General features: G+C 38.2%; 1 protein-coding gene and 1 long non-coding RNA gene across 3 annotated transcripts; one reads left to right on the top strand and one right to left on the bottom strand.

Annotated features, from left to right (window-relative positions):
- Window positions 1-9,231: 9,231 nt before the first annotated feature.
- LOC125372365 lies at window positions 9,232-30,992 on the bottom strand. Its single transcript, XR_007218094.1, has 3 exons — window positions 30,883-30,992; window positions 27,894-27,920; window positions 9,232-9,352 (listed from the first exon to the last, which is right to left on the bottom strand). It is a non-coding gene; the product is annotated as an uncharacterized LOC125372365 (long non-coding RNA).
- An 18,061-nt stretch (window positions 30,993-49,053) lies between these two features.
- On the top strand, window positions 49,054-141,641 carry LOC124131371 (hemicentin-2-like). Of its 2 annotated transcripts, none has more exons than XM_046494608.2 (7): window positions 49,054-52,686; window positions 122,914-123,041; window positions 133,546-133,759; window positions 136,312-136,335; window positions 136,754-137,059; window positions 138,360-138,383; window positions 139,001-141,641. In XM_046494608.2, exons 1-7 carry the CDS (start codon window positions 52,626-52,628, stop codon window positions 139,105-139,107), a joined length of 864 nt encoding a protein of 287 aa, XP_046350564.1. In that variant the 5' UTR covers window positions 49,054-52,625; the 3' UTR covers window positions 139,108-141,641. The 2 variants fall into 2 exon arrangements, with proteins under 2 accessions (XP_046350564.1, XP_046350565.1); XM_046494609.2 differs by having other exon boundaries at window positions 49,077-52,686; window positions 136,769-137,059.
- The last annotated feature ends 2,538 nt before the right edge of the window (window positions 141,642-144,179 follow it).

Here is a 144,179-nt window from a genome sequence, read left to right as displayed (position 1 = left end):
TAGGATTCTGGCGCGCATTCGGGACACAAACTGGAGGTCACGTCAAAACATTTGCAGAACAGAAGCTAAGATTCCAGTTACTTCGCTTCAGATTGCGACATTGATTCAGATTTAGGTTATTGACGTAGAAATCCTAATCCTAGAAACGCATTACTATTTTGGTTATGATGTCACCACTTCCTCTTGTGTGTTTTGTCAAACTGTAAAAACAAAAACAGTGTTATTCACGTAATGACAAAATGTAATTTACGAGTAGTGTCGACCATCGATCACTATTTCATTACTTGGAATAGCAAAATGGATTTCCAAAATGTACCCCTCACGGTGTGAAGCGCGCCGAGAATACAATAGCGTTTCTAACTCGTTGACATTTTGGCGCCTCGTATTTTTTCGTGATAACGGAAAACAGTTTGTGCAGGTTAATTTTCCTTGCTACTGACAGATTCGTTTTCGGCTTGATTTTGAATAATCACGCGAAAACTGCGCTTGTCGGTTCATATTTCCGTCTCATCTGTTTACAAGTCACGAGCCATATTCATTATTTCATACGGACACGTCAACTGGGAACCTTAACCGTCATGCCCTGCATTAAGTCAGAGGTCCGAATTCTGACGCCCCGTCTAAGAATGGAGTACCTAGGTATTGATTTTTATGTTGTTTTTTAAAAAAAACCCCACTTTTTACAAAGCACACTTAAAGAATGTATGCAATATTGTGTTTGTACTGTGTACCGTGTATTAAGGCGGCATGCAGAAGTGTCCGAGAAACAAAACAACAATCTACTACTACTACAACAACAACAACAACAACAACAACAACTACTACTACTACTACTACTACTTCTACTACTACAACAACAACAACAACAACAACAACAACTACTACTACTACTACTACTACTACTATAACAAGAACAACACTGACGACAACGACGGCAAAGATGCTGCTGCTGATGGTATCATTCAGTTCACATTGTAGGCATTGTCAGTATATACATGGTAATTTCAGCATGATTCAGCCCAAATTTTACTATTAATGAAATCAGACTACTGTAGGTATTATAAAGAGTGACACATACCATTTATCCATGGGAAGGTGCCAAATTTAACGGCAGAATCAGCTGAAAGGGCGGCTCATACAATGACTCGTGACTCATGACTGATCCATCATTGTTTTCATCAGAAATATGTCAGATAAAATGCCAAACATGGATCGAAACACATGCTTGGATATCGAATATTGAGTTAAAGTATATCTGAACCTAGACTTACTTGCACCAAAATCTCAGAAAGGTTTACAACTACATGTATTGTGCATTATTTCGGTCTATACGACAGCGGCACGTTGCTAGAAAATGTCACAGGCCTTGAGCAAGGCATTGCCCTTTGTGATGTTATTTGACTTGAAGATTTCTGATATACACTCAACTTATAAATAAATACTTTGTCACCAGCCAACATCTGTTTTTTGTGTCTTGAAAAGAGCGAAGGTGAGTTGAGGTGAAATTGGGTTTAACGTCGCGTCCAAGAGTATTGCACTCATACACTTATATTAGACATTATGATGTAATTTGCATATCTGAAACATTGTACGACACAGGTATACATGACAGCGCGATAATTATTCCTGGTTTCCAGTTTTTTTTAGAAAAGACATGTCAACTCGAGGAGGTGGCGTTGCTATTTACGTTAGAGATAATATGTATGTCAAATATATGGACCAGCTTTTTATAGTTGATCTAGAGGCGATATGGGTACATATTAAATGCAACACTCGTGATACGCTAATATTCTCAATAACTGCCTTGTGGACCAATCCCGCATATGCAATCCTGATATGCACCTTCCCCCCTTAGATTTAGATAAAGGTAATAATCTGTTAGTAAATGTACTTTTGATGGAAGATGAAGTTAGGGATATACTACTGTCCGTGGACACTTGTCGTGATGGTATTGGAAATAAAGTACTAGTTAATAATACAGCTTACAATTTAGACCAAATCCTTACTAAGCTATTTAATTTCTCTCTTCAACGCGCAATACTCCCATCATTATGGAAAGAAGATCTTATCATTCTTATTCATTAGAAGAATAGCGTGAATGAATGCACAAATTACAGACCGGTTGCGCTCACACGTTGTTTTGCAAAGCTATTTGAAAAATGTATATTCAAGCATGTTATTCAAGCCATTATTTAAGGAATAATAATGTGCTGTCTAACCTACAATCTGGGTTCACACAGGGTGACTCCGCCTCAAATCAGTTGACATATTTATATGACTTTATTGCAAAGACTTTAGATGAAGGTAAGGAGGTTAGAGCTGTATTTGGTGATATAAGTAATGCTTTTGATAAAGTGTGGCACATTATGGTATATGTGGAAAGTTATTGAGCCAGTCCTGGGAGGTGTACCACAAGACTCGGTCTTGGGACCATTATTGTTAATTATCCATATCAATGACATTGTTGAAGGAAAATATAGTAATATGAGTTGCTGATAACACATCCTTGGGTGTGATCATAGAAGACCCGGATATAGCTGCTAGTAATCTCAATAATGACAGAATTTCAGAATGGGCTGTGAGATGGCAAGTTAATTTAGTCCGGGTAAAACTGAATCTATTCAATTTACCCGTAAAGTAAACCCTAGTCGCAAACCTAACTTATATATGAATGGCAGAGAAATCAAAGATGTACAAAGTCATGAGCGCCAAGGTATAACAGAAGAAGAAGAAGGTAAGAAGAAGAAGATTGTTTTATTACGGTGTCACACAATGTAAATACAAAACACTCTTCAATGTACATTGTCCGGCCAAAAATGACCTACGATACACCAGAATACAAATATATACTAAACCGCAAAAGAAACGTCACCATGGATAGATATATGAGAAACCTTATTTGTCCAAACACTGTAAACATACTTTGGGTCATATTAAAAAGATAAAACTTCATCAATTTTGAAATTATAGTGTCAAATGTTCTTTGTAAAAAACAACACTATTCTCTGAGAACATAACATCACAAGTCAGTATCTCGAGTGTCCGCCATGTGCATTGATGACTGCCGTGCAACGTCGATACATGGAATGGGTGAGGCGGTTGATGAAGGGCATATGCACTTGAGCCCACACTCTGAGGAACGCCTGACGCAGTTCAGCTGCAGTTGTCGGCTTTGGTCGGACGTCATTCAGCCGTCTTTGAATCTGGTCCCACAGATGCTCAATGGGATTTAAATCGGGACTGAGGACAGGCCATTGTATGGTTCTGATGTCATTCTGCTGGAAGAAGACTCTCTTTGCTCTCGCAGTGTGGGCACGGGCGTTTTCATGCCGAAACTCGTGGATGCGGCGACGTGCCAAATGAGGTATGGCGTGTGGTCTCAAGACTTGATCAATGTACCGAGCTGCTCCGACGCCATTGGCTCTCCCTGGACCGATGGTAAGGTAATCTTCAAACAGTTAAGTGTAATCCAAAAGCTCATGCAGTTTCATTTATACCAGTTACAACACAACTTAGGAATATGCTAACAGAAGCCCTAATGGGGGCAGAGACCGTTTCACAATTTAAGAACTTGCTAAATGGAAGGGGAGATAATGGTAGACACTGGGATGTAAATTATGGAAACAGGTTATGTCAAATTATGCACAGTTGTCTCAGGCTTGGCTGCAGCGATCTTAACGCATATGAGTATAATAGGCATATTATGTTTTTTTCCGGTGGATATCATTACCGAAGATGCTTTGCATTTCTTTTTGTGTGTGTACATATTCTTCGAAATATAATGTATTTTTAGCTACATGGTTACTCTTTACAAAGAGTGATATACGGAAATTCGTATTTGAGTAAGCAAGATCAAATCCAAATATTAGATTCTATTCAAAACTTCATGTTAAAACCTGGCAGATTTTCAATCAAGTAAATGAATTGATTAATATAGACTGCAAATATAGTTGTTATGTGTACACATCTAGCTTGTCATGTATAATTTATTTGTTAATTTAACCTTCACTGATGTATTAATTGTATCGTGTATTATGTGTAATGGAGTGGTATTAACACAAGTGAATCGCTTATTTACCAATCCATCAAATCACTTTGTCTAAAATTGCTTACCATGAGACTTAATGTGGTAAAGCTACATTAAAAGGTAAGGTTCATCCGTTCTTTAGGTTTAACTGGATATACTCACCAGTGTCTAGAATAGTAAAGCAGCAGAAAAGGAATACTTTCCCCTCTCAATTGCAAGTGGAACATTCATTCTAAAAGTACAGGACCCTAAGACGAGGCGAAAGAAGACTGGCTTTGTAGTTGAAGTAAAAGTCGTACAAAAGTTAGTTCAATGCCAGTGTTTTATTGACACTATCTATAACTGGTAGTTTAAAAGCTGCAGAAACAATGAAGGCCGAGTTGACATATGCATTTCAACGTTATTACTCGTTCGATGTGTCGTTTTGGTACAGGTGCAAGCAACTTTATCAATTCAATAAGATACGCCACTTGCTTGATGAAGAGCTGAAGTTGATGTCAACTCCTCATTTCTGTGACGTCTATTCGTTTCAGGACGATATGCTACTGTGGTCATTTGACAAATCAACAACGTACAACATGTTGTTCGGAATAATGCAATATTGTAAAGCACAATTAAAACAGATTTTTTATGAACTATGAACTAACTTCTTTGATAGGCATTTAGAAGTTGGAGTACTAAGTAAGGATCAGAATTTATGGATGAACAACATTGACAAATCGTTGATAAATTGTAATAAAGAAGTTGTTCATCCATAAATTCTTATCCTTACTTAACTATGAACTAGAAATAATACATTATGAAATAAATAGACCCTTATCAAAGAGCCTCATGCGTAAATGCTAATCTGGTTTCATTATAGAATGTCCTGTTTCAAAGGTTCAACATATGTGTACGTTGTACAGAGTTATCAATAGCAATTTGATCCTGAAACATATACATTGAAATTGTCAAATATGGTGTCGGATAGAAACTCCCTTTGAAGAGCCTGAATGATATCTACATTCTCTAATTTCTCTGAGGCACTTGTATTTAGTCTAAGTGTTAGTCTCTTTTTTCTTATGTAAAAAAAAATCCAGATTGGACCACGTGTCTGCTTGTTATCCACCACCTGTTACAATACTGTTACCCACATACTTATATTTTACTTAAGTCTTAATTAACGTCCCAAGGCGATAGACATGATATGTTTTTTTATCTTCTTGGAGAGAAAACAAAAGTCATCTTCACCTGTCATTCGACTGACTTCACTTATCCTGTAACGCAGTTTTTATGAGATAACACAATTAGGATCACGAAGGGCCCTTTTTTGTCCGTCAACCAAACCCACACCAGGTGCAGCTTTAGAGAGCACTGTGTAATTTAACAGATTGGGTATGTTAGCACACCAGTACGTCTGAAATTCTAAATGTCAATACCATGTGGAAATGCCTCTGGAAATTGAGTGTCAATGTTTGCACCAATCTAGCAAGAGAACTTAACGTAACTACCCTGTTTTAGATTCAAGGTGTAATGACTAGACCCTACTGGTTTTATGAAGTGTCTTGGTCTGGGTTTATGTTAAAGTGCTCAGGCAATATATCTGGATTTCAACGTTCCCAAGTTCTCAATCCAATTTCCATCACTGCAAGCTTGTGATAATGTGATGGTGATCACAGACTTTGCTTGTACATGAATCTCTACCACGCGCAACCGTTGCTAACATTTGTATCTGCTTCTGAAATATGAGAAAAGTCTTTCACGGCCAGCTTTCCTTCCTGGTAAAGGTTCCCATGGGAACAAGTCGTGGGAATCAGCAGATGATACAAGTGAGTAGAAACTATATCTTCTACTAAACTTTACTTGCTTTTAGTCAAGTAGATAGAGGCAAGAACATGATTACACGGATTCTTTTAAAGTTTATTGCTATTATTAAAAGCCACAAAATCCGTTCCATAACCATAAGAAACCACTGCTAAAAGCAGACTCAGTTGTACGATTCCAACTGTATCATAAGCATGTACCTGGTATTCGCGAAAAGGTGAGCGTATCCTGCCCCACCGCTGGCATCCGTCACAAACTCATATAAAGGCAAGGCAAGTGCTCATAATTGTGAACATAAGTGTTTAATGGTACAAGTCTTTTTAAAAAGGGAATTGCTTCGGGATATAATTTTGGTCACTGATCTCACATAGACCTCTACATGTCTACCGGAAAACATACGGAAAACTTTACTAAGACCTTGTATGCTGTAATCCTGATCAACTAATTTTTTAGCAAGAGTCGTATGACGGTCTGTGCAATTTTCGTAGAAAGAACACGCTCGATTGTACCTCAAAAGGATGTGAAATGGAGACTGCTGGAATAATGCTGGACATAAAGGGAAAGTTGACAAATGGAAAGTTGAAGTCATCCCTCTTGTCATACAGTCTGGTGGATACATTTTCTGTATCTAAATCCTAACATTCACTCCACTATACTGTAAAACTAGTACTATCTAGCTCATATTGTTCCCATATTCATCGACATTCTGCCAGTACCACATCCGTGCTCATTGATGTCATCATAATGGTAAACGTAACCGGGCCTACATCACTTTGGGCTTTCGTTTGACATTGATGCATTTTCAAAGGGTACCATTTGTAAGACATTTAAAACTGTGTTGAAACTGTAACCTTACTTTCATATTTTTCCTTGAAATAGATGGAGAAATTTATTACGTATTAGATAGTGTATTCATTGCCTTCCCATTGAGGTTGGACGATGGAACTGTACCCCTCCCACAGAAAAGAAATGCAGTTAATGTCACCTCTATTGCCAACCTAAACTCTGTTAAACTCTACCTATATATATGTATGTTACGTCATGTTCAATTAATCCATCAATCATGTTAATACTTTATATGCCGTTATACGCGGCCTGAAATGCAATAGTTATGTTCTGCCCCATATTAAGCTCTCACGCCATGATAAGACTGATGTAAAGTGGAATTAAACCCATATACTCACTCAATCGAATATTCCAGCTGTGTAATTTACGAAGTCGAGAAACTTATTTATAATTACACTGTAGGACTTCTACACTGAGTCGATATTCGTTAAGTCGTCAGCAGTTTATGGTCGGAACTAGTTAACAAGGGTTAAGATATCATCTTAGGACCAAGTTGAAACGAACCAATGCAAATATGATCCAGTGGAAATAGAAAACGTGTTGAATATGAATATGTTTTGAATGATTACTTGAATGACCTAACGGTAATGCCATTTTCAAAGAATACTCATATCCAATTGATCTCTCAGTTTAATTTTCAAATTCCTTGTTTCCATTTTCTGATATTCAGGCAAAGGACCACGGTCGTATGAGGAATCTTTACAGAAGTAATTACGTGCTTTGAAATGCAATGAAAACGATTGCATGTAGCCGTGATCCCTTAATATGCAACGAAGATTAACTTTGAAGTTTAAGAAGGTTTTGGCGCAACTGATTTACTTTTGACAACATGCGACCTGTCGTGCAATGTCAAGCCTAATTTACTTCTTTTTTGAAGAATTGGTAAATTGACTTTAAATCTATGATGCCTGTATGGTATCGGTGATATATCGATTTCATATTCAAGTGTACGTGTCTGTGCTTAGAGTATACCCTTGGGTTAACCAGTGACCACGATTGCAAATTACTAGACATTCTTAATATCAATAACATTTTCCCCCATTGGAAATGCATCCATAATATCCTGATTCTGTGAGAGGTCATGGATGATTACAGCTTTACAGTCGGTGAGTGATCATGTAATCTTAGCTGAGGTTCTTGGAGAAGCATAACTTTATAATACTCGTGACGTACATAACCATAAAGATTACTTTAACCTGTATAATTCATTTTACAACAGTGTTGTAGAGAGAATAAAATGTATTTATTTTCAATCTTTATCTATGATACCGACAAATACTGTATGGGACCATGGTCTATTATCGACACCCAACTCAAAAACTGAGGAAAACTACGATACATTTTCAAATGTACACGTGAATTCGTCTTAATGAGGTTTAAATGTCCTTGTGACATTTTAAAATGGACTTTCTCACTTACGTCCCAATCGACACACAACTAATAATAAATAAATGAGGCAATTCACGTCATTTCCTATTTTCACTGCAGCACGTTAGCACACTTAAACTCTTAACAACACTGAAGGAATTCTAAATAAAGCTTTTGCCAAATTTCTTATTTAAGGAGACGAAGAACTGGAAATTAAATGAAACAATGGACGAAATGTGTTCAGAAATAATCTCTCCTGAATTGATTGATTGTGTGTTAGTGTTGCGCTACTTTTTCATATCCCAATGCAAGTAAACCCCTTAAAAAGTGCGTATCACAGCCGTCAGATGAACGGGGTTGAAGGGAGTGTGTAATTTATCAAAACAACAATTGAGAAATACCCTGTCGTTCCAATAAGGTCGTGTCAAAACATTTACTCTCAGAAGTGGAGTCGGGTTGCTACTTGGCGTTCTTCTGCAGGATGCAAGGAGACCAAAATACTCTCAACTTGCCCATCGTGTTAAGTTAGACTACACAACTCTCTGTAGATTTAAAGTGAACCACAAACTGATACAGGGGACTGAAAGGATACGGACTGTTATTGATGTACATTACATTCAGGCGGTCTAAAACATTCAACACGGTAAAAGATTAAATTTAATTTGTCTGTGTTGGAGCAAAATAACAAATATGTCTACAGAAAGTGATCTATCTACACTCTAGTTTTGTAAAGTATATCTACAAAGATAATGGAATAAAATCAACTAAGTCCTCCAGTGAGATATCAGCGTGTATGGCAGGCAGCACGAAACGCAGAAATCAATAAGAACGCACCTTTAACATGGAGAATGTTTCGTGCAGAATCAGCAATATTTTATCCATCCTCAGGGAGACCAATTCTTGTTTTGTGTAAAAGAGGTCTGGGTCTGTTTAAGAGATGTTTTTTTATGGTATATGTGTGTGCTTATGGCATGGAAGTTAACCAAAAAATCTGTACTGATATGAAATAAGAGGCAAGATATGCAAGTTTAATGATGTGGTGTTAATATTTTGGGTATATGATGACATTATTCACATATATGTTTATATATTTATCAACGATCTCTCGGGGAGTCTCCCTAACGTTCCTCGTTAACTTTACTCTTGCTCCATATTCAAGTTCATCTTTCTGGAAAAGTCCTCATCAAGTAACACCCGTGTCTTCAACTTCGTTTTTCGCAAGGTGTGTTTATTAAAGGGAGACGACGTTCAAGCAAATTGACAGTCCTTTGCTTGCAAGCTTGATTCAAATCCCACACACGTGTTTGCCTGCAACCAAAAATGGATTATTTACATCAACCGAATAGTTGATGACCATGTTTACACAATGTTTCAATGACTGACAATGTCCCAGTGTCAGGGTGCACGAATTGTCCAGACCTACATGTAATTTGCAGTTGGGTACCAAACCTCTTTAACGCGACCCGTTCAAGATGTATATGTAAGCAACATAGTAATAAGGCTCCTTGCATAGCGCACTCCATTCCGTGTATGATCAAAGCGCGAAACCATTATTACCCCGAATCAGTGTACTATCGATTTCCATTCTCATCTCCCTGGGGAGAATACAACCCATCCTGCCTGTGAGGCTATAGGAGGTTGGCAGTAATTTTTTCCATCTCACCCTACCGGGTACCCATTCACTGCTTAGTGAACAGAGGCATATTTCGGAAAAAAATCACTCGCCAGAGACAAGTGACAAGAGACATGTGGCATGTACTTGGACAATACCAAAGCCCAAGAAACTTCAAGTGTTCAAGGTTCCATCCACCTACACTCCGTGACCAAAGTGCTTAAATATGCTTGTTCACATGAACACGTGGCACAAGTCAAAACAACATATACGTGGTACTGGTTGAATACGTATATGATGTTGATTGTGTATAAACACGTTCTAAGCATTGACAGTATTCTGTATAGACCTGTACATTCACGTCTATACACATACATAAACGATGACGTTTCAAATGATCTTAATTTAATTGTCATCTCAACTTTACATACAATGTAGTTCACATGTATGCATGTCTCTTTACTGACTGTAATCATGCAATTCCATGCTGTTATGACTAATAATCCAGCCCCCATGTCAATAAACGGTCGTAAAACAAACACAGACACACTTTCTAAACATTTTATTTGATACTTATAACTCTGCGCAGTAAGCATCGTGTCGTATATCATTTCTAGAAGGGATCCTTATTTTCACAGTAACTACAAAAAAACCAAGGTCTCACTTAAATAGATTCCCCAACAACTGTTTATACACCTCGGTTCCAAGGTAAATATGTATCTCTTCTCCCCATCGCCTTTTATCTCGTAAGAGTTGCATGATCAGGTAGTTCTTCCAAAACATGCTTGTTAATGTGTGAATTATGAGCCCCGAGGGACTTCTCGTTTCACGCTACAGCGTCATCTAACACTCTGTGTGCTTACAACATTATCAGCCCTGTGTGCCAAACTTGTGTACTTCCTCACATATTTTTAACAGCTTGGCAAACATGAACGATCGATTTTTGATATAGGAAGAGATCAGTTTGCAGACTCTTCGGTACATTATACCCTAAGACAGGTGCATAGTTTCATATTCTTTGTCATCAGATATGCATTCAGTGGATGGAGTTGTCGCAGTTTGAGAAACAATTTACAATTCAGTAGGGTGTGTTTGGTTCCAGGCTGCTTTACTTGAAGCACATTTGGAGTGAAATGAAGAGAGCTTTCAACTAGTCTAGACTATTGTCTACGATTCCCCTTTTTGAGATTGGGCCACAATTACATAACCACTACGCATATAGAGAAGAAACTTGGATATCAAGAGAATCATATAACGAGAGCATACATATATTGCACCACGAACCTGTCATATTGCATTATGATGAAGCTTGAGGCGTATATAAGCTCATACAAACACGATTGGTTTAGGATTCAGTACAAATTGTACGATATGAATGCTGCAATATATCAATCACTCTGGCCACGCGCTTCCATTGATTCCATTATCCATTTCATTATCTTCATTACTCATTATGTTCATTATGTTCGTTATGTTCATAATGTTCATTATGTTTATTATGTTCGCAATGTTCATTATGTTCGTTATGTTCGTTATGTTCATTATGTTCGTTATGTTCGTTATGTTCAAAATGTTCATTATGTTCATTATGTTAATTATGTTCGTTATGTTCAATATGTTCGTTATGTTCAATATGTTCATTATGTTCAATATGTTCATTATGTTCGCTATGTTCGTTATGTTCAATATGTTCATTTCGTCAGTATGTTCGTTATGTTCATTATGTTCAGTATGTTCGTTAGGTTCATTTTGTTCGTTATGTTCATTATGTTCGTTATGTCCGTTATGTCCGTTATGTTCGTTATTTTCAATATGTTCGTAATGTTCATTATGTTCGTTAGGTTCATTTTGTTCGTTATGTTCGTTATGTTCATTATGTTCATTATGTTCATTATGTTCGTTATGTTCATTATGTTCAATATGTTCGTTATGTTCATTTTGTTCATTATGTTCATTATGTTCGTTAGGTTCATTTTGTTCGTTATGTTCATTATGTTCGTTATGTTCATTATGTTCATTATGTTCGTTATGTTCATTATGTTCGTTATGTTCATTATGTTCAATATGTTCGTTAAGTTCATTATGTTCATTATGTTCATTATGTTTAGTATGTTCGTTATGTTCATTATGTTCGTTAGGTTCATTATGTTCATTATGTTCATTATGTTCATTATGTTCGTTATGTTCATTATGTTCAATATGTTCGTTATGTTCATTATGTTCATTATGTTCGTTATGTTCAGTATGTTCAGTATGTTCATTCAGTAGACAACTGGCTAAAACGCAAGCGTGGGACACCGGAAACCCGGGTTCGATTCTCCAGGTACAATGTGTGAAACTCATTCTTGGTATTCCCTGATAGGGCTAGAATATTGCTAAAGGCGGCGTGAAACCATACTCGTTCACCCTCTGACCCATACCCACCCACTCTCACTTTCGCTGTCACACTCACTCACTAACTTTTTTTTATCCAAATGTCATAAAACAAGAGAATTATATTTCTCCAAGGACACACAACTGTGAAGGTCACCTAGCTGGACGTTAATGTAAGGAGAACCACATCACGATGATTGACATCCAACATAATTACCATCATCCTTATGTTCAGGGATCTGGATTTTTCATGTTGCAGTATTAACTATCCTGTTCTGTTGCACTGCAGTGGGTGAACTCAAATATTGGAGATACGCATTCCATCGACCAACCGTTAAGGATGATGAAAAGGTTTCATATTGTTTAAATGTTACGTAAAGCTACACGCTGTAGGTTAATATTAAGGCCAAAGGTCTAAAAGCAATGGATCTCTAGGAACGCCTGTAGGTGCTACTGTAGGCGACGTTTAGTCCACAGACTTTAATCTTCCTCTTCGATCACTCTGATATAAGTAGGGGTAGACAAAGTTAGGAATGAAAACAGCTTAGTTTGATGTTACTAACATGACTTCTGCGTGGTGTTGAACCAAGGGTGCAAATGAGCGTATTCTTCGTCTTCAAAGATGCCCTGGCAATGTCAGTATTGTGTGAAGAAGACCCGACCCTGTAATCAAATTCACATAGACGACGAGAATAAGATTGAAATTACCCTCGTTCAGTTGGGCCATTATCCCCAGGGAAGGGCATCGACTCAAATTCAAATGTAATACAGACTTGCAACAAACAAACATTTGCGGCCCAAATTGTGGAACCCCATGTTCAACAGGGGGCTGATGTTCGTGTATGCTGCAAAAGAACATAGCTATCCCTCGGCTTAAGCTTCTGTTTCTAAGCCTCGTTACCAGCACTGCGTAAATTCAATATGATATCACAAACCTAACATATCCTCAGCATTTCAATACGTCTCAGAGAATGTTAATTTCAAAATGACCAGGCCACCGGACATTGCATTATGCACCACGTCGATAAACAAATTCTGTAGCAACCACTGTGGCTTTAAGGGAAGTACAGATAACGCTTACTTTTAAATCCGGGTAATCTTGTCATTCATAATTCGCTATAAATAGTATTACCAAACATCACACAATTATTGATCACGTGTAAAACAACTAATATACTAAAATGACGCAAATGATGATGACAAACATAGCTTTCATCGCCTGAGCGTGCCGTTTATGTTCATGCTGATGCTGGATTCATGATATATATTATATTTATGTACATGTACTTAATTACAAGATACATTTTGTATGTGGCTATAGCAGCAATGTTCATGTTGTCTGTGAAATGAAACGTAAATGTCTTATGGTTATTCTTGTTGCCAAAATGTAGGCCACAAATTCATAAAATTCTCTGTGTGAATTCTTTCTTTGAAGGTTAACCCTGGCGTTTCTGTGTTTTAGCTTCTACCAATCATAGTCTTTTGGTAATAAGCAAAGCTTGGAACATTTTGTTTGATAGACAGTCCCTACTCAACATTTTCCAATGCAGTTGAATGACATGATTGACGTATAAAACCCACCGATTGCAATTGTCGATGACGCAATGGGACGTCTTTTATTTTGGTAAATGGTGTTTTTTCTAAAGATCTAATTATCTAAATTGTGAGCCTCCAAAGATTATATAAAAAATGAAAGTGGATATTTCAATTTAGCGATTGCTGTTCTCAATTCAATTAAATATAAATAAGTCAGGCTCTCTGAGTTCCGAGTGGATTATGTGTCTGTAACCACTTCCTCAGGCGTCTGAGTGAATAACATATTTGTATTGAGTTTCACATGTCTTCAGTGACCTGTGGCACCAACAGTTCCAGCCAAACATATTACATCACTTTGGCTATATAATTGAATAAAGAATGTCACTGAAGTCTCAAGGCGTTTCAGTCCATTAGTCTCTGAGTTTTCGATTATTGCAAAAACGACGTTGCGTGTTTAACAAACATAGTTCTATTCCAGACCAGAGATTCATGTAATCAGTTGAGAAAGATATCTGCTTTGTGACTTATTTTATTGTTCGTATCTTATAAAGATCAATGCTATGAACATAATTGATACTGTTCTAACAGAATGATATTTATTGATTAAACAATGTCAGAGATTAATTGTCAACTAAGCATGTCGGATACTTTTTATTGTACACATTAAAAAGCCCGAAACATTACACACATAATCATATAAAGGGATGGCATAAATTGAATGGAAAATCAATGGTCCTGCATGTTTAACAGTCATGTAACACCAAAGGGAAAAGGGGAGTGAGTGTTGATGATAATCTTGGACCCGGATAACATATCGGTATGCTCTTGGTGAGGGTCATGATGGTGGAATTTGAGATCCGGAGACACTTCTCTTGCAAAGCTGGAAACATTTGATCCAATTTCTGAGGCGCTACAGGTCGAAGCACACGACGTCTTAGTTCTTCCCACAGATGCTCAGAACCGTTTAGGTGGGGACTTATAGTTGGCGAAATCAATAGGCGTCAACCTGTTGGAATTCAGTCTTACTACCAAGCCTACGCGCAAAGCGTTCATCGACTTGCCCCCAGCCTCATCACTATAACGACCAAAAATACAGATCAGTCCTATAGCTGCAGGTGGTACATACCCACACCATCACTGAGTCACTGTCCTTTTAGATGTGTTGTGATTAGGTGCACGATGCTAGTAGCTCCTATGGCATCCGGTCATCTGTAAAGTCTAGAAGGAACCTCGATGGTTCAATGAACAACGACGCAACAATCTGAACCTATGACGCCATGCCCTCTACATTCTTCACCGTCGTTATTAGCAGTCATGTTGATTCCAATCAATTGGGGACGACTATTTAATCCCACAAAATATTTCCGAATTGTGCACCGTCCGATCACTTTATCATTTGTAGATGATGGCCCAGAACTGATCTGAATATACGCCATGAACCTTATCTGGCGGTATTTATCGTCTGTCGTTTTACGACTACCCAAATCGTCACCGGGTTGCTGATTCAAGTATCATACCGCTGAAATCACGCTAACCGATGTGTTGAGATCATTAGCAACTTGTCACGGTGAATTCCTTAACTTGTCACCCTGTTACAATTCATTTGTCCGTGTGGTTATTTCTTTGTCCCCCCATGATGACTACTGTACAAATCAATAGCTTCCCTACATTCTCGAAGCATGGGTGAAACAAATCATGCCAGGATACGTTCAACTTGAACACGTTGCATCAGGGACCATTCAACCTTGAAAATGCATTGTGACACTACATGAACTAGTCCTGAACACTCCTCGTGCGATCCTTATGTAATTCAAACGTATATTATAGTTTTGTCGGGATTGCTGTTGAACACGTGTTGTAACGATTCAAAATACTTTTAGGAAAACAGCTTCCTCTGTTCTATATCAGTTATCAATGGTGAACATAACTTTCCTATCCAAGTTATATACACGTATGCCATGTGTAAATCTACTCAGCACTTGGTCTGTTCATTTTTTAGGAATTATAGCAATATATACCGCTGTTGTCACAATTACCCTTTCACAAGATAAGATCTTCAAAGATATTCCTGCAGGTTCTTCTGTTTATGCAATGGCAAGCCATATGGTCTGGGGAAGTTTCTAATTAACGCGGACAAGTTTATCTTTGATGCAATGGCTTGAACTGTTTTTACAACCCTCCCTAAAAATGTGGAATATTAATCAGAAATGTTAATGATGACTGACGGCAATGAACTGTAATACCACATTGTCAACATACATTATGTTTTTTTCCACAAACTAACTACAAACCTGACCGATGTTTCTTGCCACTGAGGTACTATTTCGAATGTTAACCTGATTTATAAAGATTTGAGTCACGTCAGACACGGTATTGTGTTCGGTTTTACCAAGGTTAATAACTGTGAAACAGTAGTGTTGAACACAAAGTGTTTACACAAATCATCATTTAAGGCGTTTTACCAGCCATTAACTTAAAACCGATCCCATAATAACACGTGTTATATGTAAAATTGATCGTCAGTGGTTGCTGTAAAACATTTGATATTTTGTAGGTTTCTGCACTGATATACTGTTCTTCTGAGACATGCGAAGACACACTAAAGAAATCCTGTTTGCAAAAGCAGTGTACATGAATATACATCTTGTTCACATAACAATGGTGGTCAAGTTGTTAAACAGTAGTTCCCTGGCCACACTCGATTATACATGTAACAAACAGCTGTAATATATAGTTGGTACTTTAACACTAGCTGGGGCGTAAATTGTTTATTGTAATTAAATTGTACAAATCTAATTAGTATAAATCCCACATTCGCACAACTAGAAACTATGGTAAAATAAATATGGTAAACACCTTATCACCCATATATACACTTTATAGAGTTATTCTTGGGTGTATAATATGTCATGTATCAGATGATTAAGTAGCTCTGTTTAGTACCAGCCCCTGACTACCTCATCCAGATGTAGTCAAGGTCGTTGCAGTCTCCCAACTCAGGTCCTTGAAAGCAATCGACCTAACTCAATAATAATAATGAATGGCTCCTATTTTTCATCAATGTACTTTTTTATAAACAGTAGTTACGAATTGTTAATTCAGCTCATGGCTTAAACGTATCATTCAATAATCCATTATCTCATCAAGACGATAGACCAAAACGCCCCACGGAACCATCCTAACAAATGACCCCAGTGTTTCGGTGTTCGATTATTGAGTAGTAAAGGAAGAAGTGCAGGTGGCTATTTGCACGTCTTAAAAGTCATATATCACTCGCATTTCTTTCTTTGTTGTCTTGGCTTGACACTTGGGAAAAAGCAAACTCGGGGTCGCTGTTTAATAAAGTTAAAAGCATCACCCCACCGCTGTCATTAAAAAAAAATACTACAGGTCCGAAAAAAGCTCCTTGTCGCTTCTTAGCCTATCGATTTATCTTGTGCTCTTACCTCAATACTTGTGTTACTCGTTTTGTTTCAGACAAAAATCAATAAGAACCCACTTGTATATAATTCGAATTGCTCACAAACTGTCAGGTTAGTTTCAGACGAAGTTTGAACATCTTAGAGGTGTGTTAGTTGAAAAATCGATTCAGGCCATTATGAATTTCAGATCCATCTACAAAAACAATGAGGCTCTTACGCCAGGACAATAAACGTGTTGTGTAGGGCAATTGAAAATGGCGCTTTTTGTGTTCGTATAAATCTCACGAACTATTGAAACACAAGTTACAGAGAGCAGTTATACTCGGCGAACTCAACTCCCGTATGAGTTAATCAAAATTTCCGTAGTACGTTCTTATGTTCAGTTGGTGTTGATGCTGTTTTTATCTCTTACATGTGTAATTGAAATATTTTTTTGTAATTATAACAATCATTATTTAATGGTATTTTCATCAAATATGATAGAACTAGCAGATTTTATTTGTAAAGTTACGATCCAATGTTTTCTTGGTCCAAATCGTGCTCCTAAACATTGACATATTTTGTTTAAGTGTACCTCTTAACTTGCTGCTATAAGAAGAAAAAAATAGAGGTCCATTAACATTTTAACGTGACCAAGTCTTTGGGGCTGAAAAGTAATTATGTGTTGAGTCCTATATCTACAGATGTTCAAGTGTCAGTAGTTTTTGTTTGGTTGGTTTTTGTTTTGTATTTGGATGGTTAGAGGAGTATCAGACATGAGACCGCACATTAAGTCTGTATACGCAATATTCGAACTGAAGAAATGTGTTGATTACTAATTTTGCAAGTAGGATTACGTAAGAGGACGGGAAGAAAAACGATTATACAACCACAGGCAGAAATTGATACTGAAGTTAGTTTACGTCAACGCTTAAATTTGAATCATTATTTATCTGATCTGCAGTTACAGACTGACGTATCGTTTAAAGTAGAAACAGTTACGACTGGAGACTCTTCGTTATATCCTTAAACATAACCTCGAGGTGAACTTTCAGTGTATAAAAGTAGTGCACGTAGTATACTTGGACGAAGTCTATATTTGCCTGTTTGTCTATCTGTCTGTGTGTGTGTGTGTGTGTGTGTGTGTGTGTGAGAGAGAGAGAGAGAGAGAGAGAGAGAGAGAGAGAGAGAGAGAGAGAGAGAGAGAGAGAGAGAGAGAGAGAGAGAGAGCGTGAGAGAGTGTGTGTATGTGTGTACCAATGACGCCGACCTAATACCAATGTGGATACTAAAGTTTCATTAAATCGCTATTTTCCTTTTGTGTATTTCAACGAAAAAACGAGTCATGTTTACAGATCTAAACATCAACCGAGCCATGCATCGTGTTTCTAACCCATTAAGTACACATGTACATTACGTATACCAACCTTTTAAGTGTTGTTACATCAGTTTCCTAAGAACATTATTGATTACTGGTACCACACGCTATCTAATCCTTACTTTGATACGAAATCAAAGTATGTATTCACATGTAGTTGACATGCCCTAATTGAGAGTTGGTTGAATGAAGGCGTATATGGATGTTAAGTCAAAGTTTTGGTTTCATTGAGATTGTAGTTCAGTGAATACGCTTACCCTAAAAATGTTTGGCGAGCTAACAGTTTCCTGTTGTACAAAGTAACAAACACAAAACACAGGTAGCAGTATGAGATAATCTGTGCGCGGCCGAAATGCAAAGGTAAGATAATGTTCTATCCATAAATCTGTATCATGGCCAATTAATCATACAGAGTATACAAGTATTTATGTTTGCTTGTGTATTTCTGCATTAATTAAACTATAAAACTAATGGTCACATATGTGGTTATCAGTATGGTTCCTATAGCAACTATTTTGATTTACGAATCAGAAAAAAGGTATCATTTTGTTAAAATCAGAAACTTACGTATTTTCCCCATCAGCATATTTAAAATAAAAATAGATTCTGAAAACGATATAGCCTGCATCTTGAAAGAATTGGTAATTCCAAGCTGTAACGAATTACATTTACATCTTTTAAGAAATGATACATACACCAAGCATATTTAAGGGACTTAACACAACTAATACAATGCCACCAAAGGTAATTGCCACCTAAATCCCGATAATAATTATCATTCAAACAATTGCAAGGTTGTGTAGTAGTTTCCCAGAGAGCATTTAACAATGTTCTTTGATTTCATTGTAAGGCGTAAGACGTTTCCATTTGGTCTCGACCAAATCGAATTTAATTGTTGTTCCTTAACAGAGCCCATCCAGAGCATGTCCCTTCACCGATACCGATGAGGTTGAATGTTTGTGGATGAAAAACAGATAGATGACATACAACGCACAAGACCCATGCTCATCAAGGCATTGGAGTTTCACGTGTTGACCTCAGAGTCATCTTCCAGTTGTGGTTCCACAACAGGGCCTAATTATGGAAGTATTCGGGAAATTAAATGAGCCTTGTTGTTTGGCTGGGCTGACTCCTGGGAGGCTTTACACTCGAATTAGTGCGTTACAATACACAGACATTAACAACTACGTTTGGACTAGTATTTAACAACTACGTTTGGACTAGTATCGCATTTTGTAACAGTCTACGACTAACAGTAGACGCAAACGCTCTCGTTGATCGACAAAAAGACCAGCAATATACTTTGAAATCGTATCACAACACACACAATTATATATAGCGGTACACAAGTTCATTCTACACTTAGAAGTACGTCTGCACAGCCTCTTTCATAAATTGAGTGAACTATGTCCAAACACCAGTCATTCACCCTGTCCAAATGACCTGTACAAGGCAGGTCTTCACGGCATATCTACATTAATCTCTAAACGTCAGCATTACGAAAGGCTTGATACTGTTGACAGGTCCTGCACTGGCTCATCTCAGTGTCACATAAAATATATCATTGGCCCAACTCGCGTAAACAGGTGGCCGACCAACTGAAATATAATAAAGGTCAACTAAAAAGGCAATATAAGTAACAGTGTTTTGGGAAACACGATTATGCATATTTTACAGAACTTTTTGGGCTAACTGAGCATACTTGAATAAGAAAATGACAAGTAAATGGAACTAACCTCTCAACAGCTAGTTTTACACAGCGATGTCAACATATCCAACTTGGAAGGCAGCATATGCCAGTCAAGTGAACGTAACTCCACTTAATTTATGCGAGGGGTTTATCTGTGATATCTGGCGAATGTCAGTACAGAAGTAATTGTTTTCAAAGTTTATTTAAAATCTGATCTAATCTTGCTCTTTCTGGTAAAAGATATGAGGAATAGTATGCATGAGTCGGACCCCAGAAATTACATTAAATTAGACTTAACCAATGTGCAAAAATGCAAATGTGAAATGCTCAATGAAACAGGCCATCCTGTTAGTATCTTTTTCACGAAAACACACAGTCGTTCGAGGATAACCTCTGCCCTCCCGACACGTATTCAATTTGCAATTATATGGATGCCCAACTCTATTTTTACACTGTAGTGACGATTCTGTGCAAATTCTAAACGCTAATTACAATAATTCTCGACGTACACACCAGAAGAGATTATTTGTAGGAAACCAGTATAACAACAGGCACACGTGTCCTTCCAATCCAATCTCATGTTGTGTAAATCCAATTTCGATTAGGTTTATGTTTTCACAACACTTGTTTATTACTTTATATTTCATAACGATGTTCATGTATTCAGCCAGCATATTTAAGGTGCTTGTGCAGATTCAGGTAGTACACGAGAACTAGTACAGAGGAAAACAGGCACACAAGACGATTCAAGACGACCGGACAAACAGTTTGTGTAGGTTACTTAGCTTTGTCAATCTCTTTTAATTTCTTATGATTCGATGAGCGAAAAATATACGCCAGGGTTGATATTTTCGGATACTTAAGATACTTTTACGCAATATGTGTCAGTCTTGTTTCTGAAGGATTCGCAGCATATTAAATAATCTTCAGCGATAAATCGCAATGGTGTCAGAAAGATGTTGTCATCAGCACGATTGCTTACACCTTACCTAACTTCTACCACGTCACCAAAGAACTACATCTCGGACTGATTAATCTAATACAGGATTAGTTCTGTAGTTGCCTTTTGGCATTTAGTGTTTTTCAAGAACAATCACATTCCAAACGAGACACTGACACATTGTCATTATGTGTTGCCATGTTGGTAGATGTAGTTATGTGCCCAAGTTCGGGTTCGGTGCAGATATCTGAGCATGACCTTTGTATGATCTGATCCTGCACTTTGACTGGAAGACAATGCTATATATATCATCATCACTACATTCATTGTTTCATCAAAGAACTTGGTATTAGTGGCATATTACGTATAAGGCCAGCATGTTAACTGAGAAGAAATATGCCAAAACCACGCATCGGTTCTTACCCAAATACTTGTCCTTTCCTCTTTTGTACTGAATTACAAGGCTAAAGAGAGATCGCCATCCCTGTCACAAAGATTAGGGTTACAGCATTCAAGGCCAGGTAACTCTTTCACAAAGTTTTATGGTGAACATAAGGCGGACATCTGACGAATCAGTAACCAAAATGCTGTCCGAAGCAATTCCCTATTTTGACCTGCACGATGTGTTCTCGTGTTTGTTCAACTGAACACATGAGTTGGCAGACGCCAGTGGTTGGGCAGGACAATCTCACCATTTCTCAAACAATCCCTTGTATCATCACTGCTTTATAGAGATTCATAAACATATGCTTATGATATAGTTGGACACATACAATGAACTCAATTATATTTCGTATGTTTATGGAAACAGTTTTATCGCATATTTTATCAACCAAACGTTCATATGTGTCACCAATGGTTGCCACATTAGTTTGCCACTTCATCATCAGTGATATGTTTATAATTGCTCTGAATACTTGGCATATCGAATGCCTTGCAGTAACTGATAAGCATTACTGTCTGCTACTGAGGCAGTACAGGTGTTATCGAAACATGTTCCTTCTTGCTATAATGTGGAATCTGTTTTGCCAGACAATCGAGGCTAATAATTCCCTGGCTTTGACACAATCATCTATATCACCCTCTGTCCATGTATGCTGACAAATTGAACAGTAGGACGTATATTCATAGCCTTAAATAGAATATAGATGAATACAGAAAAGAACACATTCCATCAGAAGATCAGAGCCAAGTAATAAAGAGTCACAGGTATATTTTGGAAGCAGTCACCTAGACGGGAATGAATATTTAAAACATGTGAGTTTATTTCAAGTCTATGTCCCATGGACAGACAAAGGTGACATTTACCTTGACAGTAGCATGAGTAAATAAAAGCGGCAAAACCATTTCCACATTCATTAGAAGTCTCTGCCAAAAGCAGACGAATCATGTATCAGGCACTGTACATTAGTTTTTTTATCATTGCTGATTAAATGACATTTGCTGGAAATATATATATATATCACATCGTATATATCATTCAAACAGATGTCTTGGAATAAAAACTCACCGCAAAACGAAACGCGAACCACGGAAAAATGTAGAGAAGTATGTAAGTTAAGAAGAGATGGTTATTATGTGTACCACTTAATGACAAAACTAACAATCAGTCACGTGTTACCACAGAGTGTTTTTATTCTTATCACGATATGTTGCAGGTGATTTCCAAACTTTACACTCTAATCCTGCACGAGACATAGCGTTCATGAGCGTCGGTTCACACAACATAACAACATAACAGTATGTCCGTTAGTGCATCGAACCAATCTAATATCTCTTGAATATGAGTAATTCTTCATGTATAAACCAACAAGTAAGTTATTCGCGTTTCTTTTGTCGGTGAGAATATAATTCCCGGGTGTCAACAGCGGATTTTATCACATCCTACTATAAAAACAACGAACGTGATATAGTGATCATAGACCATGTATCATGTCCGATTTCTCCAAGACAATAAGTACTGTACTGGTTATCATAACCGATTGATAATTGGTGTATCACTTGTGATCTTGACCTTCCTGGAAATTACCACAAATGAAATCGGACGGAGACCACCATGTTTGAGACATTTTTTTCCTGGTTAAATGGTCGATTTGCTTCATTCAAATGTTGTTCTTTGGAGTTAAATTCAATTATTTATCAGTATAACTTGATCTTCTTCACAAGCTTTGAATGTCTAAAGGAGACTCAGTCACTCACAGTACATGTGTGAATGAAATTTGGAGATTTTGTAAACTTTGCTCTTGTATACGTTGGTGTCTTAAATGGCTCTTCAACTGAGCTCGGACACGAACTCTATTTTGCTAACTCATACATATCTAACCGTGTTTCCACGATATCCTATTACATTATATTTGAACATTCTTCTGCCAACAAGCAGGACTATATAACTTACTATTACTTACATAAACTGCTATCATAACAAACCTTATCATAAAATTCCATGGAATTTGATACACGAACTTGGTTTTACTTTTGGTGGCATGTGATCATGTGTAAACAAATCAGGCGAAGTTAAGCAACGTTAGTTTCAGGGAGTAGTTGGATCAGGACGTGGGTTTTCCTTATGGTTTCTCGTGGTTCGGGTCTGCTCTATTTTGAAACACACGTCACATGCGATGATAGCTTAAGAAGTGATTTTGTTCGAAATAAGCCTCCGTTCACCTGGCAACGTTTGGACACCCGGTAGTATGAGATGCTAACTGTTAACATTCTATTGGCTAATAGGCAGATTTAGGTTGTTACCCCCAGGGAGCTGAGACTGATATTCGAGAGCACACAAATCCATTAACCGCGGTAATAATGGTTTCGCTCTAAGAGCATAGTATTACACAAGTGTGATATGGATACAGTGCACGATGTATACATTTTTCCACATGCTCTAGTACTACGTAATTACGACAATAGCACACGAAGGTGCAAAGAGCATACACTTCGCTCCCGGGTGGGGCATGATTCAGATAATATCTGCAATTGTATTTTCTCAGTTGGCAGGCTTTTGAAGTCCCGGCCTATCATACCTTGATCCGAAACGAATAACATTTGTGTAGCGATTATTGATGGTCTGTAATCCTTCTCGGACTAACGAGCTACTTACGTTTTTATTTCTTCCAATCTGCTGGGCACCTGATGAATTGTGCGTTGGAATTATGTCACATTTCATAGACAAATAAATGCGGAAGAGCCAATCATGGTGATGGCTGCATTGAGGAATATTTCACTTGTAGAATATTTTGATTTTTTTTTCAATACAAGGTGTTGATTGGTGGCAGAGTTATCATCGAGTGAGTAAACACAGCAACCTTGTTATGAATGTTTTCATTACACTGCGATTAGAAGTTTTATATTCGTTGCAAGTTGAAATGCAGGAGATGTGTGTGTGTTTTAGGGTTCCCCAACAACGTTCTGAAGTTTATGAAGTTTTTAAAGGACATGTAAACAATCCCCTCATTGTTGCGAAAATGCATACATCTAATAAAGTTGATGATCAAATATTTTCAATAGGTACTAAAACATTTATCCGCTGTAATTATAGTGATCAGGGCTGAGGAATCACACTCTACATCAAGCCAGCTTCCTAACAAATCTTCGTGCTCCATGGCAATTATTTAGGGACATCTTTATTCATGACTGCAACAAAGGAAGGATTAAAAATTGTTATGAATTATTTCCAAACTGCAAGCTGCAAGTATTCTCTGGCACTGATAAGGATATGCTGGTTGAGTCCACGGTTACATCATATCTATATTGTGCTAGATTGTACACCGATGAGTTCCAACACTATTGTTGAAATTAGAAAATATGATATATTTGAACAACTCTAAATACATATTGTATAAACCATCGTTCGTGTCGTGAGAACTAGAAATTATTTCAAATATAGTTATACAAGAAATATCAAACTAAAATCATTGTACACATTGTAGAATTAATCTTGTGTGTTATGTTTTGGTTGATACAACAGCTGTGTAATGTGCATACTGCCAACCAGTGTCTGCCTCATCCAGATGTAGTCAAGGTCGTTGCAGTCTCTCAGCTCAGGTCCTTGTAAGCAATCGACCTAACTTAATAATAATAATGAATCGCTCCTATTTTTCATCAATATATTTTTTAAAACTGTAGTTACGAATTGTTAATTCAGTTCATGGCTAAAACGTATCATTCAATACTTCATTATCCCATCAAGACGATAGATCAAAACGCCCCACGGAAACCATCCTAACAAATGATCCCAGTGTTTCGGTGCTCGTTTATTGAATGGTGAAGAAAGAAGTGAAGGTGGCTATTGCATGTCTAAAAAGTTATACATCACTCGTGTTTATTTCTTTGTTGTCTTGCCTTGACACTTGGGAAAAAGCAACCTCTGGGTCGCTGTTTAATCAAATTAAAAGCATCACCCCACCGCTATCATTTAAAAAATATACTGCAGGTCCGAAAAAGGCTTCTTGTCGCTTTTTAGCCGATCGATGTATCATGTGCACTTACCTCAATACTTGTGTTACGCGTTTTGTCTCAGACAAAAATCAATAAGAACCCACATCATATAATTCGAATGGCTAAAAAATGTGTTCACATAAATCTCACGAACTTTTAAGACACAAGTTACAGTCACAGAGCGTAGCTAGACTCAGTGAACTCAACTCCCATTTGAGTTTATTACGATTCAGTATTACGTTGTTTTGTTCTATTGGTGTTGATACTTTTTTTATCCATTACATGGGTGATTGAAATAGTTTTTGTAACTATTACAATAACTATACCATGGTATTTTCATCAAATATGATAGAACTGGCAGACTGTATTAGACAAGTTACGATTTAATGCGTTTTGGTCCAAATCGTGCTCCTAAACATTGACATATTATGTTGAACCTCTTAACTTGCTGGTATAAGAAAACTTTTGAGATCTTTGGTGTTCACGTAACGTAGTCTTCGGGGCTTAAAAGTAATTAAGTTTTCACAATACAGATGTTCAAATGTGAATTTTTTTGTGTTTAGTTGGTTTTGGTTTTGTGTTTGGATGGTTATAGGAGTATCATACATAAGACCGCACATTGAGTCTGTGTATAAAATCCTCGAACTGAAGAAATGTGTTGATTACTAATTGTACCAGTAGGAATAAAAATCCTCGAACTGAAGAAATGTGTTGATTACTAATTGTACCAGTAGGATTTACGTGAGAGGAAGGGAAGAAAAACGATTATACAACCACAGGCATCCATCCATAATCTGTCAGCGCCTTAGCGTGCGTGCGTGTTAAGAGTTTGTTCGACCTAATTCCTATAATGTTAACACTACAGATATATTTCAACGCTATGTTATATATTTCTAAAAAGACGTGTCATGTTTTCAGTTTGAAACATCAACACAGCCATGAATCTGTTTCTAACCGTGCCAACATGCGTGTTTAACTCTGAACCCATTAACACATGTAAATTGCGTAAACCATCATTTTTAAGCGTTGTTTCATCAAGTAAGGATAGGATTTATGGATGAACAACTTCTTTATTACAATTAAGAGCAACTTTTCGGTATAAGCAAGTGATATACAGAGTATGGTTGACAAGTAAATATATAGGTTGGAGGTTTATACAGTATAGTAGAATCAGATGTAGTTATACTGGAGTGGAGAAGCCTGTTATGTACACAAATTATCGGCGAAGTCAGTAACATAAACAAAAGGGTGAAGCCAGTATTATAAACAACAGGTTTATGGCTGATTGGAGTCTTTGATGAGTTGATGTTACGCCGGGGGTATGTAATAGCCTTGGTCACGGTTGATCGACGGTTGGAGTCTTTTGATGGCTTCTTGAAGTTTTCTGATTTTGAAGTCTTTGGGGTTGGTGGTATGGTCTTTTTCTGATTTTGAAGTCTTTGGGGTTGGTGGTATGGGCTTTGACTTTATCCACTGAATGCTGTGGCTTATGTTGTCAGGGATATGGTCTGATGGAGCTGATTTGGAGTCATCTTTGGAGACTAAGCTGTGGTGTTCTTTAATTCGGGTTTTGAGGGACCTAGATGTTTCTCCAATATAACCTTGTCCACAATTGCACGGAATGTGGTACACTGGTCCTGATGGTGTTAGGTTTTGGCTGGATGGTGGTTTCCCTGTGACTTTTTGTGTTCTGAATGGTATGACTTCTCTTGAAAACTACATCAATGTTGGCCTGTTTCTTTGAGAGTCTCTGGATTTTGTGGCTAACTGTTCCAAAATAGGGGAGGCTGATCACAAAAGGTGTAGGCAGTTGACGGGGAGAATTCTGATATTTCTTGGTGATGTTCTGTATCGTCTGTTGTATTAATTGCTCAGGGTAGACGTTATACTTAGAACATACTTGTTTGAGATGGCTTAGTTCAGTGGTTAGATGTTGCTTCGTAGAACAGATGTTGTGAGCTCGTCTCGCTAGGGTTGAAATAATTCCTTTCTTGACTTGAGGGTGGTGGTTGGAGGCATAGTGACAGAATTCTCCACTCCAGTATAACTACATCTAATATCTACTCTTCTGTATAAACCTTGCCTCCTACCTGTATACAACTTGATAACGTTGTCAGAACCTACACCGAAACGTCGCTCTTAATTGTAATAAAGAAGTTGTTCATCCATAATTCCTATCTTTACTTAGTACTCCATCTTCTGAATGCCTATCAAAGAAGTTGTTTCATCAGTTTGCGAAGAACATGCAAGATTGATTACTGGTACCACACGCTATCTAATCCTTACTTAGATACGAAATCTTGTCCACAACCCAAACAACATCATAGTTTTGGCAGAGGACCAAGCATTAGTTTGTCTCCACGTGTTGAACAAACCATAACAGCATCGTTGTCACTCCATATAGATTTGGTTGAATGAAGTCGTATATGGATGTAACGTAAACAGGTTGTACATATTAGGATTTGAGTATAGCGAACATACTTACCCCTGTTTGTCCTTCCCGTTGTACAAACTATAATACAGAAAACCCAGGTAGCTGTATGAAAGCAATATGTTCAAACCAAAAATCTTTATCAGAGTCAATTAAACATATAGAGTATATTTGTCTTTGTTGTGTATTTCATCACTGATTAAACCATAAAGTTGACTTATGGCTACATATGTAGATTTAAGTATGGTTCCTATAGGATCTGTTTTGATTTATCAATCAGAATACACATTCTTATTTTTTCCATCTAAAACGTACGCATTGTCCCCATCAATATATTTCAAATAATTTCAGAAAAATGTTATAGCCTGCGCATTGACACAATATTATTTTAAAAGGCAATTCAAGACAAAATCCTAAACACCTACTGTTTTGTAACATATGAACACAATACTTCTCTGGATCCTGTGTTCTTTGTGTGGGTTTGTGGTCTACATTGTCACGACCAAATCGAATATAATTGTTGTTCCTTAACAGAGCCCATCCAAAGTATCACGTTTATCCCTTCACCTATACCGAGGAGGTTGAATGTTTGTGGATGAAAAATAGATTAGATGACATACAAAGCACAAGACCCAAGATCAGCAAGACATATTGAACTCTGTTGACCTCACATGTAGACCTCACAGTCATCTTCAATTTGTGGTTCAACAATAGGGCCTAATTATGAAAGTATTCGGGGAATGAAATGAGCCTTGTGTTTGGCTGGGGGGACTCTGGGAAGCTTTACACTCGAATTAGTGCGTCACCATACACAGACATTAACAACTACGTTTGGACTAGTATAGCATTTTGCAACAGTGCTGTCTATGACTAACAGTTGACCCAAACACTTTCCTTGATCGAAATCAGAGCAGCAATACAATCGTATCAGAACGCACAGAATAATATACACTCTGTTCATTCTACACGTAGAAGTAGGTCTGCACAGTATTTGTTTCTCTTCTATAAATTCGACCAATAAACTATGTTTAACTATCAGTCATTCACCCTGGCCAAATGGCATGTACTTGGCAGGTCTTCACGACATATCTACATTAACCTCTAAACGTTAGCATTGAGAAAGACTTGATACTGTTGACAGATGTTGCACATGGACCTGTTCCCATGGCTCATCTCAGTGTCACATAAAAATATATCATTCGTCCATGACGATAAGCCAGATGACCGATCAACTGAAATATAATGAAGGTCAATGAAGAAGGTAACATGAGTGACAGTTTTATAAGAAACACGATTATGCATATTTTAATTTTTGATTGAGCTAACTGAGCATGCTTCAATAAGAAAATGACAACTAAATGTCATAGGAGCTAACCTCTCTACAGCTGAAAGAATACGAAGTACGCGTCCGTCCTTTCTAGTTTTACACAGCGATGTCAACATTTCTAACTAGGAAGGCAGCATATGCCAGTCAGGTGAACGTAACTCCACTTAATTTATGCTAGGGATTTATCTGTTATATCTGGTGAATGTCAGTACAGAAGTAATTGTTTATTTTAATTTAAATCTGGCCTAAACTTGCTCTTTTGGGTAAAACATATGAGATCACGTGGAGATTTGTAGAAGTAAGTCTATGTGGAGTAATTTTTTAACAGTGTCCAGTAATCATAATTTATTTGAATATTTAGAGGTAGTCCAGCCTCTAACTGATAGTCAAAGCAAATTAAATTCAAGTCTGTAAACTATGTTTTCAAACTAAAATTTTATGATCTATATCAATCTAGCAGTTTCTTATTACTCTAATACAAACAGTGTCGAATGTGAGGTTAGTCACTCATCACACAAATCCTAAAATGGGTGCCAGATTTTGGAACATAGCCTCTCTTCAATAAGGACTTGAAGTGTCTGCCATATTTGCCATTTGACCCATCCCAGAATTACATTACATCAGAATTAACCAATGCGCAAAAATGCATATATGGAATGCTAATATCCTTTTCCAGAAAACACATAGTAGTTCGAGAAAAAATTCTGCTCTCCCGACACATATGAATCTTGCAATTATGAGGATGCCCAACTCTGTATTTTCACTATTTTGACGTTTCCATGCAAATGGTCAAAGCTAATTACAATAATTCTGGACTTACACACAAGGAGAGATGATTTGTTAGAATTAGTACAACAACTCATGTTGTTTAAATCCAATTCCGATTAGGTTTATGTTTTCAAAATGTGATTCAAGACGAGCAGACAAACAGTGTGTGATTTTGGAAAACAATTCTCACAGTTGTTCTCTTCTTGATCAACCGCTCATAGGTGTCATCAAGTCACGCGTAGCTGCCACATTAGAATGCCACTTTAACATCAACGATATAGTGATATTTGCTCTGAAAACATTTTAATAATTTATGCCTTGCAGTGACTGATAAGCAATACTGTCTGTTACCGAAGCAGTACTGATGTTGTCGCATGGACATAAAAGCAGTCACAATGAAGCGAATTAATATTATAATCTTTGAGTCACATCAAACCAACAAACAGTTCAGGCAATACACATATACCGGGTTCTTTACAGTTTACTTTAAGAACATTGAGCTTAGGTATGAACTGTTAAAATTCATCATTACTGATTGACAATTGGTGTATCTCTTGTGATCTTGACCTTGGTGTATAATCAGACTGAGACCATATTATTGAGAGAATGTTTTCCGAGTCAAATAGTCGATTTGCCTTCGTTAGATGCCTATTTTGCTTATCAGTATAACTTGATCTTCTTCACAAGCTTTACATGTCACTCAGTCACTCACAGTCACTATCCGTGGGTGTCTTGAATGGCTCTTCAATTGGTCTCGGCACGAAACCTGTACTGCTATCATACGTGTCTAAACGTGTTTTCATATAAATGATATTTGAACATTCTTATGCCAACAAGTAGGACTATGTAACTTTCTATTTCCCACGTGGTACTACGAAAACAGCTATCATAACAAACTTTGTCACACAAATTGGATGGAATTTGATTGGCTAATATGAGAACGTTTACCTCTTTTTTATGGCACGTGGTCACATGAAAAACGCAGAGGTCACAAATCAGGCGAAGTTAAGCAACGCTGATCTCGGGTAGTTGGATAGGCGACGGTGGGTAAGTTTGGGTGAGTTTCTTGGGGTTCGGCCCTTGTCCATACAGAAACTCATGTTTCACATGGTGTCTCCTTAAGCAAGAAAGTTTGTTCGAAATATGCCTTTGTTCACCGAGCAGCAATTGGGTGACCGGTAGAATGAGAAGGTAACTATTAACATTCTAGCACATAATAGGCAGTTGGATTTGTATCCCTCCAGGGAACTGATCATGAGGAGGATACTCGAAAGCACTCTAATCCATTAACCCGGTTAATAATTGTTTCGCGGTTTGAACATACACTTGTGTGAAATGGCGCATTATATATATACCCAAATCCTCTCGCACAATGTAATTGCGACAATAGCGCACGAGAGTGAAAACAGCATACCCTTCGCTTCCGGGTGGGTCATGACACAGATAATACATGTATGTGCAATATCATTTTCTCACTTGGCATTCTCTACCTTATGCCATAACCCCAGTAGAACCAGTCAAGCAGGAACGAAAACAAGTGCCCATTTTTATCGTAAGGTTAAAACCTCTTTCCAGCTTCTTAACTACTAATTTTCATGTTGTGTATCTTTCACATTATCACTTCTACACATCAATGATCTATTAGTACAGTTATGATGTGTCATCATCATCACCAGTGAGTAACACTGAGCCGTAATCCAATGCATCTACTTGTACCCCCCCCCCCCCCCCCCCCCCCCCCCCAGATTTGTGCCTGTTTGTCGATGACGCGTCATTAAGAACACGCCAGTTGTATGTGTCGCCTGCTGACCTGGGTACAAACAGACGATCCTCCATCATGCTTTCTGGTCGTCCATTACCTCATTACACACAAGGGCATACATTGATGCATTAATTCGTTGTACGTTGTCCAGACAGCTACTAATTCAACTCAAGGCGTGCTTTTGAAGTCCGTGCCTATCATACCTTGATCCGAAAACGAATAACATTTGTGTAGCGATTATTGATGGTCTGTAATCCTTCTCGGACTAACGAGCTACTTACGTTTTTATTTCTTCCAATCTGCTGGGCACCTGATGAATTGTGCGTTGGAATTATGTCACATTTCATAGACAAAAAAATGCGGAAGAGCCAATCATGGTGATGGCTGCATTGAGGAATATTTCACTTGTAGAATATTTTGATTTTTTTTTCAAATATCAGGTGTTGATTGGTGTCGAGTTAAAATCGAGTGAGTAAACACAGCAACCTTGTTATGAATGTTTTCATTACACTGCGATTAGAAGTTTTATATTCGTTGCAAGTTGAAATGCAGGAGAGGCGCGTGAGCGTATAGTGCCTGGTAGAGTTCCAGCAACGTTCCGAAGTTAATGAGGTTTTTGCAGGACATGTATATGGACTCTGTTGCGACAATGCATCTTGATAAAGTTGATGATCAAATATTTTCAATATAGTACTTAAACATTTATCCGCCATAATTATAACGATCAAGACTGAGGAATCACACTCTATATCATAGACAGCTCAGTAACAAATATCCGTGCTCCATGGCAATTATTTAGGGACATCTTTATTCATGATTGCAAAAAAGGAAGGATAAAAAGCTGTTATGAATTATTTCCAAACTGCAAGCTGCAAGTATTTTCTGGCGTCAGTAAGGATGTGCTGTTGGTTGAGTCCACGGTCACATCACAGATACATTCTCCTAGATTCTGAACCGATGAGCTCCGACACTATTGAAATTAGAATCGTCTGGCTATTCACTTGGGAACAACATTTTTGGGGCCAAAATAATGAACGGCGTCGTTTTGTTAGAATTACAAATAATGAGGAAATCCAATGCTGATTTAATTGAACCGCGGGAACTTCTGAGGGATATCTAGTTTTATATCTCCCTGTGAAAAATGTATGCGTGTCCGTGACTATGAAAGCACTTTATGGGATCCGAGTATTATATGGCTCTCCAGGGATATCTTACAAAAGGTGAGATGAGGTACAGCCTTGTTAGGAATTATGAGGTATGTGGTTAGAGATAAGAGGAATAGATGGGGATAAAATTCAATATATATTGCACAAAAGAAAACCCTAGGTGCTTCAGCATCAATTACACTTGTGATGCAAGACCAAATCTTCGTTCTCCCCACGGCCAATCGCGTCATTGGAAATGATAAACCGAGTTTACCTAAATGTCGTATCATTAAAGCATATACATGTACCGCACGTCTAAAACTCGTATTTACTTTATTAGTACAGTACACCTCTCTAATTCAATGCAAAGCCGTGCATTTTGAAACTTGTGTATAATATTTCTACATGTCTAAATATAAAACACACCAAAAGACTCCAAGAATAATGCACACATTTCTATTTCCAAATCCGAGAAATGAATCATTACAATTGTGGATCTTTGGACAAAACTGAAGGTCGGAGAGTCGGTTAATGAAAGGTACTACCTTATCACGTCAGAGCAGACAATGTTGGCAGTAAGAACGTCAGTATTTCTAACTAGGTCATGCAATCCCGGAAATAGTGATGACGAGAAAATAATGTACTGAAGTAACCGTTATATCTGTCTGTCTGGCGGGAGTGTTCTCCTTATCAATCCTTTCCAGCTTATTTGAATGACCGAGGCTGCCCTGAAGTTCAAAACAGTCAGTGGGACTTAATCAGAATATTTGCTGGGGAAGTCCAGCAGTAGAAACCTATCGTGGATTTCATTCCATGGTGTGAAGGCCTCAGACTTAGATATATAGAAATCTGGATGAGGTTAAATTGATCAAATACGGCTGAGAAATAGTGCAAATCATTTTGTCTCAATTGCTCTGCTCAGTAAGTCCAGAACCGGAGGATTTGTAATGACTTCCGAGTCAATAAGATGGGTCTAAATATTGATCTATGGCTTCTGCCCTTATGAAGTAAGAGGTTACGAGGATATTGAAAAGTACTTCTCATCACCAGTGTGTTATTTGCGTTCATTACGTCTCACTTAGCCTTGATACATTAAACTAATAATAGTGATGGCAAAAATATCCCCTCCCCTGGTCAGTTAGCACAAACGGGGAGAGAGGTAGAGGCAAACAAGGAAAATGTGGTACCCACGTGCAAGTCTAAAACTAAACGTACATATAAACATCTGTGCAGTTTTGCTCTGATTAATACAACAGTTAAGCAACAATCAGTTCAATATTTGGAGTAGACACATTGTTGAGTTGCGTCCCTTAGTAATACCATGATCAGTTGATCGTGGGGTCGAATCCTAAACTTGTTCCGAATATGATCCTTTGTCAGCACCCTGCTCGTGGGTGTTACGTGGTAAACATAAAATTCGCGTCATCACCGACGAGTCTCAAGCATTTAGCATACACGAAGTTTTATTAAATGAAATAGTGATCAAGACGACATAAAACCTAGCTCACTCACTAAAGAATTTAGTAGATGTGTTGACGTTTGCACACATGAATGTGGAAAACATAAACATATTTTTTTCCAAATATTTGTACCTGTATGGTTTTGAAATTAGTGTTTTGTCTTTTGAATTGCATCGACATTTCCAAAACGTGAAGTAGGCATTATATGATCTTGAAAGTCCGCCAAAATGTTTCTTGAAAACGTCATGTACTTTGTAATTAAAAATGGTACAATGGATTATTTAAATTGAGTCTGACATTTAAAGAAAGCAAGTATTTACATGCATAGATTAGAATGTAATTCATAACATCAATAACATATAACGTCAACATTTTTAATTACACGTCATCTATTCAAACCTTATGCATAGCTAACACTTGACTACATAGGCATCAATCATATTTTGAGTTATATTCCTTTTCATTGTCCAGATCAACAAGAAAATATTTCCTATCAATTCCTGTCAAAACAAATTGCTATACGTCGATCTTTGAAGTTCTAACAAACGCACAACTTGCCACCGGTCTTTGAAATCACAGCCTCAGTTGTCATTGTTATGCTACATCAATCGGAGATTCGACAATTCCATTATGACAGATGAAAGATAATCCTGCCCAATAATCACATTGGTCTGATCTGGTGGTTCTTCTCGGTTCTTCAAGAGCCGTTTTATGAATAGGCTGCATTGCATATCACGGTTTGTTTTCTTATGTAGTAATCTTTTTTCATATTGATATGGTTTCTGTATACACATTCTTTAAACTTCTTTGGTGTGTGTGATTTCTATGGCATTGTAGCTATGGTAATAGCTATGGAATCATAGAGATTTGGAAAGTTGAAGAGCCATTGTGTAGTGACATTCACTGCAATGTAAGTCGATAAATAAAATATGTTTACATTACTGCTGAAACTATTAATTCGACTTTGAAAGTTGATTAAGATGATATATTTGCGACATATTTGATTTCCATTAATGAAACGTAAAAGCAGAATATCAAAGATAAGCAGGTTGGACTCAAATACTAATACTTCCAGTCACAAAACACTACACGTATGCTGCTAATTAAAGAAAACGATGCCTTAAGATATATCATTTTCAATACAATGAGAGAAACAAAATCCAAGATTAACTTCCGAATATTTGATAAAATTCGCAGTGAAGTACGGCGATTTGACATAAGTGTTACAGAATTCCGCCCAAATGGCTTTAATATTAATAGCTATGCTCCACTGTCTTGTGTCTAGTTCCAGTCAGTACCATGGTGTTGACAAGGGGTTTAACGCTTTGCGTTCAAAAATAATTTCACTCATATGGCGACGTTGCTGCTCATGCTAATTCGGTTTAATAGTGCTAGCTCACTGAGATACCATGCCGCAGTTTTACATGGATACCCAACTCAGTATACTGACCCCGAGCCGACCGCTTCTTGCTTTATACCCTCAATTCCGAACGCTAGCCAGGGTTACAACAAGTACCATCTTTTAACGTCTTTAGGTATGGGCCAGGGCAGACGGTCTATCCAATAGACCACGGAGGCGGGCCCAGACGTTGAAATAAGTATCACATGTGATACTGTGTCGGTGTAACTCGTGTAATCATTAACTGCTGGAATGATCTTCATTGTAAACGTGTTGGTCGACAAATAAAGGCAGTCTTTGACGACTTGAATCAAACTTGCTATATTTGTGGGACAGCTATTTCCCCGGAACAGACGCTGATATCATCCAAATAGTATTTTATATCGTAGTCATGATCATTTGGATTTTTTGGATTTCCCTCTGAATGGTGATTTGCTTCAGAAATTCTAACCCCGAGATCTTCTTGTAAGAAGTTGTGTTATGCTTGAAAACACAATCTGAAACCAGGACGTCAAAAGTCTAAAGACGACGCACGATAAATGCCAGATGCTGCTGTGTTAACATATACAAAATCAAAATATCAACTACGATTACATGTGCCATGCATCACACATTGCACCTAATATATTAATGCAAGTGCAACGGTTTTATTAAATTGAAAAAAATCGTACTTAGTTCATTACTAGACAATCTAAATTAGGTCTTCACTACAGATTATCACAGCAGCTTTAATTTTCTATCTGAGACACATACGAAGGTATGATCAATGTTTATTGATGTATGGACGCGTTATAATAGTTCCATCCATTTAGGTAATAATGCTAGACGCATTAATGACTCTATTCCAACCTTTGTAATTAGCTTGACAGCCTCACCTCAATGACCCACGCATGTCATCGTAATTAGTTGACCACTTTACACGACCAGACAATCCCACTGATACACACGCCACCGACGATCCTCATGGAATTCCTCACATGCAATGGTTCGTTTCAAAGCAAAAAAGTATATTTTATTCATGAAGCTTACCTGACTTATGATGGAGTGGCTTGAATGAGAGGGGTTTGCTCAAGCCTCAAATTAACCATTAATCATAGATCTGGAACTTCTAATATTAATGGCAAAGATACAAGTTAACATGTTTTTGTTAGATGGATTAAGATTGTGATACAGGAAAAAGACCTCCCATCACGTACCGATGCATTATTGAGGACAGAATGAAATTGAGTTGAAATCACACTGACACTTTACAATGAATTATTTAAAACTCAATTGAAATTGCCATTATTGGTTTCTTCATATATTTTTATCCACAGGCCGTAGTAATATACTGACTGCTAAAAGTCATTTTTTATCACGCAACAAAATGTCTATGATGCAAAATGAAATCACTTGGATGTGTAGATCACGCACATATACACTTAGCGTAAGCCTAATTACCTGTTATGACACCTTTACCATAAAAGGTGCCGCGACTACACCTATATAACCAAATACTGGGCAAATATTCCACTGCCTTGTACATAAGGTCGTCTTTAATTCAGTTTTGAATCTAAATGGATCGTATTTTTTTTATCTGAAACAACCAACATAAACAAACCACTCCTTGAACATGCCTATCAGACAAATAATATATGGTCAGATGTAGGTGTGAGGTGTGGTGTTCAAGCTTGTACACGTTGGACCACTCTAACACACTTTATTTAAATAGTTATGATTCCAACATTGATACACTCTCGAAGATATCTTATCATGAACAAAATGTGAACTCTTGTTTTCTCGCATACACATCTGGTTTAGATTTTAGTTTATTTTAAGCTTTAGGCAAGTTAGATTCCTGTCCAATGACTGTGATCTATAACTTTCACTGCACCGGGCCAATAATTATATTTACGTACACTAGACCAACATACTGTGGACTGACACTACAACATCCCACTATGGACTGACACTACAACAGCACGCTATAGTCTGACATACAACAGCACACTATGGACAGACAGTACAACAGCTCACTATGGACTGACACTACAACGGCTCACTATGGACTGACACTACAACAGCGCACTTTAGTCTGACACTACAACATTACACTATGGGATGACACTACAACAACACACTATAGTCTGACACTACAACAACACACTATAGTCTGACACTACAATATTACACTATGGGCTGACACTAGAACAACATACTGTGGACTGACACTACAACAGCACACTATGGACTGACACTACAACAGATCACTATGGACTGGCACTACAACAGCAAACTATAGTCTGACACTACAACATTACACTATGGGCTGACACTAGAACAACATACTGTGGACTGACACTACAACAGCACACTATAGACAGACAGTACAACAGCTCACTATGGACTGACACAACAACAGCACACAATGGACTGACACTACAACAGCGCACTTTGGACTGACAATAGAACAGTATAATCTCGACTGAAGCTTTAAATGTCATATGGAATTCTATAAAGTGCAAGAACATTTAAATGTTTACTTCTTGCCATATCCGAATAGCTGTTCAATAGATTGGATCTCACAAATGACGTAATCACTGCCAGACTACTTCCTGATTCCTGGACATACAAGGGGGAATTCCCTGGCAGAAATAATAACCCAAACCTGCTTCATATTCGTACTGACTGTTTGACATCAGTGTCCTTGGAAGATGTAAAAAAAACCAAATCAATCATCTAAAGATGATGCATGTATTCGCCATCCCTGTACAATTATTCATGTTTTCTTGATCGCTCGATCCAGCCATGCTTTGGAAAAACTTTTCCCGAGTTGGGTGGTTATGAAAGAAAACGATCCAGTAATAGTATTGTGGGATTCATCTGTATGGGGCAATGCTGCAATAAACACAGGGTAAATATTGCTGTGAAAGTTCATTCTTGATAAACGGTAATATTACATAGTTTGTGAACATATAGGTTGTATACATCCTTGTCTCATGTTTATCCTTCAGTACACCAGTCTCATGGTACTGTATCAACAGGATGAACACAGCGGCTTTAATGATTACAAATTGCGGCATATTGGTGAAATGATGCACCAGTTGTTCCAGTTTTAATACATTTATACGCTCACCTGGAGTCATCGCAAACTCCTGGTATCATCACTATTTGATAGCGATTCATAAACACTGGACTCTGTTTTTAGCAGAAATGTATTATGATTAAGGAAAGGGTTTCGTCACTTAAATATGTAAATAGCTCTAAAAGTGGGCCTCATGAAAATTTCACATGTAACTAATCATGGAAACATACCTTCCTGGACTAGATAAATAGAGTCATGTACGGTATAACATATCATGATATGCACTGGTCCATAGAAGAACTCCCAACCATCACCTTCATTTTAGATGTAACGATCATGTTAATAGTGTATGAGGTGGTATATTTTCGTCAATAGATGAGTACAAAGCGTATTGTTCGTAAGGCTATTCAACACCGATTCAATTATGTAAAGTCGATTGAAAACGGTATTACGAAACATAGACTTTCTGTGACAAATTATCACTGGGCTTTAAGAGAAAGTAACAACTAGAACACCCTATGCCGGAGATGCCTATACGGTTGACCCAGGTCCAATCGTGCGTCCTGTAGTCGGACTTGAATCTTTGATTCTTTCCGATTGTAATCCTTGATACCCCTGTTATAGTTTAACATTTGAGGATAACACTGATGACGGTAACTGCGATCGGGTTTAAATATATCAGAACCGTTTTTAGGAACGTAATCTTGCATTTGGACATAACTTTTCACCGTTTGTCTACAATAAAAGCAAATAGATACAACGAGACAAATAAAATATTTATGTGTCTTCTACCGACGTTTATCTGAAATATTTCTGTCAGACCAATCACACTTTAACCTGGTATCATTTATTCATGAAACTCTTGAAGGGTTGAAACTCCAGACCTTTATTTGATAAACAGTTCTCAAGGTTGACTATCAACATTGCACGACTTTCTGTCCAATGGTCAGAACATATCACATTGCAATGGATCATATTGGTTCCGACGTGCATCAATATTCACAACTTCAAATGCTAACATATCACATGTTTATTCAATATGTTCTTTGAACCAAACACTCAAGTCGATGCATGTGATGATTGCTTTGGTACGTTTCATAACATTTGTATCGATTTATATAATTAACTTGAGATGTGAAGCATCGGTGTGCTAATTGCAGTACTGAAATAGACAGACACATCTCATAGATAAACACACTCAGTTATCTATAGATAGAGGTAATATACCATTTACCTACAGTTCAACTAGTTTAATTGAATATGCGACTGAAAAGTGGTGATGCATCACCAATGTATACCAGCTGCTATGTTAATTGCTGTCGGTTTGCACATGGCGTCTGCATTTCAGAGTGTTTGTTGGTTTGTTGTTTAGCGCCGCACTCAGCAATATTCCAGCTATATGAGGGTGGTCTGTAAATAATGGACAAGACAATCCGGTGATTGACATCATAAGCATCGGTCTACCCAATTGGGATACGATGACATGCATGAACCAAGTCACCGAGTTTGATCACCCGATCCCGTTAGCCTCCTCTTTCGACAAGCATGGGTTATGTAAACCAAGTCTAACTCGAATCGCCACAGGTAACTTCATTGTGATAAAAATGAAGCTGTTGACCTCAGTATCATGTGTTTGTCATCATCAATTGTAATATGATCAATACTGAGGAAAGCAATAATGTACTGTCAATAGATTATGAAGATTGCAACAAATAATTTAAACAAGCAAAAAAGTGTTTCCTCGGGCGCTAGCGCACGAGTTTCGAAGGAAGTAACCTTATATATAATCCGCATACAGCTTCATTTAAAATCGATATTCTCTAAAATTGGAAGGACCAAGTACATTTAGGTTTCCATGTACATTATGGAGTGATAGGCATTGAAGATGTAAACGACAGGAAGGCGTTATTTAAACCAGATGTTCCCTGATTTTAGTCAAGCCATAGACACGAGACTCTTTTGGTATAACATCTAATTGAGCTGACAAAGGAAAACAAGTGATTAAGGAAAAGCAATGACTAAAACGTAGATTTTGATAAAGAGGATCAAAGAGATTTAAAGTAGAGAGATTGGACAGTTTGATCGATACTACAAAAAGACATAGCTCATTATCATCCCTCGTGTTCTACGGAAATATAGCCAGCGTGATACAGAGCTCAACTATCCACTGCTATAATTATTATGTACACAGAAATACGCCAGATCTGACACCACCAACACATTTTGGTTTCAGTACACTTTCTGTGTTTGGAGTATTGACAGAATAATCATCTCAACTTCATACAGGAAGGGCACGGATAGGACTCCCTAGTGTGTGTGTTTGTGTGTGTGTGTGTGCGCGTGCGTGCGTGCGTGTGTGTGTGTGTGCGCGTGTGTGTGTGTGTGTGTGATAACGTATACAAATGAATGTTTTCTCAGAATGACCCTCTTAATCTGCTGTGGAAAAATACAAAGTACGTCATCAGTCGAAGTTGATGACGCGATAATATTCACTTTTCTTGTGATAAATATGTTCGGAGCAGTGTTATTTAGAATCTCTTCTCTGAATATTAGCCTGTGTTATATGGGATATGAATACTTTTTATAGAGAGCAACTTCTTTTATTCTTTGTCACGACGTTTCAGAGCTCCTTATAAGGGAAAAAGTTTCATTTTATTCATGTTATCATCCATACATGAACATGTACTTCTATGAGATTTATCCAGCTTGTTATGGCCATATCTGACATCCACGATGACTAACAATGGCATCAAACATCCGTCTGACACGTTGCGATATTTAGCTTGATAATGAGATTAGTATCACACACACTGCATCCATTTCATCATCATGATCAAGGCCTTATTTCTAATGAGTCATGGTCCTTTTCAGCTCCATGAAACATACATGTGCGTCTAATTCCCTTATGACAACTCATGACGTGGCCGTGGAATTAATATTGTCAGAAATATCGTTTGATATGAAATTCGCTTATTACAGGTTGTTAAATCTTCGTATAATTTCAAAATTGCTAGTTGGTATGAGGAGATGTACAATAGCTGCTCTATCCCCATGGAAGACATGCGTTCAGTTTTTCTAAACAATGAAATTCAAAGTGAATTTTTAAAATAGCCAAAAAGGAGATTAGCAAAAAACTCTTTCCGATCAAAAACATTGACAGAAGGAAATTTTGCTTGTGGTAACATAAATTTAATTCGAAGAAGATAAAAACTTTTATGATATTAATACTTTTTATTTACATCTGTTTACTACTACAGTTTCGAGTTGAAAGACGGGTTTGCGTTACTGTTTGAACATAATACAAATCATAACATTAAATAGAATGCTCTGATATGAGGCACATTGAGGATCCAGTAAAACATGCCCATATGTACATCATATGTATAAACTGATCACTTTTTTTATGAGTAAACTATCATTATAAACAATAGTCGATGTGTCACAAGTTACTAGGTGTAATAAAACTATAATAATGTACAAATTAACTGTAGTTCATCGCATGATTTGACGTTGACATGTCATCTGATTATTGACCGTTTTACGAAAATGCATATTAAAGGATTATGAAAAATTGCAAAAACCTCCGTTCCCATGACTGCCAAGAAAATGTTTATTTGATTACAATGTTCAATATCGCGAGTCATTTCCCTTGCAGGCTATATCGGGTATGTGTCATAGAAGTGATAAACATTTTCAAAAAATGAATTTTGCAATTGATTTCTGAAAGAAAAAAGAAAAGTTCTCGAGAAAGTAAGAAACCAATCAAAAGTACTTTTTCCAAAAGAAGGAGCCTGTTACAGGCAAGCGTTCATGCACAGTCAAGAAAATCAAATTTTGTGGTTCGTTACAGGCACATATTTGGAGCTAAGAACGTTAGATAGTTAAGACGTCGGGATGCTTATTTTATCCACCCACCTCCCTCTCCTCCCGGCATATAGAATGAAGGGGTATATAAATGTAGCTTTTGTCCACCCGTAAGCCCTCTCACTATATTCCCTTGAGCAAATCTTCACTCAAAATATCTTCTTGAAATATGGTTAGGTTTCAAACAACTGAGGGATCGTCCTTGTCCTTTTGAGCTGTTCTCTATTATATTGTCAATTTTCCATGTTTCCGTGTTCTGATTGTAGTCTGTGATCAGCATTTAGAAGTCGGATGAACATGAGGACAATGAAAAACTTGTACCATTAAGGTTCATTTCTTCATATTCTGTTTGGCTGATAAATGAAAGTAATGTTAAAAGCACCTATGAAACGTTCTTAGACCTGTCCATGTATTATTGTATTTAAAATAACTGTATTCTTTCACGTGTTGCGCGTTATACACGTGAACTAGAGCTGATGGGTTCTTGGATATAGGTTATGTTACCACGTGTGATACAAGTTGTTTTACTGCAATATTCGAGTTGGATTGTGCTGGTCGGGCTCTAGCAATCGGAGATTGCACATACTCTGCACGCATAACAAAGCCAGATCATGGGTGCCATTGTTGCTTACCTGAATTATAATCTCCATCAGTAGATTGATTTGCGTACTTGATGCAGTATGCCAAGTGCAATAACGAAGCAAACACATGTTAGTACTCGACGACGAAACGAACAGTTTTGTAGTACGTGACAAACTGAGGGCATAAACTTGTGTTAACTTGGAGGTTGAGTGATAGGGTGAGATTGTGAGTCTGAATTTGGCGATACATATGTAGAATGTAAATACTTCAATTTGTTGAAAGGTCGACGTCCGTTGTGGTTCTGATACTATGACTAACACCTGGAAACATGAGAGCAGGCGTGTTTTTGAAGGCATTTTGACTCATTTGACAACCATGTCCTTTGCAGATCGCCCAGTATCCATGGATAACATGGCACAATGATTAACCATTTCTGTGCCATCGTCACCTCACTAATGCTGCAACAACTGCCACAGACAATCCATGTGGAATAGTAACGATTTCTAATGTTCAAGATCAGATAACTGTATGTTTGTGTGAGTAACCTTGTTTTGCGTGTTTGAGTGTGTCTGGTTTTATGCACTACTTGGCAGTATTTTCAGCCAAAATACGGCGGGGAACCAAATAGTACTCATTGTTCAAGTTGTATCAAGGTACACGTTTATGTCATTATTATGAAGAAAGGAAGGAGTGATCAAGGAGAGATCTATGCCACCAGAAAACCAATGAGCTCAGCGACCAGCAGCTGTTGACAGACTAAACTCGGTGTAGCTAGTTACGGCACGTATGTGGAGGCGCGTCGTTTCAGAGGTGGATACCCAACTATATCAGACACTGTTTATCATAATGTTTATTTCCGTTCAGTTTTGTAACTTTAAATTCCATGTCTGAGATACCTCTGAGGACAATATTTAAACTTGGTGTCACATTTTCACGTAAACATGTATAACGCTTCATATGAATGTTAGAAAAGCGGGTGATGCTTAACTTTTGGACCGGCTCTTATATGCTCAATGATGATTATGTTGCCACTGAGCTTTTTATTTTACAGTTTTAGCAAAACAATCTCATCATGGCCGGTGATCGTCATTGGAATATTCATCTAAAAAGATATCACTGTTGCGGTTAACAGAAGGGGACGATATGTCATTACACACCAAAGTAGAGTTGCTGAGGGATCATTCTGAAATAAGCGACATTAAGAAGACGTATGGAAGAATCTAATGTCGTCTAAAGTCGTGCAAAACATGTAGCTACTGTTTGCTAAAAAACCCGTCAAGCACCATCGGTCAATAAACCCGTATTTCTTAGTCAGAATGTTCGATAACTAATGCCAAGAAGGACGTTTTATAACATAAAATCTCAATTTGTATTGATGGTGATTTCGAAACTGCTGACGCTTTCCTGTGTCTGTTTCTGCCTCACATCCCAATGAGTGATAAATCTGTCACAAAAGAAATAGACTTAGCTGATCGCAAAACAGTCATGTCATTGTGTCCTTTGCAAATACATCTACGAACTGAAGTTTAACCAAGTACGTTACACAAAGGGACCTGTCCTCATTGTAACATGTGACCTGACAACCACGAAGTATTGGGGACACAACACTAGATCAACCTGTACACTGTTTAAATTGAGGTAAAATAATCCATACCATTTAAGGCAAGTAAACATTCAAACATTGTGGAACACATCAAAATTGCATGTACAAACATTATATTTGCACATCTGTAGATATATTTTCATGTAGGTTCAACTTGCACGGTACAATGCAATGAACACCTTTATATTTAGGTGTATTCAAACATAGATTTATTTTTAATCCTGCTCAACATGTAGCGTCAAAGATGTTGTGTTTTCATCCTGTAAAAGGTACGTATTTTGGCACGCCCCTTTAAGTACACACATAGAACACTCTGTAAATAATAAATGAGTCCTCGACATGTCAATAGTCTGCTAACCATGACTATTATTATTTGTCACCAGCACCATGACTATTACGTGACGACTGAATGCACTTGCAACGTGCGCACATCGGTACCAACGACTTAGACTGTCGCCAGCTGTTGATGAAATAATCCTTTACCCCCCCTCCTTGAAAATATAATAGCATGACTTGTAATTCTTAGTAAGTGCTATTTAGTGAACGAGAGCATATTATGTTTAATTTCTTGTGGAATTGTATTACAGCTGTAATTCTTTTGAATCCAATTTGAAAAAATCTCGTAGGAGCACATTTTCTTCAGCAGTTATTGATTTCAACATCTGCTTCCAAGCTTTGTCTTCGATTTTGAAACTGAAACTCCCCCTAAATCGAGCACTTTACGCTTCAGTGACCAATGCTTGTAACCATTCTGTTAGGTTAATCTTCAGCTGGAGCCATCGTTCTTTGTAATTGTCGTTTCTTCAGTATTTATGTGATTGTACGGTAAAGACTGAAAATTAGGTTTTAGTACAAATGCGTGCTATATTTTTATATATTTTTGAATATTCTTATTTAGTATTCTTATATTGTGTAGTTCGTCGTCTGTCCGACCGTCCTTTACCCCCGTCTCTGAAACTACAATGCCTATCAAGCTAAAACATGTTACAAATAAAAATAATAATAATTCAGCTATTCACATGTCGAGTTGCCACCAACGCTATGAAACGTTTTTATTCCATTTCCAAATGATTTAAAAAAACCCAACTGCGCTCGTGAACCTGGTATCCTCATAAGCAATTTAAATTACAGTCGGATTTAACTGTCATCATGCGAAATAGCGCGTGGTGACAAACAAGTAATGATTAATATGAACAATGATCTACGCCGTCGGTGTACGATGACACGCAAGTAACCTAGTCCAATCAATTAAGTCGACACTTACATTTGTAGGTCTAACCAGGATCCCCACGGCGAGTACAGTAAAACTATACCCTATATATGATACAACGCACGAACACCATCCCGGCCAGTGATGCTTGAATCATTAGCACGTTCATATCATGCCCATATCATGTGTGTGTCGGTGCTAGAGATGGCTCGGTTCTGTCTGAGCGAGAACAAGAGGAATCAATAAGGAGACTTACGTTCAGACAAAGGTTATTACTTGCTTGGTTGACCACACTATTTTCTGTATAGGTTGGCGTGTTATTTGTGTGGCACTCGTGTAATTGGTCTCCTGTTTATGTATCTGATCAGGTGATAAGATAAATGCTTTCCGCACAACATGAGAGGAATGGATGGGCTAATTAGGACCAGGAATAGGAACAATGGATCTCAGATCGGAAAAGATATGTGTCCTTGTTTATGACACTATATTATGTCTGACGACAGTCAGTTGAGGATTTTCGGTGCATACAACTTCAAAAGAGAAGTGTTCACTTCTATAAATAAACACAAATCGATACCGGTGTGCATTAATGAAAATATAACATTTGAGGTCATTTATATATGTCTGTATTGTCGCATGGTAGTAAGTGATGTACGTTGCTTCGTCTAATGGATTTGTGGCATGCTTAATGTGTTGTCCTGCATGCTGAGTATTCAAAAGAACGGTTATGATTACAGTTGTTTTCAGTGAAAGCTGCATGCGTTGGATACTCCTTCACAAAAATGATCATTGTTATGCTACAAATAGTTCATGCTTAGGTGAATCATTATTATTAATCATGAAACACAACCACATGACACAACTGTGTACACATTGTGCCTGAACCGAAAGCTATACAATCAGCTATTAATTTATGTAAAGCCCAGAATATTCCATGATAATAATTCTTTCATATATTTTACACAAACAAAACTATCTAACGTAAATTGAAAAATTAACCAACTTGAACGGTTGTATGTTGGTAATGTGTATGTGTCCAAAGATCTGTGACCTTATCAGTTGCTATTTACTCCCCACCCCCTCAAACATAAACATGAAAATTTGGGCATAAACGCCTGTTTATTTACACAGGCAGAATTTCAGAATTATCCTGGATTAAAATCCATGTAAGTGCATATAAATGCTGAGTGCATGAATTGTATGCTTGCCAACATCCACTAAAGGGGGACACAGTGTATCGGCCATGGCTTCGTTTCTGATACGGGTCGTTGTTTATGGTGACCAAGACTGGAATGTTTGTTGAAAAAAGAATGAGTATATATCTATTTGACATAGCTGTCATGTTGCTGTTACGAACACCAACATTCACTTACAGAATGCCAGAATCAGAAACATTATCATCTGCTTCACGTGAGGATGTCGATTAGATCTTACCTGTTGAAATCCAACCATACCTATAATTCCATATTTTGACATTTAAATGTACAATCCTGAACTTTGTAACAATAGTACCAATTATTCACTCTAGACAGTATAATTTTCACAAAGATGAACTGTTGCCATATCCTGATGAACACGATCGTCAGTATTTGCGTCGATAATTATGCGTATAGAGATTTATGTCTTTTATAGCATAGCATAGCATAGCATAGCATATGGTGAAGGCGATTTTCTCTCGTTCAGCCTATACTGAAAGTCTGTGTTCAACGCGTTTTAGTATTCACAATTAGTATTCTCTGATAGCATCAGTTTAGTCGTGCGTGGAATTTGTGTCAGAAACAACGGTTGCATTTTGGGTTTATTGCAGTAGATAACACACTAGTGAAGATAACACACTAGTGAAGTCCGTTGAAACGTTCTGAGGGTATATGTCTCATCTGAAGAATGCGTGTGCAAGTTGTCAAGCCCCAGACTAAACACGTCATGGATTGGTAATGTGTTACGTGCAATCTAGGGATAAACCATCTCACAAATTATCCTTATAATCTTGGAATATTATCATATTATGTGATTTTTTACATAATCTTTTTGAGTATTCTATATTTTTTATACCAAGATAACGTAACAGGAATACACACAAAATAAGCACTTACTCTAAAGACGATCCAGTAGTCGACCGCTCCTATAATAATATGAAGGACTAGTTTACTTTTATTCCTGTTAATGATTGCCATGTGTGCTTTTATTGACTTCGAATGATGATTGTCGCCAGGGTATCTTAGGATAAATGTCCTTTGACAGCACCTACTAAGATAAATCTAAACTGTACAATCCTGCTACTTGTCTACTTGTCCTGCTGAATACAGGAACATATTATCTGTGATCACTCATAGCTTTCAGACCAAGTGATGGATGGTAAGCAGTATTGATTTAAACTGAACATTAAACTGCATCTGATCCCAACGTTATAGCGAGCGGGAAGGCCTTTGTTTTTTTATGCATACATCATTACAAATCTCATCTGGTGTTAATACAGGCATTTAATGTTTATGGATGAGCTTATTCATATCAAGAGATCTTTCATCCACCTAGTTATTACAACTCCAAACGTTACGGCTATATACGCCTGTAGTACTTAGTTCTCAAAACATATATCAAGGTAGAATTCCTCTGTACGCAAACGGCTGTCGATCGACTTGCAGCAAGATAGAAAGATAGATGTTTAAAACATAGACTCGCATGAGCGTTGCGCAGTCAGACAAAACATAAACATTGTTAAGCCAACAATAAGAGCTAAAGAATAGTTTCAGTTGTAATGTGTGTCTGTCAATATGTGAGGATAAACCGCAATGTACATTTGACAGTTAAAATAGTAACGGACATTACCACCAGAACATAATTGAGGAGAACATCACAGATCCCTTGAATGTATATATACCCATAAACCGTGTATTACATCTTCCTCGCGTTGCGCTTCGACACTGGCACTTGCTGTCTGATATTGTGATAAATCCACGTGGCAGAAATTACGGTATGAGTTCGGGATGGGTTGTTAGAGGATGAGCTTGTCGCGATAGGATACAGTTCGGACACAGCGGAGGTGGTATGCATGCTAGCAGTTCGGCAGGCGCTGAACACGGGAAGGAAGGAGGCAGGGGACTCGATTAGCGGTGCTGCTGCTGTAGTAGTAGCCACACGCTGCCAGTTGGTGCAAGTCACACTGCCGCAGTCTTGATGCCAGCATGTGATTACTGGGCGGGGAGTTAATGTTTGGTGGCATTGCAGCTGAGGAGGGGGGCGGTAAACATTAAGTAATATATCATATAGCTCGAAGCGGCAAATGAATCACAGTGCGCAGATGTAAACCGGGAAAAAAGTGGCGGACGAATTTGCTGCGAGTGGCCCAAGATACACATCAAAGCGGAAAAAAGTGACGGGAATCAACGGATATTTTTTTCCGATTCCGGTCAATGGAGACGGCGTCTCTTTCCTCTGCTCCTTGAGTAGAGATACCCCTAAGGAGTGGACGTAGGATGCGGGATAAATGGTTTCACCCCTGGTTACAGATGGGACAACTCATGTGAGGAATTATCATTCTCCCCTACAGGGTGTAAATACCTTTTCTGGATTACCTGTGGACTAAGGTTATCTTGAGTGGAATGTCTTCATTAAGTGAGGTACTTGTGATTTTGCCTCTTAATAATGTTTAAAGCATTGAGAGTTCATGTGTGAATCCTCGAATGCCAGTCTTGCTATTGGGAATCAATCGGCGCTGCTATAAATTGATCTTGTATGGATACTCTTCTTCAACAGCTGTGATTGTGCTTTTTGTTCGGGAGGTTGATCAAACGGGATTACATTCGTGAATAGGATACACTTCTTATTACTTAATTATAAATTCAAAGGCACTGGAGCGTGTGTATGGAGCACTAGGTTATTGGACTGGAAAATCGAAAAAAGGCACCTTAGGAGTTGCTTAATTTCTTCGATTCTTTTTACTCAAAGCGTTTTCAAGTTTTCAAATTAAATATCCTCTAAGTGTTTTTCTGTCTCATTATTCCCTGGTAAAGCAGTGGAGGAGACAGTTACAATCAAAGAGTCAGTCGTGGAGAAAATCAAAATCCTATATTGACCTGTTTGGATTTTTCCAAGCTGCAGAAACAGTTTTTCATTGTTTGCAACTGTGTCTTATTTCATTCTATCATCGGAAGAGCAGACTTTTGTCTTAGGTAATTGATGAAAAATCTGGCTGATTTCGATTGAGTTCTTACTCCTTTTATTGGATTTGGCAAATCATCAAGAATAAAGCTTCCTTGTATTTTGGAAAACATATAACAAGAGTCCAGGAGGAATTGATCGCCTGGATTCTGTGGTGTGTACTACTCCCTTTAAATTGATGGAAGTGCGATAGGAGATGTGCACCAAGAGAAGCCCATACTAAACCATCGGATTACAGATGCTTTGGAATTACACTATGCGTGACTCCGCATTTTCTCGATGAGAAACATAACGGAATGATATTCCACTATTTGCAAAGGCAGAACAAAAAGACGGCGCTAGATAAAACGACGGTGCTAAATGTATGTTTGAAAACAAACGGGAAGCACGGCTCTGTTCTATAAACTGTGCCCGTATCTAAAGGAATACGCTGGTATTGTTATATCAAGTGGCTTCTTTGCAAGGAAGTAGTTCATTTACAGGCGCAAACGTCCAGAGCGGAACGCTATTTTACACACATCCCCCGTGGAAGCTTTTCATGGAAAGCATGGACGCCTTAGTATGTTGTGAGTAGATCAATAATCTACAATCGAGACGGGTTTGTCACTGCAGTTGTATACATGCGCCAGTTCTTTGAATCCTGGTAGCAGGATATTACGAACCAATAGAACGGGTGAATTTGTCGATCGACATTTGCTGGTGAAGTGCAGGGTCCTATAAATTTGTGAGCTGGGGCAGGAGTCAATGAGTTACTGACACGATCAAAATCTTTGCTCTCAGTTTACCAGCGCAATTGTGATTTATCGTATCAGAGGACTACTTGTCTGCCCATTGTGGTTGTTTTGAATTTAATTAAACGTTCATGCTTGGGTTTGGTTATTACTGAAAACATTTGGTGTCTCGAAGCTGAATTACATAAAGGTCATATAAATGCTAAAATACTATCATCACAACTGATATTAAATGAACTGGATTTTAATTAGATATAAATCTTCCTCACTGAGAAGGCATGTCAGCTTGAACTATAAGCCACAGATTAATGTATTTCACATAGCTTTTGTGTAGAGTTTCTGCATACTAAATGTGATCGGAACCCTGATCTCTGACAACAGGCATTTTGTGATTATTCGTGTTTCATTTACGGTACAACAAATGTGAACATAAAATGCTGGATGCAATGCTTAGTATTCTATATTGCGGAAACCCATTCGGGTATTTATAGTTTTCTTGCAATAAAAACACCATCCGCTAAGCACGTTGATATACTGCAGAATACCACACATCAATTGACAACAGTCCCCTAAATTACATCAGTCGATTGTTGCCAAGTTTACAGGATAGTGTATTGCAGGACTTTGTCGTTTACGACTGGATCTCGTGGCGTGTGTGATATTTGTTTGCAGTTTTGCTTTTCCTCTTTTCTTATTTGCTATAAAAACAAGCAGGTCTTGTTAAAGGAAATGGATTTGGCACGAAGATGGATTTTCACGTTTTCCTAATAGGATTTCCCTCCTAAGGGACACTTGCGAAAGGATGTGTGAGGATACTGTACACGTTCTATCTCAATAAAAGAAGTATATATATTACCAACACATACATTTAAAAGTGGTATAAGGATTCAGGAGGCCGGTTTTATATACGCTAGTACAGTTTGTATTATCGATGGTGGTTTAATCACTCCATGATGATCTTCATATGTCATAGAAGCTGTTTGGTACCTAAGAAAAAAGACTTGTCACAACAGTGATATATGAGGACTCTAAGGTGACCGCTTGACCACTCCGGAAAACCATTCCGAGTACCAGCTATTCTACATATGCCTCATCAACAGTCGTCAATTATATGTAAATGGATGTATATTGTCCCTTCTATCATGTGCCACATTACCGGCAGGGGGTAATTGCATACAACTAAATGGTAGATGCGAGGCAGTGGACAGCTTCGTTGCAGCCAAATGTGAATCAAGTGTAAAGCAGCAGGAGGAATAATCACCTATCGTATCGATAATTTAAAATGGACATCCGTTAAGCAAGCATTATCCATTATCGGAAATCTTCAAACTGGTATTTAATATCGTACCTAAAAGATTTTATAGCCAGTGCTCTACTTAGTTTGTGCTAGTCTACCCCTGTGTACTTGTACAGATGTCAAAGGAGCTGATCTTCATTACGTGTGTCTGTGGCCATACCAAACCCCCAGTGATCTTTGAGTTTGTGTGTTACACCGTTCTGCCATTATCATCACGGATCATTGTACCGCAGGGGACGACTAGGCAGTGAATCAACACTCCTCACCCTTGCCTTGCAACTAATTCACTACTGTCTATGCATTCAGGAAATCGAGGAAAATGTAATGAAGGCTTGCCAGTGATGTGTTTTAAACAGCCAACCTGATTTTCTGGATGATTTCATTTCTGTTTATAAAAGTGCCGTCTTTGGATTACAATGTTAGATTCTGTTTCTCAAGCGTCCGCTACCCTCTTCATGACCGTATGTCTCTGGGCAGGTAAGTAGCTATGTTCTTTCTACCCCACATGTGCAATAGATCCAAATTAATCTATGTACATTTATTGTTTATTTTCAGGAGCTGTTGCCGAGTTTATTAAACTGCCAATTGTAATTAATATTCATCTCTGTTTTCTTGTAAAAGGGGGACGAGTATGATTTGTAGAGGCATTGACAGTTTTAATGCCCAATTACATACCTATGATAATCAGGTGTGTTTATAAGGCACACGCAATTGTACTTATAACCAGCAGTTGATGGACAGAAATCTGTGGCATATATATATGTTAATTATAAAATTATGTTTATGTGTACTTTTTATAATATTGCAGTGTGATGGTTTCAGACTTATGTGTATCAAGAAAAGTACGTGTAGTATGTCAACTTCAAACATACTTAGATAAATAATGTAAACATACATTTATAATAATTTCACATCATTTTTTCGTCTCTGTCACAGTTAGAAGTGATGAACCTAATTATGGAACGAATTGATGCAGCATTACATAAAATACGTTTTGTTGTATGAAAGCATGTAGAGTTTGATCCCATAACGAACATTGATCCCATGGAATAGTAAACGTATTTGTCTGCCTTCCTCCATGGGTCGCGTTATAGTAACAATTCGGATAGTCGGTTGGACTCGTCGTCACGTTGTGAACAGGCCTCTTGTTGGTTACCATGATAGGCAAAGGGTTTAACACACAAGGAAAGTTTTCACAATGTCTTCATATCATTGATAGAACTGATAGAGAGTTATGGATCGTAGCCATGATGAATCAGATTGTTCACAAATTACAAAAAACATCGTGGTATTTGAAGACACTCATGGAAGGGTAAGTACAACACTCCTAAAGATAACTCTGACTTTTGACCGGGGTTTCTATAAAACTCCCCCTGTTTGGCTATCTCAAGATTCTGTCATGCATCCCTTAGGATATCAATAAAACACGGACGTGGATCAAACACGTGTCTTTTTCTCCTTTGATTTGTAGTGAAGTACTTGGCCAAGTGCCCAACGTGTGGTCATTATAGTTTACTGTTATGGGCGTTCAGATGTAAATGGTTAGCATTAGGGGAAGTGTGTCCTGATTAAGAAACCACCCACTACCTTCAGACGAGGCGCAGCCTGGAGTACGTTGATGAACTAATTGATATTCGTAACTGTACCTTGAGGAGTGTCCCTACAGCAGCATAATACCCTCCTGAAGCAGTTCTTTAAACTCTGTGCGAGTTGTGCGCCACGACTGATCAGATTTACTATTGATCCTCTCGCATGTGTAATGAACTGCAATGCTCTATGTCTACGTACAATGATCGTACGCGGTCTGACACTTTTCTCAGAATTAAGTTAATCGTCTTTCTGGTTTGCCAAAAGAGGATTTAAGATCTGGAAATTCAGCATCAACCAAGAACTGCATATTATTTTCTATAGGTATGTCAAAGAGCAGTTCGTTTTTCCTTTAGGAGTATCGACTATACATGAAATGAACACCAGTGTGAGGTTTCCTATATTGTGTTGTCAAATCCTTTGAGAAGTAGAAATACGTTGACAGTTATTTGGCACAGACAATAATCCATTTCGGTTTGCTGTATAAAAGCCAAATCGCGGGTCAAGTTAGACTGCAGATGAAGAAAATAATAGAATGCAAAATAAGACCGAAATACGAGACAGTTGGATAAAGCAATGAGTGCCACGGGGATTTTATCACTTAAGGGAAGGGGGATGTCAAGGCTCGGTCATGCTTTAGTCGAATAGGGACGTGAACTGAATCTTCTTTTGGGCTTTAGGACAAAAAGTGGACAACAACGCTACTTTCGTAATAACATCAGTCCACCATTTCCATATTGTACAGTAACGATTGTGAATGGAACGCTTGTTCATAGTTCAATGAAATGTCAGAGAAAAGTCGTAATGGTATACGCTATTGTTAAATGTAACAAAACTTAATAACCTCAGTCCACCCTTTTCATTATGTACAGTAACATATATGATTTGAACAAGTGTTCATGGTACAATGTCCACAAATGGTTTGTGAACAGTTGCGTCTTTTATATATGTAAGAATCCCTTGTTCGGGAATTATAATCCCAGATTCGTACCTATTATATATCTTGGTTTGTCAGAATAATTTTCAATGCTCGAGAAGAATTAGTAAATCCCCCATTATAACAGGGCAACCTAAGTTGGTCGTATTGGATCGGGTGGATCGTGTGGTCAGGCTCGGTGACTTGGTTGATTGGGCGTCATTATACCCCGACGGTGTAGAATGTTGGTCTCAATATCTATCACTGGATTGTGTGGTCCAAGCTCAAAGATTTACAAACCGACGTCATACAGCTGGAATATTACTGTGTGCGGCGCAAAGCAATAAACAAACACGCGCCTCATTTGACTTTCCTCCCACATTAAGCTGGCACAACTGAAATACTCTTCAACAGTGTTGAACCCAACTCATTCACTCGCTGACAGGGCATTACCATGTGTACCGTAGTAGTGAATTCATGTTACACTTGAACCACTCATTCGTTGAAAATGAGTAAACAATTAAAACGTTTTTTCCTTGGTTTCTGAGTGCACGATCAATCACTCATTCAACTTCCCTTTGAAACTGACAGCTGAATGTTGAAATTGACTTAGTTAGATCTACCAAGATGGTAGGACTGGTTGTCGCTACTTGGTTGTAGGTTTCAGTCCTACGATTAATGCTCCTTGCTCCTTGTAAATAGAAAGGAACCTTCAAGAACTATCTCATCACCGATGTTCTTCTTTCAGAGCGAATGACTTTATAAACTAAATCTGCCACGAACCGTCTCCTTCAGTCATTGCCATAATGAAGCTTGCAACACTACCACCATCATTGGAAATTTACCAGACAATGAGATGGGTGTTCTGGATGAATGCCTTTATTAAATGAACACGTCACACTTTGCTGATGTGGTATCTTTGTGAAAGAATAATCCATGTAATAGGATCCAACAGTAATCAAGTTGGAATTAACTGTGAATAATATGTGATAAATATCACCTGGCTGTCACCGTCCTCCACGTAGTCTAGACACAATGTACATTCACCGCCAGATGTGCAATAGATCGAAATTAATCTATGTCTATTTCAGTTGTAAGTATCTATATGTCGATTTGCAGTGTGTCTTGTATTGTGCCCAATGCCGTATGTGGTATTCTCGTGCGAATCAAGCATTAAGGCATACTTGTGCCTAGGTCAAATAGCAGATGTGTTTTAAAAGCACGCAGCAACCTGCATCAGGTGTTCATTATATCATGCAATACATTATATTTCTTGTAAATAGTTTTACAAAAATAGATATTTACGTAAATGTGTCAAGTAACTACATATGCGGAACACGCCAATATCTTTGAAACACCGCTGGGCCAAAGTCAAGTCGATATATTTCTTGCACGAAGGCATCCACTCATTTGTCAACTTAAGATAATTACAAACACGCAGTTTACAATCGAATATCGGTATCGAGGTATTATTCGTTCTTAAATCAATATAATATGCACACAGAAATAATAGACATAAAGCATTTCCATGATCATAAGAAATATCTGCTTCAAACAGAGTCCCTTATGGGATTCCATTTATGTCATATGCGTATAAATCACTATCAATTAGTGATGATATCAGGTGTTCGCGAAAAGGTGAGGTTATCCTGCCCCGCCGGTTGTACCCGTCACAAACAATTGAAAAGGCAAGGCAAGTGTTCGCCTGAACAAACACAAGGACACAATTATAAAGTACAAATCAAAATAGGGAATTGCTATCGGACGTACATGTATTTTGCTCACAGATGCGACAATTTTGGAAATGTCCCCCAGAGACCGTGATTCGTTTAGAAATAGACAGGATATACATGTACTCTTACATGTGGTGACCTTTTAATGGTCATGAATCTTCCTTCATTTACATTCAACTTTAAGATACCTATTCTAAATAAATCAAAGCGAGACAAGAAGAAATAGTTGAGGCCATGTGGGTATAATTCCCTGTACAAGCTTGTAGTACAGGAAGACCATCTTTGTTTAAACATGTCTGTATTGCTCTAGCAACGTCTTTCCCTCTTCCGATGCCCCCTGTTCCTGAATGATTGCGGGCGGTGAGGTAGCCTAGTGATGAAAGTGTACACTCGTCACGCAGAAGACTCGGGTTCGATTCCCTACATGCGTACAATGTGTGAGGCCCAATTTTGGTGCCCCCCGTCGTCGTCATATTGCCTCAAAAAAGCAAAACCATGAGTAAATGCCTCCATGAAGTCCACAGCTTAATGAGTAGTCAAAATGTGTGTGACCCATGTCGAAATACACTAAAGTATCAAAGGCAGCCTTGCATGGATGATATGTTATGCCAATGATTCTAACTTCTAATTTTGGAATTTTGGAATACTAGAGAGAGAGTCTGGTACGCCGTATGGAACGTTATTCGGATGCTTGTGTTGTTGAGAGAGACTCGTGGGTTGGTCCGAGCATCATGATGTGGGGTGGAATTGGTCTTGCACAGAGGGGCGGCCCTGTGGTCTTCCAAAACATCGGTCCAGGAACAGGCAATGGTGTCACAGCAGCTCGGTACATTGATCATGTCATGAGATCACGCGCCATACCTCATTTGGCACGTCGCCGCAACCACGAGTTTCCGCAGCAGAATGGCATCAGAACCATGCAATGGCCTGCCCTCAGTCCCGATTTAAATCCCATTAAATCCGATTAAAACCTCTGACACAAGATTCAAAGACGGCTAAATGACGTCCGACCAAAGCCGACAACTGCAGCTGAACTGCGTCATGCGTTCCTCAGAGTGTGGGCTCAAGTGCCTATGGCGTTCATCAATCGCCTCATCCATTCCATGTATCGACGTTGCACGGCAGTCATCAATACACATGGCGGATACACAAGATACTGACTTGTGATGCCATTTTCTCAGAGACTACTGTTGTGTTTCACTTTAAGAACATTTGACACTTTAATTTCAACCCTGATGATCAGTTGTGCCAAGTTTCATCTTTTTAATATGTCTCAAAGTATGTTTACAGTTTTTGGACAAATAAGGATTCTCATATATCTATCCATGGTGACGTTTCTTTTGCGGTTCAGTATATATATTTTATGTTTGATAATTTTGTAATTTAATTATTTAATTACATAATCTTGATGTTTTGAGTATCTTCGGATTAATCTGGTGGAAATATAGACATTCATTCATTCATTCATTCATTCATTCATTCATTCACTGGTTGAACTTGACAATCTATATTTTAAAGTAAGAGTTTGACAATACAGCCAATGTAATTGTATCTTAAATAATGTCTAGACTATATCACTGCAACGACCTTTTACGACTATCATATACTATTGGCAATGGCGAAACTATGTCTTTGGTGACTATAGCATTGGCCAACACAGAATTCTTCGTGTCACTGTAAGTGTTTCAGCAAGGCCGCTGCTGTTGCTGGAGCTCATTGCAGTCGGAAACATTTTACATCCCTCTTTGCAGGCAAGGGACACTGGGGACAAATGCATAGAATATAGATTTAGTCCAAAGAATTTGATCTTGGATTAAAAAACCTGCCCATCACTCCCGACATGTTGATAGCATTAGGAATAGGTAAAAAGTTCAAAACCGAGCTCCCGCTAAGCTGTTGACTCCATTTTGTGAAATAAGCGTAAATTTGAGATTTAATTCATCAAATTGGATATATAAAGAAAAAACTAGACAGACACCATGTCACCACGTGCACACGTTTGATGGACGCATTGCAATGCACAGTGATAGATTGTACGCGCCAATGCCACAGCGATATAACCCATTGCAGTAGTGTTGAAAGAAAGGTAGAATAGTGACATGCCGACGTACGTACAACATTCGTAAGACTTTGATGACGCCAGATGAACCCAAGAAACCCATAAGAATGTTTTGGGGACATTTTATGGAAATTGTAAATAAGTGAAAGTGACAAGCAAGTGTGCTTCATGCCCTCCGGTCGGTATAGTTTAAAATACTATCAGATTAAAAATTACCCCAACATCCGTTTGATGACTACAATTTGTGAAATAAGCGTAAATTGCATGAATTATCTCCCTTGATGATCCCGAATCGGATCTAAAAGCGACACTGCTGGACATCATGTCACCATCAGCCCAGTTGGGACGGAGACATTTAAAACCTTGGAATATTCAAATAAGAATTACATTTGTTAATCGGGAACAGATTGGTTCTGTTTTCTTTTCAAACTGCTTCATGCTTCGACATGTGGAGGACATTTCCAAATTTGACACATCAGTGACAAGAATTTTCCTATTTTGACTTGTACCGAATGTTCCTGAGTTTGTTCATGTGAACAACAATCTTGCTTTTGCATGTATTTGTGAAAGGTGCCACAAAGGGTGCAGGATTCGATCAACATTATGATAGTGATTCTTAGACACATATAGTCGTAATCGTAATCTGCTTTCCGCAGATATTTCCTAATTGTTATGGAAAGGGTTTTGTCGCTTTTATTTATTGAGTAGTGAACAAACTGCGTATTTGCTGTGTTAATAGTTTAGGTTTCCATCAGCATCAATAACCCATTTTACGATATTCTGTAAATACTTACAGACAAACCAGTGGTTGATAGAATGAACAACAATTCACCCCGTCAGCGTACAATGACACACAACTTGACATGAAATATTTCTAACAACTCGATTTTGGTCGGCTTTTGTGACAAACAGGGGAAATTAATTTTGGCAGGCATTTCCCAACACCCAACACTGAAAGATGAGTCACACAGTGTTTGTTACAAGCTATAAGACTTGACACTCCCAGCCCATACTGTTAGGAATACATAGAAGCTCATCCGGTTGGTCGACATATTCCTAAAACACTCTGTAAAGACATACAGGTTCAGCTAAATGTATGCATTGATACTCAACCCCTTTACGTCATGGGGGGCACGGGTGGCCCAGTCGTCTGAGGCGCCGCGATTCCCTGTGCAGGGTGGCGTCACGCCAGAAACCTATGATTGTGGGTTCGAATCCCGGTTCGCCCCGATTATGTTTCTAGGTTTGTCAGCATCATACCCGTGCTCGTGGGTTTCACCGAAGTGGTAAACGTCTGAGACCAGCATCACTTCGGGCTTTCCTCCCACATTAAGCTGGCACGCCGCGATATAACTGGTATACTGTTAAAAGCGGCGTTAAAACCAACTCACCCACTTTTACGTCATGCTTCAAACAGGTTCAGAGTAAAAAGATACCGTGATTAAACTACTTCAGTGCTTCATTAGGATGACCATTTGCTAGGTGGGATATTTTTCGTCATCTGAATAATCAAGTTGCATGTCAAGTATACACATGCTGAATGTAGGCAAATATTGCACAATTATTGAAACGCCCCATGCAAAGTAATCTTGTCAAAGTTGACACAACGATTGTGATGAAAGGCACAATTCGTGCAATAAAATAGCATTCATTCCAGGTTCACTGTAACCCATTTCTCACATTTACTTCAATGCAAATACTAAACGAGTGCAAACCGTCACACGTACATAAACATCAAAACGTCCAAGCCTAAGGGCTATTGCTACACAGAACACCGCTGAAAACAGATGCGACACGTTCATAGAGACAGATATTCATGAAATGATGACACCTACAAATTCATGAGTTGCTAGAAATCTGTTTCCGGTAATCAAGAACTGGCGTTGTTATTAGCAATGTGAAGACACAAAGAAATTACCCGTAGACTATTTCTGAGATGACACTATGAATCTATTTAAAAACCGTGGAGGTGGACCATTTCATCATCCTTTGTGCATTCTGGTGCTCGGGGTCCTTTTACACTTCTATGTATATTTATTATATACGTTAACTATGGGAGATATATCGTTTAGATATTGTATATTGGTAGATGGAAATCTCTGTCTGCAATCTGGACTTTCGAAATGTCAAAGTGATATGCTTAAAGTATCTTTAGATTGACTCGATTAGTGCCAAAGCAGATTGATATTTAAATTTCGTGTATTTGTCTTAGTTTCCGGGACCCTCCAGATCGTTTTGATATATATCAATCCCAAATGGCCCATAGTTTCTGTTACCGATCATTATCAATCACCGATATGCTGCAGATTTGAATTTTATAGGTGCATTTATGTCTCCTTCTCAGAATTTATGTAGGGTTTCCGTGTGTATATGCATAAAGCGCCATTAAAACAAAATCCTCGTATTGCTCTACCAAATACGATGACATGTTATGCTGTTTTCAGTTGCTCAGTTGCGTAACACTATATATCTAAATGAGTCAGATAATGTTTAATAACATAAGGCCTTATGGGAATACAAGCAAACATTTATATTACAGAGTTACATAAGTAGTAAAAAGATAGGTGTGCACGAAATAGAAACAGTGTGCGTGATCACGTTGCATAAGTTTTTTTCTATGGCATCACCCCTGTTACATTTGACTTCGTAAGGTTATCCGTTCCATCGTTGAGTAAAGCGTCCGAGGTGTTTCGACAGGGTGATGACAGCTATTGATATATTTTTTAATTTATTTATTTTAGTTGATTTCTTTCCGTTGCAAATTACAATTTAACATATCAGGAATCTATAACTACAAACAGTAATATGTATACGAGCTACACAAAACTTAAACTATTGATATTTTGTTATCTCCATGCTTCTTTGTGAGCTTTTGTCAAGTCAGCAAGGAAAGTCGCTTACAGAGAATATATTATTCTTAAAAGTATACAGGGTCATGCGCATAAAAAGACAGAAACAGATCCTGTTCTACTCTGAATGAGGTCATAAAACACAACTGAGGTTGAGATGCGTTTGTGTCTGAGGTATTGTCCGATATAACCGCCACAAACTCAGTGAATTCCTCTTTGGTTCATAATCTCAAGGTTTAAAATGTCATAAATTAGAAATACATTTCAAATTGTATTTCTCAATGAAACTGTTACATAAACCATTTCTCCCACCCTCTTTCTCCCTCTTCCTATCTCTCTCTATACCTTTCCCCTCTGTCCCTCCTGGCGCGATGGGGTAGCCTAATGGTTAAAGTGTTTACTCGTCACGCCGAAGACCCGGGTTCGATTCCCCACATGGGCAAAATATGTGAAGCCTTGATATTGCTGGAATATTGCTATAAGTGGCGTAAAATCATGCTCACCTACTCACTCACTCTGTCCTAATCTCTCTATCACTTTCACTCCCTTTCTCTGTCTCTCTTTTCCTTTCTGTCTCTCTATTCAAATTTTATTTCTCAATGAATATTTCCCTCATATCACTTTCCCTCTCACAACCCTCCCTCTCTACCCGCCTCTTCTCTCCCTCTCTCTCTCTCTTTATATATACACACATGTGTACTAGGTATTAAACACCTTCGGTATTCAGTGATATAGGCAACTTGCCCTGAACCGTTGGGCTGTATTGGACATGATTTATTAATACCCTGACAAGCAGGAGCGGCTAATGTTTTCCCTAGAGCCTGCATCCTGGTCAGTGAACCACTCAGAGTATACCAGCTCCCCATTACATACCAGAACAACATGCAACAATGGTCCTCAGCCAAACTCCAACTGTTAATTAACCAATACAATTGTTTGACATGGAACACGGGGAATGCGTGGCATTTCCATCTCTTGCTTTGTGCCCTGTACAATGTTTCAAAAGAATTCATATCCAATGTGTCGAGTAGAATTGCAATTTTCTGCTTGTAGACGTTCCCTTGTAATCATTGTAAACGAGCTTTGCACAATTTGTCATTATGCTTGAAGGCTTTAGTGAAAGTAACTTGATATGCTTTAATCATTTTCCATTAATGTGATGAGAATCACATGCAGCCTGAATAATAAGTCTAAACGATTGAACACAAAATTTATTGAATACTGCACATATCGACAGGTTAAAATTGACCTGGCCCCATCAGACATAAGTGGATACTTTAAAGGTAGTGCTGACAAACCTCACGTATAATGCATAAATGGAATAAGATAATGGTGGTTTAGAAATATCGAATGTCCGGAATCCGAGCTCCATTAAATCAGAATTCATGTAATGAATAGAGGTATATTGTCCAAAGAGCATTTGCCAGTTCTTAAACACTAGTTCCAACCACGAACAATAGGGTTGATATATTCAGCCCTATTAGCCGAGTCTTCGGGTTTGTTGCGAATTGCCTTGTTGAATATTATAATCTGAAAGCAATGACATGTAGTTCGTGTAATGAATGTTTTTTGTCGCCACCGCTCAAAGCCAGGGTGTCAGTTTAATCCTTTCATGAGACGTTTACATAAACCCAAAGAAGACCAGTGCTATGCGATTCCATGCTGGGTTGAGTGTATATAAAGGATGCTAAACGAACAGGCAGAAACAGCAGGTTGTTCCAGCGATAGGATGTCGAAGACGTGGAAATTGAAATACGGTTTAAGTCCATGGCGCTTTCGGTTGTATAATGCCATCTCACTGAAGACACACCGTCTCATTGCAGTCAGCCTGTAGTTATTACGCACTTATCAAACACGGATTTATTTGCAGACAAATGTTTTAGACAATTACACACTCCGATAGGCGCATAGTCGTCCGGACGTTTTCATGAGGGCAAATTGGTCTGTAGATTGTTCCGAATACTGCGTAAGCTAGGTCTTGAGGAGATATTACGAGCTTAGGAATCTTGTAGGACAAACTGGGACATGTTCCTGGATCTTCCAGTGGCAACAGTCACAAGGTCCATCCATCACTTCTCAGACCGGGGTCTAATTCGTCCACTTACAAGCCTGTCTTAAATACCAACAGAATCGTCCTTCTGCGGGCACTCGTCCATCTATTTGTCTGAGCTTTCCACATAATGCGTCTTCATGACACACTGACTCTTGTACTTCCAATCAATGGTGGACTACTAGACATTGGCAAATCGGCACGTAAACCTATTATCTCCGTTGTATGTGAGGCAAAGAAATTGCAAGAAATGTATCCATGGCTTCATATACCAATTAAAAGGGGGTAGAAACATAAGTGCTGAATATTGTGGACTCCTGCCCTACGGATGTAGCTGCCCAGTAAGGTAAAATGTTTGACAGGGCACTTCATCACAAAATGCAATTATATTAAACTAAGCTAGCACATTCTTCAATGGAAAATAATCTTGAAAAGTGACTTATATGTCAGAGGTCAAATGTAAAATACGCGATATTTTTAGTAGAAATTATAGTAAATAGCTATGTTAATCACATCTCTTTGTTGACATAATATATTTTTGTACACTTTTGAATATAAATGTACTGAACAACAAAGGTTCCTGTGCCATTGAATAAGATTTAATGCAAAGTTATGTTTTTTTACCAAATCTAAAACAAGCTTGGTTTGCAACAGATAAAAGACTCCTGTAAGTGTTCAAATGGTTTAGTTTGCCATACTGACTTCAGAAAATGCGTGATTTCATAAAAAATCATAAACATGCCAAAATGTCAATTTACAAATCAATAGCGTGTGTGTCCACTCTGGTTGCGATGCAAGCAACACATCTTCGTCTAATGGAATGGACCAGGCGTCGCACAAAGTCCTGTGGGGTATCTGTCCATATCTGCTGGAGCATGTTTCGAAGTTCCTCGAGTTTCTGTGGAACACGTGGTTGACGTCGAAGGCGCAGATCCATCTCATCCCAAATGTGCTGGATTGGTGAGAGATCAAGGGAGCGAGCCGGCCAGGGGGTGACATTCACGTTGTTTTGTTGAAGAGCATCCTAGACATGTCGAGCAATATGAGGCCGGGCGTTGTCATGTTGAAAGGTGATGCCTGGGCCATGACGACGCAAAAAACGGTAGAACAACAGGGCCGATGATCTCGTCGCGTTAGCGCTGTCCATTGAGATTTCCCTCTACCACTATCAACCGGGTCCTCCGATCTTCCTCCATGGCACAATGATTGACGCAACGTTCACCTCGACGCCGGTACACTCGAATCCGTCCATCGCTGTGGCTGAGGTGAAAACGAGACTCGTCAGTGAATAGAACTTGTCCCCACTGCATGGCCGTCCAGCGTAGACACTGTCTGCACCACTGTAGACGTGCTTGACGGTGGTTACCTGTCAAAATGGGACGTCTGGTGGGTCTTCTGGCGACAATCCCTGCACATCTGAGGCGACGACGTACGGTTTTTAAAGATATTTGTAAAGATAAGGCCAGGGATGCTTCTTGCAGTCACTGTTGCTGGCTAGAATCAATTTCGTAGGTTTGTTGTTTGAATCCAGTTGTCTTGTCGATTATTAGTTACGCGTGGCCTGCCACTCCGAGGATGGTCTCTGACTGCATTCGTCTGTTGCCAACGTTGCCATAAACACCAAATGGTATTTCTGTGGACGTTAAATTGTTTAGCAACATCACGTTGACTCGATCCTGCTTCAAGCATACCAATGGCTCGCAGACGCTCATTTTCGGACAGGCGTGACATTTCGTAATGTTGGGTAATTGCGTTTGTTTGTTGTTTTTTCTGAGTGGCTGTTGTCAGCACGATGCTAAACAATGCATATGGAATCCCGTTAACGCACATGTATTTATACCCATTCTTGTGTAGTGAAATGCATGGGGCTGGCATAAAAGTCAACTTTTGCATGGAATGCATGCTTTTCTGTAGCAGTTGCGTTTTTGTGACTTGATTCCATACATGTACTACAATATTGAAAACCAAACTTTACTTGTTTGAAAATACACCAAAATATTGATGTCACAGGAACTTTTGTTGTTGAGTATATGTTATATAAGCATGAAATATCACCATGGAGAATTGTTTGGATCGAGCATTGAGCTCCAACTGATAAAATATTGTTAGTTAATGAAGTTCTTATTGGGATATTCGAGAAAAAACTGATAGACATTTTCACATGGATTTCCACACAGGCATATTAAGCTTTCTGACAAACTGACCGTAAACAAATCTGCATTGATGGAACTACAGTGGTGTCTTAAACGAGTTTGAAGTATATTTGCTTTTCTATGCCCAGATAAGAAGTAACACTACATTTAAAGCCTGAAAGTGACGGAGGAAGTCTACATTCCCGATTAAGGTTATTCCATATTTTGATTGTGTCTGGTATTAAAGTGTGCTGGTGCGTAACAGTTCAAGAGTGTGGAATACTGATATTGTTTCTATTTCTAAGATTAGGGTGAAACAGAAACAGTATTAGTATATCAGTATTAGTATCACGAACTGAAGTTTCCTGTGTACTTAACTGATATATTAAATAATCAAAGTAGATGTTGATGCATTAGTTGAACCAATGGTAGTTTTGAGGTGCTTTTACATGTATTACTAATAACATAACAATGATCTAAATACAAATAGCCCATATATCGAGGAAATCAGAATCATCAGCGAGTCCTTCGTGGGTGAGCCCGTCAGTGCACAGGAGCAAAATTGATTCAAATTGCACACCTCTGTTATTAATATGTGATCAAATTAGAACCAGAGACGCCGAAAAGCTGACAATTGCCCCAGCAATGGGAAGGTCAAATCACATTTTAGACTGGGAGACTATTGTGTTATGCCACTGGCTTATTTTCTCAACACAAGTTGCGGTGATATACACAGGGGGTTAATTAGTTGCAGAGGTTTGATTTATTTCATACTTGATATATGAATACTCCTTCCTTCTAGTACCCGGTATGAACACCTTCGTAGAAAGCGCTTTGACGACAAAGTTGACCTCAAATCTGTCGTGATAAGTTTTTTTCAGTGTGGCTTCAGAAAACTTCTTCCTGACTGGAATTGAAAAGCTTCACTATCGATATGCGAAGTGTTTTGAAAAGCAGTGAAATTTTATTGAAAGAATAAAATTAAAAACACTTTTACAATTGCTGGTTTAGAACTTTTTGACCAGCCCTCGTATAACACCATGTTGATCCGGTCATTGTCGTTCAAGTGAAATCATTTGGATTATTGCATTTACGAATTATGTGTATGGTGTAGAAATCCAGAAATCGCTGGATGTAGCTGGTTTGTTTCGTGTAGGAAGAACTAGTACTGTTGTACGTCATGTGTCCGTGGCTATTTTATATGGTGTTCTGAATCTACCTCACAAGTAATTGTGGCATATTCATCTTTGAAGTCTTTTCAATGGTACACATTGTCACGTACTTAGTAAAGAGGGTTATAAAGAGTTCCACTGTATATTAACGTATATATAAAATACGACCCTGAACAGGTTACAACAACCCACGATGAAATACATATATGAGAAAATCAATTATATCACTCGCAAATGGGCGTCAGGCAATGGACTGTAGATCTTGAGACGTTAGGTAAATACTCACATCCGTCTTATGTTATCGTAATCGGTGTAAGTGCTAGTTTACATTGATTCTTAAACATAAACCGAGTTCATAGGATATACTCCGGCGCTGTATGTGTAAGATTAGGCGATGCATCATCGTGTGTCATTATTATGATATCAATGTTTATTTTTCCCACATCTGGGTTAGATGCAGACTAAACGTTTGCTCATTCAGACCAATATATACATTGGCTCATTCCCACTAGATAAATATTCCAAGTCAGTATCCATTTCTTATAATACGCACAAAATATGGAAGGGCAATGCGTTTATCCAGTTTCAATTAGGACACCTGTCCTGGTATAGCATCTTCAAAATAACTTCTGTTGGTGAATCTGGCTATAAAGAGTGTTTTGGGAATAGAATAACTCACGAAGGACGTGAATAAATTGAAATATCTAAAAGAAATCATCTTTCAACGCGTTCTCTGTAAAAAATGAAATTAGCTGAGATTTTTTTGTCATCGTTACGATGTATATCATTTTCCTCCCCATATACATAAACACTTGCAGTTGCAATTTCACTTTGAATAAAACACATTGTTACAAAAGTGTCATCAGGTCTTGGGAGATAACCCACATTTAGTGGATTGGAATATTGATCTTGTGAAGTAGATACCGAAATGTACCATCTGTCTGTAGGAACTTAAACCTTCTTAACGTTTATCTGAGATCAGGTTCACGATAAGGTAATAGAATATAGCCAAAATTGTTTGATTCAAGGAATAGTGAGTGAATGAGTGTGTGAGTTGGGTTTTAAGCCGTCTTGGGTACTATTCTAGCCATATCACGGCGGGGGAAACCAAGCCAATCCTGTACACTTGGTACTCATGATCGGATCAGAACCCGGGACTTCGGCGTGATGAGCCATCGCTGTATGTACTAGGCTACCACACTGCCCCAAATACATTTGCAATTGTACAGCGAGATGAAACGTAAACGTATTCAATTTTTCCTCACTATTGCAATATAATATCAACAAATATTAAACGATTATTGTCAAGCTACTGAATTTGCAAAATAAAATTCATTTATGTATGAATGAATTTCCCAGTGAAACCCATGTGGTGTCATTTCAATATCGACCATAATTCATTACTTGAATATGACCACAATATTTACATGTAAGCAGGTTTTATTAATAAATCTGGATGATGAGGCAGATACTTCCCTTTCACCCAGTTGACAGAGTGAGGTTGGTTTAACGCCGTTTGGGCAATATGTCATACATATCATGAGTTCAACTTATTTAAATATGAAAGTTCAACGCCAGAGAATAACCAGTCTGGATTATCCGACGAAACAGACTCCATTGAGCGTAAAAGGCAAACCAGGCTGTGACAATTATATAAATGGATCACTGAAAACCAGTAATGATACCAGATGTTAAAAATCATTTTTAGGAAGCGTTCGCTGTAAGGTGAACGAATGCATCCATCACCGTATTGATTTCTGTTTCCAGAATGTAGTTAAAAAGTAAGTTGACAATACAAGAAAACAGTAGATAATATTTGTAATGCAAATGATTTTCTTATTCTAGAAGGTCGGCTCGTAATAAAGACATATAGAGTAACGGACGTACATGAACTCAGGCCTCAGCTCCATCACCTTCCAAACTGATACTTTGTTTCATCGATCACATGCTCGTAGAAGCGTCGTTACTTCAAATTTATTTTTTGCAAAATATATATTTCTACATAAATTCTTTCTTCACAAGGAACCCTAATTCCAGCTCCATAATATCCCGCGGCGAAGATGGAATATCTTCATATCGTAACAAGGAATATATCGATTCATCAATATGATCCAATGGGAATATTGAGAACTAAAAAACCCTTTTCACTCTTTTGTGGGGGACATTTTGGGGAGTCTCGTTAGTTAGACGTAGTTTTAAAATGTTGAATGGATAATCACTGTGGGAGCCTTCCGAAGGATCCTACATTATCATCTCCTTTGTATAGATTATTGAATTGATACAGCTCAAGTTGAAGTTATACAGAAATAAGCCAATTCAGGGATCTTCCTGCCATTTGAAAATACCAGGAGCTGCGTTAACAGGGCGCTCTACTTCGTCCTGTGTTTTTTCTCAGATCAAAAAGCATGTTTTCCCAACGCCACTTAAATCGAGATTGTGGATGTAAAATAAAACCATGTTGCTCAGCGGGTTGCCGTATCCGGACGAAGGAAGGGGATTTCAAATGGTTGTAAAATTGTTGGAAATGATAATACGATTGCTAAGAACGTGTCAGGGAATCGTAAATGGAGATGCTTTTTTTTGCTTGAGTTTCAGTCTGAATGAAGTTATAATGATGAATGGGGATTATAAAACAGTGAGGCAATCACCACTTACTGACAATATAAACACCAATTGCTGCACATAATCCTACTTTGTTCCTGGTATCCAACAAAATGTCAATCAGACTCTCTCTAGGGTCGAAAACTTTATTCAACATTTCAAACTGGCAAAGAACTTGTTTCATTCAAAAACAATGACTTTTAAGGGAAAGTAGGAGTAAAGTTTGACCGATGTGTTTTATATAAGCATCCCATCTGTGAAAGCTATTGCGTCCCAATAACTGCAATATAAAACTTGAACATGCGTAATGACATTTGTATGATTATGGTTTAAATATAGCTAAAGTGAATCAATGCGAAACTATACAATCCGGGAATATTAATTAAAATCTTTGTTGTCAACTATCAAAATAGAAATGTTTTCAACCAAATGTATCTGGTCAAATAGGGGGCACAGATGTCCCAGTTGTCTAGGGCGCCGCAATGCACTATCCAGGGTATATGATCATGCGTTCGAATACCGGTTCGCTCCGATTATGATTCTAGGTTTGTTAGCACCATTTGTTTCACCAAAATAGTAGACGTCTGAGACCTGCATCACTTTCGTAATTTCCTTCGACATTCAGCGGATACACCGTGATATAATTAGAATACTGTTCAAAGCGGCATTGAAACACAACTCACTCGCTCTGGTAAAATGGCACATAACACACCTGTTCCATATTACATGTACGTGAACTCCCCACTCAGCCACAGTATACAGACTCCGAGCCGACCAGTCCTTGTTTAAGCCCCTTAATGCCGATCGCGAGCGCTAGGCAGGGTTACAACATGTACCATTCTTTAACTTCTTTTGGTATGACGCGGCCAGGGATCGGACACGAGCTTCCGCTCTCCGGGCAGACACGCTATCAACTAGACCACGGAGACGGTCATATCAGGAATGTGTTGTATCATGTAAGATCATAAATGTGAAAAGGAAATATTCATAGCATTTATTGTTTGATTAATTTCACAATTATCACATATACACGGATTGGGAGATAGTGGAAATGTGGAATATCTTCCAGGCGTTGCGTAGGATAATCTGTAAAGGTGTACAACCTTTAAAAATATGCACAATCTTCTTATGGCAATACGTTGTCGTGAATAGCATTCAAACACGTTTAGTCAATTCAGTAAATATAATGGAGATATGCATGGAGATACGGGCATCGCTTTTGAGGCCTTGTGTTACTTAATATATACAATTCGTTTCAGTTTAAAATGCAAATTATTTATTTAACTAAAGTTCATTTTGGAAGTGATATTGTGTAGTCATACATGTCCTTGCATTGAAATATGGACCTGCTTAATACATCAGCCACTGTTATCGATTTAACTGTATGTGCTGTTAAGCATACATAAGCGCCAAAGGATAATTTACATTACCATAGAATTTCAGATGTCTAGATTTGAAAAAATGAAATAATGCTGTCGACTGAACACTAACATTTGTTAATTATCACGAACATGGATGGTATCATTAGGATTGAAATGGAAACCCCCGAATGAAGTGTCAGTCAAGAGGACAAGTTAATTACATGTTCCAATACCCCACCTATCATTTAATCTTTTAATACTCATCTAAAAACACTTGCTTACAATGACAGGCTCGGTGATTGCATAACATGCCTACACGAAAGTCGTGCATGATGCTCGGAGGAACGTGTAAATAAATGATGATGTTTCGACACGTTTTTCCTTTAATTGACTCCTTGACTTTGAACCGCACAGGCAACTTTACATTTCATCATGTCCATCGAACATCAGCTACAGCTTTTACTAAAACGTCCCTCTACAGGTCGAAGACGCCCGAAGAATCAGATTACTGGCGTACCATGAGAAGACCCTGCTACGACGAAGAAGCTGCCAGTGTCGATTTTGGCACACTTAGAGTAATCCTAAAGCGTGTGTGGGAGACTGTCGACGGTTAGGAGTATGAACATGTGAAGTCAATTCTCCACCCTCTCCCGCCAGTGCTGCTGCTAGGAAGAATTAATGAAGCATATTTGGGACGTGCTCAAGGAGAGACGCTCGCGAGCATATTTATGTTCACCCAAGCGTACAGTATGGGGAGACGTGTCGCTAATCCAATTAATTGTGACACGGGCAGAGTAATAGAGTGCAAACACACATGGGGATGTTGACTGCAATATGATTTATTGGAAGTTTGGAGAAATCTACAACAATTAATATAGTGGTGTGTGTTATTGATATACTTGTTGGGGTTGGAATCTATGACACGAAGGTTCTGAGCACAGAAGTGCGATCCATCAGGGCATCATCTCTCTAGTCTTCATCACTGGACAACCATGCATCCTTCAGTAGTTTTCTTAGTCTTGATCGTGGTGATGATAAGAAGAGTCTTTCTCACGTTTCACAAAGACAGTTATTCCGGCCCAAACTAGGTATATCTTTCAGAGGAAATTTAACTGTGTTATTCATACATCTTCCTAAGTACAACGATTAATTTGAGAAATGACATTTTTTTAAAGAAAGATAGTTATGAATGAAAAGGTTTGGTTACAGTTTTAATGATATTTATATTTTGGGGAGCACTGTACGTATGAGTATGAAGCAACAAAACAAAGGGAATATCATAAAGTGGACATTTTAAGCCATTTGCACTATGACCAGAAACGTGATTATAATATGTACATAATAATCACAAATTGAGATGAAGATTTGAATTGGTGTAGAGATTGCCCAAAGGGATGCTGTATTTAAAACCTGATGTTGTTATAATCTGAAATCTTGGCTGAGTTTCTAGGCCTGGTGGACGTTCAGCAGCACAATGAACCTATATCCTAGAACCGCCTCAAGAGGTAACAGTGACACCTGCATCTTTCACAGCAGCATCATATGCACATCGAGGCATCGTTCTATGCTTATTATTGAACATTTATACATCAAATATGATTACGAGAATTATCTGGTTCTTTTGAAAACCATTAGGCATATCCTTGAAAAAATCAGATGTTGTAAACCGTTGGCACATGTCATATTAACTCATCATAAAATCAAAACATTCTGCACTATATTTCACGACACATATTTTTAGAGAAGGTGTACTTGATAACTCGTCTGGTACTGCATTCCTATGTCTAGGTTACATGATTCAAGTAGCTATGGTATGTGTTCTTTATGATTTGTCAGATTTTTGTGACTATTATGTAAAGCAGTACGTAACACTAAAATATGGAAAGAACCTGATAGCAGTGTTTATACATTGCTAACAGTATGTCATCTGGACTCTCAAGGTGTAGTCGTTTCCAACGATTGTTTCTCTGTAATCCATGACATTGAATATACATATATTATTTACATAACCTATGTTAGTTTAGCTTTGTTTTCCTTATCACATAACCCGGTTTCAGCAGATGTTCCGGGACATTCAGGTGTCATATGTCGCCCTTCAGAGACCATTTGGTCAACCGTTTGCTCAAGAAATAGCAAGACATTTATCCCCTTAAATGTCGTTGCTGCTCTGTCTTCCGCCGCTTGCTGCATAATCGGACAGTCTCTAGAGGTTAACGTTTAGAGACATTTCAGTAACACGATTTCAACACAAGATGTTCATACCTGCAGGTTGATAGCTTGATATTGTCTTTCGTGATTTCAAGGGGGCCATATTTGACGTTTGATCCCTAATAAGCTGTAAGCGTTCTGCTTGCATAGGTCCTTTAACAAGACGAACATGATACATGTTACTGCCTAGACTTTTGACAACTAACAATGTACTAGTTTCCTTTATCCCTTCATCTGGCGTGTGTATTTTGAGGGAGATATTCGTCGAAAACTCGTGCCTGTTGTTTATGTATGAATTGCAAATTCGTCCCTTCATAAGAAAAAACCCAATGTTTACTTATATTATGATGCAGATGTTGCCATCTGAAGAATGCGAATGCATTATGTTCCGTTTGCAGCAATATATTACATGTGTACGATATTGTGGTGTTATCGCCAGTCGTGCCCTAGACATAGAGAAAGCAGCTATTTATATACAAACACGATTAACTTCTGTCGGTTATAAGTACGTCATCACCTATGTCCACATGAGTCTAAGCAGGATCATCTGTTAATCAATTATAACCAGACCTCTGTCCTTTTTCTCACAGTTCCGTTAATTATCTCCACATGCCTTTTTGTCTTGGGCGAGAAATGGTCAAATATAGCTTTTAGCATGCAATTGCCATGGAAACAGAATTGAAATCGAGTTGTGAGAATGTGCATAAAAGAAATGAAGACTATTGGTGAGATCATCGATACAAAATTTCAGCTTCTGTGCCTGGCGCTCGGCCTAAAGAGGCTAAAATAAGGACTGGTCGGCTCGGAGTCGGTATACTGTGTCTGAGTGGGATATCCATGTTTAGCTGCGGATAAGTGTGGACTAGAACAAACAGCCATACAAACACTTGTGCATATATATACCGCTGTCGAAAGTCGGTGTTGAAGTATGGGAGGTACGATAGCTTTAGCGCTACGATAATTTTGTGGAGCGGACCCCTGAATTCTAAAGGTGGGCCGTTGTATGGTATTAAATGAAAATGTATAATATATACTTTTGACGTCTTTGAAAACTCAATTGGAATAAGCTGTGGATCGCGTGCCTATTCACACACGATAGTGGATTTTTTTATGAACGTCAAGTAATAATAAAATACTAAACTCGCTCCACGTGTAATACCAATTTTATGAAACTCGTGAATAGTCCTGGTATCTGACTTGCTTTCACTCGTCATACCAGAACTATTCACTCGTTTTATAAAAATGGTATGGCCCGGTAGCTCTCTCTATATACATTATCATATGTTGTACATATAAGACGGAATAAACACTAGTTGGACAACTGAGACTGTAAGTGGAATCATCTTTGCACATTTACAAACTCATATCCCCTGTAGTTCATGAGAAGTAGAAAATGCGATAAGTTTATAAACGTGGAAGAAGGTCGACTTGACATGACTAAAGCTTATATGCACCACACTGGAAAAACGCATGTTTCGTTATTAAATCTTAAGACATATACGCGGGTTGACAGGCGTCCCCCATGTGTAAGCCAGTCAAATGTGTTTTGTCCCAGAAGATTTACAGAACATAGCTTTTACAATCAGCTTGACCTGTTGATACTTTTGTGTGAAAAAGGGGTACTTGTCTCGTCCCATGTTCTTTAGTTTAAAACTAGGCGCTATCAACAGTTTAATTACTTTCAATCATTAATGCTTGAGTTTAAAACTGGGTACTAGCCACGGCCCGGTTACCTGAAATCATGTTTTCTTGAGTACAAATCTAGATACCCTTTTATGGCAGCAACCGATTGAAGCGTCAGTTAGCGGTACTCGGCAACAGCGAGTAATTTAGAGTTATCTATCCTTGTGTAAAAAAGAAGCATGGCAAGTTGATTGTTCGAGAAGATTCTGGATGGGACAGTTTCTAGAAAGCCTACATGTATATAAGTGCGACACGAGGGCGTTTCGAAGCCTTTTACAATGGGAATTGCGACTTTACTTGGACATTTGTACATTAACATATTGTAAGGCTGGTGTCTTATAACTGGTGCCATTCATTTGACCCACTGGATTGCGTATTGTGATAGTAAACCTGAAAATGTGTATTTCAATATAATTAATTGATAACTCATTGCTCTTGTTTGGTCATTTCTGTGTTATCATCTGCGTTTCAATTTGGAAATAACCTCGTAACAGAAATCGGGGCTCGTCCGGTATCTGAATGAAGTTGTTGAAAATTTTACATTTGTGAAAAAAAAAGGTGAAAAATGTGTCACTGTTCATTGAATCGATCTCGACAGTTTTACACAGGCTCATTGTGAAAACGGTATCTGTAATATGGAGTTTAAGGTTGAGACATTTGTTGAGTCTCTAAGTGAGGAGAAAATCATTTTTCGAAGAAATCAGAATTGTTAGCTGTAGCTAAGTGTTAGAACCTTTTGCTATGCCTTCAATGAGAAATTAAGAAATTTGCGGAATATGTGCTTTAGAAGGATCGTTTTGAACTAAAAAATAAATATACAAATATTATTTCGAAGAACGAAACAAGTGAGAGAACTAAATTGAAAGAATTAGAAATTCTAAAGGAAAAAGTATTAAAATTGAAAGGTTTGGAAATTCAAAAAGAACATGAAGAGAGAAAAACAAATAATTCCTCTACAAAGATCATAATTTCTTTGACCTGAATTTGAAAATGACAGATTAGTTCTAGATTAGGTTTATCTTCTTGCATTTTGAAAAAAAGTAACAAAAAATCTGAAAAGGTCAAAAGAGCACTTGGTAATGTTAATGCAATATGTATTAAGAGATAAAGCTCTAGAAATCTATTCAGCACTAATACTTGATGTAAGTTCTAATTATGATAAATGAAAAAATAGCTATTTTGAAGGTTTCTCAGCTGGTCCCAGAGGCATAGAGGCCAACGTTTTTGGCAGTCAAAGAAAATGGCTGGTGATACTTACGTGGAGTTATGGTGGAGTTTATCAATGGCTGTTGGTCAGAATTTTGTGAAGTTGAGGCTCCTGTTTTTTTAGTTTTCAAGCAGTGTGTGAATACTAATATCACTTAGTTGGAAGAACAGGAGGTAGAACTATTACACCAGGCTGCATTGGCAGATGCTTACTCTGTTAATCGTCAAGGTAATTTTAGGCAGTGTGATCAAACTCCGAGGAATGGTCAGGGTAATTGTTTGTCTGGTAAGTCAGGTAAGTCAGGAAAAGTCAACTATTGTATGTAGGCTTTATGCTAATTCGGAATTTGTCTTGAAGAGAGCTGGTGGAATTACAGGTGCACAGACATATTTGGTGTCTCGTTTAGTAAGTTGGTCCGAAAGAATGCACAGTACCTTGCTTGTTGGTAGTGATTTAGCAGGATCCAATACTTTGACTGATCCATGTGTTAGCATTGAGCCAAGCATCTATGACAACGCTGAATCACTTCAGGAAGCAATTCCAGGTATATTTCCTTCTTGTGCTGTGACTCGTTTTATCACGACCTCCCAGGGGATTTCAAAAGAAAATGATACCACTGATGATCTCGATGGTACTTACATGGATCATTCCCTTCAGGCCACCTTTTTCAAATGTGAGAATGTTTCTCAGCAATACTGCTAGAGCGGGCTGATCCTGTATTCTCTCGAATGCAGGGTGACGATCCTGAAATTAAGTGCTTACTGGAAAAGCACTTTCTTCCAATGCTGCTGTAAAGGTACATGTACCTGTTTGTTTCTGCTGAAGATAAGTGGAAAGTTTGACACCAGATCTTTGTTTCACGGATATTGCATAATGTGATTTCAAGTGATGAGTTTGTCCCACGATACTCCTATGGTTGGTCATTTGGGTGTTAATAAATCTTCTACTTAAGTTTATGTTTTTGCGTCAGGTTGGCCACAGTTTTGTAAAATTTGTGTCAGGTGGTAGGAAAACCTAATCAGGAAAAAACCTGCCCCTTTGAAGCCCATACTAGGTTTTGAAGAGCCCTTCTGTCTGGTCATTATTGATTGTGTTGCTCCCTTGCCTGAAACAAAGTATTTTACTCAGTATGTCTTGACAATCATATGTGCTTCTACCAAATTCACAGAAGCCGTAATGATTCCACTTAGTAAACCAACTAGGGCTGTTATCTTTTAGGCATTGATCTCGTTTTTGTCACACAGTTGGCTTACCCAAAGTAGATCAGTCTGATCAAGGACCAAATTCGGGTTGTTTCAGCAGGTCATGAATAATTTTTGAGTCAGGTCAGATTTAGAGCTTATCACAAGGTGTCCCAAGGAAGGCGGAAGCGATATCAGTAGACATATTATATGATTAACGTTAACTGCTTTGGAACTGAGAATGTGTGCGATGAAAGCATCACTTTGTTCTTGCATGCGGCTTGGGAGTCAGTTCAGGAGGGGTACAGTGCCTTTGAGTTGTAAACATGTGAATTTTGATAATCTTGGTCGGAACACTAGCCCTAGCCCTAGGCGTACAAGATCTGTGGTGTTAAAGCAATCTTGATGTTAAATTAGCTCACCTTACTACAGAACAACAGAGACATTTTTTAATCTGGACATTCTTGAGTGCACAAACATATTATAGGTCTTGTTTTGGACCCTCTGTACCCCAAAACTGTGTCTATCAATAATAGTTCATTCACTCTGCGTTACAATCACCCGTAACAACACTATCCACAGTCTCGTTGCCTTCAACCATGAATACTTAAATTTAAAACAGGGTTTTCTCCACAGACATTCAAAATGGTGGCTCAGTATGTCTGTTACTTCAGGTATGTTACATACAAAATATGTTACCCTATTTCGTATCAAAAGCACACGTGTCATGCATTACTCCCAAACTATTCACATATCTCAAGTTCACGGTGTGATGAATTATTGAACTTTCTTGTAAAGTAAGCTGAAAAAGGAAGTAGTACTTGATTATCACAGAGCACTAATTTAAAGCCCAGCACGACACCAATGGTTAAAACAATTATACTCACTGTGTTGGAAAATATATAAAGTGTTACTACTGCGTGAGAGAAAGGTGGCATTTGTTTTCTTTCACCGGTGAAGCATTTTGGATGTCCTCAGCACAGACAGCTGTTAGCGTCAGTCGTTCATAAATATTAAACGCAGATGTCCAGAAACCAGGCTTGATGTCCCTTGAATACTTTCCTTTATACAGTGAATGATTTGGGTTCACGCCGCTTTGAACAGTATTCCAGTTATATCACGGTCAAAAGTGATGCAGGTCTTAGACGTTTACCTATTCGTGAAACCCACGAGTACGGGTATGGCGCTGACGTTCTTAGGAACATAATCGGGGCAAACCGGGATTCGAACCCACGATCATAGATTTCTTGCGTGCCAATGAGACGCAACTCTGAACAGCGAATTGCGGTGCATTATATCACATGGCCACCTGTGCCCACGTCCTTTATATATACTTGTATTTAGACTTTTCTATAGAGACAACTTCCGGAAAGCGAGGGTCCTGAATGAACAAATCCGGATTATTGTTTTAACATTAAAATGACGTATTTCAAATGGTTACTAACAATTGAACATTTTCCCCGACAAAACGGAAACCTGTTTGCAAATGATTGTGATGTATTTTCAATAAATAATCATTTTGCAATCACGTCAATGTATGACGGCTAAATTCTAGTTCACCATTAAGTTGCTCGTCCAACGAAAAATTCAGATCATGGATAATCGACCTTTGATTATTACGTCAACGGTGCCAGCATTCACGGAAATTCCAAGATTTGTTCGAGTTTTGTCCAAAATGCCACGATTTTACAGCAGTGAGGTAATGTTTTAATTATGCTAGGGACATTTATATGCATTACCATGAAACCTCATAAAGAACGATTATATGTTTTGTTGGAGGTGTTAAGATATACCTCTTGTCCTCGTTATATCACTGAACTCTTCTACAAGTTCACTTTTTGAAAAGAAAACATGTGTCATGTAACGTTTGATTACTCACCGCTGAATACATGTTCACTGTTATTATCGAGTAATAAGCTTCACCATTTGATTTGAAGAGATCCTGGAAGACTTCCTCGTTATAAAGCACTACAGAGCCGCCACTTCTTTGTGAACATAATAACATGTGATCACTGGATGCACCATCTTTTATTCTCTGCTGTATGTAGCATCAGAACCACCATTGGATGTGCGTTTGTCACGGGAAAAGTGGGTAGATGTATTGTTAAGCTGCAAAGTAACATCCCGATCCCATTTTCTGCTACATAGACCCAGGGGCCCTGGGGTAGCCTAGTGGCAAAGGCGTCCGCTTGTCACGCCGAAATCCAGGGTTCGATTCTCCACATGGGTATATTGTGTGAAACCCGTTTCCCGCAGTGATTTTGCTGGAATATTGCTAAAACGGCGTAAAACCATACTCACTCACCTACTCACTCGCTATATAGAGCCCCGTTGGGATTCCTGTTAGAATAGGTCTCCATCGACCTATGTTGGTCTCGAGCGGACTTACTGGATTGCGTGGTCAGGCACGGTGACTTCGTAGAATGCGTGTCATCGTATCCTGACGACATGGAACATTGCTCATAATGTCAATCACTTCATTGTCTGGTCCAGACTCGATTATTTCCATGCCGCCATCATATATGTGTAATATTTGTGAAGTAAGTTGTTTCACAATAACCAAAGAAGCCATATAGCCTGTGCACTGCACCCACCCACTCTCTCGGTAACCCTTGGAGAATAGATATTAGAGTGTTGACCCTTAGTTTTGTTTCCGATGTATAAATAAATAAGTCATCCTACCATTAAAACACTTATACACCTTATCTTTACTCCTTTTGCTGAAAATATGCCAATACCACAAATCTTTTTGTACCTGACAAGAAATATTCTCATGATTGAAAGTAAACATACCGCTTTTATGCGCTTGGTACCATTGACCATCGAAGAGAACTAAACCAGGATGCTATTTTGGGTGAGTTCGATCATAGTATATCTATCTATCTATCTATCTATCTATCTTATAATGAAACACGTTGTAGTTGACAAACGGTGGGATAAAGCCAATGTGCGTGACTCAGCTCTTTGACCCATCACGTCGTAGTAACGATGAGTCTTTAGGAGGCTCTGGGCATTACTGCACATTATCCCACCAGGCATTATTACCTCATCTGTCTGAGATCCGTGATAACACAAAGGATAATTATATTCCCAGTGGAGTTCGTATATAACATTCCATACTGGTTAGTGGGGTGTTGTATCAAATCTGACAAAAGAGATATACACAGTTGACATAACTTGGCTTCAAATGTTTTACATTAAAGGGTTCTTGCAAAATTCATTTTAATAGAAAGGTTTATTGTAGAATCTAAAGTATATGGTCTTAATGATTTCCCTCGGGTTTCTAAAAAGCATCTCATCCAATTTCTCATTGACAAACCATGACACACAGTTCGCAACTTCATGGAAGAAACACCGTTATCATTCGAAACTCATTGCATTCATTACTCTGAACACGTTTTTATTCCTTACCCGAAGATGAGCCTAGTTTGATCAAACTGTTCCTTTAATAAGCACTAAAAGCCTTGTGTTTAACAGTGCTCAGTAGCAGCGTCTCTGTTTGCGAGGTAAAAAGCACGCTTGACTTGACATCAAAGAAGATTCTTTATACTTTAGTCAGAGGTGTTTGCTGGTGCAAGATACATTCAACTCTTATTATAAACGTTAGAATCAGAGTTACAAAACACTATTGGTTGCATTGCCTTCATTGTAATAGTGTTGCATTGGTATCAGCATGATGGGGACGTAAATAAACTTGTCCTATTTAAAATAGTTGCAATGAATGGGAAGAAATTAACTGGAAACACATTAGCGTCAGATGTTACTATAATGTGGGAGCTAAACCAAACCATTTGAAAATGTGATATAATGAAGATCAGTGATATATCAGGAATGAATGTTGCCACACTAATAATTTACATCATGATATTTGGTCACTGTATTTGCATCACGTTATGTATTTAAACGCTTCAGTTAAAGCGCGTGATAACAATTAGGGAAAGTTTGCATTGCCCATTATCAGATGTCAGACATTGTTTGTTGCAGAACGAAATAAGAGACAAGTATTTGAACACAAACATGTGTTGGATTGAAATATCTTCACACGTTTGTCAGAGAGAAACACGATTGCATTTATGTAAAATGGTCATTTAACAACTGATCGCAATTTCCTAAGAGTCGTGGCTCTATTTAAAACGCTAAATGTTGATAAAGTTTGTTCTCTCTCTCTCTCTCTCTCTCTCTCTCTCTCTCTCTCTCTCTCTCTCTCTCTCTCTCTCATTCCGTTTTATCAACGTACCCATCCCATCAGTATAAGCCAGAAGTTTCAGGTTTGAAACTCAACTGTAACTTAACCTAATATGAAACCACCAAAGCTTGCAAGAAAATACACCACTCAATTTTAAAATTTCTATGTGCATGTTTATATATTTCGATATATTACAAATCATGGCATAAGGTCCATGTACAAAACCTCCATAACTGTTTCAAGCTTTGTCTACACCATCTAATTTAGTTTGTCTCTTTCACATTGTACTCCTAAAGTAGGGATGTAAGAGTTGCTTAACTTCTCTGATCTTATGATGTCAAATATTTCAAATTCCCAGCATGGAATGGTAATCGGCATATTCCACTTATAAGAGCTGTTTTGTGTAGAGGGCCTGTCAAAAGACATTTATTAGAGTACAAAAGACCGTCGTTTGTTAACATGGTAATCCTAGACATAGGAGTGATTTAGGATGTTTAAATAATATTGTCTCAAAATGAATAATAGTATTGAAACATCTGTTTCTCAGAGATTTGTTTCTTTGACAATCAACTTTATAAAACAATTCCTGAATATGACGAGAAGGAGAAAGAACACATGCGCACGAAGACTGGAAAGAAAGATTATAATAGGTTTTAATCAGCCTTGTTGTGTAAACATTGAAAGTGTTGATAAAAAACCCAACATCATATGATTATGGATGATCGATGATTCAACACATGCCACCCAGTTTATACTGTTGTCGTACATGAGGAATAAACTGGGCATGACAAAGGTTTCAATACCAAGGCTTCTGACCCTTGATCACAAAAACTCCAGACACATTATCTCTCTTTTTGAAGCAGATCCAGCTGAAACATCTAAAGTATTAGGACAAAGTCCATCAACTTACCAGGTGCACCTGCCTTAGTATGTTGTCGCCTTGACTGCATTGCATGACTTTTGGCGCCACAAGGAGGGAGCCTTTTATACCAGTGGGATCCAGGCACTCCAGTCTGTGTGAACCCCGGAGAGAATTATGTAGAAAATAGTCAGCAACGAACGCGATCAACACAGTCCATCATGTTTAGGCTCAGAACAGTTTCAGCCACCATCGTAATCGACCCATCAATTAGCAATCAGGCAAATAAAATACATACATTATTATCAAACTGTTCTAGTATCGATTGTCTTTTGTGGATAATTATACCAGAGGGTATAATTCATTTTAGCTTTGAATATCCATATAAAGGATGGCAGTGTGTTGTATATGGCTAGGGGAATGTATTTACGTTTATTTTCAGTATGTGACTCTACCATCTGATAATTGATACCGTGTGTGTTATCTCTAATTAAACGCATGCTCATGATACAGTCAGATACAGCAGAGATAACTGGTTTTGTTTCTTTTTATCAATTACAACTTGAATTCTTTGTTTTGGAACTTTTTGATTTATTTTCTAATCAATTGTATTCAGCTAAATGTGAATGAGAACATTCCCCCTTCTAGTTATTTTATTATATTTTGGCTCACACCTTATCCTGAAAGGGGAGAAGAAACTCATTATTGAGTTATATTTAAATGAAGAGAGCGTATAAAAACATATCTAGTATTTCGTCTGAAAAAGAGTATAGACAAGTGAAGGGATATTTCTTTGACACTTGGGGAAGTTTGTATTGTGTTTATTAAGACGAGTTCTACCATGTATTTCATTCGAATTGTCTTTGCTTGAGCATTTTGGTGAGGCCCTCAATTTTTGTGCTGTTAACACTTCTTTATAACATTAAAATTTTGACTCAAAGTTGTTTGTGCTATGTACACAATTACAAATACATTATGAGTTGACGCAGGACAGAGGTAACATATTTAGGAAATGGACTTAATTGTACTTATTCAAAATATGTTCACAATGTCAAGGAAACGATCATCTTAATCTTCAACACATTAACTATTTTACTCAGCGTGATGGACAAAATGATATTGGAGTTTTTAAGAATCTTTGATTTAAAAAAACCTTGTTGCTTTGAAAAAAGGGGAAATAGTTCAGCTGAAACTCAAGGGGGTTGAATGTTCTGTTATACAACAGTTACTAATATTATAATTATAGCATGTCAGTAATACCTGTTGATAATGTGGCTATTCAAGACACCTGTCCGGTGGTGATCGCTCTGTACCATAGCGATAATGATGTTACCCAGGGACATCCGATCCTCATTTTAGTAAGGCATTATAGTACCATACGAGAGTGTTGATATGGACGTTTATAAAGATGGAATTATGTATTTGGTTGATAATAATCAATGATAAATAAAAAGAAAGACTTATGCAAACATAATAAAAACCCACGAGAAAGACTAAAGTTTATTCCTAAAGAAAACGTCCTGGAAACTAAATGTATACTTGTCCGGTACTTACCATTTGTAAGTTACATGATACATGGAACCCAACAAGTAACATATAGTTACGTCTACAGCTGGAAAGACTTCAGATGGAGGCAGCACGAATAGTTACAGTTGTTAACAGTCTCTCTACTTTAAACATGACTAGAATCGTCAGGATAACGCAGACGAAAAAGGAAACTCTTTAATTTTTTTTACTTTATTTTGCAATGTAAGAGCCCTTTCATATTTGAAGGAACTTATCCCTCAAAGACCCCCCCCCCCCCCCCCCCCCCCCCCCCCGAAAAAAACAAAACACAAAAAAAACACAAAAACAACAACAAAAAACACATACACAAAACACACAAAAATCAAAACAAATCACACACAAAAAAAGACAACAAAACAAATTAAAAGCCAAGAATCTTGTCCCTCAATGTGTATGGTACACACTCACTATGATTTAAGAACTCTTAAAATGTTTAATTGCCAAAACCGAAAATTGAAAACTATGTGAATCATGTTTTCCTTGATGCGTTTTAAGAAAGTCTTCAAAAGGAAAGGTTTTCCAGTGGAATATTTGTTGATGTGGTTTGTACAGATTAGAGAACAATCAGGTTGTTGGTAAGCCGGATTTATCCTCAGATACCAGATAAATCCAGTTTCGGTCAGATAATCTATTTGTTACAGTAACCATATATATCTGTATTTCGGAGGTAACTGTAAACGTGAGCATATTACCGTGAAGTGGCAGAATAAACAACGTAACACTAATGTTGCAGTTAAACACAACATAAGGTTGCTTTGGGAACATTAAGAACGACCGGACAGCATTTTCGTCGAGTGTGTCATCGACTATAATGTAACACTTTCCTCGTACATATGACCAGTTTTATAAATGTTTAATCCATGTTTCTCTGTGCCCGTGTCATACAGTTCTGTGGTGTGCGGCTGTACCAATCAAAGAGTAAAAGATGAATGCTATATCAGTGTTAGGGACAAGGGCATTTCAGATATCTAACTAATTTGCCGAATCATTATCCCGTTATATGCACTGCATTCATCATGTTTCTGTTGCAGCCGATTGGCTCCATGGTGCCTTTCTAGCCACTAAAAGAACGTCCATTATCAATTGCGTTTACTCCAAGCGATACCCAAACGGACGAGGACTAGTTGTTGTAAACCTAGTTGAGTTTTTTTTGTTTGCCCTGTGTCAGTCTTTGTCTCCCTAAGTAGTACTCTTGTATTCTGTAATATCCCGAACTGCGTGTAATTGTGTAATTCTGTTCTTGTTAATTGACAATCTGTATCCATTAGTTTTGCGTTTATGTCAAAATAACGATTTCCAGAACTGTTTCATGGTTTGGGTTGCTGTGTCTGGTACTTTTGTCATGTATCACTGCCCTATTAGGTTATAAATTGCTCTCTTTTGTAGTTTCATCTTTACTGGAGCACATCTGTTTGATAGTAATTGGTAATCAGTACATAAGTTTTTTTCTGATCTGTAACATTTGTTTGCATAAAAAAATTCTTTCCCTCCAAAATAAGAAATTGATAAGGAAAACATAATGAAAAGGACTATTTAGGTTCACAACATTCGTTCTGTTACTGTTTTGGTTAATTAAAACATGCGTCCTTTAGAATAATTATAAATCTATTTGAAATGTTTCTGGGGCACTAATTACTGTACACTTATCAATTTTGGCACTGAAATTTATTTGAGGAAACCACGTCCCTCTGTTAACAGTGCAGGTAGCAAGAATGTACTTACAAAATCGACAATCATATCTGTCATCGAGTTGCTGAAGAGCTTATAATTGTAGAATAATGCTTCTGGAAAACGAGCCAAAATCTGGAAATCAATGGAAATGATGAAGACGTTTATCCTTGAAAGCCCAGGTCTCGGGGGAGGTAATGTAATAAATACTGAATTACGTGTGTAGTCTCTTCGTCGAAGGTAACTGTAAACGAGGTTAAAAGGGTATCATTCTTTTGGATGACTTAATAACATTTCAGTGCGCCACGGATATAAATACATCTACAGCCTTTTTTGCTTAAAATACATACTTTTAGGAATTGCTCTTGGTCATATGCGAGCTTTCATGTGATTAGTCCATAAAAAGACCACGAAATATTTTTTCATAAATCCTCTCATATTGTACTTACGCAATTCTTACGGCATGATTTTTCTCCCATGCGCTTACAACTGTCGTCTAACCAATTTCCAATACTTCAATATACACCAAACAGTAGCGTCAATGTCGCGTAAAAGAGTTTAAGGATACGTGAAGGTTACTTAAACGAAAAGCTCTGTAGTAGCTCTTCGCGACAACTAGACGTTGAGTTCTGTCAAGGATCTCTACACATCCTGTGTGGCTTCCAACTGACAGTTATTGATTTAGTGCTGTAACGAAATCAACTCTTTCACATTCATTTTCCTGGCCCAATCTGATACTTCCGTACAGCGTATCTTTGATTCAAAGAGCATTGTGGAATATGGATCATATTAATAAATCATAAACATTTATATATAAAGGAAAACAATATAAAAAATTATTCACTTTCACTTTTAAAACACGACATGGTTTACGGGTATTAATATATTCATATCGCTCCCAGAAACTCAAGCCCAAGAAAAAGCGTCGAAATCAAAGTATATATTCCAATGCGTGTTGTAGTTGTGCCAATATCTGTAACAATACCCTTGACCTGTTGAATACAAACATTCCGTGGCTATCGAGTGTTGAGTAGTCAATAATTCTTTATACATGAACCTTTCTGTACGTTCTGTATTCAGATAAGGCGTGAAATGACAGGTTGGTGGAGTTACTAATTCCATCCCAATATCACATTTCATTTTACACATACAAGTATGCCTTCACATCAGGTTTTTAACAACATAGATAAGATGTGATCATGATGTCTCAAGGGCCTTAAATACAAATTTTGTACGTTATCTGTTAATAAGAGTGCATTATAATAAGACACAGTTCACTGTACATAGTTATGTACCTAAGGTGTACCAGGATCCGAGGCACGTGCGTTCGAATGTTTGGCCCCTTATAAAAGCTGACACGTCGTGATCTGGCTGAAATATTATTCGAAATTTGTACTATTATTACAGATTAATATCAAACAATGCAGCAAAGAGGGTTTGGGTGATCATGGCACAGTCAGGCTGGTAAGGCCCATCATCAGCTCAGGGCCCTTGCCTCCTCCAAGCCCAGACAGCAAATGGGACTTCTCCCAGGAACCGCTGCCTGGTCGAACCCACTCAGAAACTTTCTGAAAAGGTGAAGACTCCCCAACACTGCAGACTTCTGCATTCTGTATTCCTGGTAACAAACCCGGGTACACTCCCAATGTCAGTCAACAACAGTACCAAACCTAAGGCATCGAGAACAATGGGGAGTCGGACAACTTGGTACTTGGGATGCAAGCGTGACATTTCAAAAGCGAGGTCCGCATATTTGCCATGTTTTTCCTCAATCTTGTCAATCACATTAGTGTCAAAGGGGACATAAAATTCTGTGCCAAAGTTGGGCATCCACTGACAATGTGTAGGGCAGTCTCATTAAAGTCATTACATAATCTACATTTCATATTCACATTTTGATTTCGAGTTGGAAGTGACTGGTCCTGAGCAGCAAACAGAAAGCCTTCTGTTTCACATTTCAGGCCAGACGACTTCATCCAAATGAAGGACTCTGCTGGATGGCTCATCTTCTCAACACACTGCACATAATTAAACTCGATGTAGTGGTCGTTCAGAAAGCCTCTCCTTGAAAAACTGAGTCTGGGCCGATTTGATATGGCACTTCGCTTGGTTGACACTCATTTCTGTACCGTCCAGCAGTACAGAACCATCAACAAAAAACCCCACCGACATTGAGATTATGTCCCACATCCTGGGCTCGTTTTAGAAAACTTAATCTTCACAAGCTTCACAAGAGGATCATCAGACAAGTAAATGTGTGCAAAAGTGCACAAAACAATTCTATCATGAAGAGCCTCCACATTAATCAAACCACGCCCTCCCACATCATAATTGGTAAATATACTGAACCAAATTAAAAACTTCACAATCCTAAAATCTTAACATTTTGACCAGCTATCATTGTGGGCCCTTATTGTGTATTTAAACAGTAATGACCACGTATTGTCTTCAGATAACACCCGTTTTTGTGCAGGTGAATCGATCAAAATCATGTGCACAGCACTAAAGTGGCAAAAGTGGTTTTTCACGTGCAACTGGTCACGTGGCCATAATACCGCACGTGTTTTCAGCCATACTTGTTAGCAGTCTTTAACAAAAAAAGAAAAACACAAGAAAACAAAAGTGTTTACGGCCATTTGTCATGTCACGCCTTTCAAATGTGCAACGTGAACGTGCTATCGGCATGTTGCAGACGGGAACGTCCGTAGCTGAAGTCGCAAGGACGTTGGGTTGTAGTCGACGGACTGTTGATGATTTACAGACGCGTCTACAGCAAACGGGTACCACCGCTGATCGCCCTCGGCCAGGTCGACCACGTGTTACGTCACATGCAGAGGATCGTCAGATTGTCTTACGTCACCTCCGTAACCGATTTTTGACGGCTACATCAACTAGAAATGAACTGTTTAGGGGTAGACTGAGTGCGCAAACTGTTCGAAACCGTCTGAGAACTGCTCACCTTCAAGCACGACGGCCATACTGCGGACCGATTCTGACTCAATTACACAGACGTCAACGTCAATTGTGGGCACAGCGACAGTTACGATGGACTCAAGTCGTCTTCAGTGATGAATCCCGATTTAATCTTCGATTTGCTGATGGTAGGGCGAGGGTGTGGAGGCGCAGTCATGAACGTTACGCCCAATGTTGTGTACAGGAAGTTGACAGATTTCGAGGCGGAAGTGTCATGGTGTGGGCAGCTTTTTGTGGCAATGCACGTTCCAGGCTTCTTGTCATCTGTGGCAACCTCAACGCTGCTGCTTACCGCGACAAGGTGCTGGCACCTGAACTTCTGCCTTTTATGGCAGCACATGGACCCGGTTTGATCTTCCAACACGACAATGCAAGACCCCACACAGCAATTTTGACAAGGAATTTCCTTCAGAATGCGGGAGTCAACGTCATGGACTGGCCGTCAAGGTCTCCCGACCTCAATCCCATCGAAAAGACATCTGGGATGTTCTTGGAAGAAGTCTGCGCACTCTCCAGAACCAACCATAGAATTTGCAAGATCTTGGCACCATTTTGCAGCAACAATGGCGTCGTCTTCCCAATCATGTGTTCACAAGTATCACAAGGTCAATGCGGAGGCGTTGTGTGGCAGTTGTCAAAGGCACATGGTGGCCATACACGCTACTGAACTTGAAGTCATCAGATTCTCGTGCTTGGGACTTATGATTTAAACTGCTGATGTTATGACCGAATACCGTAGGTGCTTGGAACAAATTATGGTTACCACCGTTAATTAAAATCCTTCTTTTGACATTAATGATTAAAAATTACCTTCTCTGATACATTTGTCCGTTGTATATCATATATGGGATTACTTTTGAAAATGTGCAGTTTTTTTTTTGACTCAGTATATCAGCGATTGAGGAAAGAGCGAGGGTGGTGGGATCTATTGCCTGACATGATACTTCGTGTGAGGGCGTCAATACCCTGAATTTCTAGTTTCGTCCAATCAACAACACCAGAAGAAAAACGAAAGGACGGGCACAGCATAAGTATTTGTGGCTTTGACTTTATAACGGGCGTTCAGCTCTGAACTCCAGATTTCTTTAGTCTACATTTGCACTCTGCCCGAAGTTTGCCATTGATATGGGGGCATTCTGGAGTTTGTCCCTAATCTGCATCCCTAAGTACGTATAGGTCTGACCTTCCACACGATGGTCAATAACTCCTCCTCCAAGTAAACTGACTGATCCTCCCTCTTCTACCTTGCCACGTTTCAAATGAAGACTGTTGCATTTGTCGAGTCCAAAGGACATGCCGATATCATCAGAAAAGGACTCGACAAGTAGAATCTGTTTTTTGAGTGTAGATCCTCCATTGGCAATAACTTTAAGGTCATCCATGTAAAGGAGGTGAGTAAAGGGGTGTTGGGGATCTGTGCTTAGTAGGTCCCGGGCGAAAACCTTCCTCTTTGCTGAGTAATAAGCTTAAAGGATTTAGTGACAAACAGAAAAGCAAAGGGCTAAAAGAATCGCCCTGAATATTCCTCTTCTGGTAGAAATGGGTTCCGAAGTCACCACCTGCCCCTGCGAATACATCTCAAGTTGAGTTGACCATCAATTCATTAAAGACTTGAGTAAAACAAGTAGTCGCTCGGGGAGGTCAATACATTCCAGTGACTTCAAAATCCATTCGTGAGGTACAGAACTTAAGCTTTTCTGTAGTCTATCCAACAATTGATAGGTTACGGTGGTATATTTTAGCCTCTTCAAGGATCATTTTCTGAACTAGTAGTTGATCCTTACAAACCCAACAACCCTTTCTGTTCCCTTTCTGCTCCATGTAAATAAAGTCATTGGATGCGCAGTATGATGACACAATATCTGTAAGACATCCTGTAAATATTTTGTTTTGTGTATTCAGACAAGTAATAGAGCGGAAGATTTTGGGATCAGTCAAATCACCTTTCTTTGGGAGAGGTATTGTTTGACCCTTGCACAACCAAGGCAGAACATCCCCTGTATCCACAAGAGAATTAAAACAGTGAAGTAATTGCATTTGGACACAAGGAAACAGTTTCCAAAACCGGTTTCGAATACCATCAGGTCCTGGCGCCGTATTAGATTTGGACTTTTTAATTACATCTTTCAGGCAATCAGGTGTAATGAAACACAACAATGGTGATTTTATTTTTCGCGTACACAATCATTATATTCCTCTAGCCATGGTTCCTCGAGGTTACAGATGCCGGGCGTAGACCACAACTGTTTCCAAAACCTTTCACTGGAATCCATGGTGGGTCTTTTCTCATCCCATTGGATGTAGTAAGTTGCCTGTAAATTTGTTTTTCAATAGATTTAAACAATTTGTTTTGTCTGATGAAATTATTTTTCTTGTCCCTCTTTCTTTTTCTTTCTGTCCAAACCTTTATTTTTGCTTTCAGAGAATCAAGAATTTGATTTAGAATCTTCTCTTTTGTTGTCTTGTATTTTGTTTTTAAAGTTTTTTTAAAAATAATTGATCTTTGCCGTTTTGACATTGATTGCCCTGAGGAACGTAATTTTAGGCAAAGTTCTATCCAGGATAAGTCTTTCCTTGTTACATTTAGTTTAGAACCGGTTTTTCTTTGGAAGATTTTGTTTATTACCCTTTTGTTGTTCATTGTCTTTGGAAACTGTATGGAGTTCCTCCAATGTTCGAGCAGCAGCATACACGCAGCAGTTGATGTCATGCGAGGAACAGTCCGCATTCATTTAATTTATCAATTTCATTCTGTGGAAATGATTTATTAAAATGTTTGATTTGGCCTCCGTTTCTCAATCAGTAAATCACAGATTTGATTATAGAATGACATAAACAAAATCTACAAAGGATCATTAATAAGATCATTGACAAAAGAGGGGTCGGAAGAGGGAGCAAACTCAAAATCTTCAGGGCAACCATCAGGAATTTCATATTGTGACAATTTCATCAGGCAATTTAGGACGAATAATGCGAACGTTCATTTGTAATTTCGGGTCTGCTTCTGTTGGAACTGAAGGTTCATGCAAAGGCGCCTGACGAGTGTTTACTATTAGCGCACCAGGTTCACGGCGCAAATATAATTTTAGTTTCCGGAGCCTGTTACGGATGTTCTGTTCTGTGAGATGTGCATACACTGGCATGGCTTTTTCCCAATGTTGCTTCAACAATTTGCCATTAACTCGTGGTATTTCTGGCCACCCTGTTGCTTTCGAACACTCAAGAAGTGTGGACTTAAGTTGTTGCGTCCAAGATATTCTTTGGCGGGTTCTGTGCCTCCCCTTGGGGCAAGTCCCATCTCCAGTTTAGTTGGTTTGTATACCGGAGGGAGGCCGACTGGGCTGCGCAGTTGTAAATTGAATGTTTTCTTGGCTTTCTGTAACCCAGATTTGAACCAGTGTCGGGGGGTTAGCCCTGGGTGATGTACGTTTAGTCCAGGGGAATAAATCCTCCCTATTTAGGCCCACCATGGAGAGGCGTACATCATCATGCCCTTATTATTATCATTATTATTATTATTATTATTATTATTATTATTATTATTGTAAAATGATCATTACAATAACATTTTCTACTGGTTATAGGCACCTTTGGACTAACATGGTAGCCTATGTAAGATAAGGGTAGAGGTGAGGTAAGGTGAAATGGGGTTTCATGTCGCGTTTAAGATTACTGCACTTCTATAGCGACGTGCATGCATGTGCGTGTGTGTGTGTGGCTGCTTGTACAAGTCCTGACTAATGCCGATTTCATAGTGCTAGCCTACTGAGAAATCACACTGCAGTTTAACATGGATACACCACTCAGACGTCCATATGATCGATTAATCCACAATTAAATTATGTTTAATAACATATATTCCGATGCTGTTTTCATGTGGTGTACATGTAGCTTGCTAGACTCGGTCAAATTAAATACGCACATTCGAGGGTCATGGTGCAAGACTTCTCCACCATCTATTGTCCGTGTTCATTCTAGATGTTGTAGCAAGTGTCCTTCATTGTGGCTGCTTGTACCAGCCAATGCCAGTTTTTAGTGCTAGCCCACTGAGATACCATGTCACTGTTCTAACATGGATATCCCAATCAGACAAGGCACACTGACTGCGAGCCGACCGGTCTTTGTTGTAGCCTTTTTATGCATAGCGCCCGGCAGGGTAACAACCCATGTTTTAACGTCTTTTGTTATGACGCGGCCTGGGATCGAACCCTCGACCTTCTGCTCTCCGGGGAAACGCTCTAGCCACTAGACAACAGAGGCGGTCAATATGATTAGAAATATTACATAAAAGCATTGATGTTAGGACCATTAAAGACTGTAAATATATATATTTTTAGCGTTTAGTAGGTATAAGAATATACATTAGTTATTTTGTGATGGAATACTGTATTTAAATTAAAATAGAAATTCGATATCTCTCTCGACACTCTCCTTCTCAGAGTTCCATGCGGCCAGCATAGTACATGTACCTCTGCCATAGGCAAACTTCATGTGACTTTTCGTCACATCTTACAGAGTCCATTTAAGATAGTGGATACGTTGTTTTTTATCGTTCGACAAATCTACACATCTAGATAAACATATGTCATAGAATTGTTAACTTTCATGAAGAAAATATCATAAAACGTGAAAAACTGTTTCCATGTGCATAGTTATCCTTCGTTAACATTGGTTGTACGGTTCCATGTGCTTTCATCGAAACCCAACGGAGAGCTAGCGATACGGCCACTTTGATGTATAAATGCATATTGTCATGCACCCCACTATTGAAGTTGTAATAGCATATCTATGTAATTATGCAAAACAATGAGTAAGGCACATCGAAAGGATTGCATGAAGCCAGTCTGTTCTGATTTCAGAATAAGCGCGTTGGTTTTCAAAAAAAGAGAAAAGTTCGGTCACGTAATATGCAAATTACCCTTAGGCAGTGGTGTGATGCTAAGTCACAACTGCGCTGGAGTATGCTCTCTCGAGTAAAACAAGACATTATGCTGGAACTACGTTCAGTCTGCCTCCATGACAACATGGTTCAGAGAAAGATGGTGAAGGGTAACACCAAAATATATTTTAATTCCCTTTGTCTTTTCTGATCAAATTTGACACTTTCACTCAATGCTTTCACTTCATCAGGTCACTCGATAAGGTAAACCTGTTATTTGAAAAGAAAATGCAATTACCATAAATGAATAGTGTGATAACCTAATCCGATAAACATGGTATCACGATCCGATAAATATGCAAATGAGTCACCTATCAGGAACTATTTTTAAGATCCATACATCTGTAAAATGTTTGCTTGCTCAATGAACAAGTGTATTGATAGGGGTTTCCCGTTGTGTGGGTGATTCTGCAGGCAAACATGGCTACACCTCAGTTGACGTTATATGATAAATGAGGTGGTTCATTCAAACACAATATTTAAAAATGACATTATGATAAAGAGATGTTTTGCCCTCGTATGTTTCCGTGTCATAAATATAAAAGGCAACACACTCAGCTAATAATCTCTGTATAATTATTCACTATGTACTTCCATCACAATGTATGTTTGGGTTTAAAACATACTTCTACAGAGACAGACATGCTCTTATTTCACCTTACACTGAGACACAACTCTTTTTTTTCCAATGAGCTGGTGTAAATAGACCAATCCCATGTCCCTCCTACTGTCTGGGTTCATTTGAAGTTTCCACAGTTGGGATCCTGGCTAAGCACTGACCGAAATGTGGACCGGAGTGTCACAACGGATGCTGTATCATGAACAGTGGCATCTCAGTGGTGATTATTGCTCATTATTATACCTGAATTCAAACACATCACAATGTGAGTGAGTGAATGTTATTTTATGACGCACTCGGCAATATAGCGGCATGTAACTAATATTTCTGGACCAGGCAAACCGGTCACTGCAATTAATGCCACAAAACTCTTTCCATAATCAGATGAAAGGCCCATTGTAAGGATTCCAACTATATCATAAGCATGTATTTATGAATCATTATCAACTAGTGATGATACCAGGTGTTCACGAAAAGGTGAGCGTATCCTGACTCACTGGTGACACACGTCACAAGCACATTCAAAGGCAAGTCAACTATTCACCTGAACAAACATGGGAACATATAGCACAAGTCAAAATTGGAAATTGAGTCGGACATAAATTTTGTCACTGATGCTTCAAATTTTGAAATGTCCTCCAAATGGCTGCCATAAAACGTTTACAAAGCTTTACTTAGGCTTCCACATAACCACAAATTTCCCTTGTTTTCATTTTGCCAATCCGAGAAGAATTCTTACTCGTATGCATTAAGAAACAGTTCAGCAAGGAGGGCCGGGGAGCCGAAATGGTGCCGGTCAGGATGCCTACTTCATGTGTAAATATTATCCTATCCCGAGATGTCATACAGATGTATCTATGATAATTTCCAGCATGTCACATATTGTTTACTCAGTAAGCCGCAGAGGAAATCTGCTTTAATTTTGGAAAAATCGTCTCGGAACTTGGAAGATAGTGATGTGACAGTGCAACTTTGTGTTAGTGACAAATGCCCCATGTATCAAGGAATGAAGTTTTGCCTAAAGTTTGACTTGTGCGATAATGGCATACGAGGTATGAGAAACGATTCACGCCATCGGAGTACGATGACACGCAATGAACCAAATCACTGATCCTGTCCATCCGACTCTCATTCTTGGTGCGTCTTACGATAAGCATGAAATACCGGGGACATATAGCATGTTTACACTGTCGATACTGGCTTGCCGTACAGGCTGTCATAAAATGTTTGTAGTTCATTCTCTCGCTAAAATAAGACACCTGCGTTTTTCCGAGTGAATGCTCCTTCATATATATGGTTCATACATATAAACCAAGTAATCATAGTGAGTGAGTGAGTATGGTTTTACGCCGCTTTTAGCAATATTCCAGCAATATCACGGCGGGGGACACCAGAAATGGGCTTCACACATTGTACCCATGTCGGGAATCGAGCCCGGGTCTTCGGCGTGACGAGCGAACGCTTTAACCACTAGGCTACCCGACCGCCCACCAAGTAATCATAAAGGTACATACATAAAATGTACGGTTGTATCTGAGCAACCATCACGATTGTTTTACTCGCATTCAAATATCAGGTAGTTACCTTTGTTTGATATCAAACGATCCATCTTACAAACTCCTTCAAATCGGATCTTAGTTCTCGCTACCGCTAAACAAAGATCTGAGGACATCCCATTACGGGTCACGTCAGACCGACCTTGCGCGAACTTTGACCGACCAATGAAATGACTGACAAGAAGTCGACATTAGCCAATCAGAAGGCAGCTTTCTTCGTGCTTTTCGGCACTAATTGGCGATTACGCTTCGAAACATTTTGACAAATTCTCGATAGAAAATGTGAAACCTTAACAAAAAAACGTTCTGGAATGGCTAATAGATGGTCTAGATTATATGGACTCAGTCATTTAATCCTTAAAGTTTTCGAGGTTGCATTATTAGAAATCACATTCGGACTGTCACTTTCATGATCTGGTAAGCGACGCTCTGATTTGTCGGATGAAAGGTCGTTCGGACGTGATCCCTAATGGGATGTCCTCAGATCTTTGTCTAGCGGTAGCGAGAACTAAGATCTGATTTTAATGAGATTGTCCATCTTATGGATGTCATTTTCATAGATAGTACTTGTTGCTACCCTAACTGGCGACTGTTATTAACAATAAAGGTGATAAAACAAGGCGTGGTCGTCTCGGTGTCAGTATTATGTGTCTGAGTTGAGTATCAATGTAAGAAAACAGTGAGCTAGCACTATAAAACCGGCACATGTCCGGAAGTATTGAAGAAATAACGAAGTTCATACACGTGCATGCATGTCTACGTCGTAAAGAAAGTGAAATATTCTTGAACGCGGCGTTCCATTTCAACTCACCTCAACTCAACTCAACTCCAATCATAGGATAAAATAAGGAAGTTCACAGTGACCTTCACCTTCATTTCTACTTCTAAGTTTGAGTTAATGACAAATCATTTGAAGCACCCCAATAGTTTCTGGCTCTTAGTGTTTCACATGCTAAAACACATCTATTATAGTTCAAAATGCAAAGCCTTATTGCTCCTTATCTATAACAAACCGGAATGATTGCCGACGATATGTCTGCAAATCTAGATATCACTTTGAAAATAAACACTTAACGTTCTATTTGACAGCATAGTATCAGCTGCAGTGATGGTGACATGTTGAGTGATATAATTGAAGCATAACATGAGGATATACTTGCGTGCAGAGAACAGATTTTGTCTTATTTTGATAACGCTTAGGTTTGTGATGTCTTTGATATTCAAATGGCGCCATGGCTTACCAAAATAATCAAATCAAATGATTATTTGTTCAGCTTGTAAATGGTACTGAATGCCTACTCCAAACAGAGAAATTGTTATTGTGTCATTATACCAAGACAGATGATCAATTAACAATTGCGAAATTGTTGTTAATTACCTCCTCATTCATGGACATGAGGAAACTCTCTTGATACTATATCAGTGATGAAAAGTTCACTACTAAATGTTTATTGGAACAGAAAACGAAGAACTGTTGTGACCGCAGCTTCAAATCTGTTAATATCTGAAGATAGAACTGCTAGGTAATTCAATTTAATAAGTAAGAGATACTACACACATATCAGTGTATCAGTCTTTAAAACATTTCCTTTTCGGAAACATGGATACTTTACTCACGTTACATACATATAAAGAAACGGTTACAATTCGAATTGTTAAACGTTAACTTTTCCCTTGACCACCAATGCGTGCCTTTTAATGTTGGTTCCACTTATTCCCTGGTTTAGTGTAGTTACTCTCTGCACTGCTATCAGGGACTGGTTATTGCCATATAAATCGATAACAGGCTTGGAATCAACCAATATTGCGTTCAGTGCCACTGAATAAACCAATATCCGGATCCAAACCTCCTCATTTGTTCAGCGTTTACTAGGTTTTCTAAGGAAATGCGAGTGGTTTGTGGCCATTTAATTCTGAATTGTCACTCTGCATGCTACATATTTTATGACGTCTTGGTCTTTGATCCAGCACGGAGACATGTCGACTGTTTCTTCTCTCTCAGTTCCTCCCTTGATAGCTTTTGTTATTGCTGGAGTAACCCATGTCAGATATGCACAATTAATTTTCATTTTTTGTGACTGATCGGATTTTGGAGGATAAAGGAAGCTGTTTCTTTTTGCAATTCTGCACATATAAACCTGCATAGATGAGTATTTGTTGTCATGAATACATGCATATTACGCTTAAAAGTAAAGTAATACATACTTGGACGAGCGCTCGTCTACTATCTGGAGGCGCACAAATCAATACTAATGCCATTATATCTGCAAATAGAGAATAGAAGTTCTTGGTGATCTGCTTTATGACGCTCACTCATAAAGACGTGGATAGGTATATAAAATTTGTAAATTTCAAACACATGAATGTACAAATATACCGCTACTGATTCGGTCACCAGTTCACTCTCAGTACACGATTCTACCATATTGCCACTTAATGCCTAGACACAATAGGGGTTTCGGGTTAGCTTCGTGGTTAAAGCATAAGTCGAAGGCCTGGGTTCGATTCACGTCATAGTTATAATGTATGGAACCCATTTCTTGTGATAGCTGTCGCCATATTGCTGGAATATTGCCTAAAGCGGCGTAAAACACAAGTCACTCACGCGAAGGCCCGAGTTCCATCATTAAGTTGGTGCAATGTGTAAAACCCATTTCACGAGAGCCCTGTCGCCACATTCATGAAAGTATGCTTAAGGCGGCTTAAAACCCAATTCGCTCACTCACCCGGAGTAAATCATGCTTTTGCGACCAAGGGAAAATGTTAAATGTCAGCTGTTGTAGAGCGTTATACAGGCGCCAACAGTAATACTTGTTGCAGATCGTTCCCCTTCTTTTTGAACGATAGTTTCATAATATACGTTAATCTGTAATTCGAAAACCAAGCTGCTATATTCGCCTAAAAGAGAAAAATATGTAATTGACTACTATATATTGTCACGGGCCATGCATAAGGCCTTGCAGTTAGGAGAATGATAGGAAAGTGTAAGCGTAACCTGCATGGTGCATACCTTTGATACATTGTAGCATGTGCTTGCTATGGAAATCGCCTCTCTGCGGCACCACTCTAACGTCTTTGTTGAACATACATAATGTCCCTTGTCGACAGTTTACAAATTCCTTATTCATACAGTGTTTCCTTAACTCAGACACTGCAAAGTGTATACATGTTTTGTAACACGATTCTGTTGTTTTCGTATGAAAGAGCTATTTGTCAAGACAAGGCCCTGTAAACACCGTACTATTTTTAAATAACTGAACCAGCTGAGGGTGGTGTATCGTCAAGCCTGAGTATCATGTCATTATGCATTGTAGGTTATTACAGAGTACAGTTGATGCCACTCAGGGGTAGTGTTAGGCGGTGCGTAGAAGAATAGATAAATATTGGAATAGATATCTATTGTAATGAGGTGATGGGATCAACGACCTGACTGTTGCTCACGACTACCTTGCTGTACATGCAAGTTATGAAAGATATTGTAATAATGGTGCACAGCATTTGGGCTTTGTGACTACATTTCTTTAGTGATATATGCCTGCATATCATTCCACACACCGATGTATTGGCATCAGTAAGAATGTCGCATGTTATAACTTGGGGTCTATGCTCACTTGGTGATTTAAAGCGCCACGATTACGATTGGTTTTGTTTTAATTCTATAATTCTTGATACTTAGTTTGAAAGCATCATAGACATGCCACAGTGTAAATGCTCCAAGTTGTAAACGTCTAATATCTGCGTCACTTATGGCTTCTCACACAGTGTTCTATGACTGGAGTTATACTGTTTAAAGTTGACACAACGCAGACACCTACCCATGCATAGTTTATTGATCAGAAAGATGAAACTACCTTTTTAGGGGCGGTTGGGTAACCAAATGGTTAAAGCGTTCGCTCGTCACCCTGAAGACCCGGGTACGATTCCCCACATGGGTACAATTTATGAATCCCATTCATGATGTCCCCCTGTGTGATATTGCTGGAATATTGCTAAAACGAAGTAAAACAATAATCACTCATTCACTCTACATTATTATTGTGCTGTGATGGTGAACGGCCAAAGCAGGAATAGATCCCCAACACTGTAGCCTGGCTGATTGCGTGTCATCGTCAGAGTATGTGTTTATGTATTCAGTCACTGGTGTGTTTGTTATTTTGCTTACTGCAGAGTTAAGAAAACTCACCAGCCAATGTCTCAGAAGGACACAACTTACTGTTATGTGCATTGTGGTGCTTATAAAATTGGGTAGGTGAATGTTATTAGAGCTTTATCGTAGTATTACCATGAACATTTGTAATCTATCACATACATTAACTCAAGAAAAATGTGTTTCATCCCTAGAGAGAAACTGTATTCTGTATTCTGATGACAATGCGGCTTGGTTATATTTCAACGTCATAACAATACCCGCAGTTTCTTTGAAATGTATACTTGTCCTCAAATCTTAACTTGTAATCATGTATATAATGTGCGTCTCTTATATTACCTTGTAGCAGCTCAAATAATACTTTGTATCTAGGTACACCCACTATGCTGCTTAGTTTGTGTCGGTTGTGTTTTTTTCCTTTGGCCTCTATTATTGTAGAAATATAAGATTAATAACAATCACTATACTGACGCTGCTAGACAAGACAATTAGATGGATGAATAAGTTTGTAACAAAATGAAATATCAGGTGCACAATTTCTCATATAATGTTACATTAATGCCATTTCTGACATCTTTCAAGCTCTTCTTTTAAATGCCATCAAACAGATAGAAAGGAAGAAGCGGATATGGACACCGAAGAATCATTTATAGAAGAAAAGGATAAAAATAATTGATGTTGTCTTCACGCGGCAGGGGTGGCGGGGTAATAGGGGGAGAGTCTTGAGCAATGGACGCAAAACATGTTATGCAAAAGGTTACGGCATCAACGCAAATGTTAACAGGGAAGTACTGACCATCAAACATTCGCTGACAATTCTCTGACAATCTGATGTAGTGAAATCATTTAGGCTCATCTTGATCAAAATATACTACTCTACCCTTTCAAACACACCCCAACCACCATCAGCTTTCCTCACCAACCGTGCCATGCACCGGGATTTTACGTTACATTTGTAGCATTGAACTCATTACTTTTTTCTAATTAGTCATCATACCTCACATTGACCGGGAAGTATAAACATATTCAAGCACTGCCTTGTTGAAAGTGTGTTTGTTGTTTGTTGTTTAACGCCGCACTCAACAATATTCCAGCTATAAGATGGCGGTCTGTAAATAATCGAGTCTGGACCAAATAATCAAGTGATTGACATCATGAGCATCGATCCACGCAATTGAGATACGATGACATGCATCAACCAAGTCAGCAAGTCTGATCACCCGAATACATTAGACGCTTCTTACGACAAGCATAGTCGCCTTTAATGGCAAGCATGGGTTGCTGAAGACCTATTCTACCCCGGATGTTCATGGGGACCCTTGTCGAAAGAAAACCATACAATATTAAACTTCATCTAGAACTGATGAAGACGTTGTTTCATTGAACGTCCATGTCACCATGTCCCAACAAACACACTTAATTATTGACCGACTGTGACTCCTTTTACCAAAAGTACTCAGTTCTGAGGGGTCGATATTTTATTAGCTCGATTCGTCAGGCGTCTATAGACCTTACGACACCGTCCACCAGGTCGTCTTGTTAACATTTTTAATACTTGGATAAACATTGATGTGCTATGAGCAAATGAGGTTCATGTACAATCGCTCATAGTAGACAGGTCACATGTGGTCGCCCGTCACATCGATCAATAGTAATTAGGTCGGATGTGACATGAACAGGCCAGATACTACGTGAAATTTGGTTTCCGGGTGATAACTTAACCAGGTGACAAAATAATGAATTTGAATCATATGCAATTATTTATATAATGTATATCATTTAGAAACAAAGGTCAAGCTCGATAGACCACACTGACGGTGAATAATACGGAGGCCAATTTCTTTCTTGAAAGCGAGTAACTGAAAAACCTGAATAGAGCCTTCTCTCTCACACTTCCTTATGCTTACCCATTTCGTGAACACTTGGTGTCATCACTGATTTTCAATTGGCCATTCACATAATTTTCACAGCTATTTTGCCCTTTGCGCCAAATGGAATCTGCGGATAATCCAGACAGTTTTTTGTCTCTTGTATGTATGTTTTATATTCGTATAAGAATAACATTACGGAGACATTAACATTTATAGTTGAGTTCTCAACGTTTTGGATGTAGCTTTTGAAAAAGCATTAATTCTTGTAGATTACTGGTATAATTCCTCTTTGTTTTGCGCACATGATACATTCATTTTCCACCAGTACGTTCCCCTACCATGAACCCGATCATTTGCAGCAGGCGAAGTAAGGTTGACAAGACACATCTTTACATATGTCTAATGCAGACAGTATTATCTATTTGTTTCCCTTTATTGTATTGATTGGAATCTTTGATAAACATGTTATCAAATTCAAGTAGGACATATAACATTAACCTTATTTTTACCTTGGATACCACTCGAGGGATTACATAGTCAGCAGACAGGTTCTGATTAAACGGGTAAGCGGATAAGACAATAGACTTTGTACATTGTCATGTTGATATTCTCCAATGATTCAATATGCATCCTGTGTTCAACTGTTTACGGTTAATTAATGATGATGATGATGATGCTGATGCTGATTTAACGAGCGCTTCCTGAGGACCCGATTTCGCACTCGGGATACGATTCATGCTCAAATATTTGTTTTCGGAGCAATTACATTTTGAAATTATTCTTTTTACCGATTCCAATATGCATCTTTCAACCCCCTTAGATACACTATGCCAATTAGTGGACATGTACTGGCAAAATAAAACGACAAGTTCACCAAATGTAGATAAACACTTCCCGATCAAAGGGATGTAAAAAGGATGCGATTGTCTTGGTGTTTGTCATCACAACCAATTGCCTAGGTGACATATTTGTTGAGCAATATCTTCGTTAAGTGACATTTTGACATATTCAGTGCCTTCTATTGTCTGGAGCGACGATGGCCGATACCCACGATGACAAACAGAGACGGTTAACGTCATAAAAGAACAGCATTGCGTACACCCATGGGACCGTTAGACTTCAAATGCCAAGTCAATTGATTGACTCATCAGAGGAAAGAAAGACAATGTTCTTGTCCCCAAGCCAAACTATTCACATACTGAGCCAGCTACGGGGATAATGCTTAGCAAAAATATAAAAAGCGCATACTATGCACTTTATTCACCATGAAATAACTGTGTACTGTGTCATAAATATTCAATACTATCGTTTGCTTTATCCACTCATCTTATTTTAATGTTCAAAACATATATGTCTATGTATTATTCTATATCGCTGTAATCAATGGCACGAAGGGTATAGTTTAACCATATTCTATCCTGGACACACACAACAAAGGCCAACCAGATCGTCAATGCCCAGCACGTTTTGGAATCTTATTATAGTGTCAGTAGAATGTGGAGATAGCATCTGTCTGGTCAGAGGAGAATTCAGAATCTCACATCCCCGATAACGTAGACCCATGGAGCTGTCGTAGTGTGAAATGTATGAAAGAAACACAGGATAAGGTCATTGCAGATTGCAGCGACCATGTTTGATGTAACACATGGACATATCACAAGTACAATATGTCTCCTCATGGACGCGCTTATCAGTCAGCTGAGTATTATAAGCGGATGATAATATGAGCTACAGTGTCAGTGAAAATGCACAGTAGTCAGAGCTTATCGATAGTAATGGTTTTGCATGTATGCCCCTATTGTGTAGTATATGTTTGAAATCAATGTCAGTGAAGTATTCATATTCTGCTAACATATCAAGATAAGAAAACATCGCCCCGAGATGATAGCGATTTATTCCTTAAAACATGCGTATATTTATTTGTTTAAAGCTTGTTGAGCGCAATCTACATCAAAGAAAAGATCTTGAAATGAATAACAATGCAAAACATTGTCAAATGAGATAAGTGATATGTTATCCTTATTCGCGAGTCCAGAAACACTCAGGACAGTAATATTTGCGCAAGACTATATAATACTAATGATTTTTTTATGGAATTCGTGTACAAAAGCGGCGTAAAACCGTATTCACTGACTGACTGACTGACTGACTGACTGACTCGATGACGTGGTTGAATGCATGTAATCTTATCCCAATGTCAAGGATCGATGATCATGTCAATCACTGTTAAAACAAGAAAAAGAACTGGCACAATGATAGTAGGCGATTTGTGAAAATAACAATAAAAGCTTGTTAATTGACATGTGTGTAAGCCATCAACATTGTTCAATGTTATTTTGAATCACAAATGATATCTTTCATTTTCGTTTCTACTTAATACTGTGTTATGATCACTGTGTGGTTTTGTCTGTGAGTCACGTTTAGATCTAGATGACTTGGTAAGAGAATGGTTTTACGTCGCTTTTAGTAATATTCCAGCAATATCACACCAGACAAATATGATCACACACTGTACTCATGAGGGAAATAGAACCATTTCGGCGTGACGAGCGAACGCATTAACCACTAGGCTACCCCACCCTACCCTACATGAGAGCACATGTGTACTATACGTATATAATGGCTGGTTGTTTGTCGGGTTTTTGTCAGTTGAGACGGATTATTTATGACAGCACACTTGAGTGTAGCATCAACATATTGCAGAAACGTGCTCAGGCCAGTGAAGGCGATGTCAGGCTAACTCTGAATGGTGATAAATGATGTGTCTAATCAAGGTGAAATATATGGCAGGTTTTTCACACATCCAATACAAATGTAATGTTCGACTACTGATGAAATTCCCTTACACCGTAATCAATTTCAATGTATCCCTTTTTCCCTCAACGGATTTAAGAACGTGCACATTATTTATTTTTCCGCGGGTGTCGGTCACACGAGGCGGGATCTGTCCTCCCATAAAGGACAATCTTAAACTACTTGGAAGCCAAAGAGTCTGAAGGTTTGAACTGACGAAGTCAAACTCTACAGATCTTGGCGCAATGCTTACATTCTGTTTCGAAGACATGTTCAACATTCCGCCGTCATCATTTGAAATGTTTATACATTAATATCCACCTTTAACAGTCTAATTTCCTTTTCTCCGTATCGTAAACCTTCAGCTGGTTATGAGTTTTGCTCCGGCAACACGCGCCAATCGAGTTGTCACTGAAGAGCTCCAGGGATAGCTCGGATCACACAGGAGTGAAACTAATTAATTATAATCCATCTAGATTCTGTTCATAAGTAAAATAATAATCTTTTGTAAATGTTTTTAAAGTTTGTAAAAGTTTAAATGGTTTAAACAAGATGACTGTAACTTCAAAGTCAGGAACAGACTTTATTTGTTATTCCCTTCGTTGAGATGTCACCAAAGACTCAACTTCATGTATTGTTCCTAAATGCTGGACATTGACAAATCACCCAAAGCTCGTTTCCACAGATTTTTCCCAAGTAGCTAAATTTGGTGGTAACCTAAGACTCGACTCCACACCTTGCTCCACGTATTTGTTCCCAACTAGCCGACTTGGGGGGTAACCCAAGACTCGACATCACGTACGGGTATTGCTCCAACGTACTTGACATGGCCACCCACCAAGTAGTTGACATTGAGTTGTCACCCAGTGCTCCATATGCTATTCTCAAGTACATGTAGTTGACATTGAGATGTCACCCAATGCTCCATATGCTATTCTCAAGTAGTTGACATTGAGATGTCACCCAGCGCTCCATATGCTATTCTCAAGTAGTTGACATTGAGATGTCACCCAACGCTCCATATGCTATTCTCAAGTAGTTGACATTGAGATGTCACCCAACGCTCCATATGCTATTCTCAAGTAGTTGACATTGAGATATCACCCAACGCTCCATATGGTATTCTCAAGTACATGTAGTTGACATTGAGATGTCACCCAATGCTCCATATGTTATTCTCAAGTAGTTGACATTGAGATGTCACCCAGCGCTCCATATGCTATTCTCAAGTAGTTGACATTGAGATGTCACCCAACGCTCCATATGCTATTCTCAAGTAGTTGACATTGAGATGTCACCCAACGCTCCATATGTTTTTCCCAAGTAGTTGACATTGAGTGGTCACCAAGACTCCACAGGTTTTTCCCAAGTACTTGATATTGAGTGGTTACCAAGGCCTCCGATATTGTTCCCAAGTACTTGACATTGAGAGGTCACCCACGACTCCACAGATTGTTCCCAAGTACTTGTCATTAAGAGGCCACCAAGACTCGACTCTACACAATGCTTCCAAATAATGCTCAGTGAGTACACTCCAACCACCAACCGCCAATAGCACTTCTCAAAAATGCCCATTAATATGTTATATTTCCCGGTTTAAAATCCGCTTTAAACATTGCAACATGCAAACACGTGAGGCACGAAACATGTCATTTTTAGAGGGGTGAGCTTGGGGTTTGCTCATAAATGTAAGAATGTTGTATAGGTATAATTTTCATAGGTAACAGGTCATCTTTAAAATTTCAATATTTCAATCCTGATTGGGGAATTACTTTTGCTCATTCAAAACTCAAAGATTATGTTAGTTACACCCTGTGTTGGATTCACTTATCTGGCAGGACAACCATCAGGAATCACATATGGGGAACCACAGGGCCACACTCGGTTTTACAGTTTAATCAAGACAGTGGTTAAAACCTTTGTCTTTACGTTGCATGTCTGGCAATGCAGATAACACCAAAACACTGGAATATTTATACATTTCCGGAAATATTTACTCTTGCTCCCGTTTAAGGAAGGAATGACCAGTGAGCTGCTTGTATTGAATGACTTTCATGGCCCAGTGTGCGTCCAAAAGTTGCCATCCAATGCGAACACCGAGGTATAGTTAAGTTGTATTCTGGTGAAGTAGTTACACGCACTACAACATCTTGTTATTCTCCAAAGCCGGAGCTGTAAAGTGTCGCACACTTATGGCCATCCCATTGACAACATAAAATGTTTCAGATTATAAAATCAAATCACACTTTCTAAGGAGCTGTATGTACATCCCTTGCGCCCTTGAATGGTTCTCTGGTTTGAGCGCTTTTAAAATGCCAAAACTATTAATATCCATACATATTTTCTATGCATAGTTTGAGATACATGCGAGAGTGAATAGGAGTAGAAATAGAAGTAGTAATACTGTAGAGTTAATATTTTTTTATACCTCGTAAAGTATATTTCACGTAAAAATGGTAAAGTATATTGTGCCTTCATTGACTTTCGTAAGGCATTTGATATGGTGAACAGATCAAAGCTTTTGTATGTGATGCTTCAAAATGGTATTCATGGTAAATTTCTCACAGTCATCAAAAGTATGTATGAAAATGTAAAAGCTACTGTAACATATAACTACCGTAGAGATTAACAGACTATTTTGTGAGTGCTTGTTGTGTGAAACAAGGGTGTACCTTATGCCCCGTGTTTTTTTTCGCTTTTTATTAATGACTTTGTAGCATATTTAGATGGTATATTTGATGATGGTATATTTATATCTGAACACGTCTTTAACATAAATGCACTTCTATTTGCTGATGACTTGGTTCTTGCTTCTGTTTGTGTCATTAAGCTCCAGAGGCGCCTTGATGCTTTATATTTTTACTCCCAAAACTTGGGAATGGAAATTAATACTGAAAAAAGTAAAATTATTGTCTTTAAAGGGGCCATTTATCAAAATATGAAAAATTGGTATTTTGATGATGGACAAATGGAGTATGTATAAATATTTTGGCTTAATTATAACGCCAGACCATTTGGACCAGAGCATGTAAAACACTTTCTGAAAAGGCTTCTAAAGCACTGTGGCCAGTAAAATCCCTGATAAGGAGACTTGAATTTACTCCTGAAGATTCGTTTTACCTATTTGATAAGAGAATTGTACCCATTTTGTTATATGGTTGCGAAATCTGGGGCTACCAAAGAAGGGAAAGCATAGAAATTGCCCACTGAAAGTTTTGTAAGTTTTTGTTAAACATTGGATATATATCACCTAACGCTGCTGTCCATAGTGAATGCAGCAGAGTTCCTTTGTACACTACCTATGTTGTAAGATGTGTTAAATATTGGTTAAGATTGCTTCATATGAATTTTAATAGATATCGATATAATTGCTATCTCTTTTTATTAGCTACTGTTGATAGGAAACGCCCCAACTGGCATGGCCACACATGTAAGATATTTATTATTTTCCTACGGCTTTGATATCGCTTAGATTTCACAGGATGTTGGTGATCCAAAGCTATTTATTACCCAGTTTAAAGGAAGAGTGTACAACTGTTCTTTGCAAGAATGGCATGCCTCCTTAGACTCAATGTATTAACTTTTTATAACACCCTGAAATCATTTTTAGATTGTGAAAAAATATTTATCAAATACCCTGGGGGTGCAAACGTCTATTAACAAAGTTTAGAATTGGCTGTAATTCTTTGGGGTGCAGCACCGATGATAATGTTCTGTGTGCACATCGCAACGCAATTGAAGATGAAATAAATGTTGTATATGTATGTTAACATTATGCATATGAGCGTAAACTGTTATTACCTAAATTGTCAATTAAGCAGTATTATTCACTTAAAAGCCTATGTACTGCGATAGATATTAATGTATTATTAATTACCAAGTTCTTAACACATCTTTAAAGAACGGTTCCTCTCAATAAGTAATTTTGTTTATTTGAGTCTGGACCCGTGAAGATCCGGGTTAGAATAGGTCTTCAGCAACCCATGCTAGCCGTAAAAGGCGACTATGCTTGTCGTAAAAGGCGACTAACGGGATCGGGTGGACAGGCTCGCTGACTTGGTTGATACATGTCATCGTATCTCAATTGCGTGGATCGATGCTCATGTTGTCAATCACTGGATTGTCTGGTCCAGACTCGATTATTTTACAGACCGCCGTCATATAGCTGGACTATTGGTGAGTGCGGCGTTAAACAACAAACCAACCAACCGTAAAGAAACAATATTTGAGTCTGTATATCTTCTGTGGGTAACTCAAATTATGATGTAAACATGTTGTACTTTTGGTCACGTGGCCTTTAATGCAAATAAGTTTGTCTGTCTGATATTTTCATATTTACACAATGAGTGAGTGAGTGAGTAAGTGAGTTAGGTTTAACACCGCTTTTAACAGTATTCCAGTTATATCGCGGCGGGTCAGCTTAATGTGGGAGGAAAGCCCGAAGTGTTGCAGGTCTCAGACATTTACCACTTCGGTGAAACCCAAGAGCACGGGTATGGTGCTGACAAACCTAGAAACATAATCGGTGCCAACCGGGATTCGAACCCACAATCATAGGTTTCTGGCGTGCCTAAGGGACGCAACTGTGAACAGCGAAACGCGGCGCCTTAGACGACTGGGCCACCGGTGCCCCCATTTACACAATGAGAGCATGTTCAACATTTGAGGTGTTTTTACCAATCTATCTTACAGGAAGAACGCACAGTGTTGTGATCGTAATCTCTTACAATATCAGCAGAAAAAAGTTATTTAACAATCGCAAAAAGATCACGTTGTGGGGAACAATTAGTAGGATATCTCATTGACCGCCATCGCGACAAAGCCGATGCTTTCGCATAGTTAACATCTGGTATTAGCTTAGATACATATCAAATAGAAGGAAATTGGCAAAGGCAACGGAGATGGCGTGCTCTGGTTACAAATAACACTTTCTTCAGTGACCATGATCGACCCAAGTCAGCTTCAAAGCCTGTTGAGAATTCACATATGTCCTAATTGAGATAAAGCTGTATGTCTGCAATGTTATCCGAGGTAGTGTATTGAACATCTTCAGGAAGCGAGACAGTGCTTACATATAATGACTTGGTTCCTCGGGCTAATCGGACATGAAGGTAGTTATGAAACAAATATCGAACAACTGGTCCATATTATTGGTAAACCATTTTCCGATGAGTGGTCAAAATTCCATTCCATACTTAATCAAGTTTTAGGACTTTTAGTCGGCAGGGAAAATCATAAAATATCATTAGTATTATTTAATAAAAGCACTACTTTATATCACTGACTCTGAGTTTTGACCTATAGGTGCAAATTGTCTTTGATAAGAGCCTTTTCTGTCTGGACTTATTCCACTCATGTACAAATATGACTCTTCAGCTTCCACTGGTAACTTCTTCCAAGACATGTACATTTCGATTTCGAGAGAAATGAGTAGATTTCAAAGGACAAATGAAACTCTTTGTGTAAAGTAGTAGTCTTGCGATGTGACTTTAAATACTTTCAAGGTTATTGAATCATACATTTAGAGCCTTTTAAAAATAAATATCGACACTATATGCCAAGAACGACTCACTCGTTATTTACCAATTAATGTGCACATTTAGAAGAACGTTTGCCTGTGAAGTATTGTTTCTGTAATCGTTCATGCAAAACCATTGATTTTGCAACAATAACTACATCAACGGCACAGCAATCAACGCCATAATAATTCACTAACGCATTTGCCCCATTCGGTATAAAACTAGGTTTCATGTGGCTTATTGGGCGCTCTCTGGTCATGTGTTCCACTTGCAATATTCCTTGTACCTTATAATCCGATGTAAACGCAACGAAACGTTTGTGTCTCGTTGAATATGTGTTTTACTTTCAATGTCAATTGGAGGCTTTAGCAGCATTTTTCTTGATATATGTACTGCTCTTTATAGTGTTCTTTTTTATATTTTCACCATGTTAATACATTCACTTTTACAACTGTTACAATACTCATGTACCTCAAACAACAATTATTTTTGCACAGAAGGTTGCTGATTGTTACAGCACATACACCAAATATAGAATGTTTTTGCTTCTGAGAGTTGCTGATTCACTAATTAAGACACAAAATAACAGTTATGTTCCCTTTGAGAGGTGATTGTTATGATCAGTTATGAAACATGAAAGAAACGATCCAAGATATTCCTCCATCATTATCCATTGTAGGACATGAAACTTTAATGCCATGATATTCTTCAAGAACATCACTGATACTTTTACATTACCGCTCTATTGATCAGCTATAATACTCAGTCGCGAAAGTTGTTGTTCGTGTGAATCCGCCTGTTTACATGTCTACCTAAAACGATCAAGGGAAGTTCAAGAGATTTCAGGTCTAGACGTTCTCTGGGATTGTCCAGAATACAACGGAGGAACCCAACACCCTTTATACTAATATAGATTTGCTATTTTAATATTGGTGGAAATAATCTTTATAACGATATTTGCATATCTGAGATTGTGTTCTCTGTGTTCAACTGTTGTCGTGGTGGTTTAAATGATTTACATAGGTAAAGCGAAAGGCGCTCACTTCAACCGCCCTATCCATCCTCAGTTCCAAAGGCACAGCAGTATTTGTAGAATCCGCTGGAACATTTAGTCGACATTAAATTGCGGACGTCCAGATACTTCCCTGTGGATGTTATATACATGGGACTAATCCTGTCAAACACTCTCAGTGATACCTGGCTCGTGGAATAGGAAAACCGATCTGCTGACGTTTTTGTCGGAATGTCTGGATGCATTCCAAAACGTCGCATAGACACGCAAGAGTATTATTAAAAAAACCGTCATATACTTTTACGATTCACCTTTGCGTCAACTTTAATGCGAGCCATTCGATGTCTACCCAGATATGCACGGTCCTAATGGTGAATGTGACGTACCGAACACCACTAGCTCAGTCAAGATGTTGAGTTTTTTGCTTTTAGGACTCTTTTATTAATGTGTATCTGTCGTGTTCCAGCAAGTGTCACATTTTCTATTACTGTGGTAGTTACCACAGATACACAGGATCCTACGCCTTGTTTTCATTCACTTATTCACACATAATATAACTATTCTTGAATGATATTTATTTCCTTTCAATTAGCTCGATATAACAGTATGAAGCTGGCCTAGCAGATGCGATTGCTGAACTGGGATCTCAATATAACGTTCTCGATTCCGATATTCTTTACACATACATATACAGGGGATCCTAGGAATAAATGATGAACAAATCGCCGTTATTTCTATCGATTTCATGCATGAGAGTGTCTGAAATAACAATATCGCCCGTATAATGTTCTCCTACCATATACCCATGTCCTTGAAGCTAAATTACAATGCAAGCTATACTCGCATGTCCCTTGAGCCATCTGAAGCTAACAGTGAGATAACGTACAATAATGATCATATATATTCTACATTGCATGATAATTGTCGATACTGAAAGTCCCTGTTAGATATACGATATATAGGTTCACTTACAAGATATATATATATGTGTAATGTGAGTTGGAAACTGGTTGTAACAATAGATAAATGGTATGGGGTTGTACTTATAATATGTTTATGTTTCTGTGTCATGTGAAATATCATGTTTCCTTGAAGGGCCTCTACACGAAGAAATCAAAATATCACCAATGAGATTCAAAATCGACTCACTGTGGCGCCCTGGCTCAACTTCATAGCATAGAATATGATCCACTGTCAGTATTGATATGTCATATCGAAGAAACCAAGCACTTTTGATATGGTGGACGTGACACAGAAAACTCGGGATCAATATAACTTGTTATTGCAAATTACCTATACAAACGTTTTAAACATAAAGATACAACTTTGTTTAATGTCAACAGTATTAATGAAATCGATTTTGATAAGATGAATTTTTTTCCCCGAAAGTATCAGATCTTTGTCAATGACAAAACCTATAAAATCGTTGGAAATCAATTAATTCTTGGATACGTAAATTATAACTTTAAAAAATGAACAGTTTGATAACTATGACCAATACAAATAATGATTCTGTAAGACCAATGAGTCTTAGAAGAATACAATAGTGTTTAATGGTAGGAGGGCAGTCTTGCCTACTTGTGTGCAGATTACTTTATCACCGTTTTACTTTCAACGAAATCTGGTAACATGCGTCTGTAAACACTCTATGCGATACCTAAAAATCCACCATAATTAAAGCGGATATTGGGATTTTTCCCTTAGAGAAGACTCCATAAAATAAAATTTCAAGTGAGGTGTTCTTTATTATCAAGAGATATGATATATATCTAATTTTAATCATAAACATTTCAGAAACAGCATACTACCTGTTATTTACGTGTCAAACGCATTCATTTTCCTCTACTTGATCTCTCATTTATCCGCCCCAGAACAACACTTGTAAAGGATGTGTGCATCGCACTGACACGAAAACAGTAATGGGTCTTGATAGCAGATGGATGTCAACATCCCAAAACTTTCAACGTTCAAAGTCTAACCATTCATGGACTGTTCACTTTGTCACATTCTGGGGTTAATATATGTTTAGAGTGCAAATTACAGCATTCATGCTTTGATGTTTGTTCCGCGTAGCACTGCTGCTGTGGGATACGCTGACAGCATTTTAAAGTATGTTTCCGTTCAATGCCAGAATAATGGTTGGCCCACCTGGCATTTCATACTTCATGTGGAATACCTTTATTAAAAAATGTTTAGTTTCATATTACGCCTTTTCGTACATTATACGCGAATGAGACCAGCATTATCATCATCTATGCAACTGGTATAAGCAGTTAGTAATTTAGATGAATCATGTTGCAGACAACAAAGAACAATCAACGACATTATAACGCTAAGTCATGTGACTATCTTTCGAAATGGCTCTACATGTATAGGAAGCATCGACTATCCCGAAGTCGATTATAGCAAACACAATTATGCTATAAGGAAACAACCTTTAATCATCAAGCAGGGATAATCAACACGTAAAAATTGATTCTCAGATTTTTGTTAGATAGCTCAGACTGGAATTTTCTTTACATGATACAAAATGCCTTTTAAAGATGTTTTATAACACAAGCGACAACATAACCTTGATTCTTCAAGCAGGGATGAAAAATGTAATAAACGAATATGAGGTTTACATGACATAGTTAAATCTGGAATTTTTTTAACTTGGTAACACACTGCTTTTAAATGATGAATTGTAACACCATCCACAGCATATCGAAAATTACATTTTAAAATTACAAATTAAAGCCCCCATCCCCCTGTTGTTTTAGCGAGGCGACAAAAAATGGCGTCTGTAAAACTTAGAAACCGTTACAAAGGAATAAATTCGTGCACATCCCTTACCAAATTGTCGGAAGGTATACTGCATACTTGCCTTTCAAGTTAATATAAGTTATGTAGCACATAATGGGAAATGTGCATAAATCACTTTCCATCAAACTGAATGCAAGCTTTGGAAATAGGATGATGAAGTGAAGGTATTTGTAAATTAAATGCGCCAAACACATGATTTGTTATTGTCTTATTACCATGATAATATAAAATCTATGTCTAGAGAATAAAGACAGTATCATTAATAGTCTGGTCAGGCTGGACGTATCATGTAAATGTTTCAGATCACGCCCTCCAGCAACGACGAGAACAAGCCGTATCTTATGGCCATTAACACTGGACATTGACATACGCTTCTGACAAACAAAATTACTGGATTGCAAGTAAACTGACCGACACATAATACTACAATTTGTCACGCAGACAAATGGTTTTTACCAAATAATTGTCAAGCTATGGCCAGAGATTATCTATACGGTGACGTACATTGTTCTCGCATGCGTTATGCATTAGGACATTTAATCATGTAATCATCAAACCTCGTTGCATAGGAGGTAAATCGTGAATATTGCACTCTATATAAAATAAGACTATGTAGCAAGATTTGTATTTCCTTAAAATTTGCATTGTTTTTTTTGTTCGGTAAACACACCATGTATGTCCAACTCGTGTGCTTGACAATACCGATAGAGTTCTTTACCGCTCGCATACCAGGAGGGATACAGACATCACATTCTAGCATAACTACCATGATGCTGCTTGACATGACGTCAACAGGTCATTTCTTCATAGATTTGCTGTCAGGTTGACGCGTGAGGGAAGAAGTCGTTACCACATTTTTGACATTTTAATTACAAAAACACGGGCACTGTCGTGGAAGAAGTCCGCCGATGCTAGCTCTGGTATTCATTGATATCAATTGTACAAACGCAAGCAACGTAAAGTAAAGGAGCAAAGATATTCTGAATATTGGAGATCAATTCAATAGAATCGTGCTTCCGAGTTTGATTGATTTGCACGGACATCTCACAATCAACGCATTACCATTTTCATTGTAATTGAAGGTAGAACCACTGTAATCGCATATTCATCGATTAATAGTGACAGTGATAAGTTTATTTTAACAAAAATATAATATTAGTCAGAGAAGCATATGGGTTCTTTACTTGTATTTGAATAAATCAAGATATATTGCGTGTAGCGTTTACAATGTAGGAGAACTTTAAAACGTGATCATTACAATAAGTACAATTACGTTATCATTACAATAAGTAAACTTTTGAAGAAAATAATGAAATATTATGCTGATATTGATAATATGTTGTGATCAGCAGCTAGAATACAGGAATGCAGTAAAGATGCAAGCTTGCTTCCTCTTGTACCAAATGTCGACAATCTCTGTTTTCCCCACGAGCGATAACTGCCACATGGGGATATTTATCATTCCACAGACCACATGGATTACACAATAGCGCTAATCAAGTAGTATTTACAGATATCGCCCTCGAAACACCTGTTGAGGCAGTTTCCGAGGCAGTAAGCCGCGACAGGAAGCACTGTAGTTATGTATCTAACAACATCCATGTGAGTTTGATACTTTATAGCTGCCGTTAAGCGTGTTCGCTGTTAATTCCATCTAGCAGACAAAATGTACAGTACATTGAAACGAAATGGAGAGGAATTTATTAAATGATATAATATGACAACCCATCCATCTCATATGATTCGGAAAGGCTGAAGAAACAGATAATTCTGCTTCTCTTGTTAAAGCGTGTAGGTGATGTGTTCCTTGTTTTCTATGCACTTCGGCTTTCCTATCTATTCTTGTAACACAAGTATACACATCGTTACTGGTAGCGCGTTTATCATCGATCGGTACAGTGACTATGATGAATTGTTCCTGTTTTATATAGGGGGAATTCCCATATAATGAAAGGATTACGGGTCAGGGGTTATGGTGTATTGCGTTCCATCTTGGAGGCTAGGTTACATATTTTGGAACTACTGCAACGTTGCTAAGAATACGTATTTCATATGAATATTAGGCACTGTCACACGCACAAAGTTGTTAGTGCATGAGATATATTATATTATACCACTTTGCTTCAAGAAAATATCTAATGAAATGTTGTTGTTGGTAGGTGAAGGTACCATTAGCAGTATCTTTGGCACGAGAATGTTTGCAATGGTACAATTTCCACAACTATACTAATGGTATTTATGCATCGAACTTTGTTCAAGAGTGTGTTTGACTATACCATGGTCATTCAAATACTTCATTATTGTTGAACTTTTATATTCATATTGAGGCCCCAGCTATATAGCTTCATACGGCCATGTGCATAATGTAGGCTTGTAATTTGTTCATCAAATATATAGTCCAGTGTTTAGGGTATTGACATGTCTGATCCATTGACTTTTTTGTAATTGGGAGATTATTTACTTTGCTTTATCGTACATCTTAAAAGCGTTCATTTCTTCGCATAACAAGACCATTGATCTTGGGCTCGGCTTCGAGATCAAACATGGAATATAATAGTGTAATTCAATGGAATTTGGTCTTGCCAGTTAATCGTTTTATGCTACTCTTTACTGAGTTTCAGTGCTGCAATAATTCTTCGCATCTAAAGCGAGTCACTTCCTACATGACAAGTCAAACTGATTTCACGTTTCGGAATCTTTCAATTTTTTATCCTTGTTTCTCCGACTTTGGGTTTCACCTGCTGCCAGTGTTCATAGAAACTGAAACCCAAGGTCTAACTTTCCATTACAAGAATTGGCAGAGTTCAAAAGATCAATTTCTTCCTGAGACATACTGAGCTTGATACTGTAGTCACTTCGTAACTTCTTAACCCTGGAAGACGGTTCATGACGTTTCGGATTTCTCTCAAAAATTCATTTTGAGCACATGTTTTTTATTCTATAAAATGAATCTCCTGCTGAAAGGCGTCTAGAAAGTTTGCACAATTTGATCCTGCATTCAGATACGAGATTAAAACGTTCAAGAACAGATCCAGGCATGTTCCACATTTGAAGTGAAATTGTTATCTTAACTTCGTCTTTTCATTTAAGCTGCGGAAATACGGTATTGATTATTCTCTTGAAGATTAAGTTTTTATCCGAACATGTAAAATTTAAATCATTATTACACACTTTTCCTCTGACATATTTTCGACGCTGTTACGTTGGGAGTATAGGATATTGATATTTTGTTTCTAGGACGAGCTAATATCCACAAATGGTTTCACGTTAACGTAAAGTGATAAATTCTCGTACTGACAAATGCAAAATGTAACGTTTTAATATTACCAAGTATGAAGGCCCGTGCATATAAATGAAGTGGGCGCTGTTTCAAGGTTGTAGAAGACTAGTTTGATGATAGGCGTCATTTGATTGTGATTCGAGACGCATGAATGCATTTTGGTAGAACACTCAGCTCAGATCGATTTGTGTTTTCTATGAAATGTCCATATGAACTTCGCTGGAGAACGTAAGTTACATTCTGAATGCTTTCATGTCAACGCAAACAAAGGCGTTGTCTTATCTCCTACAAATCACACATAAACTGTTCATTATGTTTCTGAATCAAAATGTTCCGTTGCCATTTCAATTAGGAGGAGAGCAATAAAAAAAGTAACGTTACTCGACATTATATATCAAAACGTTATCGTGGTATCACTCACTTATGCGTCTACGCTTACAGCTGCGAACGACAAAAATTAATGATCTTGATTTGCCATATTTATCATATGTCAAGTCAGTTCAATGCAATTCATTAATCTTCTTTGTCAGAAGCGTACGTCAAATGATCATGATATTGGTTAATATGTTATGAGGAAGATCTACTGGAGTTATTATTGATTTCATATTGAATAAATAATCCATGATGATTGCCTCATATTATCTACATCTCATTTTGTGATTAATGAAATTCGAACATTTATGTAAAACATCTTATTTATCATTACTGTGAACCTTAGTACAGCACAAACAAACATTTGTTTCACATTTTAACACCTATTGCATCATAAATGGATGATAAAGTCGCTACGACTGCGCTCGGGATTACAATATTCCAACTTATCCAGACAATAGAAATAGACCATCGAGGCTAGAAATCTATCATCTTGGGTTCAAATCCCGGTTCTCCCCGATTATGTTTCTTTTCTTCTCGTCAGCACCATATTTGTGATCATGGGTTTGGCCATGTGACAAACGTCTGATACCTGCATCACTTTCATCCCGCATTATGTTGAAACGCCATGATAAATCTCAAATGATGTTGAAAGCTGTGTTAATCCCAGCTCTCTCAGTAACATTCACTCGCCAAGCGCTGTGAGTGTAATGAGATGCATTCCGTCATATCCAGATATCCCACTGCCCCAACTGCACCTTTGTGATCATAATATTCCCAAATTGCGAAATGTCGGTTGTGTCGAAGTCCATTGTATGCATATTAAAACTGGATTTTGAGATACCAGTTTAACCTCCATTTAGAATCATTCGAGGGATATGTTAGATGATTGGCAGTTGAATGTACACTAGTCGCGAACAAACTTCACAGAAGTTTGTAAGCTATGACCGACGATCTGACAGGGGATGCTATGATATGAGGATCCTATACTGATGATGTAATGAGACCAAGAGAAGACGTTTTGAAAGGGAGACAAAGTGGGGACGACAGCAGACAGGTGACGTCAAAAAGTGACAAGAAATGACATATACATGTATCCATATGGAACGCCATTAGTTGACGACCAAATGAGGCCGCCATGATCGTTATTATAGCTTATAGCCATAAAGTTGACTTGTGGGGACACCATGAAAAGATGAGTAGACAATTCGTGGAAAAATGCATGGCATGTAATTACAGGAGTACGCCGGGGATTGCTTTTTCACTGTGTGTTCATAATCATGAACAATCGAAAGAAGACTTCATTGTCCCTGCCAACGGTATGAAAAATGAGCCACACTATACGTATCTTTTCTTCGCCCACGTTAAACACTGATATGTCGTAAGCAACGATCGAGTAGTTACATATAGATTGAAACATAGTTCTCAGGTGACATGGCTGTTATATCTGTTGTATTCGTGTGACAAAATGTATATGTGATATGTGATCGCTGGCCTTTCTTAACGTTCAAACATGGCGTGTCGTGATGCAACCAAAAGATCACCACGCATTGCACAGATGGTGCGTTTCATCTGTCGGCCGAGAGTAGTTATTTCCAGCATTGTCTGTTTACACATTACTTGAGTGGCAAGCTGCAAGAAACAATAATTACACTTACTCCAGGACGATACAGTCAGAACTGTTCATTTAGTCATGTGAACGAGACAATCCTCACCGGTAGGGGAGTACATATCCTTATGTTTGCGAAAAACGGTCATTTAAATGGAAAAGCATCTTGTACAAAATAGTCACCAGCATAAGACAGTTGATATATATTTTACAGGATTTTGTTCGGGTTTTTTCGTCGTACAAGTAGAAGAATATTGTTTTGCATACAGCCTTGAGCCATCAAATCCGGGCCCTTAATATAGTCTGTATCAGGTCAAACAACCCAATTACATGGAAAATACTTTTTAGAGTGAAACGAGATGATCACTGTACAAATAAACCCGTCAGGCTTTAGTACTTGTAAATGCCTATCCTCGACATATGAAAACACGAATATAGAATTGCTGCAAGTTAAATGCCCATCAGTGTGGCTGTTTGTTGATGTACTGTTTAGCCACAGCGCAACGGCTTACAGGTAGGCTTTCTTCCATTGCCGTTACACTACAAGAAAGTAAGAGCCTATCTCGTCTCCGAAACACCGAGCTGTGAACGTTGTTGCATCCAAGTCACTGTTAATGTTTTCATACGTGAAGTGGTTTGGTTTCTTTGACAGATATAACTCTTCTGCAGTATGCTTTGGAAGAACAGTATGTAACTTGTGGTTATTGTATTTATAGTCCTTCCAAGAAAGGTTTCCCAACCTCTTTGCTATCATGGACGTACAGGTGTACAGTAGTCTTGTGGGTCACATTGGCATACATGGTCATGCCCACGTATCCTATATTAAAGTGTAACTTGGGATACTATGCACAATGAAGTGCAGACAGTATACTGATCCACAGGAGAGTTGTATATTGTGTGAGATAATATATGTAGTGTCATCCTGTCCTTACTATTGCCATTAGTCTTGGAACGAAACTTTTGCCATAAAGCCCAACCTGCCCCATTTCCCAGTGGTCCATTTATTAACCTTGGTCTGGTGGATATCCCTTCCGAGATATCCTTACTCTCTATGGTTCTCTTGGGACAATCTACGCTCAAATCGTGTCTTGTATCTGTTAGGGAAATTCACATTGAAGGACTTAAGTCGACTGCGACATTTGTGTCCATGGTACACCGTACTAGATAGCGAATATTTAGTGAGATAACCGCCTGTGTGTGTAGTTTGAAGAGGGTTTGATATGTTTGAAAATGTAAATCTTCGTATGAATGACATTATAATGTTTTTTTTTGGTAATATTTCGTGTTTGCTATTTTACTACATGTATTATCTCATGTCAGTTTGATAGATGGAGACCGGTTATTAACTATTTTCATCAAGTTCAGAGGTAATATTTACAGCGATCCCGTAATTGTTATGAAAACAACTTATTCATGGAACTCAGGAAAAATCTTCATTTCTGAAATATATTTCTTAGAATGGGTCCACAGCATTTCTTTTCTGTTTAACCGGTAGTATTGCGTCAGTATTTTCCCCAAAACAGAAAATGTAGTATATTCAGTGTTTCTTCCACAAAGCGACCTTTTATAAACATGGCCGCAAGACCAATACTAAAACATATACTTTCGACAGTCCTACTTCTACGATGCTCCTGGGAAGTGTACCAGCTATATCTCAATGGGAATGAATTAATCGAGACTGAGCCAGTCAAACTTGTGTTTGACATTATTAGCAATGTGACACGCCGTCGATTTACAATGACACGCATCCGATCCATTTTAGTCGTCTCTTAAGACACCCATAGTTTAATTTGAACCTATTTCCCCCAATTCCATGGAGTTATCCAAATACTAGTACTATTCCATAAGGTAAACGTTAAATGTCTTCATCCTAAACATGTTATGCCTTGTTTGATCTCCAGAATCAGGCTGAATAATAATGTTTCTGTCAAAACAAGAAAAGACTGGATAGAATTCATTCAGCCAATATGGAGACTCAAACACTGAACTAAAGTTACGACTGACCAGTTAACGCATCTCCTGCACGTTACCGCTAGTTATTAACGTTGTGATGATGAAGCGTACCAGCGCATGCACTATAACATTTTTAAGGATACCAACTTCGTTATTGTCGTAGCGACTTCTACTTCTTTCCCCTTCGTCAGGTGAAATATCGGTACAAACAATAAAGAAGATGCTTGACAACGACTTTGAAATTGAATATTGTTCTGCAATTTAAAACAACATTCAGCACAATACGAATGAACATTAAAAAAACGACAGGATAAAACACAGGCTCATTCATACACACGCGGGTTCGAGTATTCCGGTGATGGAAGACTAGAATAACTCTTCTGTCCTACATACTTATTGGGAACGCCGAACCTTTAGGTCTTCACATTCTTTATATCAAAGAACCATATGGAAAGTACCGACTGACCCAAATCAGACGGATCCCTGTGGTTGCACTGTTATCGGCGTTAACAATGTTATACTGATGCCGCTAGTTATAACACTATCACTGCGTATTTTATAACCTTTACGTCCTTGACTTGTCCGACGTGGCTAGTTTTCTTTGATGGCCAATATCTCCTTAAAGGCTCCTGCTGCGAAAAAGAGGATAGGTGTAATCACGTACGGCACCCTGGGTATGATGTTCAGAGACGTCAGTACAAGGGAGACAACTACCATTACATTAATGACGTCACCTTAGATCAAATTAGTTAATTTATCAACTTTGGTTAATGTTGAACCTATGAACGAGTGTATTCTATAATTATTCATCTTGGTTCTCAGTTGGAGAGTTCGAATTAGTACAAATAACTAATTAATTCCATGATGGTTCCAAACATTTTCAAAACAAAAGAAATCTTAAACTCCTTTTTATATTTTGCGATACATGCTTGCATCAAAACGTACCAGTAAACTGATGTAAATAATACTATTTCTGTGCAAAGATTGGGTTTACCTTTATATCTTACCCTACGCATCTATTTTAGATTATTAACACGAAAATGCCATTGACCTTTATTTAGTGAAGAGGAATTATACATGACTGTATTTTGTGCATATTTCTTTTGTAATCCTTTTTTTAATATCTGGATTCACAAACGTTGAATGATATGTTCTCATATAGTGACTTGAATTAAATATCGGTAACTATCGCAGTTTCTTTTTAGTTTCGCAACGCTTCCCACACAGCTGATCAAATGTGGCCTTAATCGTTTAGCTCAATATCGACATTTGTGTTCTGGTCTGTGTAAATTGAAATGGATGGTAGATAAAAATTATTAAGGAAAATAAGCCATGCAACACACCAGGTTAATTGTTTAAAGTTTTAAAGATTGATTGATGAATCGTATTTAATTTCAGTACTATTGGTTGGTGTTTGGTGTTTAGGCGAGCTCCTAATCGATGTATGAGACAATGCATCAAGAATTCACACATTGCCGATATTGTCCTGTTTAAGACTTAGATCGCAGCAATTGCAATCAACATTGTGTTCTCCGGCGTAATTCAATCAATTGCAACAATAACTGTATGGATATTGGAAAAGGAATTTCACAATCAATATGTTTCATAAGTGGTCCTTTCGCTAGGCACGTTACCGGTCAATACTAACATTAGAAATGATGCGGGGTAACATGCACTGCAAGAAGACATTTTTCAATGCTTCAGATTAAAAGAATCATTTTCAGGTATCGACTTCGGTAAATGATCTTGTTGACACCGTATCAGCGGTTTTTCAGTTTAAACTACTCTCGGTTGTGGCGTGCATGTACCTGGCAATGAAGGATTAGGTTATTGCTTCTTACGCGTAGGGCGACTTTCTCGTGTCGGAAGTAAATAAAGGCCATTATGAATGGTCAGTCTCAGACACAGAAGGAATAGAGTTGCGACAAATCTTTAATGTTTCGTGAGGCTGGAATTGACTTGACTTTGTGGCTACTGACAGAACCCACCAGTGCTAATGCACACAAATAACGAAAGAGTGTCCACAACCAGAATTTACACCAGGCAAAGTCTAGACAGTCATCCGGGTTATTAGCTATCAGAGGATACAGTCAATAATGTGTTACTGCTGCAACGCCAGACTAAACGTACTACAATGTAGTGAATATTTTACGCGTTGGGATAACGCAGCATTGAATCACATACTTCTGTTATGTATCAAAAGTCACTGTGTCAGCGAATTGTGTTTTATCTTTTCAGTTGGGAGGACGGATCCTGAAATCCGAATCATCGAGCCTGAGTTTAATGATGTTCCGGAGAGTCTAACATATAGTAAAGGAGAAACAGCCAGATTATTTTGCTCTGTAAGCAATCTTGGAGAACGAACGGTATGTGCTACTTGTATTTAGCTGACGTTGCATAACATGTACATGTTGAACTGTGCTTGTCCTGAGTTATAGGAATTTTCTAAATATGAAGCTTCCCATATGATGAATTATGTTCTCAAACCAGGCGGGGACACAACAGTTACAAAAGGTCACGTTGACACACTTTGGTGATCATGAGATGAGGTGAAGTGGGATCTAACGTCGCATTCAAGATTATTCCACATTATAGCGACGTGCATGAAGGCGTGGAGGTGTATGTGTATGTTAGTATTAGTCCAGACTAATGTCGATTTTATAGTGCTAGCCTACTGAGATACCATGCCGCATTTTAACATGAATACCCAACTCAGATACAGTATACTGACTCCGAGCCGACCTGTGCTTGTTTTAGCCCCTTAATGCCGAACGTCAGGCAGAGTACCATCTTTTAACGTCTTTTGGTTGGAACAAACCTCCGACCTTCCGTTATGCGGGCAGACGCTCTGTCCACTGGACCACGAAGGCAGTCTGACAGTGAGTCCTGACATACAAATAAGTGCATTTGTATTTTGTGCATCATTTTCTTGACTCGCATTACATCCATCAGTTATACAATACAAATGTCTAATAACATATACATGTAAGTTTAAACACACACAGAAAACACTGACCATTACAAAGCATTGGACACAGGATGGTCCACATGCTGATAACACGTATTGGGTGGAAGTTGCATCTAGATCAGATGGCCAAGATACGCTCACTTAGAATGAACAGGAAACAGTTGGGTTACAATACGTACTCGCATCGTGAGTAGTAAAAAAGCATAATTCTACAATGACATTGATGAATGCTTGATTCTGATTGGTTAAAAAGTGGTTTCCTTTTTGCTACCGAAACCCCTTTCGAATATATTAAGCCTTTTCACAAAAAAAACGTGCGTATGAATACATAGATAGCCTACATATCGATTCATAGAAAATGGCTGCCGATCTATCACCCCTATATGAACTGTAAAACATATCTATATTTCCTGTAATACACGCAGGGTCTCTAATACCAGCCAGGTCCCTAATACACGCCGAGTCAAGGGCTCTCGCGAAATTAATAGACGGCGTAGCGTCAAATAGAGGAAATACGGTAGTTTGATGTCGGATGTTTCGGGCGTTCTAGGCCGCAACCCTGACTGCTTCGATGATGACATTAAAGATGACATTTTGCATTCAAATGAAATGTTTATGAAACTGTTAGAGAAATGTTCTATAGTGAGCAGAATCGGAACAATTTAAGCTATTTCCTCATTGAAACAACCGACAATGAAAGTAAACTATAACATTATAAAAATTGTTTGAAAAAACTTTATTCATGACAACATTTTGTTTACAAACCTTTTTTCTGATCGATATTCGTTGACATCTCCGTCAACCACCAACGTTAGAATTTGGCAGGAGGGGATTTGAAAGTCCATCAGAAAACACTCCCCTTCGAAAGTCCACAAAACAATGTCCCAACCGAAGTGACAGCTTATCAAACTTGATGAAATTCATTTCAGAACACGCACAATAAAGAAAATCATACAGATCCACTATTTCTGGGACACAAATGTCTAAGTTCTGTCACTATTTGGCTTTGGATCCGTGAAATCTTGAAATTAATAGGTCACATCATGCATATTCCTCGTAAAAATATCCGGCTCGTCTGCAGCCTAAAAAGCGGCTGTTTAGTCACACTCAGTCACATTGGTAATCATATGGCTCATCGCGATATGGCTGCAATATTGCCGATGCGATGTAAAATTATAACTCACTCACTAATCATATGGATGTACCAGCAGGCTCGATCAATTCCAGATAATCTACCTGTTAATATTGAACCACATCATAGATCCGGGTTGTCATCCTACTTCATTCTATAACTCGTTACGGAGAATGTAAACACAGATTGTCAGCCATTGACAGCTGTGAGGTGTGAGTTACCGTGATGTAGGTCAAGTTCTGACACATCCAAGTTAGGGGTGGAGAGGCATTTATTTTGATTTTATTATTGTTTACTGGGGGTAATTGCTAACTAACTAATAACACTTACACATGTTAAATGTATAATAGAATGTTAATTGATAAAGTTTGCTGTAGAAATATATTCGTTTAGCATTTTAAAACCCTTTTTCTATTACTCGTCACCCCTACAATAGAAATGATGGCACGTTTGATTTCCAAGAAATGACCTCTCTCACAAAATTCCGAGAAATGACAGTCAGTCCACAGTGTACAACAGTTTAGTAGAAATTAAAACATCTCTCTTTGGACTAAGTTTGGAGTGTTATTTGTCAACTTCTTTTGAAAAACTATGTATTTTGAACACTTAGTATGAACTACTCACGACTATGGTGTTTTTAATCTTGAACTTTAGTAATAATTGTTACATATATAACTACCTGTGACCACTTTTCGGAATGTTCTAAGATTGCGGACCTGTGCACCTGTGTTATTACGCGTTGCAAGAGAGCGCCGTTTTCAAAGCATTCAAAATTCAAAATTATAGTAAAGAGGTATCTATTCTACAGTGGGACTAAATCAAATTTCAAAACACAGTAGGTTTATCTCCTAATTCATACACTCTTTGCTGGTCAATAATGTACCTTCAGTTCATATTGTTAATAACCCAATTCTATGTCCAATAACTTACAACCCCCCGTGCCATTTGTGGCAAAATAAATAGCTTCCCCCATTCAATTGCTGATTTATGGGTGTATATTTCAAACATGAAAGAAGGCTACGCCAGAAAATGATACCCAACTGTCAATTGTTACGACGAATGCTTCATAATTCAAGATAAGAGGACCTAATTACGAGGCCCGTTATGTCCACCCTGACCTACATGCTAATATGCGTCAATAAAACCATTACACGAATTATTGTACCGACATAATTCTATATTATGTATCTTGATAAAAGATCAAATGTTTGCAGACCTGTGTGTTGTGTATCACTCTCCACAGACTGTTGTTATAGCTGTCTGCAGCGTATTGTGTCTTATCATAATTATGTTCCTGTGCTACATGTACTAGTCACTTATAATTTTAATGTTCACGTGCTTCCAATCAAGTCGAGTGCCTATAGTGTGATTGTTAGGGTAAACTCTTCTGCCTATCCACATTTGTAGCAGAACGTTGGCTCAATTTTGTTAAGTAAATTGTAGCTGGTGAAACTTCATTCAATGGGGGAGTATGAATGAAATTATGGCTTTGCAAATATACTTCCAAATAGTGTTTTTGAGTTGATACCAATTATGAATTTTTTTACAAAATGCATTGAAGCAAAGATACAAAACTTTATTCTCAATAAGTGACAATTTTGTTAAAAAGTTATATATACTCTTCAAAAAAAGAAACTTGACATAGATGTAAAACCACTTTTTGCCAAATATCTAAAATAATTACATTAAATGAGAACCAAATAAGTCAAACAGAAAGATGATGTGTCTATAATTCGCGAAAACACATGCAAAGCACATAAACGTAGCGTTTGGGGATCAATTTTACAGCTTAATCCAAACGCAACCGCCTGTAAAAAACGTGCAGCACAGGATCCTGCATTTAGGCATGCAGGCCCCCCTGCTGAATGGGTATAAAAATCCACATCAACGGCTGTTCATACAGTCCTTAAAACGGCAGTAGAGGCGGTGACAGAATGCCAAGACTGACGGCAGCTCAACGGAACAACGCCATTGGGAGATTACAAGCCGGAGCAACTCAACAAGAAGTGGCCAGGCACTTTGGCGTATCCAGACAGACAATCTCCGCACTGTGGACCCGATACAACAACACCAACAGAGTTGACGACAGACCAAGGTCAGGAAGACCAAGGAGGACAACCCAAGCACAAGATCGATACATCCGGCTGCGACACCTCCGAGACCGCACTACCACGGCCACGTCTACAACCACACAGATCCCCGGGGTACGCACAATATCAGATCAAACGGTACGCAACAGACTGAGGGAGGCTGGACTTTTTGCACGAAGACCTGTTCGACGTCATGTATTGACCCCACGTCATCTGGCGGACCGTCTGCTTTGGTGCCAACAGAGGGTTAGATGGGCACGTGCAAGGTGGAGAAATGTTTACTGACGAGTCCCGTTTCCTACTCACACGTGCTGATGGTCGCGCACGTGTCTACAGACGTCGGGGTGAACGTTACGCCCCCAACTGTGTGCAGCAGGTTGTCCCATTTGATAGCGGGAGTGTCATGGTATGGGCCGGAATTCATCACGGTGGTAGGACGCCTCTCGTGCATGTGGCAGGTGCATTGACAGGTGTGCGTTACAGAGACTTGATCCTACAGCCTTACGTTCTTCCTCACGTCAACGTTCACGGCGGACAGTTCCAGCAGGACAACGCTCGACCGCATATTGCACGTGTTTGTCAGGACTTCTTACAGCACAACAACATCCAGACATTACCTTGGCCAGCCCGGCCACCAGATTTGTCCCCGATTGAGCACTTGTGGGGCGAGTTGGATCGACGCGTTCGCAGAAGGAATCCACCGCCCCAAACACTTCCGGCGCTTCTTGATGCACTTCAGCAGGAATGGCAGCACATCCAACAGCGTGTTATTGACAACTTGATTGCATCTATGGGTCGTCGGTGTCAAGCGGTGATTGATGCACATGTTGGGCACAACCGATACTGACATTTTCTGTACCCCTTTGACATTAACTGTATCGTGTACGTGTGTCTGTCTAGGTGACACGATTAATGTTTTGAACATTGTGTACATTGATCTTCAAACAGTGTTTCAATTATGGTTTCTGTGTCCTATTTTGAAACAATCGCATTATATTACATTTTGAAAGTCAGTGTCAAGTTTCTTTTTTTGAAGAGTATATTTGTTGCAGTTGTTTGTTTTATATATATATATATCATGAATTTCCGTACTACGCCTCTTATGTCACTTGTAAATAGTTATTTCGAATGTCTGATGCATGTTGTGATGCATGCACGTGGTACTTAAGCGATAAAGTTATTTACACTTTACACTTACCCTCGACTGAATGTCAATAAGTATATCCAACCTGATATATCGCTGTAGTCAAATTGCTACGTTTTTAACTACCTCAAAGTATAATATCCAAAGTAGATGACAAAAAGAATATTATCCCATTATCATGTCTTCATGATGATTATATGTTAAATGATTATATGATTAAATGCAGCGTATAATCAATCAGCTTAATTCTCATAGAAGCATAGGCACTAGATTTTGTTAGGAGTAATTGGTCCTCTATATCTGGTAGTTTCATTGCATTTTGATAGTACTGTTTGAATAATAGTGTTACCTCTAACACGAACTGAGAAGTGGAACAATATGAACAATTCATAAATGCCATCTTTGTATTTGGAAGAATGGTCTTGATTGCTTTAAGGTATGCGGTGATATCCCTCTACAGTTTAAGCAATATTTCAGCTCGCCTCTTTACCATATAATTATATGTTTTCTTCTGTGCAGTTTATTGGCGTTGTGCTACGCTTTGATACCAATTATTGCAGTAGTGTGACGTATGCACTGCTGATGAGTAAATAACGTTTGGATGTATGTATAATGGTTTACCTCAGGTGCAGACTGAAGAACGTGCGCATTTAATGACACGTTTCTTCAGGGTATACAGGGTATAATATGTCAGCACACATGGACAATACACCATGAATATCTTCTATTTTCTGCACATTGGAGTGCAAGTCGTAAGTTGATACTCGTAAACCACAAATACGAAATATAACTGATAAGACCTTGGCTATGTTACGTTGCGGTAGGCAAGTATAAATATAAACTTACAATGTACCACAGAATAACACCATGAGCGTAAATTTACAACATGCAATTTGGATGCGCTTGGAAATAAACTTCATTACTTGTATGTCTTAACGAGTTATTATATTTAATGTTAACATGCCTCAATAAGATATGAAGGCTTCTCTAACTATATCTTTCACATGCAGCGATTGTATCAGAAAAAGATAAATCTGCATTAATCGACTTTATCTTAGGCTCATATAAAAATACTGTCCAAGAAGAATTGATTTGTACAATACCAAGCTAAGATATTTCCACACTGCCAAACGCCCATGCTGAATAGGCTAGGGGATGTCGTAATTTCATCTTTAGCTAACGCAAATGGAAGTGGCAAGACATACAGAAGCACCTCACAAGAACCGCCGGATATCACTGCAAAGCTTGAGAGCCGCCGCCATGAATAACCATCTTCTCTGGTGCCCAGGTTGTTATTCCCAAACGAGGCGACCTGAACCGATGCCTGGTCGCAGTCGCTGTATGCTAAACGTAACATTTAGAACGTGAACGTTTTATTTCATTTTCTTCGTGATTTATCCGCATTGGCAATGATTTCAACAAATTTGTTCACAAGTTATCAACAGATTGAATGCAAGTGAGAAAGCCCTAAATTACATGTCAACTCTAGAATGAAACGGACAATCTGGTGCTCCATAGTAGGATTAAGACTGCTGTCAGCTGAGAGGAAGTTATCTTGTTTTAATCAAATCAATGATGTTCCGAAGTGGAAACAGTGCATTTCGCCTTGTCTTTGCTAATCCCGTTATCTTCCTGCAATATTCGGAAATCCGATTTATAGCCCAATGAACAAAACTATCGGTCCATTTTAACTCAATATTTGGAAGGAACAAGACATGTGCCAACTTGGAAATAAGAAGCACAAACATAATGTGTCTAACGGGTCTATTTCATTCCAAATATTCCTTTCTGGCTACCCAGTTATTGGCGATGATTGACGTAAAGGGATGCCGGAAGCACATTCACTGGCATGATTTTCAGGATTACAATAAAATTCATTATGTCAATTTCAATAGAAAAGACTTGAAATGGTAAAGTACCGGAAAGATGCAATTTGCTTCCGGCTTTAGTTGTCTGGGTGGGATATTGTGATAAGAACATATTGCCATGTGGTAAATACTGTCAGAAACCCTAATGCGGCTGTGGCAAGTCATAAAGCCCATTTTCGAGGTGTTTCTACTGGAACGGAAAAATCACTGCGGGAGAGAAATATCACCGTCCAACATGCATTTAGGCGTCTCCAGTTATTATTGGTACGTTCATTGCTGTTTTATTCCCTTAATGTTCTGTAGTGCTATGTTAAAGTACGACTGTGAGATTGTTAACGCATCATTGCTAATTAAGATCGCTTTGTGTAACAAAAAAAGGAAGATAAGACTGAACATTGGTGTCACAGAAATCGGTAACGTATATCAATAGTTGCATCATCACAACATAATTGGACTGAACTATATGCTTAAGACCACATGTCTAAATACATGGGAGTATACATTGTGCCATCGGAGAAAGTGCATGAATTGATACAGCACCAATTACCAGGACAGTGTGTTCATGAATCCATGTTGTTTTTACTCTCAGCAATATTGACTAGTCACCAGAACAAAAAGAACACCCATATAACAGCAACGACTAATAATTACTACATATTTCTCGCATGTGTTGGCTGCGTGATGCTTTCATTTAAATAGAATAGATGATGAAGAAATGTATGTGGATAAGTATCATATTGTTATTCACTTCTTTGTAACAAGGGCCGCCTCCGTGGTCTAGTGAGAAGAACATCTGGCCGGAAAGCGGAAGGTCGGGCCACGTCATACCCAAAAACGTTAAAAGATGGTACTTATTGTTACCCTGCCTGGTGCTCGGTATTAAGCGGTTAAAACAAGGACTTGTCGGCTCGGAGTCAACGTTTCATATATAGTAATAATTAAATAAGTGGAGTAAGATAGAACACAGCCAATTAAAACTAATTAATTAATTACTCCACTTATTTAATTATTACTATACTGGGCCTGAGAGTTAGAACTTTACTGTGCAATTGTGTATGTTTAATGTAGATCATATGATAAATAATGTGGAACTGTAGATTATGCTATGCTTAAACTGGATTTAAATTAAGAAAAGGTTTCACAGTTTAATACAGGACTGCATGAACTATTCATCGTACGTAAATATAAATTGTCGATGCAAGAGAATAACCAGTCTACATGATCAACAGACACCGATTCCATTTGGTGTAAAGAGCGAAATAGCTGTAAAAATTATATGAAAGGACCACTGAAAATCAGTGATGACACCATGTGTTTGCGAAAAGGGTAAACATGTCCTGCCCTACCGTTAGTACCCGCCATTCACACAATATGCATAAAAAGTAAGGTTTTATTGCCTGACGACGCAAATCAAGAAAGGTATGGGTAGATCTAAGGTTGTATGTTATGTTACCGACATAGTATGGTACTAGGTCTTGAAGGCAGTGCTGTATCTGCAGAACTACATAACGATTCAGTAAGTAACACATGATACCCACTTATTATATACGTTTAACCCTACACATTTATCTATATTTTGTTCTTGATTTCATTCATGATGCGTTGCAACCGAGACCGGTTTCTGTTAGACACATATGCCATGTGCTGTGTTTCATGAATGATTCATATTCGTACGCATGTCATTGTTGACACCACAGGTCAACCGAAGATATTGACGCTACTTGCGACGAAACATGATCATTTTGTGAAAGGAGTCCTTTCGTTCTGCAATTCATGCCTTTTTTATTAGACGTTTGGTTTCTAATATTTGATACGGATGGAAGAGTCATATAAAAAAACCGCCGAACATCCAAACAGTCACTGTGAGACTCATTTGTGTCCTATAACGTGTTCTCTTCAACAGTTTAGAACCGGAAGGCGTCTCAAGTGTCGGATCATTTGGCCGTCCTTCAAGATATCAAACAACATTGCATTTTAAATAGAAAAATGACCTGAAACCTAACACAGTACACGTTCAGACAACAGATGCCTTTATCAGATCACTGAAAAGTCTTGCTCGAAATTGAATGAGCCTTATTTTCACCCCCCCCACCCCCCCGAACAAATATAATACACAAGAGATGAACATATTTTCTTGCCATTTCCATAATAAAGGCCATTTTGGGCAGTTTACCAGCAAGGAATTCTCGGTTATAACAAGTAGCCGGTCTATTTCGTCTGGAAGTAATTCCCCAAGAGGACAACCATTTGTTTCTACATGACGTTCATATATTCATAATGACCGCCAGCTGCAACTTGTCTACATTACAGTTTGCTTTCAAAAGGACCAACATAATTTGAAATTGGAATAGATGTTCAGACTCATTTATTTGAGATGTATCTATTATTCATTTGAATGACATTTAAAATAAATATATATTCCAAGAGAAATGTATGGTTTTAATTTTACAATTTACAGCAATAAGGTACCAAGAGGGAAATTTCTAAAATCAAGTTAAAAGATTACATTATTTGAGGTAGTGACGGTCCATTGTGCGTCGTTTGTAGATGTACTTAGTAAGCTTTTGATGCTTATAGCAACCGTGGGTGCTAGAAAACCCCATTCAATTAAGGTAACATGTCAGTTCTGTTGGGCTTTTTTTTCATGATCAACTTTTAAGAGTCCTGTCTCGTGGGTTTTGTTAAATCTGCATTGTAGGTTTTAGAGAGACTGGTTTATTCACCACAAATAAATCCGTGTTGTTGCAATGTTTCTAGGGACTTGGAGGAAATTGATTGAAATTGGAATTACATGTACGCAGAAAAAGTTTCCCGGAGAAACTATTGATAACCAAGACGTCAAAATACAAATAACTTCTCGTCATGATCAGACTTAGCTATAGCTTCAGCATGGACATTTTTAGGACACTTTGGCGTAGCAGTAGCAATCTTCATTGACTGCAAGAAACCGTTTTATACTCAGGGTTCTTCGTGAGGAAGTCCGTCAATAGTGTGACAGTTTTCTTTATGCAGTGTCCATTTTCATAATAGGTATAATACAGTCAACGTATCTTAAAATGATACTTGATATTTTACACTTGAAGAGAGACATTTAATTCATGTATTCGTGATCAAAAGACGATTTTTGATTACAGTCTGTGATGATTAATTCCGTGTACGATAAAGATAATAAATCATGCACAAAGTTGATCTCGGCTACTTGAAGGCCATTTGAGACATTACTTTGATGGACATAAACAACCTTGCCCACTCAATCTCCACTTTATGCCAAATGTTTCTGACCCCAATATCACAGGAGCTGTTTCTTCCCTTTCATCCATGTGTGAACATTTCTGATGGATAACTTTAATACTTGCTTCTTTGAGTGGGGACTTATTGGTATTCGTATCTCCGTTCGCAAGAAAAGCTGGCATCTTTAGGTGAACAGGTTCAGAACGGTTTGTATTGAAAACATTGGTGTGACAATTTTTCATTTAAATAGTTACCATATTGCCAAAGACGAAAATGGAAAAAAGATCTAAACAAAATCATTCCGAAAAATGGGAATAAATAAAGACTGAACTGTTGCACAAAACAATTCTGAAGAGATGTGACTGTACTTAAGCTTCACGATAAATCAACCGATTTGAAAGTATTACAATTGATCAAAGTTTGTTCTATTTTTTCAGATTGTGTGGAGGAAAGTACCAAATCCTCACCCTGTTACAATTGGAACACGGACGTGGACGGAAGATATGAGGTTTCACGTTGACCACGTACCATTGAGTAATCAGTGGAACTTAATGATACAAAACGTCACCCCGGATGACACGGGAAAATACGAGTGCCAAATAAGCATGAGGAAGAAAAAACTTAGACAACATATATATCTAAAAGTAAAAGGTAGGTTGAACGCTTTTTAGATAATTTCTTGTAATTTACATTTGTGTAAAGACGATAGTGTCATTATAAAATGTATCTCACACCTGGCCTTAGTACATCACAATCGAATTCCCATTCTGCATACGTCAACACTTTGACTTAATGTATCTGGTAAAACAAACACGCACCTTTAAGCTGGACGGGAAATATTTTTCACCAGAAACAGTTATCACATGTATCAATATGAGATTGATGAATGCATCATTTTACAAGGAGGACTTATTGACATAATGACAGACACATACCTTGATACACCTGATTATGCATCATGATAATATCCAATTGCCTGGTAGTTGGTACTTTCATGGATGCCGAGGGGCGTGTGAAAACAACATAGAATTTTGTATATAAATCAATACTATATCACATAATAGTTTCGACTAAGTATCGATGAATGTACCAGAAAACGGTTTAATGTTTGTATTGTGACAGTGATGCTATGAACAACTTCTTAACTAAGAAATTTCAATATTTCACTGCCCGCTTATCCTCAAAATAATGCCAAAAAATCATATCCAGATGAGGAAGTTCTTTTGAGGCACATGTATGTGTACATGTCATACGCGAGCATTTCAATGTTATCTCCATCAAATGGATTAACATATTGTACATATGATGGGACCCGGCCTTCAAAGGATCTCAAACTGTCAGATTGTTTATTTGACTGATAAAGCGACGATCAATACCTTTTGTATGAACAGTATTTGATGGCTAATAAATTACATTTTAAACACAGTGGTATTATTTCAATTAAGCAAAAACCCGGGTTTAAAGCAGATGCTTACATATTATGTGTAACACGTGTGTGTCAAAACTAAACAGTAATCCCACTATGATATAGACATATCGGTTCTTCAGAATAAGTATGAGGAACATGCCTATACAGGACAGGACTAATTTGAAGAATATATTGATCCATCATCTCCAACGTTCAGATCTATGTCAGCCGCATGTTTGCATCCAGAATGTTGTAATTGTGGAAGCCCACCAAAAAAATATGTTTATGTTTTCTCCAAAACATAGTGGGCTATCCTATGAGCTATGTATAACCTATATTCGCGCGAGGTTTTTTTCCAAAGGGGTAAAAGACTAAGACTTGCATCGCGGTATGCTTTCTCCTACATTATGCGACATGCTGTGACACAAGTGAAATACTGTTTAAAGCGGCGTTGAACCAAAGTTACTCAATGACTCATGTTAAACATTAGCAAATACATACATGTACCGAAACACAACATGAATACAGCAACTAGCAAACATGAATATTTGAACCCTGCATATAGTAAATTATGTGACAAATAATTCCGAGAAATGACTCTTAAATATTGAACGGAAAAGAACCTACAGTGCCAAGACTTCGTAAGCCAGTTGGAGTGTTGTAGTTACGCTTGACGTTTTATGTAGCACCAATGAACGGTCCCTGCATCAAATATCAAATTGTCAAATGTAAGGATGATTGATCACCCCCTTATGGATAATCATTGCTACAAAGAGACTCAAAGGAAAGTATCACAAAAAGACCTCTTCAATCACAGATTATAATGAAAACGAATTTGATAAAAAGCAAATATATATATATTATTCAATTCATATCACAAATGAAACAAAAGTAAAATCATTGTATTTCAGTTTGAAACACTAGCGTACGATTATCGAAGATGGATAAGCATATATGTGGTGATAATGACGAGGAAAAAGGATTTATTATCTAACTATATCTGTGATAGTAATTAGTGTTACAATTCTACGGGGGCTGGTCAAAAAGTTCTAAACCTGACTAAAGGGGGGGGGGGGGGGGGGGGGGGGGGGTTTAAGGTGACTGTGGTGTGTCCTGTAGCCCTGCCAGAATCCACTCATCCCGAATTCGTGTCTGATGATGGATCCAGCTCTGCCATCAGTTGATAATATATGCAACATTATGATACTGTTATTGTCAAATCTGTCAAGCAGAGCAAAATGTTTTTCTTATATTATTGGACGATGGCGAGTGAACTATCCCGATCCAAACCGTTTGCATTGTTCCTCTATGAATGTGCCTTCCTCATCAGCTATAACAACACACCAAAGTAGCAACGCAAATCAACGCTAAGCCATTCATATGCTTTGTCTTGTATGGTCCTTTGTTGACCCGGCAATCGATTTGGTTACAGATGAAAAGTGATAAATCTTTTGATATTGGATGCCTCTGCCTGTGTTTCTTTACATCCTCTCCCAAACCACTACTTGCTATTTATTGCTTTTGACGGACGGCCATCATAGGAGTGAAACAGGTCATCCATTATCTGGTAATGACATGAAGGATGTAGAGAAACATTTCATCCTGCTATTCAACTGTTGATCCTGGGAAAGAAACAATGACAGTGTCCTTCGTACATGTAATAATGTTCATTCAGATATACAAAAGTGCGCATAATAAGTAGCATAACTATGATCTTTCAAGTCGCTGAAAGCTGAAGTAAACTGTTCTTTACAAACGATAATACGTATTAAACTCACTGTTGATTTTATTCCAGATGTTCCAGTTAAAAGACATCCAGGTATGCTTAATTATCATCTTGAAGCGTAGATGTTTGTCTTAAACTACAAAAAAAACTCACCTCGAAAATCAATCACAATTATATTTTTTACAATGCCGTGTACATCGGATATATAGAGTGCATCTAGTTTTGAAACCTGGGCAAACGGCATTATACGTTAGTTCTTTGATTTATAGTTCGGCACCATGAAGTGTGCTACTCCGTAACCCGAGGCATACACTTCCTTAATGGCACAAGGTGGATTTCTTCCCAACATGTCTTATTTTTATTCTCCTATTAATGATAAATATGAAAGTCGATACACTGTTCAGAAATAAAGAAATATTAACTTTCTTTAAAACAACGTAAATATCACGATGTTTTTGTGTGCATGTTTTTGAAGATGTTACTGACTGGCTAATGGTTAACGTTTATTTAGATTTTTATGTTTCAGATATACATATCAGTGGAACATCGTACGTTGAAAAAGGAGACCATATTGGTTTATTTTGTAACGCAAGTTTCATTGGAAGTAATACTTATAACTTGGAGTGGTTTAAGGATGGTGACCTGTTTCTTTCACACGAACCACGAATATCAGTGTTGACTTTTGGTGGCCCTCCGAGTGAACGGAGGAGCAGTTTACTGGAAATAAGAAATTCTAGACCTTCAGATTCGGGGACATACGTGTGTCGTTCGCCTGAAATGCTGAAAACCACATCTGTCCAAGTTCACGTTATGAACGGTGAGTGTGAGTCACCAAACCAGACGAAATCAATTCAATAAACTGCTTATGTATGTCTTTAACTATCTCAGGTATATGTTTTAGTCAGGAATTCTTTTGAAAATTATCGACCTGTTGAAAATGTGTTATTGAGACATATGTCAACGCAGCCTGCCAATACAGATTTATGTATTTTTTATTCATTTACATGGGCATGATCGATCTGATTTATACATAATGTGCACTTAACATTCATATATTCCAAAGAAAATAAAATTACTTGGTAAACTATATTATAAAACAGTATTAGCACCACTTAAGTGGGGTTGCCAACAAGCACAACGTCATGTTTGACAGAAAGGTGGAACCGAGACATAGCACACAATCCATACATCTTCGATGGAATTCTTGTGTTAGCTGGTGAAACTACGACTAGCTTAAATGTAGCGCAGACATCCCTAGATGCAGTTGTTTGTAGAATGTGACGTTACAAGTGCAATTTCGGAATAGATAGAAACTGGGACATTGAAATACAAGCATGAAAGGAAATCTCATAAAACAGACACGTGATTGGCTTCTGGCTGTTGCCTCTTTCGTTCCCTATTATTCACGATCTTCTCTGTCAATTTACTATCCATACCAAAAGATAGATCTGCAATGGAGTGAGTGAGTTTATGACCGTTTTAAGATAATGCACAGCGACTGTCAGTGTATCAAGCTGGGCCTCATTCATAAAGCAGCCGAAGCAACAGGATTGTTGTATACTTTAACGATGACTTTCGATAGTCGTGGTCAATCTCTTTGGTGAAACGGAGCGTGGGATATAACCGCATAACGTTTAAGGCTTCAATCTACACAATCTACTTGACAGTATATGACACTTGGCGCTATTTCTACTGATGTCCGTGAGGAAACAGAGAAATATCTTACGATATAAATGGCACAATCTCCTCGCGTTAAATATGAAAAAAATATATAAGTCCTTTGCCTATAATGTAGTACACATGCGAACTTATGTACAACTAATGACAAACTTCAAACACGCATTTTAACGTCGTGATACAGCTGCAAGCGTTTGTAAGGCGGTTATTTTCACAAATCAGCTTTAAGGAAAGGGCCGTTGGTCTATTGGTTCATGAATTGCTAGGTTTTTGCCAGTTACAACTCCGTGTTCCATGAATTTGTTCCATGTCAAAAATGAACTTATTACCATGAAATAATGAAAAAATAGATTGTCCACTTTAGTATGTAATCTTCAACAAAATAGTTGTCTGTATTACTATTTGCATCTCTAGTTTCTTATTGTTATTTCTCATTTCAGCAGGCTCAAATAACGTGAAAAGAGGTAAGATGGAAGCTTTATACGTATCTCTAACTATCTAAATGTAACAGCCCTTTATGTGGATGTTCTATTTAAATATAGTTCCATTTATTGTTTCATGTTTATTAATGTTGTCTGCTAATGTTCATTAAGATATTCGGATAGTTATAATGACCTCTACTTGGCTTAGAACACGCTGTGCGAGGACCAATCACAATATAACAGCTACAACATTCTGCTGATAGTCGCCTGTGCCGATTGTTTTATTGTATGAATTCTGGTCTGAACTGATCCAATTTATGTTTTGATTGCACCTCAGTCTAGGAGTATCATGGCTATTCTCGAAATTGTAGTTTAGGCTCTCTGACACCTCATTTCTTTCATGACTGACATTCTATTATATCGTAGGCTACAAATAAATGCGCCTTCTACATCAATCGAACAATGAATCTTCTTAGACACAAAATATCCGAGCCCAGACACGACTCGAAGAGATTTTTTCAATTTTGCTGCTGACAGCAAGTTTCTATAGCAAACATCACATTGCTGAACCGACAAGCTTTAACTTTGCTAAACTAAGCATCAAGATATTGATATACTCACATCAAATCATGACTAAGTCTGCTTTATTTTATTTGCAGCCGGATCGATGGGACTGGAGAGTCGCGCCGTCGGTCTTCTTCCTCGAGATCTCTACCTTCTCCTCAGCGTCATCACTATTTTAAATGCCCACTGGATTATATCCTGAGGCTTTCTCGTACACACTTTGGCAAGACGCACTTTGCCAGGGAGGATTCTCCTCAACAATTATTGGTTCAACACGGGTACACATACAAAACTACTGATAACTGTCATGCAAATAACAAAACTGCAGGATGGTACACTGTGCATGTAATACTTAGAAGAAGACGAACGATTGCAGATGAAGAAGTTGATTGATCTCCTCTTGATCCTACGGATACCACTCGAGTGTAGTGTGAAGACTTTGTGGTAAAAGTGAAAATAATGGAAACATATTGTGAAGTATTCCAAGTTAAAACGAGGCGTTATAACGACGTCTTAGTTCTTGATAATGAATAGAAACGTAATGTCTTTAAAGATTGATGACATATTGGACGTTAAAAAACAATATTGTTTTCGACTTCATATAAATACCAGATTTGTAATCACCACATATTATTTTGCGAATTGATATTTCGTATCATGTCAAGATCTTGAGGCAGCGAAATATAATGATAACAATACACCATCTTCGACAATATTCAAATACTGTTTCAGATGATATCAAGTTAAACCAGAAGAGTAATAAATAATATTCTTTTACATTTTCTTGAAATCCGAAGCGTGTCCGTAAGCAATGCTGAAGAAGGGTATCAGTACTTATTGCATTAAACAAAATGTCATTTGATCATATGACTGACGTTAGAGTAGTTGTAATAACTACTCGCGGTGGTGGATCAAAGAATAAATGAACAGAGCCAGACAGCGAAAAGTAAAACTCTAGGGTCCCCAACCATTGATTGTACTTGTACAGTGGGACACCGCCGGGAGGGCCTTATTGAGATTACCATGGAACCACATCTATGCATTTACATGTAAACTGGTGATACAAATTGCTTTTATTGATCCAAGAACATAGTTACTACGCAGAGTGTCAGGTCTTTGTCTGAATTTGCATCGAAACACAAGGACGAAGGGCTGGAACAGAACCCTCTGTTCATATTCGGAATTTCTGACATGGAAGGTTTTTCGTTGATGTTTCTAATGACCTTTTGCTTTAATGCAGGGTCACTGTTATTTACATTATAGTGCTCCGAGGAATCGTTAGGGGCCAGAGAGTCATGCGTTGGTCACCCTTCAAACAATGGCATGACGCCAAGACGTGCTTAAAGAGGACGTTTGCCTATTTAGGCACATTTGTGTGAACTTTTATGAGTGTTGAATATTTCATACAAACGGCCTCTCATATATTTTCCATGACATCAGTCAGTACTGCTATACTATTCATTATGAAAAACATTTCCGAGATGATGAGTTTTGATATACATTTGTCAAATTTGTGTGTATTCAACATTGAGATAACATGTTTATATTGGGTATATACATTGTACATAAATGATACTCATCTGTTATACAGGAATCATTTCATGCCATTTTACATCATTTCCGTCAGATTCATTGTCATAATCTTCAATATGGACGATAATGCACCTATCGTCATTATGAAAAGAAAATTCACCATCCAGTGTCAACTCGATCATCATAATGTTATAAAACGTTGCCTGAACACATTGGTTGTATTACTATGATCAAACAGGAAGAGGACGACGATGTCTAAACAAGATATCTCGTTTTCTTTTCTTTGTTATCCACCTGCAGTTCACTACATGTGTGTACATGTATTCTCCGAAAGCCCGTACGTTATTGCAACCTGCAGCTGTTTGTCATTTTAACTTATTTTCAAAATTTTAGATTTGGTTACTACTACAATTGATGTCATTTATATAGTAACGGATGTCTGTATGTGTATGTATTCCAATGGTCGATGAAGTACGAACTAAAGTATTAATAAACAAAACTCTATCCTCAGCAGTTTCGTTGTTGCACTCTCTATACTAAATAGAAAGTACTATTATTATTGATATTCGGAATCATCCATTATTATCTTGGTTTGCATTAATTTGGATATAGAATCGAACACAAAAAGTCAATAGTTGTATTTTTGACAATTTAAAACTGATAAGCAGTGCAATATCTACTAATGATTCCGTTTTTAAACTGATTTGTGCATCCAGGTTCTAAATATGAAGCCGATATCAGAACCTATACACCGTCGTTTTAATTCAGTAACAAACATGCAAAATCAAATTTCTCACATCAATTGCAGGTACGAGTCACAATGCCAGTTACAGCATCAAACATCAAATCCGAAAGAACCCAGGGATTGTTTTATCTATTGTTTAGACCATGACCTGACATGGATACTCATGATTAACAGATATATTTGAGATTTAGTTTAATAAAATATTGGTAGTTCCATTTCAAGTAATTATGTATAAAGAGGTGTAGTAAGCGAAACATCACTTAGATTAATGTAAAAGTGTTCTGGAAAATGTATCTCAATATTTTTCCTTTAAATATTCTGGGACTGACGGTTGTGTGTCGATGTAATCAAATGCATTATCTAAAACCTTTCGAATGTGGTCATTAAACTTGTCAAACAATCAAACTTAATAGATTGAATATTTTAGAGAATAAAACCCATTTCTATATGAACGCCTACATTTGTCATCTTTTCTCGCTTCTCTCGATTCCTTAATTTTTACTGGGCTAGAGTTCTTGGCAGGCTTAGTTGGTGGACTGGTCTTTGCCTATCGAGGTCGTTTGTCAACAGCTTCTTAATGGGACAGACGGAGCTTTAAAGGGGAGCAATGCATATGCGCCCACGTCTGATGCCAACGTTCTGCCTCGTTCTAGATTTGGTGAAACATATCTGGGTGAAACTTACATTGTCAACACAAAGGTAAATAATTGGCACACACAACACAACTATAGCTCGCAGATACTAGCAGTCGTGTTTGAGAGACTTGAATCAAATTCAGTACTTCTACGTCAGATCGTTACGTCCTCCATACAAATAGGTTGATTCAGACGTCTGTTAGGAAATGTTGAAACATTGAAGTCAAGCTTATTATCGTATCACTGCCGTTGCTGTAGAAAAACATGCTTGATACAACATTTTTCATTCAATTTATGCCACAAAAGTACAGCACACACATATTATTACATTTTAGACCCCCTAAAAATGAAACAAAATAACAAGCACCTGAAAACCCCAGTATATTTGTTTTGTTTTTGTTATAATTCTCCTTATTGGTGAGGTCTTAATTTCTTGTCCTTTTATATCAAACAAACACTTTCTTTTTATGAAAATTGTGTGAGTGGCGGTCGCTTTCGGTAGGGGAGGACATGCATACCCTTTTTGCGAACACCTGGTGTTACCACTGGTTTTCATGATCCATATTTAAACTGAACGGCAAAAGAAACTTTGCACCAGATTGTGATTGTACTTAATAAGCTAAAAAAAACAAAAGTTCGAGGTGAAGTATATTTAATATACCAGCAACTCCACAAAACATTGAACAACTCAAACTGACATTTTGAGGTTAAATATTGTACACCAGAAAAACAAAATCAGTTGTCCAGATTGTCACTGCAGTGCATTCAAACACTGAAAGTGGTCACAGACACAGACTTTGTCACTTTAATACCGAATGTGGCCACCCGTGCCTCCATAGAAGACATGACGGACGGAAAACGTCAAACTCACGTGGCAAGCGGTTCCATTCATCTCGTAGAGCTTGTATCAACGCTTGTCTGTTGGCAGGAGGGTGTGGTCGGACTCTAACTCGCCTGTCCAATACGTCCCAGAGGTGTTCTATGGGTGATAAGTCCGGAGAACATGCCGGCCAAGGTAAGACATTGACGTTGTTGTTAGCAAGGAAGTCCACTACGACACGAGCTGTGTGGGGGCAGGCGTTGTCGTGATGGTACAGAACACGACTGGGCGGAGGAGGTCATCTCTATAGTGTTGCGCATTGACGTTTCCATTGACGACGGTTTGTCTGGTCTCCACAAATTCCACCCCACACCATAACGCCACCTCTACCGTAAGGAACGACTTTTTGGACGCAGCAAGCAGCTTTCCGTTCACCACTGCCACAGTTAAAACGCTGTCTGCCATCAACTGTAAACAATCAGAACCTGCTTTCGTCCGTAAAGATCACGCGTTGCCAATCCAGACGCTGCCACCGTCGCACTGTACCGGCCCATCGATGTTCAGCGGTCAACATATGTCCTCTGAACGGTCGGTAGGCCGTGATACCTACTAACCGAAGTCTTCTGGTCACTGTGCTCGTCCGCCGACCCAAAGCATTCACTGCCGATGACGTCACTGTGAGGAGGAGGTTGGTGAGGTGCAACGTTCGCAGATACCGGTCTTCCTGTGGCGGAGTGACCGATGGTCTCCCGATGCGTTTAAGCTATGTGTTTGTGCCTATTTGGAGTCGGCGGATGATCGAGACCGGCAAATCTCTGGCATTGACGTTTTATGTATTTCATTTAGTGCAGGTAGATATTGGCAAATATACGTGAATTAGATTGAAAAAATAGTAATAAGCATGTGGTCAGTCATTTCTTTTACAACAAAAAAATAAAAATAAACGGACCAATGATATGCCACAAAGACATTTGTTATATTGCACTTACTGGAAAACGTATGCTCTCATCGTTGTATAATGTCATTGACAGTACGCTCTGGAATGCACATAATCTGTGTCAGGGGGGAATATTGCGTCAATCAATTTCTCCGAAATTAGGTTATTTTCCAACCATATAATAAAGACACAAATCCTGTCACTATATAATTCCGGCACAAGAACGAGGCCTATTACAGTTCAACCAAAGTAAGAAAGGTGATCACTCAGAAACGAACCAAAGCTGAAGACATACCACTTTCCCACAAGGGCAGTAAATATGCCCGGTTAATATTTTTCATATGGTTCAGCTTAGGGTAATCTGAATATTTCCAGAGTTATGGACATGTCTCTTCGCGTTAGGTATGAATCCAATTTGTGATTCTCTTATAGCGCGTACGTACGAGATATGAAACGATTGCTACTGACTGTAAAGGTTTTAGAGTGCAACTCTGAATTTGAAGTAATGCGCTGCCTCAGGAATTCGAACAGTGAAACACACAAATTCTTTTTACAAATTTGAATGTCATCGTGCATATCATAGTACAATGCTATGTTACATTTC

This window comes from Haliotis rufescens, unplaced genomic scaffold, assembly GCF_023055435.1.
Source record: "Haliotis rufescens isolate VD_foot unplaced genomic scaffold, xgHalRufe1.0.p SCAF_1, whole genome shotgun sequence".
Classification (NCBI taxonomy): domain Eukaryota; kingdom Metazoa; phylum Mollusca; class Gastropoda; order Lepetellida; family Haliotidae; genus Haliotis; species Haliotis rufescens.
This window is presented reverse-complemented; position numbering and strand designations above follow the sequence as displayed.

Bases quoted from the DNA above. Each gene is read 5' to 3' on its own strand.
- LOC124131371 (XM_046494608.2), top strand. From the start codon at position 52,626: ATGTTAGATTCTGTTTCTCAAGCGTCCGCTACCCTCTTCATGACCGTA. The intron at 137,060-138,359 runs GTGAGTGTGAGT...TTCTCATTTCAG, and splicing joins CCAAGTTCACGTTATGAACG to CAGGCTCAAATAACGTGAAA. The intron at 138,384-139,000 runs GTAAGATGGAAG...TTTTATTTGCAG, and splicing joins CTCAAATAACGTGAAAAGAG to CCGGATCGATGGGACTGGAG.